Here is a 144,179-nt window from a genome sequence, read left to right on the forward strand (position 1 = left end):
GCAAAACTTATTTTTAAATGCAATAGAAAAGTGTTTTTTTGGAATGAAAAGGCTGCCTTGTGGTGAAAACCAAAGCTGGGTGTGGGCTCCATCACTGAGTAATAGGAGATAAGATTGTGTCACTTTTATCACGTTGCATTGCTGTGCTCATGCCCATAATGTGACACAGTGTGATCTGGTCTACATGTCGGAAACCAATCAAAATGTTCTAACTTCTCTTTTGAAACACGGAACTACGTTTCAACGTTGTTGAAAATCACAACACAAACTCGTTAGCCAAGCCAAAATACTGCAACGAAATGGATTCGGTGAGTAATCCCCACTGCTACCTAGTTAACTATAACACTACTTTACATTGTTAACAGGCTCACTAAACAAGCTGTGTTAGTTCACTAGCAATGTGTCTTTGATTTTCAACAACACATTCACAACGTATTCACATTTTTCGAAAGAAAAGTCGGATCATTACAGTCGGATCCCGACATGAGGACCAAAGCATTAGAATGTGTCACATATGTATGTGGAATTGCTAATGACTTTAACGTGTGGCTTGGGTTAAGCTGTAACATATACTGTATCTAAAGTCATCCCACTTCACCCCAAGGTAAAATCATATTGTTGAGTATGCCTTTAAACTCCTGATTGATAGAAGAAAGCCCCACCTTCACCGTCTCATTCAATTACCCTCCACGTATGTCCTGCCAAAGTCAGAGGATCTGCTACTTTACTCCTGTTATTACTCTGACATGATGGCATTTAAGCGCCGAAATTACCTATTTTTTTCTGCAGATTTACACCCTGCAGTTTAGTCTCTTTCACTTTTCCATTAGTCCTTAGTAAAAGGTCACAGTGAAATGTTGAATCATTGTGGCTCCATTAGCTTGCCGTACATTATTTAAGGCCTGTTGAGCCTCAAAGCATTGTGTTTTGTATTAGCTCTCATGATGAATGAACTGAGGCATAACGATAAGCTACAGTGATCCATGTCAGTAGACGAACAGAGAGAGAGAAAGTCATGACCCTCTTTAGTTAACATGAATCATGGAATGTTCTCAAAGGGAAATACATCAGGATATCACCCTCTGTATTTTTGACTGGGCTTTCTTGAATCTTGTTTCTGATTATGGACTTTCTGCCTGCCCACCCCTGCATCAAATATATATTTGCTGTCTTTCTCTTTCTCATTCTCTGTCTGAAGACGCAACAGGGGATCCTCCATCCAAAGTAACCATGAATAGATATTAAAATAAATAAAGAAGGGAAGCTAAAGTGATGCTATAGCCTTCATAAATACATCAGTGGCTGTCAGAACAGGGGGAGGGAGTGTTGGGACAGCTTAGCAGGAGAGGTATGCTGGTTATCTGTAGGGGGTCCCCTTTATCACAGTGTTATCCTAATTGGTGTCTGTATAGCAGCCAATGACAGGCCTGGCCTCTATCTCTCCTCACCTGAGACGTCCTACTCATGCAGGATCTCTCTGAAGTGACAAGCCATGGTGCCATCATGCTCGACCATCTCTCTTGCTATTTGCTGTTCATTTATTCTGTCCAGTATCATCTATTCTTTGATCTCATTGTGAATGTTACATTTATGCCCATGTTTTTTTGGAGAGAAGGGGGGATGGGAATTCACAACAGGAGAATATTTTGTTGTTGTGTTCGTTTTTTTGTCATACTGTCTGTTCCTTTGACAGGTCGTGCTGTGTCATGTGAATCACAGTGCACGGTGAGTTGCCACTTCACCCGACAAGGTAAACAAGCCCCGAAATCATGTGCATGACGGCTGTGAAGGGGTGCCTGCTGTGTAGGCCTGCACTGTGTGGACACTCCTCTGTTGTGGGCTCTGATGTGGCCCAGCAGGGGGTGATCTTCCAACAAGCCCCTTTTGGATGACAGCTGATTAGGTGTTCGCCACTCAGAAGCAGTACCACTGTGGCCCAACAGGCGGCTATCTTTCAGCAGGCCCCATTGGATGACAACTGATTTGTGAGAAGCAGTCCCACAGAGAATCCCCCTGAATCCCCCTACAACCATCCATCCAACCCCCTCATTGAAATAGTGTCTGTTTTCATGCTGAGAAGCCCGGGGGGATATTTGGTATTGGTAGCCCTTTTTCTCACTGGCTTCTGCTGAGAACCTTGCTATTTTCAGAGGACAAGCTAATCCAGTGTAATACTTCAATACGTAATTGCAACACAGACGTCCCCATTTCAGAGTATATAATTCACAGTCCCACATTAAAACAAATGCTTTATGAACTTCATACTGTACACTAATAAAATAAGGCCTACATAGATGTTTCATTTAAGTAAATATACCATATAATATATATATATATATATATATATATATATATATATATATATATATATATAGAGGTGGGACACGATTACATTTTTTAATCTAATTTATTAGCTTTGTAATTAATTAATTAATTAAGAATTTAAATATTAATTTTAATCGCATATCAATATTTGACACGAGAAGCAACAGTTTTCAATTCAAATGGATTTGGTATAAATTGTTGCCTGCAAGGGAGAAAAGTCTCTCACAAGGGACAGAAGTGGCAGGGCTGGCCAAATACCCCCCCCAAAAAAGTTAATGCGTTATTTTTTCTGTAATTAATTAATCAAAATAAATGCATTTAAGTCCCAGCCCTAATATATATATCATTACATCGGATCCCGACATGAGTAATGATCAGACTTTTCCTTTGAAAAATGTGAATACATTTCCGTGTTGTTGAAAATCAATGACACATCGCTAGTGAACTAACACAGCTTGTTTAGTGAGCCTGCTAACAATGTAAAGTAGTGTTATAGTTAACTAGGTAGCAGTGGGGATTACTCACCGAATCCATTTCATTGCAGTATTTTGGCTTGACTTTGGTTTGAGTTTGTGTTGTAATTCTCAACAACGTTGAAATGTAGTTCCGTGTTTCAAAAGAAAAGTCTGAACATTTTGATTGGTTGCCGACATGCAGACCAGACTGTGTCACATATAAAGATGAAAGGGTTTTGCTACATTTGGTGAAGCAAGTGGGAAACTCTGGATCTTCAAGCTCTGAGTTTCCAACCTGTAGTTCTCTGATGTCAACAAGAAAGCAACCTTGAGCATGGCAGGATGTTCAGAAGCTTACACTGAGTGAAGTGACAACAATGTTTTTCTAAACTATAGAATACACCCTGCACTTTGTTTTCATGCATGAGATGGGTTTTGGTGAGTTGTTAACTTTGTTATACTAAAATGGTTATATACAGTAACTTGACGTTGACTTAAAGTTGGCCATCATTTTCATATTGTTCATGTTGTTTGGAGTTTTCAACCTCGCATTTTTACTTGAATGCTCCAAACTCGGAAGTTCACAGGTGAGTGTCCGAGTTGGTCATGAATGCGCTTGTTAAGTCTGACGTCAAAAGTGACGTTTAGCCATTTCCGAGTCCAAACCAGAAATTCCCCGCACCAGAGTACCTGTGAACTACAGCGGTAGAATGACAGTTTAATCGTTTTTTGAATGAATGAATGAATGAATGAATGAATGAATGGTCTTTATTGTCATTGCTATAGTACAGGTACCAAACAACGAAATTTAGGAGGGGTGGCTCCCCTGGTGCTAGGAAAGGAAAAAAAAGAAAAAAAAGAAGAAGGGAAAGGAGCTGGTTTACATAAATAAAGGCTATGTACACTATCCACTATACTATACTGTACAGATAGACGACTAGGGTTGTCATATTGCACATAGTGTTATTGCACATTCATTTAAAGTGTCGCAGTTTGCAGGCTTGAAATTTACATATTTGTGCCTCAGCACTACACCTGGTTTTTTCAATCCAGCAGCTGCCATCAATCCGTCCAGACTGTCCAGGGCCCAGAACCTAGGTCTTTGCTGTGTTCAGGGCCTGGATGGCCCTGGGGTAGAAGCTGTGCTTCAGTCTGTTTGTCCTTGCGGCCATGGTCCTGTACCGCCTTTTCGAGGGCAGCCGGGCAAAGTGTTCGTACCCAGGGTGGGTTGGGTCTCTGGAGATCTTGGAGGCCTTCCTGAGACAGTGTGTGTTGTACAGCTCTTCCAGAGAGGGGAGGGGGGCGCCGGTGATCTTCTGGGCTGTTCTCACAACTCTCTGTAGCGCATTTCTCTCCGCGGTTGTGCAGCTGGAGAACCAGTTGCAGATGCCGTAGGTGAGGATGCTCTCCACTCCGCCGCGGTAGAAGGCCACCAGTATCTCCTGCTGGTTGTGTTCCTTCCTGAGGACTCTCAGGAAGTAGAGCCGCTGTTGTGCCTTCTTGATGGTGGCTGCTGTGTTGTTCTTCCAGGACAGGTCATCCTGTATGTGCACCCCCAGGAATCGGAGGGCTGAGACTCTCTCCACGCTCTCTCCGTCGATGAGCAGGGGCTGGACCTCAGACTTTTTCCTCCTGAAGTCCACGATGATTTCCTGGGTCTTTGACTTGTTCAGCAGCAGGTTGTTAACCTTGCACAGCTTGCTCAGCTGCTCTACCTCATCCCTGTACGCCGCCTCGTCCCCCCCCGAGATGCAGCCCACCACGGTGGTGTCGTCTGCAAACTTTACGATGGAGTTGCTGGGGTGGACGGGGGTGAAGTCGTAGGTGTAGAGGTTGTAGAGGATGGGGCTTAGCACGCAGCCCTGGGGGGACCCAGTGCTGAGTCTGAGGGCTGTGGAGGTGTGGGAGCCCACCCGCACCCTCTGGGGGCGGTCGGACAGGAAGTCCTTGATCCATGCACATATAGAGTGTGATAGTCCCAGGTCTAGTAGTTTGGTCACTAGCCTGTCTGGAAGGATGGTGTTGAAGGCAGAGCTGAAGTCCACAAAGAGCAGTCTCTTTTAGACTCGGATCTATTCATACAACAAGGGACACAGCACTTTCCCGTTTTCTCCATATTGTCAGGGTATTTGAGTATCGGAAAAGCTATATAAATATATAGCTTTTCTATATAAACATAATTTATTATTATTATTATTTCGGCATTTCGAAGACAGAGCCTCAGCCAACGTTGGACCCGGAAACACGTCACGACTTAACAAGCGGATTCTATTCTGCCGTTTGTGACGTACAGACTTTCATAGTGTATTGTAAGACCATAGATTGCAGTTGATGTTTGTAAAGGAGACCATAAGAACACTTGAGTGATTAAACAGGGATGACACATTTACTGCCACAGAAAAGGCTCATCTCCTTCAGAAAAAAAAACCCTTAAAGATTAAAGTGGCTGGATGGAGATGATGAGGGAGAGTTGAAAGCAGGTCTGGGCAGAAACCTTTATTTTTTTATTTTTTTTAAATCTGCTCATTGATCTCCCGCTCACAGACAAGATAATGCATTTCATCCCTTTGCATCATCCAAGCATAACTTACTCCCCCCCCCCCTATTTGGTGAGTAATTTGCTTTTAAATTATTCCCACTTTGAGTTGAAATTGATATGAGAGCTTGCAGCAATTAGCATTTTTTTGTATTATTATTGTACACAATGTATAATTGATGACTGGGCATATGAGAAGGCATTAGTGCCATGACTCAAAGACTGTTGAACAGGAAATTGTGTGTTTGTCTCAGACTGTAGCATGCTAGATTTAATGTCTGTCACTACCGTCACCAAGGTTCTGGTGGTGACCCACATTGGTGTGAGTACCCCTCCTACACACACACACACACACACACACACACACACACACACACACACACACACACACACACACACACACACACACACACACACACACACACACACACACACACACACACACACACACACACACACACACACACACACACACACACACACACACACACACACACACACACACACACACACACACACACACACACACACACACACACACACACACACACACACACACACACACACACACACACACACACACACACACACACACACACACACACACACACACACACACACACACACACACACACACACACACACACACACACACACACACACACACACACACACACACACACACACACACACACACACACACACACACACACACACACACACACACACACACACACACACACACACACACACACACACACACACACACACACACACACACACACACACACACACACACACACACACACACACACACACACACACACACACACACACACACACACACACACACACACACACACACACACACACACACACACACACACACACACACACACACACACACACACACACACACACACACACACACACACACACACACACACACACACACACACACACACACACACACACACACACACACACACACACACACACACACACACACACACACACACACACACACACACACACACACACACACACACACACACACACACACACACACACACACACACACACACACACACACAGTAATCTAAAGAGAACAGAATGCTGTTCCAACAGGGAATTGCAAACTAGAGCAAGACACTTGATTTGTATTTCTTTTTAATTTGACGACAGAAAAAACATCTTGTTAAATTAAAAGAAAAGCACAGAGCAGCACTTTGAACAAATGGAGAGCATTTGGATGAGAGTGAAACAAGAGAGTGTGCTTCTTTTTTTGGAGGCCAGTTCACAGTCTCTAAATGCATCATGCCACCGCAAGCTGAGGGCCTATTTGCAGGAACACTGGGCTTAATTGCATTTTAATGTGGGTTTCCTATTACAGCTCAAAGTCTCCCTCATTTCATCTTACAGCGTAGTTAAACCAGTAACCCTCATTAAGATCAATGGATACTGCACAGGGAGGCAGCTAAGTGCTCTGTTTTAGCCTCTTAAAAAACACAGCCTTGGGATCTTTGCAGACACAGTGGGAAGAAGGAGGAATCACCCCTGCAATCAGGTAGGAGTTATTAATCACAGCAAGTGATGATAGGTAGGCCAATCAGCAATGAACAACAGTCACCCCCCCCCCCCCCACACACACACACACACACACACACACACACACACACACACACAGAAACACACACACACACACACACACACACACACACACATACACACACAATCTTGGCTAGACCTATCATTCAGTGCCAATTACAATTGATGTCTGTAACTGTAATTTTTGTGAACATGAACAAGGCACTAGAGTACTCTCACCTGGTGGCTATAGAACAGCAGGTGACTTGATCTAAAGAGAAGCCTGTGACACTACACCATGATTATTGACAAGGTTGACTTACTTGAAGGTTTGTTTTTTGTCGTCCGCCCCTTTCTCTCCTCTTTCTAAAGACTTGCCGAGTTATCAAGGACACCAGCGACGGCCTGAAAGGGTGGTTAAAGATTTCATCTGGTGGTGTAATGTCTGCTGGGCGGAGAACGGGGGGAAGGCCGGCTCCATTAAGAAGCTATTGTCCACAGCCCAATGCCATTTCATTTGTCAGATTCACTGGGTAAGTGCCTGTGATATATCATCTCCCATTGCCTCCCTGATAACGAGAATGAAAACGAAGCACTCTAAATGCCCTCTTCCCAGAAGCCTTGGAGAAGTGCAGAATATTGAGCATATACAAACACATACACAACAAACATACACAACAAACAAGATCGCATAGCCCCTTATGGAGAAAATACCGTAAACCCCTTCACAGAGGAAATATCTTTAGGCTTAAAGGTGGAATCTGCCCCCCGCCACTTTTTTGGTAAACAGCTGAGGAATGGAGCTGGAGAAATGTAACCACTCTCAATTTCAAGGACAGGGCTATGAATGGAAGGACTTATCATCCATGTGCTAAAAAATTATGGGGCTATTACTCTGACAGCTATCTTAGCATAGTCATGCTGTCTAAACACAACAGAGGCGCCTGTACAGAATGTATACTGACAGCTGTTTAAATGTGATTGCTGTGACCTCAGGTCTGTTTAGAGCATGCTCACTATGCGTTTAACTTTGGTCTCTATTGCAATGTACTGCACAAGTCACCTCACTTTCCACTAGGGGTCAGTGCAATTACATGTCATCTTAAATGTGAAGATTCAACAGTTTAGGGCAAGATTATAAACCACTTTATTTTGATACACACAATACTGCGATGTTTGAAAACGTTAATTGTCTGCATTAATACAAACCTGTCATTGCAATTATTCTATGGCCTTTTGAGGACAAAAAGCAACTTAAAATCGAGATTATCACAATCGAGATTCAAGATCGAGATTAAGTGAGCCAATCAAGGTTGCGTTTGGGCCCACTTGTGGCATCTAAACAATGGTGCTCAAGGTGTGTTTTTGTTCTGTTTCTCGTGCCTGAATACAACCAGCTGTTTTAGGTTACCAAAAAGTCGTTGAGATGACGTCCTAGAAAAGACGTCATGAAAATCACCAAATCGACACGTGATCTGGCCTAGTCCTGGATGTCTCTGAAAGGCGCCATCATGTCTTTATAACGTCTTTGTGCTTGCTGGGCATTAGGATGACGGAGGCTAGCTACCTTTGAAGATCAGTTTCTGTGCAAGTGTTGGAACTCTAGTGACTTGTGTGAGGACATCTGACAAGTCCTTCAACACCGGTTCATTGTCATCCTGCCCCGTTAACGTGATACTGTGCTTCATAGAGCCTGAGGATACACAGGACGCGGCATACAGTAAATACATTTTACTTCAAAGATTGACACCTGATCGCACATAACTTATAGCTGATGTTCCCAAGACAAAGCAGAGTATGCACCCAGTGATTATGGGTCCGTCCATGCTGCTCTCTTTCAAGCTGAAGAAATAATTAATTTAATTTTCAGCTTGTAAATCAGTGCAAATTATGTTTCCGATGTTACACAATAAGTGCTGGTCGGAAAAATCTTTATTCACAACCATTTAGCTATTTCAGTGGCAGTTTTTCTCTGTAATATTCTGTGATATTCTGGGCCAGATACTAACTAGTCATGTTATTACTTGATCTGGCCATTATCTGGGTGGTCCGGGTCCGTTGGTGCTTGCTGGGCGAGGTTGCTTCACAAACTCCAATTATGATCAAGTCAATGGCCTGAGTGTCTAAAGGGCTTGTGGACAGCCTGTGGGCATTCATTTGTCTCTATGATGGCAGGTTCTCCAGGGCACAGAGCTAGTTTACCCTCTTGGGGACTGAGTCTGCTTTGCTCCAATGAGACAACAGCTAAGAGAGCTAAGAGCGAGTCTCCACAGGTTTTTAGTGGCAATGACAACTTGGACTGCAGCTATTGATTTTTTTCTGTCTTTTTAAAAAAATTTCCTTTAACCTGAGGACTGTCTCGAGGTGGCGACTGCCAATCGTCTGAAATGACTCTCCCTGGGCTCGGCGGTGGACTTCTCACCTCACGCCTTCTACTTCAGCGTTATTGCCCAGTACTCTTGAGTGAAATGAAAGGCTGGTGGCAAAGACCAGCCATGCAAGCAAATTACTATTGCAGCTTTCAAAGAAGGTAAAAGGAGACGCTCGCATAGTCCTTACTAGCAGCTTTTCTCTTTAACTGCACTGTATCAATGACATTCTAAAGCCTTCGATACACACACTCAACGTCCATAAGAAGGAGGTCTATTTGAGTATTGTTAGAATAATAGGTTCAAAATAAAGCTTATTATAATAAGGCTTCACTACCGAACCTACAAGACCTACTGTACATAGGCCTACACTCGGTGGCAGTGGGTGTGAGCGGTAGTAGGTTGAGTAAAGTGACTGTGAGCTTAAGGTTTAGGTTGTCTGTATACATGGGGTGTGCTTGGGGATGATAGTCAATTGTCTACAGTAGGCTTGTTTATGAGCCTGATCGCCTGGGGGAAGTAGCTGTTGGCTAGCCTCTGAGTTTTGGCCCTGAGGCTCCGGAAGAGGCTTCATCTTTTGGACGGCATCGGTTCAAACAGACTGTGGTTGGGGTGGCTGGGATCTTTGATGATCCTCCGGGCTTTCCTGACACACCGTTTGTTGTATATATCTGTGTTGGAGGGAAGCTCACATCCACTGGTTGCCCCCCAGACCCTTGCCCCCCAGACCCTGCTTACATTGTCCCACCCACATTTTCTAAGTCTCCTACGCCCATGCATAAAGCCTACATAGAGGCTTCACAAGTCATACGGCCTAGATAAAGGCTGGTTTAACCATCTGGCACTACAGTATGCAAAATGTGGCAAAAATCCCTTTTATAGCATAATATTTGGTTCTGATGGATTTCTGAAGCATCAATAGGTCTTACATAGGGTTTCTGGAGGCTTCATTCAATGCTTTTAAAATGAAATATCAATCAATTTACTGATTTATCTGAAAACAAACCAAGTGCAAAATGGATTTCTTCTCTTAGGGCAAGTGTTCTTTATCCTCTTCTCTTATTTATTTTGCAGATAATTTGAGCAACTGTAAGGGGAACTTTAAGAACTTAAATAGAACAGCTGACAGAGAACAGTGCAATGTCGAGATTCAGAGATCAAAGAGACATCAAGAAATAATTTCCACAACGAAAAAAGCTCGAGTAGCAGTTAAGTCAGAGACACAATAGCTGGTCTATTATTAGTCTTCTCAAGTGCTTTGAAACACAAGACGCTTAATTCTGCTTATTATTCGCATGAAATGTATCCCACTGAGACACATTGCTGTTCTGTAAATTCAGACTGTTTCTGTTTTTTTTCTACCTCAGCAAATAACCTCTTTTTGCTAATTAGGACCCTCGGTGACACATGGCAAACACTCTAAGGAGGTTTGCCCCTATGTCCCCGTGCCTTTATTGTGTTTAATGCACCTTGATTCCCATCAAAAGGCACTTCAGGCCTCCGTGTTCTCATGCCGAGGAGAGAGAGCTTTCATTAGTCCTATTAGAAAGTGGCAGTAAAATGGTTGCAATGAATTAACAAGCCCTGTGGGAGAAAGGGGGAGGCTAAGCTTGCTAATATGCAATTATATTAGCCGGCTTTGCGTCTCCATCACATGCTTGTCTGAAGGTGTGCTCCCAGGAATGGGGGGTGGCGAGTGGGTTGGACTGGGGGAGGGGGGGGGGGGTGTTTTTAAGCAGTTATACTGTATGTTGTTTTCTCTCTATATGTAGGCTAACCTCATACATAGTGCAAGCAATGCCGTTACAAAATAGACTCAGAAGCAATAGAACAAAGATCAAGTGATGACTCAGACGAAGGTGCCCCTCAAAACACACACTCAGAATTCCAGTGGCTCAAACTCTAATCCACTTTGTTGTGACTGTTGTACTCCCCCTCTGCTTAGATCAGGGGGGGTTTCAAACACAATTATAAGTCGTCAATTGTATGTCGTTCTACAGACAGCAGTTGTTTACCATTGTGTTCATTTGTCATACTGTATTGTCCACAACAATAGAGTTCATCTGTTTTTGCAGTGCCAAAACAGATCTGACAAATTCCAGGCATTGACATTGACAGAGATTTGAGCATACGCTTCCTACTGAAAAATGTCTGCAGTAACTACAACATGTCTCCGGTGCTTGTTTGTTATCTGTCTCTCTCTGTCCAAATGATAGGCTTTTCAGGCATGACTCCAACTGTTCTGAGCAGTAGTCCAATATCCTTGTGCATGGCAATGATGGACAGATACAATGCTCGGAGGCAACAGCCCAAAGCCTATGAGCCAGGCTTGTCCGTCTGTTTGTTTGCTAAACAGTTGGATAATGCGACATGGCTGCCACATCTTCAGAGAGTTGGTAGTATGCTCAATTAGCCGTGATATCACAAAAAAGATTGCTTGCAGAATAGGTTTTATTTGCAGATATTTATATATATATATATCGTAAGGTAACTGCTATCAACTTCAGTCGAGAGCCGAACCCCAGCAAGATCAAGATAGATAGCGTTAGGGTTAGGGTTTTGACTGGTAATGTACGTAGATAGGTACTCCCAAGGGGAAAATTAGGCGTTACAGCAGCTCATACCACAAACAACAACAACAAAATAAAGTGACAATTTAAAAGATAAAATAAAAATGAAAATAAAATCTAAATAGACATCTGATATGTCATACAGTAAGAACAGACCAGTATGTTTTACCATGCCCCAGCCTGACTCTGATCACCCCAATCAAGCCAGCCGGTTCGAGCCAGCAGGCAGAAAAGATCTCTTATAGCTACAGTGCATTCGGAAAGTATTCAGACCCCTTCACGTGTTCCACATGTTGTTGTGTTATAGCCTCAATTTAAAATGGATTAAACAAAAAAAATGGACATCAATCCACACAACATAACCCAGAATGCCTACAGGAAATACAGGAATACCTCATGAACAGAAGTATTCAGACCCTTTGCAATTACACTCTTAAAATGAGCTAAAATACCAAAATGTCATCAACAAATCACTCAATAAGTTGAATTGAGTCCATCTTAATGCAAGGAATGCAAGTTACGGTAATATCATTTTGGAATCAATATCTTTGTTTTTAGGCTCTGGGTCCCTCTAGGCGGTCTCACCGTGGTAACTCCAGAGAGGCTTGTTTCTATCTCTTGACCTCTATATACAATGAAAGCTTACTTTTGTATTCTCGTAGGAGGTCTGCTGGCGCTAGGCTTCATCTCTGCACTGACTGACCCAACTCTCCTATCTGTACTGCGGTCCGGTCCGACCGGGCCTCAATGTTCCTCATAAGCTGCATGCTTGGGTCACCCTCTCTCGGTTTCTCTGCCCCTTCCCCCATCTGGGGTGGTGGGTCTGCACCTTCATCTTCTACACTCAGCTCTTCTTCTCCCCTCTGGCCTATCCTGTGGGTTTGCCCTAAACAGGTTCTCCAATATCTTGATATCTCAGCAAATCATCCACCCCTTACCTAGGTGCTGCCCTAGTCGGTAAGCTGTTTCTCAACAGGGGCTTCACCTGGGAGGAATTTCCTATCATTTTTATCATGGGGCCCCACATCTCCTGAGGACTTAGCAGCACCATTAGAGGGTGTGTAGTGGTACCGGTAGTGGTGCGTCTCTAACACTCTCTTCCACCATTCCAACCACTCTTTTGATCCAGCCACCCCGATTGCAGTTGTAGGGCTATGGACTAGTATAAGTACCTCTGTATCTACGTATTCAATTGTATACGACCCCCCATTATGCAACACCTCACTTACTTCTCCAACCACTGCCATTTTCATCCCAATCCTCCGACCCCAAGGTTACGGGAAGTATTATACCATATGCCGTTTTTCGCCTCAGACACGGTGCTCACAGAATGATTACTCTTTTTCTCTAACAGCTCATCGAGATTCAACTCAACCCCTCCTGCGCCCCTCTTTATAGTCGGCTCGTGAGCCTGAACCTCTGATCTGTGACACCTTGATCTCTGATCTGAAGTTCCCCTTGATTCCTGTCAAGGCCTATTCTCTCCAGATTCCTGGTTCGAACACCTTGGGTTAATTTGTGGGGTTATGGATACTGCCTGGTCAGAGCACACTCGTCCTTATTCCCCACACACACACACACACACACACACACATACACACACACACAACAGACTGACGTATACTTTCAACCTGGTTCACACTTCTCCCAATCAGTTCCTCTGATCCGTACCTTTTATGGATATATATCGATATATTAACCAGGTAGGTAATATGTATGAAAATAAGAAACGAAATAAATGAAATAAAATAAAGCAAACAAAAAATAACTAGGAGAAATCCTATATGGCCTCGGTCAAACATTCTCTGTTCCCCTTTCAGCCTCAGCTGCAACCTCAGAGGCCAACTCCAGTCCCTCTTAGCCTCAGCCGAGGAGCTATCTTGGCTAATAGCTAAAGGCTAATGGGGAAGTCCCTTCCCTAACGTATGCAGGGCAATCCTCAGATGACCCTAGCTGCAGAGCAGTGGACTTACTTAACCTCTCTTGAGGCCTAGGGAAGCCATATTGGCTTTTTACATCTAGGGGAGATATTTTGTCAAATGGCTAAAGGTTAATGGAAAGTCCCTTCTCTGTAAGTGCTGTCCCTAGGTTCCGGTTACATTTCAACATAAAACATTGTAAATCATCATAAATCAAAAACAAGATAGAGCGGACAAGTCTCACATCTCAGGTCCTGTCATTCATAACACTTTCTTTCTGATTATTTAAATATTTGGTTGGTTATATGGGTACCTTCGTACTAGTTACATAACATTGCCTTATAAACCTTACAACACAATCAACCCGATCTAGTGGGCATTTTGAGTACATTGATTACTATTAGATTACATGTTTCTAGTGTTTCACTTTTTATTATATTTTATGTAAGCAGCAAACAGGGGTTATATTTGATAACATTCAATCTTGCATACCATCACAGTTACAGTCATCTCCACACAGACCAAACTTGCACAGGTCTGTTACAGGGGGAGTCGTTTTGGCGACTCTGTGGTGCCTCCTTCTGGTGGCTTGGAACTCTGCACTCTGTTTGGACTTAATTACTTGATTTGTGTCAGCTGAGATTGTTTGTATTCTGCTATTTATGTGTCCCACTTCCATGGGGGGTATTCCACGTACGTGGATTAGTATATCGGCGATTAAAATAAAAGCCGCGTTCAGGCTTCGGTTAATTGTAAAAAAAATAAACATTAAATTAAATCAAGTATCGAACCAGCAACCTTTGGACCTCTAGCTGGCTGCCTTAACCCCTGCGCCAAACACACCACTGTGGTGATGGCAATGCAAGTTGATAGACATACCTATTTTTATTTTTACACTTTTTTATTTATCTATCTATCTTTACGCTTCACACTTTCAAAATATCAAGTTATCTATCAATCAAACTATCTCTCTATCTATCTATCGATCTATCGATCACACTTTCAAAATATCAAATTATCTATCTATCACACAGTCAAACTATCTATCTATCTATCTCGTAAAAAGTGGGAACTAATATTTCCTAAAAGACACTTGACGGAACTGTCGTTCGGGATGTAGCTTCCGTCTGTGAGACATTTTTGACGCACGTATTACCTAAACTAGCCTGTAAACCTGCTCGCTACCAGGTTTGTTCAGAAGGATTGGTTGCATAGCAGGTTGCATAGCAACCAAGCAGCAAATTATTTGAGCCACATTGATGGAACGGAACGCAAGCTGAAATGAGCGCCCGGATCTGATTTAAACCTGGATCAGATTTAATCATGGTATGTGGAATAGCCCCCTGTTCTCCTTGTTGGTTGATCATTTTACTATGTCTGTGTGAGAGAATCCTGATACTGCCTGTTGTGACCTTCCTGGTACTTTAAGATACTTTATTTGTTTGTTCATTGAGATGCACATGAACTAGAAAAATGAGGAACTGCGACTCCCATGGCGGAAGGATAAAACTTGAGAAACGCTTTGAAATGTATACCATTGTGTAAAATGAATTTAAATATTACCTTATGTATTATTCCCTGGAGTGCACACAAAACCTCCCACAAAAAATATGATTTAGGATAATAAATACAAACAGAGAAATCTATTCTTTGAGTAAGCCCTCAAATATGGTTAATATAATATTGTAGGAGTGACGGCAATAACAGGACGATGTAGTCGGTTTGCCGGTAGAAAAACAATCATGTGCTTTATTCTCACTCTCTGCATGCGTACTGACAACAACAAACATTCATTCATTTCTGTCCCACTTATATCCCGTCATATCACCCGCTAAGCAGACTGGGTGATTGAGTAAACACAAACATATCAACAGTGCTTTGTACAAGGCTGGAACGCCGTGAATTACGAATACTCTGCTCGCTAACGAGCGGTCACTACACAATGCTGAATTATTATTCATTATGATTATTTATTATGAATAATCTATAATATAGTCTACAGTTTAATTGGGAATCATACTCTTTGACTGCCAGCCATGTTCAGAGCGGAGAGCTCCACACTGCCAGACTTTTGGGGCATTTTCGCTGAACTTTGAAGACCCACCAAATATTGACTTTTCGGACTACATAAACATTGAACATATCTACCAAAACTTTAGACTCTCTTCTTTCATCAGAAAAATAAAGTTTGTTTCTAGCCTCTTTGAGTGTTTAGAAATCGGCCGTAGAACATAGGGTGGTTTCAGCAAAAACACCTGATTTTGACCAATAAACAGAGAAAACGAGCTTTTTCTGCAGATTTTTTTTTTTTTTTTTTCCTGCACTTTTTCTGTATCATCCGACTCTGAACTGTTTGAAGAGTCGCGCGATGGCCGCGATGCTCCGCAATGCTCCGCGCCGCAATGCTCCGCAATGCTCCGCGCCGAGTTTGGCACATACCCTGATCCGTTTCGCCATTACTACAACCCACAGCAAGCCACTTCCTTCTCCAGGCTTTTATCGAACTACTGCCCCCATCTGGGACCGAAATACATTACACCCAAGTCTGAAATTCACTCGCTAGGTGTAGAACATGTCAATAACGCGATCCCCGCGAAAAAGAAAAAAAAAATCTATAACGTTCAGTCAACGTTACTATTCTATAAGACGCCAATTGGCGTCTTTGGCAGTCAATGAGTTAATTAACAATCATAACAAATTCGATGCCTCAGTGGGGATGATGCACAGTTTCATATATTGTTATCACATGTTCGTTGAGCAGAATTTCACTGGGTGAAATACATTTTTTTGCCTTTCTGTCGGGATTTGCTTCAATGTCATCATGAAGTCAGTATGGATGAATATTAATTAGGGGTGTTTCATTGACTATTTATAGCTAACTATGGGCGTTAAAAACGTGGGACAAGGGGCTTGCTCACGTGCGCCAGATTTCGAGTTGATTGTGATTTATGAAGGGAAACCGGCTTGGGACGTGAGTGCGCACTGTGTTATAAATCTGAATATTTGTGTGCGTAAGCTCTTTCTGTGTTTCCACCTTTCCATGTGAATACTCTGCACAGTTTTATAAACGAGGCCTTTGAGCCTTCTCAGGAGATTAAGCCGACTGGCCCCTCTTGTACCATCTGTGTTACCAGTCCAGTCCAGTTCATTGTTCAGGTGTACCCCCAGGTACTTGTAGCTCTGGACCACTATCACATCCTCTCCCTTGATGGAAACAGGTGACAGGGGGACGGACCTTAGTGCTCAGAAAGTCCACCGCCATCTTCTTTGTCTTGCTGATGTCGAGTAACAGGTGGTTCCGCTCATACCACTCAAGAAAACTATCCATCAGTTCTCTGTACTCGGTCTCCTGGCCTCCACTGACACATGCCACAATAGCAGAGTCGTCCGAGAACTTCTGCAGATGGCAAGTATCTGTGTTGTGTGTGAAGTCCGAGGTATAGAGGGTGAAGAGGAAGGGAACCAGAACTGCCCCTGGGGGGCGCCAGTGCTACTCACCAACGAGTCTCACACACATCCCTGCAGCCATGCAAACTGTGGCCTGTTGGTCAGGTATCCAGGAAACAAAGGGGGACTCCATCTGCAACCTCAGCAGCTTATCCACAAGTATTAAGGGCTGTATGGTGTTAAATGCACTGGAGAAGTCAAAGAACATTACCCTCACAATGCTGCCAGCCTTATTTAAATGTGAGTGAGCGATCAACATTTTATTGCATTAGAAACACAATTAGCATGAGCGGGTTATGATTATATACATGGAATATGTGTCACTGGGCTGGTTTCACAGACAAGGCTCAAGCCTAATCCTAGACTAAAAACTGTGTGTGTCTGTGTGTGTGTGTGTGTGTGTGTGTGTGTGTGTGTGTGTGTGTGTGTGTGTGTGTGTGTGTGTGAGAGTGAGAGTGAGAGTGAGAGTGTGAGTGTGTGTGTGTAGGTGTGTGTGTGTGTGTGTGTGTGTGTGTGTGTGTGAGAGTGAGAGTGAGAGTGAGAGTGTGAGTGTGAGTGTGTGTGTGTGTGTGTGTGTGTGTGTGTGTGTGTGTGTGTGTGTGTTAAAAGGGATTGCGCCTCCCCCTCACCCCAGCTGTATAGATCCACCCAGGCCTATACCAGAGAGAGGTTCCTTTCCTGGTTGCTTCCAGTAGAGAGAGCAAGCATGCACATGAGCTGGCAGATGGAGCCAGCCTTTATGAATTCAATGAGTTTTTGTTTTGTTTTCCAATTACTCTCACAGAATCAGAAGCTACTGTAAAAAAATAACTACTATATCCTGTACTTGTTTGTTTTGTTATTACGTATTGTTATTACGTTCTTCGTTCAATAATGTTTTGATTATTAGTCTAGGAGCAACATTACAATGGTCAGATTTATCGGTGCACTCTCACTGCTGTCAACATTTTGAATGCAGAGAATTAATGATATTGGAGTGGCAAAGGAATCCACAAGATGGCGACTGTGAGCTTTGTACAATTTCAGAACCTCATGCAACCTCATAACAATGAATATGTTTCCCATTAGTTTCTCTCTTTTTCTATTTCTCCAGTCTTCAAACAATCAAACAGGTTTGGTTCTGTAATGACTGCATCTTCTAATAAGCACAGCTAGTGATGTGAGGCTCATGTAATGATTTATGCCGGCATTCATGCGAAACAAAGATTAGTAACAACCACAGGGGATCCAACAATTACACTCCTTGAAATATGATCGTCATCATCTATTATTCATAGTCAGTCTGATAACTCTCAGAAAGAGAACTTAAAAGGACCCTATTACAAAAGACCAAAACTTGACAGCTCACAGAGTAACCTTGATATAACCTCGTAAAGCAACTAACCACCTCCCCTCCCTCCCACCCAAATACACACACAGACACACACACACATTTATGTTTCATTCCTCCTTTGTCCATTGCACTGTGAACATCTATGCATGTGCACAAGAGCAAGGGAGATTGTCGCCTCTGTGCCATGTAAGGGTGTGTGTGTGCCATGTAAGGGTGTGGGGGGGGGGGATGGAACAAAGAAAATCACTTAGCCACTCTTTGTGCAGCAGTTCACCAGATCCCCTCCTCAATGGGATTATGGGGCTAACTTAATCTGGAATAAAAGAGATAAACAGGTCAGAAGGTGTGGACACTGGCAAGTGTGGAGAAGTGGCTTTGGCCAAGCAATCAAGAGATGAGAAAAAGATAAAGGGATTATATATCTGATGATAATCTTCCACTTTGCATTGCCTGTTTTTTTTGTGTGTGTTTAAATGTTTCATTTCTCCCATGCCTGTTGTTATTGTTGTTGAGATTAGGGTGGCAAATTGAACTTGTGCAAATGAAGTCGTTATGCAAGAAAAAAACCATAAAATAATATCAGTGCCATCTTCAACTAGAACTTTGGCTGACGGCCTGCTAGTCTCGGTATACATGGTGCATTTAAGAAAATGCTAATATGAAATAAATTAGAAATACGTGATCTGAAAGTTGGATTACTCCTGGGGGGTATTCCATCAACGTCGCCAAAGGACAATCCAGGCTTATTTGGATAAATCCTGTGAGATTTATACATTTAATTGGTACATCCACATTTTTTTACTTTTAAATGAATAATGTATAGTTATTGATTTGAAAGCATCAAATGTCTTACTCCGTCAGAACCCAAAATATAAGTTTGTTTTAACTCCATTGTTTGTAAACAAACACTGTATAGCTTTGCATGATTTAAACTATCATTTTGATCTCCTGGATGGTCTTTATATCCATAGCTCTGTCTATGAATTTGATAGTGATTACATTTCTCCAGTCCTATCCATCAGCTGTTCATCAAGAAAATGAGTGGGCCATGTGTTGTTGTTGTTTGAATAACAGATTAGACCTTTGTACCTTTAAGAAGAAAAAAAAGAAGATTTTTTTTTAGCTATGGGTCAATGAACTAGCATCATATTTCGCGGTGCAATGAGGCATATTTCAGTTCCTGTTTCTGTTTCACTCCTAATGACTTAAGCACTAAGGAAGGCAATGCGATGTGACCCCAGAATCGCTACACTGTATGGCCAGACCACATAGTCACCAGGGAGACTCAGTCCTTTACGCTTGACGAACATTTGTATATATTTCCACGTGGCAGACTAAACAGAATGCTTATTGCTATTTTCTCATTAATTTGAATACTAGTATAAGCCCTTCAAGAACAGGTCCTTTCTTTAAGCAGGCCACAAAACTCCACAGCAGGGAAAGGAGGTGGCTGCACCAGTCTGGACCTCTTCATCCTATCTTCCCCCCTGTACAGTATCTCTACTGTTAATAAAAATAAAAAATAAAAGATTACTTATTTGTTGTAAGTCGCTTTTGATAAAGGCGTCTGCTAAATTCCAAAAATGTAAATGCAATATTACAAGGTAAACTTTTATTATCTTAATGTATTATCTTTTACTGACTTCAGAAGTGTTTTCATGCCACATTTTAATCGAGGAGCCTGTTAAGTTATTGATGTACTTCTGACACTCCCTCCAAGCTTAAACACAATTTTATGCTTGGAATCGGGGACACAACAAGGCAGAGGGGGTGGGTTTAATTTTATTCTTATGTTTAGCATTCATTATGCATGAGTTTGTGTTTTGCATGGCTGTAACTTTATGGTGAGTGGGTAAATTGAAGTGGAGTGCCTCTCTCTCTCTCTCTCTCTCTCTCTCTCTCTCTCTCTCTCTCTCTCTCTCTCTCTCTCTCTCTCTCTCTCTCTCTCTCTCTCTCTCTCTCTCTCTCTCTCTCTCTCTCTCTGAGGGTAGTGTATCTGTTGCCAACCCTGAGAGGGACAAACAGAGATGATGCATTATCCTCTCTGAAACAGCTTCTTTCTCCTGGCAAAGGCATTTGATTACTTTCTATCCATGGGTTTAGCTTTTGGCATGGAAACAATATGGGTGCACAAGATGGCAAGAACAATGTCATTGTGGCTATTAACAATTCACCATTATTGGAAAGCAAAGCGAAGCAAAGTTTGGAATGACAATGACTCTCTAATGAAAGCAATCAGTCCATGCTTTCAAGAATTCCCTCCATCAAACACCAACAAGAGGCAGGTCAAGGGCTCTAACTTGAAGTAGGAATATAAAGACATTCATATGCAGGATTAATTAGGTTTATTTATAGAGATAATCCACAATCAGTGGGAGGTTGGGTTTATTTATTAATCGTGCTTCGATTAAGAGTGCGGCCTGAGGCAACTGTGTGTCGGAGTCTGATCAACGACAGGCAGGGCGACCTCCCTCCCTAAGCTCCTGGAGACATTCACAGAAATATCATCTCTCATGATGTTTGTGTTTTCTCTCTCTGTGTGTCTCTCTCTCTCTCTCTCTCTCTCTCTCTCTCTCTCTCTCTCTCTCTCTCTCTCTCTCTCTCTCTCTCTCTCTCTCTGTGTCTCATGTGGCCCATAAGCAACTAGATTAGCCCCTTGAGTTAAACGTACTGTCTGAAGAGGGGCCAAAGAGTGCTGCTGTGAATCCATAGATTCAAAGAGGCTTAACAAAATAATATAAATATACAATATTGCTTACGAAATTGTACAATATTTCGGGGGTTGGGGGGGGCTCAAAATCGGCCCAAAATGATTTTTCAGTTATCAGTCTTAGGATTTCTCCTCTAATAACAGGCTTAAAAATCTTGTCTAATGGATAGCATGGATGATCCCAACCCTCTTTAAACAATACCAGAATCCATCCCGGTCAAATTACTCCCCCTGAACAAGAGACGCCAGCTGCTGTTGTGTCACTGGGATGAAATAAATCTCAAATCCTAACGGCTCTGTTCACTGTATGTAGTGCACAATGTATGTGTCTCTCTTTGAGTGAAACAACATTTCAAGATGCAGGCAATATATTTCACATGTGCTGAGCTTTTTCCACATCTGTTCAGAATTGTTTTGAATTGGGCACCACAGCCAGGTAAAACATGGCAAGTCATCATTGCAAATAAGAATGAGTTTTTACTGACTGGATAGTCAAATAAATATATTTCAATATACAAAAGCAAGTAAAACCTGAGAAATGACAATACATATTCAAATAGTACTAGACTGAAGGTGATATTCTCATTCTTTTGATGTAACAGGCGCACTGTTGCAAACATTTCAAGCTCACACAAGTCTCAAATCTGGATCCTCTGTATTGTTCTATCTGTATACATTGAGATGAGGGGACGAACAACAAAGATGGTTTATCACTGTTAAAAGTGAGGCAGGATGTGTGCGTTTGTATTTGGAATGGCTAGGCCACGAAACTAAGTTGAAGAGAGCGAGGACAAAAAAAACTGGTGTGAGCCTTTCAATCTTGATTCGATCTTCTTTAATAGTGTGATAATCCTACTGCTTGTTATATCATGTTCGCACGAGTGGCCATCATTTGCATTTTGTGAGCCATTTTAAAGCAGATGATTTTTATTTATTTTTAAGAAATCACATTTAGTACCTTAACCTGTTAAGGAACTCTGAAACTCATTATGTGCGATTGAATATTTACATAGATGACAAACTCAGGACATTGAAGAAGTGATTCACAATCTGACTAAATAATGTTATATTAGAGACAATGACTAACTGCCAAGACACTGCATACTCAGCAATGATAAAGATAGTGGAAAAAGGTACTTTCCTATTGTGTGGGGGGTAAAAAAAATCTATCAGAAATCAATATGGTGCAAAACAGTTTCAATATTGGTGTACAGACAAGAGCATTCAGAAAAAAAAGACATACATTGTAGAGGTAACATCTGTCCAGTAGTGCAGGAATGTTGTTGCTGTGCTAGGTCAGTCCCACTTCCTCCTATTGAAACAGTAGCAACATCCCTTTAACCTTTTATCTTCCTGTTGAGAAAATGGAAATCCCTTGGATGGTGCAAAACTGGTCAGCTGAGAACTTTTGTTCCCACAGAGACCAAGACGATTACACCAGTGATAGAGATTGTGACCTAGAATATGTGTTTGTCTGTGGTTAATGTGTGTTTTTCTCTGTAGTTTCTGTGGTTTAATGTATGTGTGTTAGTGCGTGTGTGTGTGTGTGTGTGCGTGTGTCTGTGTGTCTGTGTCTATGTGTGTCTGTGTGTGTGTGTGTGTGTGTGTGTGTGTGTGTGTGTGTGTGTGTGTGTGTGTGTGTGTGTGTGTGTGTGTGTAATTGGAAAGCTAAATGTATGCAATTCAGAGGACACTACTTTCCAAAAACGGACAGACACATGACACATGCAGATTAGCAAGGAGACACTCTACCCCCTCTATAATGACTGGGGTTTATTTTCTAATCAAAACAAAAAAAAGAGTGCTTGGTGGGGCCCCATTGGCCATAGGTTATGTACAAGTAATCATCTTTGAGAGTGCAAATCTTCTCCCTGATTAAACATAGAGAGCAGCAAACCCTGCTTTGCTGTGGTTGTTTCCAGAAGATTCAAACACAGGACATGAGCTCCCGATTAGTTTGGGCCTGGGAGGAAGCAGAGGCCGACTCTACGGAAATTACTGGGAGGGCTGGAGCACCTTGATTAGGACTGAACAGACGAGATTACAAGAGACCAAATCAAGACCTACTGATTTTCCAAATGTATAAAACTAAAAAGATCCCTTTGAAAAGCCTTAAAGACACACGCTGCAACTTCCATTACGACTTGACAGTGTGGCTCTGACACTTGTTTGTTATGGTTTTGGAGGACTTAAGCGTGAGGGTCTATGCAACTGCAAAATTAAAGGGGGAGAGTATCAGATTTCATGATTGGAATCAATTGTGCATTGTTTGTTTTTATGGGTGTTTGTGTGTTTGTTTTGGTTCAGTATCTTGCATTTATAATGTTTCCATGCCAGCCCAGGAAAGAAGAGATATGGGGTACGTACACCCGCTAGGCATTCATATGTTAAAATCATATTCATATTCAGTTAAAAGGGACATTCTTTCAATATCATGACAAACAACCTGCTCAGTGGCGAGTACAGGCCCGGCCCTAGGACTTAAGTGGCCCTAAGCAAGATATTTTTTGTTTGGTTTTGTTTGGTTTTATTGTGGGGGGGTGGTAGCAGAGTTTCTGATTGACGGGTGGTAGCTTGCGCTAAATCGACGGCAAAAGTGTGGCCGCCTCAAGTGGTTGTGGCGCTAAACAACCGCATAGACTGTTTATGCCAGCGGCCGGCCCTGGGTGAGTGTACCGTGTTTGAAGTACAGTAGGCCAACAAAGATACTGTACTGTAGCAGGAGTCAAAACTGGGTGTGCTGGAAAACCATCTTAGTGCATAGGATATACATTTCTGAGTCTTAATGTGGTTTGCATTTAGTAATAAGTATCAATCAATTGACTTACAGTACTATTATTGAAATATCGCCCATTATTGAAATATCCCACGTATTCTCTCCTGTGATGTACCCATAATGCTGTGTGCTTGTGCAGTTTGTTATTGAGAGAAGGTATGAAGGGCAAAGTAGAGCTCTATGATGAAACTCCATGGCAATTGTAACTCTCTCAAGTCTAAAAACCTGAAGGGAATATATTCTGGGAATTAATGGTTTCAACATGTGAGTCTAAGGAAAGCAACATGAAAGCATTGCCTAAGTCTATTTTCTCAAACAACTAGTGTGGCGTTCTCTTTCATTTTTTTCACAGCATTGCTTCAGGTTTCTGAAACTTCACATAGTGTCTTATTTGCATTGTTGTTCCTGTTGACAGTTGATTGTCAGAGAAAAATAACATTTTGTTGAAAAGAAACCTATTTTTAGGTTTCACAGTTTGTGAGTGGTTGCACTTTTCACCATCCACCGACACAAATCATTTGTCACCAAGCTTTCCTGCCAGAAACATCTCATGATGGGTAGAGGCAAAGAGCTCTTCCATGACCTTTGCAACAAGACTGTTGAGCACTGGTTACCAACAGATTTCTCAACTTCTAAACGTTCCCATAAGCACCATTGGGGTCATTATCTGCAAGGGGAAGGAACATTACTCAACCATCAACCGGTCACGCCCAGGAGGTCATCACAAAATGTCTAACTGGACAGTCAGAAAGTTAGTCAGAAGAGAAGCCCAAGAGCCAAGGACCACTCCAGCAGAGCTCCAGAAAGAACTGGAAGCAGCAGGTACAGTTGTTAAAAAGTTGTTAGGCAATGCAATCCACCTCCACGGTCTCCACCTCCGCGATCACCCCCAAAAGACTCCATTACTGAAGAAAATGCATGTTGAAGCTCATTTGAAGTTTGCTACAAAACATTTGGAGAAGCCTATAGATTACTGGGAAAATGTAGTCTGGTCAAACGAGACAAAAAACTAACTTTACGGCAACAATATGTGTCACATTCTAATGCTTTGGTCCGCATATCGGGATCTGATGTAATGATCTGACTTTTCTTTTGAAAAATATGAATACATTTCCACGTTGTTGAAAATCAATGACACATCGCTTCGCTAGTCAACTAACACAGGTTGTTTTGTAAGCCTGCTAACAATGTAAAGTAGTGTTATATAGTTAACTAGGTAGCAGTGGGTGTTACTCACCGAATCCTCAAGATTCACCAGAATGGGCCAAAATCCCACCTGATCGCTGTGAGATTCGTTTTTTCTTACAGGAAGTGTCTTGAAGCTGCCATTGGAAACATTGGGTGCTTCTCCACCCAGTATTAAATACATTTCAGTTAGCGTGTTCAATACTTCTTTCCTGTGTCATTACCCTTTACTGCACATGACCTTTTTTATGGATTGGAGTGTTACAATTTCTAAAGCTGTGTAGTTTCATTGAGTCAATACCAATGCCTGGTCTAAATGTGTCTAAATGTGTATAGCTGCAATGGAAATACTGTATGTGGAATAAAAAAATGTTTGATGTGTTGAATACGTATTTCCCCCACTGTGTGTGTGTGTGTGTGTGTGTGTGTGTGTGTGTGTGTTTGTGTGTGTGTGTGTGTGTGTGTGTGTGTGTGTGTGTGTGTGTGTGTGTGTGTGTGTGAGTCAGTGCGTGTGTGTGAGTGAGGGGTGGTGGGGAAGTGTGAAGTCAGTCCCCTCCCAATCCTGCCCGTGGGCTGAATGCCACATTCACATTAAGATTAGTCCGATGGGCTCTTGTAAACTGTACGTCAACACACCCTCTGAGGGACCCAAGCAGTGTGCTGCTTACCCTCGGCAAATGAAATACGACAAGAACCCTGCTATTTTTAAAGAGAGCACTTCACAAGGCATTGGCTCCCCCTCACTGTCTGGGGTGATCATCTAGGAGAACATACTGAGGTCAGGGTTAAATACTGCTAAAAGCAGCACGTGACTTCAGAATATGAGAATTATGGCCAAAAGGACAATAATAAGATCTTCCAGCAATGTGTGTTGAAGTGTCCTGAATCCTGAGTGACTTTAGTGAGTTACTAAAGTGACTTAATACATTTCCCAGGTACCCCCTTGTAAAGGAATGTCATACACAATATGAGGCATTCTCTTTCGTTCCAAGAATGGACTCCAAGAGTGTGCATGAAGAAGTGTCTCAACAGCTGTTCTCTCTCGGCTATGGGGCTTTTGGATTGAGATTCAATCCATTGCTGATAGCAGTTGTTCAGAGTTCAGAATTGGTCGAAAGATTGGCTGGATGGCTGTCATTGAACGGGTCACGCCATAGAACCACAGGTTCCTCAATCCCTCCAGGACCCTGCTATACAAATGAAATGCACATCTGCAATGGATTGATTAAATCCTAGCCAAAAAGTGAGGTCAAGGAAGAGACATTCTGTAACAGCAGACCAGTCCAAGTGAGGGGAGGGAGTTGTGATGTTCTTACTGGAGTGTTCTAGCTTACACTAGAAAACTGCTTGCCCGTCTATCTGAGCCATAATGATGTTGAGAAGTCACGGTTGCCAAGCAAACAAATAAACAAACAAAACAAAACAAAAACACATCTCTCTCTCTCTCTCTCTCTCTCTCTCTCTCTCTCTCTCTCTCTCTCTCTCTCTCTCTCGTTCTCTCTCTCTCTCTCTCTCTGTCTGTTTGCCCTGAGATATTATCTTGGGTCTCCTGTCAAACAGGCTTGCCCTCTCTTTAAGACTAATCTTACTAAACTGACTGCCATCTCTTCGAATCAAACAGAGTGCGTCGCTGACGGGGCTTTGACAGAAAAACACACATCCCAGCTCCAGTCCAATTCCCCAAATTACAGATGATACTCCTGGGACACGCCAGACAGAGTAGTAGCTAGGAGAGAAAACCCACTCATCTCACTTACCGGCTTAGACAAGATCTGTGAGGCTGATACACCCCCTCCATAGTGCCCGGAAAAATTTAATACCACTACTGTATGTGGGGGAATCGCATGGGATTAATTTCTATAACCTGTTTATCATAATCTTTATCCCATAGGTATGAATAATGAATCCCTTTGCTTTCTTTCCTACATTTTCTGTTTTCATCACGGAGGAGGCGAGAGAGGCAGGGATGTAATGCTTCTCACATCGTTCTTCGCTCTGTGAGAATACTACTGCCCCCCCCCCCCCCCTCTTTCCCCCCCACTCGCTCACGATCACCACATTCTGTCTGCCTCCTCCTAACAACATGTGGCTGGTGCTCTCTACACACAGAGCCTCTTCACTTCAACAGCATTGCATGGTGCCATGAAACACACACACATGTAAGCCTGCCCCCTATCTCGCCTCTTTCAAGTTGCAATTAGACGCTGCCGTTATTTTATCTGATTCCAGCACTGGTCAGAAGCCTGTGGACCAACCACAGGAGAAGAAGAACAAGAACAAGAACAAGAACAAGAACAAGAACAAGAAGAAGAAGAAGAAGAAGAAAAAGAAGAAGAAGAAGAAGAAGAAGAAAAAGGAGGAGGAGGAGGAGGAGAAAAAGAAGAAGACGACAAAGAAGAACACCTTTCAAAAAGAAGAACAAGAAAAAGAAAAAAAACAGAGGGACAATAACAGGAAGTGTGACCGGGGCCACTGGGCTGGCCTGGATGTCCTGAGTGCCTACCTCTGAGCTCAGATTGGACTCTCAGCACTACAGTCACACACTCCAACTGCTCTTTTACAGCACTTGACCAGGATCTACTACCTTGGATTGCTATTCACCTCACTGGTTACTGGGGGAAACTGAACAGGCGAAGAAGATCTGAATATCTCACTAGTAAGTCATTGTTATTTACTGTATTCCTTTGGGTATAGTTAGTAGGCTACAGAATAAAATAATATAAGCACTTGTTATAGAGTATATTGTATCTTGTTGAATCCCCCCCAACATTTCTGTACATGCTTTCTTGTTGCTTCACATTGATGTGAGAAAGATATCAACGTTTCGGTCAACAGACCTTCACTGGAGTGATAGCCACAATGACTCTAACATTTATAACAGGCTGTACTAATACCTTGTAGTCAGAATGGAGAGAGAAAGAAAGCAAAAACAAATCCTTAAACCATCTGTGCGTCTTGAGTTACACAATAGCAAACAGTTTCTTAAAGCCATTGTGATGTTATAGTGCGGTTGAGGTACACAACCTGTTCCATGACGCAACTGTACTTATACTGTACATACAATCATTCAATTTAGAATGATTTTAACTAAACTAAACTGTGTACCGATATTGTGATTGATAACCATGTCATTTAATTGTTAATTTATTTAATTGTTCAGCCAAAGTAAAACCAAAACATAGCTGTTATAAACTATACTGAAAAAATAGGTGTGCCAAATAATTGCAAAATGATGATTGCAAAATGTATGTTTATTCATACAAGTAAACACCCTCCATTTCCATCTCATACTGTTGTCCATGTATCAAATTATTTTGACCTTGGGCATTTCTTAAAAAATAATTTCAAAGCCTTAATTTTTTGAAAATTGTGTGACGTGTGTGTGTGTGTATGTATGTGTGTGTGTGCGTGTTTGTGCGTGCGTGCATGTGTGTGCGTGTGCGTGTGTGTGTGTGTGTGTGTGTGTGCGTGTGCGTGCGTGCGTGCGCGCGCGTGTGTGTGTGTGTGTGTTTGTGTGTGTATGTGCGTGCGTGCGTGGAACTGCAATGGCTCATCAGTAACAGACGGAGTTTCCTAGAGGAGTGAGTAACAGATTGTTGGAAGCTGCTCTGTGATTAAACCTTAAATCTTAATCTGCAAACACACACACACACACACGCACACACACACACACACACACACACACACACACACACGTCACACAATCTTCACAATATTAAGGCTTTTGACCTTATAATTATAAGGTCAAAATAATTTGATACATGGACAACAGTATGAGATGGAAATGGAGGGTGTTTACTTGTATGAATAAACATACAGTATACAGATTAATCTATATCATGTAAGGGGGAATCTTGCTTTACAGTATTTGCTACTTTACTGGAACTACTCGTCACAAAAGTACACTTACAAGTGAATTACATGAGTAATTAAACTGTACACAGTCAAATGGATTGACATGAAAGATCAGCATATTCTTTTTGAGGACAACACATAGTAAGTCTCTCAAATTCTGCAGAAATTAACCAACTTATTTGTCTACCCTAAACGATTATTCTTTTCTATTGTCTCCTCAACCTTTAGGCTACTGCTGCTTGAAGACATTGTATGAGAAGGAGAGAGAGAGAGAGAGAGAGAGAGAGAGAGAGAGAGAGGGAGAGAGTCAGGGGGGAGATGGGGGGAGGAATTGAATGGCAGGAAGGGTGTTAGGGCACAGTAGCATTTAGCGTAATGATGACCCTTCATTAGTAATTTCCCGAGGGCATTGTGTTTACACTTCCTCTGCGGACATAGGGCCGTATTGAACGTCATGACCTCACTAGGAGGACTAACTATGTACACATTCAGAGGACAGAGGGCCATTTTTTAAATAAAATGCCTTTTTAGAACCGGAGGTGGAGCCAGATCATTTTCAGGGGGGAGCATGGTTCTAGCATGGATCCCTCAAATGTGTCTGTCAGAGAGAGATTGTGACAAAGATGTGCACTGAAGGCAGGATGTTTACAATATCCTTAAACTTTAATAACTCAATTTCAAGGGAGAAAATAAAAGAAACATATGGATGTTCTATACAATCAAGCAAAGTATATTAACAATTTAACGCACAAATATGTATAATTTAGTATCACTATACAGGCTGTATACTGTGTCATTTCAACGTTCTCATTAGAGATACTGTAGAAAAGGCTCTGACGTTCAACATGCACTGCACTATAACCTATTATAGTTTAGTTTCACCTATTAGTCATGTTATTAACATCCTTATGTGATTCAGTTTGTGACATTCTATCTTCAAGAGTCACTGACGGAATTCCTGTCATTCCTTTGTCCTGACCAATGCACCATCCTGTTTATTGTCTTAACCTAAAACAAACTAGCCCTACTTAATTACCTCAGCAACAGGTACAGACACAGCAACAGGTACAGTATTTTGTGATTTCCATGTCGGCTACTAAACAACCTAATGAACTCATCCATATCCAAGGCAAGGGTAAGCCAGGTAACAGGTTGTCTGTAAAAGAGAGAGCTAGCAGCTAAATTGCTTGTAACAGTAGTTTGAAAAACATGATTGTGACTCATCCATCATGCAATTCTCATTAACATGAGACATTAAGATCTCAAAACGTTAACGTATTTACTGATTGACAGCACTCAACACCCAATGGCATTGGGGGGGGGGGGGGGGGGGGGGCACATGGGGGGGGCAATCAGATCACAGGGGTGCCATCCCGTGCCCCCACCTCAAGCCGCCACTGTTTAGAACTGTTCAGCAATTTTTCACATCTGTCATTGAGACATTAATTAAAGTCATCGATTCTCATTTTTGGATGTCAGAAGAATATGAGATTTAGCTAGAAACATTAACGAATCATAGGATTAGGGCTAATTTTAATATCCACTGCTAATGGCTGGTAATAATACAAATTGAATAATCCAGATCAAAGCTTTAATGCCTTGCTATCCCCTTGATCACAAAGACATGGACCATTTCAGTTCTACTTTTCTCAGCAAAGTCACTGTTTTCGTTTGAAACTAACCCATTGCATGCTAAGGGTGAGGCCGTTGAAAACTAAACACTGTAGAAAACTAAATTAAATTCAAATTCAAATTGTCAACTGTGTCAATGCTTGGTCAAAAATATTACATTGAAAGGTGATTATTTAATTTCACAGTCCACTATCAACCTGGTATTTTCTCAGAAATGCAATTACACTAAAACAGTAATGACCAAATACTGTTTGGTTCATTATAAACTACAGGGTTATGGAGTAATTCATAAGAAAAAGTAAAGTAAGTAGCGTTGAGAACTCTCGAGCCTAATGGCCCTTAGTAATTATGTATACTTAACCTTATCTTTCAGCTATACTTCAGATCCACTAGGCACACAAAGTCTTCTGTCATATTAATGTCATACTTTCCTGCCATGCCTGAAGCCTGGATCAAAGTCTCTGCTTCTTCCTACTCACTTAGATGATGACACAGTCTGCGCGGAGGCAGATGCCTGGGACAAAGCCATGGACAGGACTACTTGCATTGGGCCTTACCCTTAGTCTAGCCATGGCGGAGCATGGTGACAGACACCAAGCACTCCAAGCCAATCAAGTTCTGCACAGGCATAAGAGAGAATGGCTGTGGAACTCCCGTTTTGTGGAGGAGGAGAAGCCAGCACCATTCCCATACAAAATTGGAAAGGTATGTGGTTGCTTTACCATATTGCACATGCATTACAGTTGCAAATACACTAATACAACTAATATGTAATCAATAGGCCAAAATATTCTGATAGTTCAGAGGTTCAGCTTCAGATGATGATTATTACTTTGATTATTACTTTGACATAATATGTCATATATGTCATATTATATCTGTCAATATATGTCATATTATGACACAGATGCACAGATAACATGCATTATCTTCCACAGGTGTTTGGGGACAGTATTCTAGTCTTATTCAATTAATCATGTGTGTAACTAAAGTAATAATGATGAATGGAATTTAGTCAAATAATTGCAATTACATGTTTTGTATAGTTGAGTGTATGATAAGAAGAACAATTACTAATAGTTAACCATTACAGTACTGTAAGTGTTATTATAAAGGGACATTTTACTTGAAAAAACATGATATTTGATATTTACTCCTTATAAAAGGTTCATGAAGATGCATTTACAGGAAGTAAATATGACATTACAGCTATGACGCAGCTATGAGGCACATGAGACCTTATTAATGGTCAACTGACAACAAATATACTAACAATGGTTTTCCAGTAAAATGACATTGTGCTCTGTTATTTACAGCTTAAGTCAACCAAATCTGACATTAAGACACGATATGTCATCGAAGGCGAAGGTGCCAATACCATTTTCACCGTAGATGAGAAAGGTGACCTCTACGTCACTGAGACACTGGATAGAGAGGTGAAGAGTGAATACCATCTCAGAGCCAAACTATTTGATGTTAACAACAACATGGTGGAGAGCGTGGGGGATTTTGTGGTCCAGGTCACAGATCTCAATGACAACAGTCCAGTTTTTTCTCAATCATTCAACGCATCTATCATTGAGAGATCCAAAAGAGGTACAGATGGAGATCAAATCTTTAATGCACTGAAGTTTGGTTAAGCTTTATTTTACAGTTTAAGGATAGGCACTACACACTAGTCTTTCTGCAGTTTAAAAAACTTAAAATAATGATCTAAACCATTTACGTTTCAGCCATGCTGTTGATTACTTTGGGAACACCTTCAAGTTTTTTTAATCACATTTTTACATTGTCTGCGCAGGAACTAAAGTGATAGAGGTCAAAGCCACTGATGCAGATGACCCAACGACTGCAAACGGAGAGCTTCGTTACACATTGTTAAAAGGGGGCGATATCTTTGATATAGACAGCGCAACAGGTAGGCTGTATGTTCATATGAACTGCACGAAGAATAGATCTTTTTTAATATTAAGTATTTCTACTTCTCATGTATTTATTGATGTGGTCACATCTCAAATGTGCATGAGTTGTGAATGAAGCCTAAATAAATCTACACAATTCAGGGATGATAACCTCCAAGTATGAAAACCTGGACCGTGAAAGCCAGAGTTTCTACGTGGTTGTGGTCCAAGCACAGGACATGCGAGGGATGATAACAGGGGGCACTGCCACCACCTCTGTCACCATCACAGTGAGCGACATCAATGACAACATGGCTACCTTTAAACAAAGTAAGGGCAATCGGTCTTACTAGGACAAAGCTTACTGGGATAACATGTATAGATGTTTTGGAATTACTGTTTAAAAGTGTTTTAAATTATAGTTTATACTTTGTTAAGTACGACTACTGTTGCCTTTCAGAAGTTGCACACTCTTGTATTGTAGATGGTTCCAAAACTATAAAAATGCATTTTTGACAGATATATTTAAACCAGGTCTTGTCTCTTGCCCGCAGAATCCTATGAATTTATGGTGCCCGAGAACCAGAAGAGGGAAGATAAAGTTGGCACCCTGGAGCTTGAGGACAAAGATGAGTTGCAGAATAAAAACCCCATCTTCACCATCGCTCCTCCATTCAACAACATGTTTGATATGGAGCGGAGCCCAACAAAAGATGGCACCCTGATGCTCAAACAGGTATTTCGCTAAATGTCATCTTTTCATTGAAACTCATGCACATTCTCCTCAATAGCTTTTCTTAAAGTCGCCTCACAGCACTAAACGAGACCCCGATTACCACAGTATACAAGTGTCAGAGCAGAGACCGAAAAACCTAAACCACACTCCTTGAAGGAAATCACAAAGTCATGAAAATGTTAATATTGTACTATTATTATTATTCTGTTTAAGTGTATCAGTAGAGTCACTACAATATTGATGCAAACAGCCTATGAGAGTGAAGAATATACTGCAATGTGCATGCACGTATTGAGTCTCTTTCTGTTTCATTAACAATCTTTACAGGGGCTTGATTATGAAACCAAGAGCAGCTACACATTCTTCGTGCACGTGAGGGAGAACAACCCTCAGCAGTCCTCTGCGGATAACAAGGACAGCGCCGTGACTAAAGCCCAGATCACCATCAAAGTGCTCGATGTTGATGAGCCACCAGTCTTTGGCAAGAGCATTTACAACTTCAACGTGATGGAGGAAGTCATCGTCAATAATATTGGAGTTGTTACGGCCAGGGATCCTGATCTAGTCAACAAAACCATACGGTATACAACTTTTTGTGCCACATTTTGGCAAAGCAAGAACATGCTTGTAAATCATCTATGTCTGCCTTGTATCAGGTTGTGGAGACTTCATTAAGCCATAGAATATCCTTTGTTTAAAGTGGGACCTTTCCTTATAAGGTGTACTTCAGATGCATCACATTATTTACGTCTGCTACATAAAAAGCATTATAACAGGTCCTTACAGTGCATCACGTGCTTGTAACACTTTTGTCACACTTGCAAAAGGCATTTCTGAAGGCCTTCAAAGTGATCCTATTTAAAGTGGTGCCACTCTCAATCCAGGTACTCCATTGAGGATAAAGACTGCCCTATCGGTATAAACCCCATCACTGGACAACTGTTCACAGACAGGAAGTTGGATCGGGAGCTGGAGGCCACTCACATGTTTCAGGTTAAAGCAAAAGAGGAACCAAATGGTAATATTACCTTCACCATAGATCAAAGTTATAACACCACTGGTTTTTATTCTTCCCTTTTACATGATTTAGACCTGGAAATCAGATGTGATCTCCTCCAAATTCAATCAGTTACTTTCAGTGATCAATCAAGTACCGTATAAGGGAGAAGCGCAAAAATCCACTGACACTGTGACCCTCAAGGAGGGTCTCTTAATTAAGGAAGAGTGTTTACAAAGTATGCTTCAAGTGTTTGTCAAACTGTGAGAGCATGCTTCTTTTCTCCTTCTTAGGACTGGAATCATACGTCAATGTCAACCTGCTGGTCCTTGATATCAACGACAATGAACCAGAGCTGTCCATTGAAGAGATTTTCGTCTGTGAAAATGATATGATTTCCACGGTAGGCTGTTACTAAGAGATTTCATCAAGCATCCATATAATCAGTCTTTTAACTTATCTAGATGCTTGGAACACCACTGGAAGTTGAAAGCATTATGCCCCATTTCTTTCTCTCAACTAGACCATTGGGACAGTAAGAGCCACGGACAAAGATGATCAAATGCCTTCGTTCAGCTTCACATTGGTGAAGGACAGTGCCAACTTTTCACTCATCGATAACAAAGGTGAGAGCAAATGATGATTTGTACTGCATGCAAGAATGGCAAAGTGGCACCCAGTTATAGTTTGGTCATTGGAAGCCTTCAGATTGACAGACGGATGCACTCTACCATGGTGGAAAGGGTGGTTGGGGTATAACTGGGACATGTGTGGGTGGATGACAGGTTCAAATACAGCTCAGGATAAAGCTCCTGTCCCCAGTGGCTGAGAGCTCGTCTGGGCAATGCTCTGGCTCTAAAGCAATCTGACAGCTGAACACTCCCCACCTAGTCAGGTGGAAATAAGAACAGCAACAAACCACGGAGAACCTCTGCAATATTCATCAAGTACAAGCTCTTTAAAAAGCTGCAGCCTTTCATTACATATTTGGAGAGAAACGGTGATGCCCTCCCTCTTTGCTCTCTGGCTAGGGAAGGATTCAGCAGTGCAGCACTGCGGTGCACTGCCTCATTGGCTGCTCTGCATAGCAAAACTCAATGTGACATTTTACCATGTTATGATCAGCCAGCAACATGACACACTGGGAGTGCTGCACATTAGCCCATGCACAATAAGAGAAATGTCACAGAACAGAAGAACAGTGCAAAGTGTAGAGATGTGTGCATATGAAGGCCATATCGATCTGAAGTATTACATCCACGATACTGTATCTTATATGTGTCTGAATAGGTATAATTTCACTCAAAATGAAAGGGAAAATTCACCCAAATTACAAAATGACTCGTGTGACAAGCTCCAATCCATGCTTTGGTTTTGTTTATATAGCCACCAACCACTAAAAGTAGCTTTGTTTGTACCAAACAATAGAAGTCAATATACCATAAATCGTAATGTAATGCCTAAATCACCAATCAAAATGGTTTCAAACAAGTCATTGAGCTCGACAATCCCTTTCAAAGTCACGGAGAGATTAGTTGAGCTAGAAATGACCAATGAAATGTAAGAAACCAGCACCATAATCTTTCAAAAGGACCTTCAAATCCAAGCACAGGAAACCTCTGATGACTAAGAAAGTGATTAACATTGGTAATGTTTCATCTCCTTCTAGATAACACAGCTAGCATTGTGTTGAAACACGGGACCTTCAGTGTGGATGACCCCAGGGATTACGTGCTGGAGATTGGGATCAATGATGGAGGCAGGCCTCCCAAGAGTAGCATCACCCCCTTGCCAATCAAAGTGTGCCGATGTGACAGCAAGAGGATCCACACCCAGTGCAAAGCAGCCCAACTTAAGATGGGTGTCAGTGTCCACGCCCTCATAGCCATCCTGCTGTGTATCCTCACCATCCTGGGTGAGTACAGTCAATGGGTCAATCAATGCATTTCAACACATCAACACAGTCAATCAATGCATTTCAACTGTCTCAACTGTTAGCATGAAGATTAGCTTAATCTCAACGGTCTATGTGGCTCAGCCGGTAGAGCCGTTGTCTAATGATCGCAAGGTTGGCAGCTCAGGCAGTCCTTGAGCGAGGCACTGAACCCTTAATTGCTCCAGGGTCGTCTTCTATGGCTCTGACCCCTTGCCTGAGCATAAATAAATCTTGTTGTACTCTGTGCAATATTCAAGTTCAGGCCAGCGGCGATTGGCAGTCGGTGACGATTTTTTTTGTAGACAATGGAGACACAGTACATAGGGGGTAGTAGAAATATTAGGAGAAACAGTATGGGGGGGAAGCAGTTGCCTCTGGAGACACAGTGCAGGGGGGGTAGTAGATGTCAGTAGATGTCTGTTAACAACACTAGAACAGCCATTCGACCAGTCATTTGACCCTGTGAGTAAAACATTTTTTATATCTTTGTACTCGATCAAATTTCAGGACCCTCCTTTCATGACTTTTCCTATATACAGTATGTGCGTTCTACCACCCAGTATACTTACATTTTCAAAATCACATCAGGATAAGCTAGTATAAAGCTATTTTGCAGTTTTTCTGTGTAGGAGGCAGGCTAATTTACAAGGCGGCCAACTAGTGGTTGTTGTGTGTAAATAGCAGCTTTCCATTGTAAAGACTATGGTCATTCGACCCCAGAGGCGGCTCTTATAGTAGGTAAAAAAGGCATGACTGTTCTGAGAGAATTTGGGGAGGTTGAACACCAGACTGGCGGTAGCATTCTGGATGAGCAGCGGAGGTCTGATGGCGGAGGCAGGTAGGGGGTTACAAGAGAGTTTTCCAACGTGATGGAGACGTCTTGGAGAGGGCAGGCTTTCCCAAGGATGAAGAGTAGCTCAGTCTTGTTAAGGTTGAGCTTGAGATGCTGGGCTGACATCGATGTAGAGATGTCACCGAGACGCAGAGACACGTGTTGCCACATGAAAGTCAGAGGGGGGGGAAAGACAGGTAGAGTTGAGTGTCATCTGCGTAGCTGTGGTAGGAGAACGATGTGTGAGGAGATTACCGAGCCAAGAGACTTGGTATAGAGGGAGAACAGTAAAGGCCCTAGGACGGAGCCCTGTGGTGAGGGTACGTGGGGAAGACAACATACCTCTCCAAGTCACCTGGTAGGAGCAACCCGCCAAGTAGGAAGCAAACCAGGAGTGTGCAGTGCCAGAGATGCCCAGTTCTGAGAGGATGGAGAGAAGGATCTGGTGGTTTACTGTGTCGAAGGCAGCAGACAGGTCCAGGAGAATGAGAACAGAGGAGAGGGAGGAAGCTTGAGCAGAGTAGAGGGCCTCCGTGACAACAAGGAGAGCAGTCTCAGTGGAGTGCCCAACCTGAGATCAGTCAGTCAGTCAGTTGTTTAGATGCAGTGCGTTCAAGGGTTTTAGAAGGGAAGGAGAGGTCTGATACCGGTCTGTAGTTGTGGACAGAGGACGGGTCAAGGGTTGGTTTCTTGAGGAGAGGCTTGACTCTGGCCATCTTGAAGGCAGCCGGGACAGATCCTGTGGATAAGGAGTTGATTACGGTGGTAAAGAAAGAAAGGAAGGATGTCAGGGGAAATGGATTGGAGAAGAGGGGAGGGGATGGGATCAAAAGGCAGGTGGTTGCCCGCTTAGATGTGATCAGTGCAAGAATCTCATCAGGGGAGATGGAGGGAAAAGATGATATGGCAGAGACCGAGTGTAGTGCAGAGGGTCTGGAAGGGGTGTTGGTGGGAGGAGGGGAAAAGGTGCTTCTAATGTCATCAACCTTTTTTTCCGAAGTAGGTGACAAAGTCATCGGTAGACAGGGAGGAAGGAGGAGGGGGAGGTGGGTTGAAGAGTGTGGAGAATGTGGAAAACTGTTTCCTAGGATTTCCTAGGATAGAGGCAGAAGAATGTAGTGCAGATGTTGGGAAGGAGACAAAGAGAGGAAGCCATTTTAGACCATTGAAATTGGTCTACTCTCTCTCCTACATCCCTCCTCCATTTTAACTGGCATCCCACTATACCGTATCATTGTTTCTCATTTAGACCTACAGTACTCTACAGGGATTGAATTTCAAGAAAGATACAACAGAGCTGATTGAAGAAGACAGATATTCATCTTATGAGGCGAAGGCTAGAGGATATCAATGATAAATGTGAGGAATTCAAATCCTGGATGATGGCAGGCGACTCATTTCACATATTTTGTTGTTTTGTTTTATTTTAAGAGTTTGTGAGGGATTTTACCTCTGTGTTGTTGATAGTATGAATAATGCACAATCACACACTACGAGCTATGTAAATAATGGCAAGAATGGGAAGTATTGAGCTGAATATTCTCTTTGATACTTTCTCGGCTCTGCTTTCTTGGGAGGAAGCCATTTGTCATATTAGATGAGCAATGTGCCAATGATGTTTTGTGGAAAAACTCCTAACTGAAGCAGAGAGAGAGAAGTAGCACTGCAGCAGACATCTAACAAAAGCAGATATGTGGGAAAAACAGGAGAAGAATGAGAAGACTAATGAGAAGATGATCAGTTATGCAGCGGTCGTGTTATCAAAGACAGAATGAAGCCGAGATTAACTATTAAACAAGGAGGTCATTATCCTATGACTTCTCAAAGCAATTTACTGCAGATCCATTCAAGGAAGTATTTTCTCACAGATCTCATTTACCATATGAAAGAAAAGCTTTTTGAGCCTATATCTTCCTTGGTACTTATTAAAACCACAACGCTTGTGACACAGATATCAGTATCAATTGACTTACCACTGACATGTATTAATAGGCGTCCTTACTTGTTATAAGTGAGTCTTAGTCTATGTTATGTCTTTTCACTGATCCAAAATAGCTCATGATAATACTAAGCATGATAATGCATTATAACCGTATCATAATGCACTACACCTGTTGCCATTAAGAGGTGTTGCAAAGATATCAAACATTTCCTTTTCTCCTTTCAGTCATAGTCATCCTCATCGTTATGAGAAAGCGTTACCAGAAAGATGCTCTAGTCACACTGGGAAAGAACTCAGGGGAGATCCACGAGCAGTTGGTGACCTACGACGAAGAGGGTGGCGGTGAGATGGACACCAACGGCTACGACGTGTCGATCTTGACTTCGGCATGCCACGACGGCACCATGAGGCAGGGGCCCAGCCTCTATGCCATGGTGCAGAAACCCTCTGCCTGCAAGGGGGACATGGCCATGATGATCGAGGTGAAGAAAGACGAGGCAGACCATGACAGGGACGGTATCCCCTACGACACCCTGCACATCTATGGCTATGAGGGGCCTGAGTCCCTGGCGGGAAGTCTCAGTTCCCTGGATAGCTCCTCAACCGGCTCCAACCTGGACTATGACTTTCTAAATGACTGGGGTCCACGCTTTAGGACCCTGGCTGAGCTCTATGGGGTGGATGGATCTGGGAGTTATAGCCCATACTAAGAATACTGAGCCAAAAGACGCTGCTCAGCCCATCATCCTTGTTTGACCCAATGTCACACTGGGATTAATTTCCACCACATGTCCGTGCAAACACAGGACAGTATGAGTCTGTTCAAGCCCGTGCCAATTTAGGTCATTCTCTTTTGTGAGAATTTGACCACTTGATGGTGTTGAAATTATTATTATTATTATTATTATTATTAATAATATTATTATCATTATTATTAGTATTATTATTATTATTATTATTATTATTAGGGGGCTACGTCCGTAGAGCATAGAACCCTATTGTTATTGTTAGGTTTTCAATTATTGTTAAGATGTCGTCGCTCAATTTCCTAGGAGATGCTTCATGCTAGAGACTTGAAACCTGGCAGTATGATAGGAAGTGGCGACCACTATCCCCAAACGTAATATTACATATTGGCCTTATGGGAGCACTATAACAAGTGTTTGAAATTGCTGACTTTGAAAGGCCATGTATAGATTTTCCGCCATTTAGAATGTTGTGAAAAACACCTAAAAACACCTAGGCTATACTAAGGCTTTTACAGATATTGACCTATCAGCACCAAACGTGGTATGCAGCATCAATGGACAGAGGTGATTGCAAGATCCAGGTGTTGCCTCTCGCATAAAGGTTATAAGTCATCATTACTCGTATGAAACTTGGTTCACAGTTCTATTAGGCTCTCAGGGCCATACCCTAAAGCGACATGCATATCAACCAAAACGGGGGAACCATAATAGCCATATTTCTCTTGATGTGGTTAACCAAATTAAATCTGGTTCACATGCCCTGGGTACAGCCTGTGATGTCTTTTCAATATTTAAAAAAAATGTTTCTCTGTCAACGATTAGGGGGAAACCGCTTTGATGTAAAACAGTTCATTCATGATACACACCAGAACACGTTGATTCACACCAGAACGTTTCCAACTGAGTTTCACTATTTATATATCTGATTACTCATCATATAAAAATAAGTCTACACTTTACTACTGTTTTTTGTTGTTACTGTAGTGAATGGTGAGTAGAGTCATTGTGTTGGTCTGAATTGTCTTTCAGACAGACTGAGATATCTCACCCGGAAGACTATTGCCCAGGGAGATTGGCAGGAAATGTCGTTAACTGAGCTTAGAAAGAATTAAAGTCCTTTGCCAGTATATTTGACAGGAATCATCAACACATCAATTGTTGTGGATGAAGCTCCAGTCTCTAAGGTCCACTATAACAACAGTATTACAACCTACTCAGGAAACATACAGTAGCACAGTAGCCAATTTGATCTGAATTACTTTAACCTTTCATCTCTGAGTAACGGCTTACATATTTTATATCTGTCATTATTTATTTATTTTTTTACATCAACTCAAACTACTAAAATAATAATCTGGCTATTTAAAAGGTTCAAGTTTAGCTTCATTGCCATTGTGATTCTCTGCTGAAGACAGAAAGTCAAGAGCAAAGCTTTAGTCTTACTTTTCATTATAACTTGTATTTAGACTGTTTCCCCTTGTACTAAAACTTTGCCTACTTGGAACTGCATCTCTTAAACCATGGATACAATATGTGGAAGCCATCTTACCACTTTCCTGTTGGGATCATATACACTGAGAACTGAGCTTCCATCAACCTCTCTCAAACAGTGGACTCCACCTCTCCAATCGCCCAAACAAAACACTGGAATCTCGCTTCCTGCACATATGCGAACGAGGAAGCCCTCTTCCTGGCCTGTTATCTTTTAAGTAAAACAACACATTGTGGCCCTTTTCCTGTTTTCCTGCCTGGGAAAAAACCTTGGAAGAGGGAAAAATAGATAAAGAACAATGTCGAAGGCATGATGGCTTTACCACAAGGCAACTTTTAATTGTATGTGTCGCCCATCTACCAAAGATCTGTATGGTGTAACTTGCAGGGGTTACAAGTTGCTACTATAGTAAGCTGTGCAATGATTTAACTTCAGTACTCTAGTTCTATCCAACATAACCAATCTATGTTGCTGGTGGTTCTATGTTCTGATGGGAATCACTGCAAATCACAAACTCAATTGGGAGGGAACACTCATTGTTAATAGTGCTCTGTATAAAACGTGTGGAATCATTTTCTAAAGGCAATATGACTTGGCAATACGTTATCTATGTTAATTCAATTGTGAGTACTGGAATTAGTTTTGTCTACACTGTATAGGAAATGTGCCTAAAGATTAATTAATGTTGGCCTCACATCCTTTTGCATTATTTCAACATGACTTTTCTTGATACTGGTCTTGCTGTAAAGTGTACTTTTTTTTTTGTTCTTCATATTTCCTTTTTACACCTGAGTGATAGTGTATGTGTACTGTATGCATTATATGACAGTCTACTTGTGTACTGTAAATACACACCAATGGGTGTCAGTATTAGGTATCAAATGAGAGGGGGAAAACATTTCTGTTGTATGCAGACACTATTTAATAAGGGAGCAATATGTGCCTTGGTTTATGAAAGTCTGTTAATGGTGCACACAACCCTTTCTACAGTTAGTTTTGTGAAAATCAACTGCTTTTTCTTAAAAAAATAATAAAACAATTTTGTATGTGTAGAATAAACATATCACTCAAATAACGAGCAACATGTTTGTACTTTATTATTCCAAAATGCCTGGGGAAAATAAAACGTCATTTCATTTAGTAAATTGTCAAAATATAATTTGTAGTAATTGACCAACACAGTGGTTTATTTTAGAGGACCATAATTGATATTTCTATAAAGTAAGAAATGTGAAATATATGATAATAATGTCTAAACTAAACTGGTTTGTAAAGTCGTTACAGTGTCAGAGTGTTGTCTTCAGCTTTCTTCAAAACCAGTGAGATGGGATCCCTGAGGTCCAAAGGAGCATAGGAGGTGCCCATGTGCATACTGTATACGATCATAGAGATATCCATAATACTTTGGTCACAGACAAGAGGAAATTCCATCGTGATGTCAAACTCCCAGCACTACTCAGTTAACACCCAGTGGGGATTTCCTGATTCTTCACACACACACACACACACACACACACACACACACACACACACACACACACACACACACACACACACACACACACACACACACATACTTTTTCTTTCGGAAATTTGAAAAGTACAAGGAAAGTGTTTGGCCTCTCATATCTCTGATATGATAGCCCGTGTGTTGGACATTGGAAATTGTGAGTCACTGTTAATGAGTGGGACAGTGGGACGAATAGTAATTGATTCAAATACAGTAGGTGAAGTATAATAGTAGCAATGGAATAGTCTCAAAAGTGCAAAACCTGCCCACTCAGCATGCTAATATGAATCACATCTTAAATTATTGAGGAAGAAAACCCTACATGTTGACCTAGGTGTGTTACAGAGAATGTTATTGTGTATATGAAATACTAGGATGAGTTGGGGTTGAAGAGGAAAGTTGGGAGTTGGGAGGACCAGAGGACTCCCGTGATATGTTCTAACCATCGTCAGCCAGGTGTCTCCTGGTATCCTCAGTTGCTCTGTGAACGGATGACTTAAACCCCAGACAAATCCCAGAAGATATATCTGAGGAAATAATTAAAGCAATTTTTTTTATAAATTATTTATTTATCCCTCTTTTCATTCTAAATGTTGATTATTTCATATTGTATGATGTGTAAGGATGGAGGTAAAACAGCTATACTGTAGTGAACAGTGAAATGTGACAATCCAGTACATTGATATTTTTTTTATAGAGATTTTGTCATATCAAAACGTATTATGCAGGATGTAGTTCTAAATTGATCTCTTGAAGTGGAGTCTGTTCTGAAGAACTGGTGCAGTGCTGTAGTTTGCCTAAATGAACACTGGGAGACAGTACAATGTTACAAAAGCAGAGCCCAGGCAAGAATATAACATTGAAACCTGTGCCTTTGCAGAGAATAGATTTTCTCCTGCTTAACTTTCAGACAGAGTGGTCATAAGGTCAAAGACATTTAGTTTATAGTGTATGTGAACATACTTAGGTTTGATAGCATCAAATCAAATGTGCTCAATACAATCTACAATTACTCTTTAATAGTCTATAAACATATCGTCCATTTCAACAAGGAAACATTTTCTCTTAACAGCACCATTAAAAACGTTACTATTTTACTGTTTTGGTATTGTCACCCAACATAAATAACCTACAAATCTAGACTAAATATCAAACAAAAACCAATACAAAAGCAAAACTTTGACATGGCTATAATATATATATATATATATATATATATATATATATATATATATATATATATATATATATATATATATATGTAGAACAATGATGAGCTACCACTTCCAACGGGTAAATATTGAGAGCCAGAATGTGGTAAGCATTCCTTGGGGATATCCCTTTTCCTGTCTGGTCTACACAGCTATGACAAACTACAATATAGAGTTTAAAGGTCTCCTATGTCTGGCCACCCTGGTCTTTTATATCCACAGACTATCTGACTAATCCACCTGTTTCCTACATCTCGGACGACCTTTCTGTGTTTTCTGCCTGGCAGACATGGAGAGAAATACAACAGGCAGGGAATGGCCTGTTCCTGGGAGCTGCAGGGCATACACAGACATGCACACAGACACACACACAGACAGACAGACACACACACACACACACACACACACACACACACACACACAAAATCATGCATGTCCACACTCAGGAACGCACACCCCCACCCACACACATATGCACACACAGGGACTGAAACACAATTCCATTGTCTTCCTTTATCCATGGTGTTAATTGTTAAGCAAGTAATCATGCTTTCTCATTTCATTGAGTTTTTGATTGAAGTGCCACAGTGGAACCACGAAACGGAACCAAGACCCTCATGTTGTTATTACAACTGCACAAATTAACACAGCGGAGATATCCAATAATCCATTTGTACGTGTCTGCATTGTTTTAAATAGACAGCTGGAGATGCCTTAAATTATCTCTCCACTAATTACCCCTGCAAGACAAATTCCTCACTGTGGAGCGCATGCAACATGAACATACTGACACTGGGTTGTGGTTCCTGTCGGATTAATGAGACAGCGGGATCAATTATTTACCATCAGGCCCTGATGCTCCTTTAAATACGTTGTCACATTAGCAATGTCCCTGAGCAACCGCACATGCACCATGGTATACCACACCCCAGCCCGGAGGATTGACAGATCAAAAATGCACAGCGTGGACTTATGTCAGATCAGAATCTGGAGATAAAACACTTGAGGGGAGAAGTTGTAATGCTGCCACACACTGTTGTTTCAGCCTCAGTCAACTACAGGGGGGAAAGGCTGAGACAAGGGACCAGGAGTAATGGAGAGTTCCCATACAGACCACCAGGGGCCCATGGGGTCCATGCATATTCAAGACCACCTGGCAGACTAAAGTTTATACCGAATTCACTGTCTACACCACAAGGTCCATAATTGAAAATGTTGTGAAAACTGCCACTTAATTGTCCAGTCCATCTGAGAGTAAGGCCCAATCCCATTTCACCCCTTGCCCCTACCACTTAGCCCTACCTCTGTTTTGTGCGTTCACGTGTAGGGGTATGTTGTCCCGATTCTTGTTGGGATGGAGGGGTAGGGCAAAGTGGTAGGGCTACTTGGCCCTCCAAACTGAGTTTTTTCAGAGGCACACTCCAACCCGAGGGTTAAACTCGAGTGTTAAAATCTCCCAGAATGCCTTCTGAATCATTGGCAAAATAGCGGCGAACACACAAACATCAAAAGAAAACCACAAATGTAATTATTTTCATTGTTAATAAAGATTTCAAGACCTTTTCTTTATAACAAGCATAACAAAACAATTACTAGTATGCTGATGTCTCTAGCTAGCTAGCTAACATTGCAACAATGTTTTAAGGCTGATTTGTGCATGACAGTCCCACATTTTGACATATTTCCATGTCGCATTTCCCCCATTTGATGGCATATGACGACAGAAATTTAACTTAAGTCCAGCCGTGAAGTTGTTACACTTGTTACCGCTCTTCTAATATCAGTGCAGACTGGCAGCGTAGGAGCACTGGCTGCTAGCCTACAGAGCATCACTATTCTGTCATGAACTGGCCTGGTAATGAAGGAATGTTCTTTTTTATTTGATGATTTGTTTGATCAATTGATAGCGTGAAACTTAAGTTGTGTATGAATCGCGAGAGTCCATGCTTTTCTATGATACTACTGAAGACGTATCAGGGTCTTGAAGGGTTATCCCATTTAATAGGGGAGGATTTCAACCACTACCCCTTGTAAAGTGAGTGGCACTCCAAAACGAGGGGTAGGGGTAAAAATAAAAATGGGATTGGGCCAAATGCTTATGTGCTTATTATTATACATACAAATACAATTGCATTAAACATAATACATAATCAGTGCAGATTACCTCTCCACAGTTGAGATGTGGTGAGCTTGTTGGCATATAATGACTGCCGTGAAATCACCTGAGTGGGTGCTACACACTATACTACACACTACACTCTATATAAAAGCAATTAATTAATTAGAGCTTTCCAGTCCAAGTGCAGGTTGAATTGCCTAGTGGGAACATACTCTATGAAGCTTGGCTTGGGTCTGAAATAACTGTATACAGTGCTGTATGTGCATAGATAGGCCATCTGCCCCTATTTACTTAAGGACAAGCACTCCCATAAAAAATATTAGATGCTTGCAAAGGGATTCTTACCTAGAGTAATTGATTTGATTTAATCTCCCCAAGGTGGAGTCCAAGACAGTGACTGGAGTCTGAACAAGTGAAGGTCATGCAAACAAATGAATGTTTTTTCTTGCTATAAGGTCTATTTGTTTCATTTTGTTATCTCCCAAGTGTATATTTTAGATTTTGCCTCCATAAAACATTTACATTTAAATGTTTGGCATTTAGCAGACGCCTTTATCCAAAGCGACTTACAACAAATACATTTGTCTCAGTAAGTGAATAATCAATCCATCAGTCATCATAAGAAAAATAAATCTATGCTGGTACTATAGATTTTTGATACTGCCATTGGCAGTCACAATGCTAGAAGAATTTAAAAAATATTATTATTTTTATTTTTTTACAGTAGAGAACCTGTGCAGTGGGCTAGTGGGGGTGAAGAGGTGTTTAGGAGGGACAGTTAAGATGTAGACTGAAGATATGACCTTTGTAGGGGTAGTGGTGGTCTAGTGGATAGTGAGTTGGACTTATGATCGGAAGGTTGTGACTTCAAATCCCGCCTGAAACCACACCACTACTAGTGTGCCCTTGAGTAAGGCACTTAGCCCTCAGTTACTCCAGGGGGAATGTCCCTGTAATTCGTAATTGTAAGTAGCTTTGGATTAAAAGTGTCTGCTAAATGGCTAAATTAAAATTAAACATATTACGCAACCCTCAACACAACTGGGCTGGATACTGTAGATAGTGCTATTCATTTTTACAATAATGGTGTGTTTATTTATCAGATGCCAGTCCTGCATTGGGGGCGGGACGTTACGTAAACCAACAGGCAGATATACTGCACACTCCATCCCTCGCTCCATCACTCCATCCCTCCTTCCCCTCTCTCGCCAAACGGAATCTGTTTTCCTCTTCAGGGCTTTCTCAGAGTGCAATCAGATGGACTCATGGTTTTTAAGTCTCTCTCTTTCTCTTCACTCACAGTCTCATATTGGGAGATAATCATCATCATCATCATACACACACACACACACACACACACACACACACACACACACATCCATATCAAATGTATCATATATTACTACTTCAAAATAAATTATTCATATCTAAACTTGTTCCTGTGTTTGTCTGTATAATGATCAACAGGTAAATCCATACAGTACATCAAAGAAAACATTGTTTGTGGTGTCTGTACTGAGATTGTAGATCAGATGGAGCTGTGTGTGTGCATGCGTGCGTGCATGCGTGCGTGTGTGTGCGTGTGTGGTGTACCTTGGCCTCTCATGTGGCTCTCCACATGGCCACCACAGCAGCAGCAGGTCAGCTCTCATGAGGGCAGGGCATGTCATTGCAGTGAGGTGTCCTCCCTTAACTTCAAAAGTTCATCCTAATCAGTGTCCATATCAGTCAAGTAAACATAAGAAAATATACAGTATATAGCTTTTCTCCTCTGTCCTTACTTAGGAAACAATACAGTCCTCAGACAACACTACGACACAATTATCTGGGGTTACTGAAATACTGTGGTCCTATTGCCACACTGTACAGTCTGATTTTAGGTAAAATTGTTGTTTAAAGGAATAGTTGTTGTTTTTTGCACTGACTTACTTATTACCTCACCCATAAAAAGGTTTATTCAAAAAGCAGTGAGGATTTATTTGCAATAGATAGTTATTTACAGGAAAACTAAATAGAATAATCAACACTTCCCTTTCATCAGGAATTCCCCCAGAAACCCTGAAAACTGCAGTTATCAAGACTTTACTAAAAAAGAACGGCCTAGGCCCATTTGTACTAAACAACTATAGACCCATATCAAACCTTTCCTGTACAGGAAAGATAATTGAAATAGTTGCCCACAAACAACTTTGCAATTATTTGACCCTAAATATTCTCTTCAATGACTGTCGATCACGCTTTCGCCCCTACATAGCACTGAAACGTTCCTTAATGACATTTGTGTAAACACTGACTCCGGAAAAATCACAGATCTTAATGATGCTTTTGAGACCACAAAATGTTAATAGATAGACCAAAAACCTGGGTAGGACCTTCAGGCACTGCCCTAAACGTTTAGATCCTACCTACAGGACAGAAGCTACTATGTCTCATTGGCAACTTTGTGTCCAAATTAAAATGTGGGGTTCCCCAAGGATCAATCCTTGGTCCCCTTCTATTCAATCTCGACAGGCTTCCATTGGGACACAGCATAATAAAGAACAAAATTGCCTACCACAACAATGCGTTGTGCACGATGTTATGTTGCACTGTTCATGACCGTTCATGAATGTTTTCTTGAATCAGGAAAATCCATATATGCTGTGATGTGTAGAATTGTGGTAGGATTTACCTCATTATGGTATTTGAGAGATCTATGGATTGCACCTATATGTTCAGTTGATAGTTGTGTTATGTGGTGATTGTTCAAGATAATTCATAGGACTTTCTATTAAGGATGTCAATAGCAGCCATGTTATCATTGCCATGTTTGCAAGCCGTGCAGTCTGAATTGCACTTCATTGTCCAAATTGAGACTGCACACACAGCCCCCTCCTGCTCTCGTCTCGCCTGAATTCTAGACTGATTACATTTTTCAAGTGAAACAAGCCCACTGAGTAGAGCATTAACAGCTGCTGGAGCCTGTTCAGAAGGCTGGAACATTCAAATAGAAATGTACTGTATAGAACAGGCATGGGTGTCTGACAGATGGACAAGCTCTATTGCAGAATGTTTCATGGAATGTTGGTTAGAGAACACAACTATGTGGTTCCTTGATGATAAACCCCTGCATCCCAATTCTCCACCCTTTTCCCTGAAGTGTACACTTATCCAATTGGCTCTTACACCAATCATAAGCATACTTTAGGGGAAAGTGTGGGAATGTAATAGGAAAATAGGGCTCTTGAACCACAGTGACAGATAAAAGTGAAGATGTGATGTCTTCTTCACAAAACGCTATTACTACTTAAAAAGTTCTAAATGCTTTAGCCGACTAGCTACAGTAGCTGACAAGCTACAATATGATCACTGTTGCCATGCCATACATACAATACATACAGTACAGTACAATCTCAATTTTGACTTGTGGCCACAGGGAAACCAGGTTTAATGTCTCGCTCCTATGAAGCTTAGTGAATTAAGTCTATCTGGCTCCCCTGCAGCAAAAATCAACTGTAGTAAACCTGCCAAGCTGTGTCCTGTATCCTCATTGATGTTGCTGACAGAGGATAAAATCGAAAATACACATTTCAGTGTCCATAGATGAGGACTAATGCCTTTAGCTAATATTGTAGGCTTTAACTCAGGGGGGGAACACTGTCTTGTGCCAGAGAGGAGAACTAGGTCAGTCACATAAACACACATAAGGAAAAGATGATATTATAATCAGGTACAGTAGCATCAACAGCAAACTATGGCATACCCCATACCTGAACATACATTACTTTTTCCTAGCCCCATCTATCCTTTCTTCACTTATGAACATATCAACTCAACAGTAATATCCAATAATCCATGGTGGCCTTATAAATGCCAAGCGCAAACACAGTCAGTCAATGATTTCACTGTTTCCCTCTGGATTGGCATGTTTTGCTGAAAGTATCCTTTCAGGCTTAGTAAGAGAGTCTCTTGAGGGCCGCTAGCAGTCGTTTCATAGGCTGACATGTACAGCGGTGTGAGCTGCAGCAACAGTATAGAATAAATAGGGCCCACTTTGACTGACCAACAGGCCAGTCACATCACGACTCAGTCATAGCCTTATCACAGACTGTTGTTTCACTTATGTACAGTACACCGCCACAGCCAAGACAACCCTGCAAGGTGACAGTCACAAACTAAATGCCAGATCATGACTGTGACCTCGTATCGATCCTATCTCTCTGGCTCTGAATTTGTCAACATTAATTAAAGCGGCTCCGCTGAGAAACACTGTGACATCCCACACAAAGACAACCCCTAGTTAGCCGAACAAACTCAAAGAGAGAAGGATACAGACATTTATGGAAAGTGACATTGAGATAAGCTATGGGACCACAGCAGAAAACCGTGCCTCTCGAATACATAATGAGTAGTAAATAACAAAATAACTGCAATGTGTTTATGATGCTAAATTATGTCTGTATTCAAAGAACAGGTGTTATGCTCCTGTGTGTTTTTGCTATAAGGAGTCAAAATAAAAACAAATCTGGCTTTCGATTTCCCTTCTTCTCAAGGTTACAATCAGAGTCACTTTGTCACAGAGGGAGGTTATTGATCCAAACACATACGATTCACAGAGGCTTTGATATGCTCCGGCTTGTTATTGATTACAGCCTACATGTTTTGCCTGGGCATGAGTAAATGTGTCAATCATCACTTACAAGATAATATCTCATGCTGAGGTATTTATTATCAGCTCATCAATTCGACCAGTTCCTCTGCTTTTTGCTTAATACATCATATTACCAGTAGAGGTCGCTAAAAGTCCTACAATTTAATCATTCTGATGCATCCCACAATGTCCACTGCTTTATATTTAGGCTGCAGTGTATGCTTAATGGAAAATGATATGTTGTAAGGTGTGCTAAATGATTACAACGACTGTATGAATTAGCGTATAGCTTATGCTATAGTATAGGCCTACATAGTCTTTTTTAATAGCCCGTCGTCGACGTTTTCAGCTGAAGGAATGACATTACAGTAGCATACTTTATTCTTATTTGAAGCTGTAGCCTACATAAATTACATTCTGAGTCTCCTACAGGTATGACCACAAAAGAAACAACGGACTGGAGTAATATAGGTCCTGAGGTTATAATTTACAATCGTTCTACTCTCAAGTCGTATAGCCTATTCATCATGGTATTTCATTTATTTGATAAAGACTTATAGTGGCTTTATGCAGGCCTATCAGTTGCAAATGATGTGGATACTACCAGTGGATAGATAATAGCCTACTGATACTGGATTATTATGGAAGAATGCATGCAAAAGTGGAACATGCAATTGCAATCTCATATTGCATTAGCATTTGAATTAAGTCAGCTATATGCTTCCATAGGCAAGACTGCCGTTGCTTGCCTTTTCCAAACGAAATAGCCCTAATGTGTGTCATCTTAATGCCAGATAACTGAGCTGAACACTGAATACGCTCTATAATAGTACCACCGGGACAGAGTCAGGCAGTGTTTGAATGTAGGGCTATGGGAGGCATGGTGATCAAAACCCGATGTCGACAATGACATCAGAGATATTTAGAGAACTCTAACTGCTGTCTTCACCGGGAGTTCAGTGACTGATATTCTTATTATGGTGTGTGGGGCTATATTATAACGGGACGCGCTTTTGAAAGAGAATTTGAGCCACGATAGGTGAGGGTGATCGCTGCATACATTTAGCCTGTACAGTTGATTAATGCCGTGTCTTTTTAAAAAACGATGATGGTGTTCGTTTCATTCATGTGAGATGCTGTTTCTCTGCCGGCTTTTGAGTATCCGAAACCGAAGGATTCAAAAATACTGAGCGACTGTACCTGAATCGCATGGGGATCCTTTTCTACCTGGTGGGTACGTAACGTATCAGCTTTCTCTCGGTGTATTTAAACTGTTGAATTCGATTTATTAACTGTGAAACTGCGTAACGGTCCCAGTGTATATATGCACGTTTTTGTATATCTCATTAGAAGACAGATGATAATATTTCAAACATTATTCTACAAAGGGGATGGGTTTTTTCCCCCTGTGTTCTGTTGTGGGTAATACATGTTTTTAAGATCGTTTCCTAAAAATGTCTTAGTCAATATTCATTAACTTGTTAATTGCTGTCGTTATTATTGCCGGGTTATGTGTTGGTTCTGGTCCAAGGAGTGCCATGAATTGATGACTGACCCAAAAGAGGCCACATTGGGCTGTCAGAGCCAGGGAGCTTGCCCCAGATTGATGAGTATAGTGTGTAAGGTACCAAGTGTTCTGCACCTGCCTAGGAGGAGAGTCAACAGAATCCAAGCAAAGCATTTACATCTCTCTCCCAAACAACCCCTGAATTCGGCATAATTATTATAGCCTACATGGAACCAGTTGCCCCAGTTTAAAGGGGGCAATCTGGCATTAGTTGATCAATTTCAGACTTCTAAATTAATTATATCTATATTGATCTTGAAGAATATAACTTGCCTCATGAGTTTTTAGTTCAACTGTCTTACCCCATCAGAACCAAAAATAGCCTATAAGCTTGTTTTATTCAATTGTTTGAAAACAGTGTAATTGTAAACAACAACATATTTGGTTAAAATGTATAATACCAACACCTTTGGTTCAAACCCTAATTTTGATGTCATGGATGGTCAGTCCTTGCGTCCACAGCTCCATCTATGAATTCAAAAGTGGTTACCAATTTTTTTTCGGGGTGACCGTTTGTTGTTGTTTGAATCCCAGATTGCCCTTTTAAAGGGACTAATCAGCATTTGGGTTTCCCATGGTATTGAACAGCGTGACAGCAGGTCATAATGAGCCACCTGGTTTGATATCTATTATAGTGCTCAAAATCAATGGGCCTATGACGATGCTCAACTACAGACCACACATTACATCATATTGACAAGAGTTTATTACAATTCCATCAATAGTTTGCCTGAATTTTCCTTTGATATATGAAATAATCAAATAAACTTTTTAGAGTTTTCTGTGGGGATAACAAATCCCAATCATGAGCTCCATTTTGTCTTTAGTTTGTCCATGTTTTTACATCCAAATCATTGTAAAGTTATTTACAGTGTTGCGTGGTTACTACCATGACAGTCATGTGTAGACACCTCTGGTGTTTTCCAGAGTTCACAGACTCTGGTCGTGGAGAGCTACTTGCAGGCAGTGTGCAGTGTTTGAGGTGGGCTGGGAGGAAAAACCTGCACACACTCTACAGTAGCTCACCAGGACGGGAGTTGGCGATCTTTAGGCAGTAAATAAGTAAAGCCACTATGCATCTAGTGTTGCCGCTTGGCACAGTCCCACATTTTCCCTCTGACCTGAGATGCCAAGCCGTGGCATCAGTCAGGCACGGGCACAAATGCCACAGAGGCCAGGGTGATGTGATGCCAGTAGCCAAGAGGGGGGGGGGGGAAACACCCCAGTCACCATAAAACAAAGTTGACAGGACTCTAAAATGAGATTAATGCTGCCCCTCTCTGTTTCACTCTTCCTCCACTCCCCCCATTCCTCTCTCCAGCTCAAGCACTGCACACTGCCCTGATCTGTGGAACCTCGAACACAATTGAAGTTGGCAGGAGCTACTCCACCGCCTGTGAGTTTTCTCTCTGGGTTTACATGACGCTTCAGTTGTTTTTCACCCTACTGGTACAGGGAAATGTACAGGCTCTAGCATGTATGTACTATACGTGGGGAGTCGAATGTATGTTATGTGTCGTTAACACTTTATTTACATTCTGTTTCATTCAATAGCCTCTGCGGATGTCGAAAATCAAAACTAATAAAACTTAATAATAACAACAAAAAGAACAACTTTTCTTCCTTTCTCTAGCACTGTGACTGCAGGTAGCATACTTATGATGATTGTTGTATAGTTGATTCATTTACTTACAAATGTACCTATTGTAAGTCGCTTTGGACAACAGCGTCTGCTAAATAAATTACACGTACATGTTAAGCTGATATTTACTAGGATTTCGCTAGGTAACTATAGTAACAATTCAATGTTCTTTCTTTCAAGAATTCAATACACTGTCTTCACTTACAGTAACCATCTGGTTCAACAGTGTGGTGTTTGTTAATAAATCCAAAAGATTAAAAATTACAATGAATAAAAGCAAATATATCCATTAATGGAGCTTTTACTGTACATCAGGACTGGGTGCCTAGGACTAGGGTTTAAGCACTGATGTTATTTTGGGGAAGTTTTGATTCTTGGGACTTGGGGTGAGCAGGAATCAGCAAACTATTAAATCACCCTTGGCGCCCCCAAGTCAAGGTAGGTCCACTGTGCATGCCGCACCTCACAAACGCATACACACGCACGCACACACACACACACACACACACACACACACACACACGCACACACACACACGCGCACACACACACACACACGCACACACGCACATACACACACACACACACACGCACACACACACACGCACACACACACACGCACACACACACACACACACACACACGCACACACACGCACACACGCACACACGCACATACACACACACACACACACACACACCAATTCACTAAGTAATTCACCTACAGTATAGGGCTACTGTATTACTCTATAACAAATGCAATACAATTTCAGCATTTACTTTTAGTTAGAAATCCAGTGTAGCACCCAAAACATGTGAATGAAAGGGATTAAAGTGCAGCGTGACGAGAAAGAGGTCTCGGTATCGACCCTGTAAAGACTGATGAACACGGTGCCGCGTAGGCGGCCCCTGGGTGGCACCACACACACACACACACACACACACACACACACACACACACACACACACACACACACACTAAAAACACTAACCCTAACCCTCTCTCTCTCTCTCTTTCTCTCTCTCTCACACACACACACCGCACTACACACACACACACACACACACACACACACACGTGTCTGCCAAGGGCTATATAAACAACAGGGAAGCTGTCACTTTCACATCACTCACTTCTCTATCCTCTATCCTCCTCTGTCTATCCTCTTCTCTCTCTCCCTTTCCTCTATCTCTTCTCTTTGCCCTTCCAGATCAGGACATCGCCCGTCTGTGCAGAAAAGAGGAGCTCAAGTTCAGCACCTGCCTCATTAACTGGCTGAAATGTTACTATAAGAAGGACTGTGGAAGGGAGTACATGTTGATGAAATTGATCTGCTCAAGTAAGGGAAACATCCATTCATTTTTCTAATCTGTTATTTTTCTGAGTCGTTTATATTGTCATTCTGTCCCGCTGCTTGGTTATCCACAGTTTTTCAGTTTGATCAAAGACCAGTTAGGTTGATCGGGGTACTGAGAATAATAATAATCTGTGTGTGTGTGTGTGCGTATGTGTGTGCAAGTGTGAAAGTGTGCGCATGCATGCATGTGTGCGTGCATGTGTGTTATCTATGGTTTTGAGAGCAAAGCAGAAAAAACAAATATCTATTCTAACAGATGGACGAATACAGTTGTATTGTATTAGAATAATAACCACAGCAACATATCTCTGTCTTTAGGATGTCATCTACTGTAGAACATCTGCCTCTGTCCTTAGTTGATGAAGTAGTGTAGCTTTAAGCTGCCTGGCACTTTACCCTGGATCATCCATTTAACTGACAGAAATGCATTACCCAAGATGCGATGTCCAAGGACCTGTTAACGATGTGAATAACCTCAGGAGTCTGAAATGTCTCGTGAATGAGAACATCTTCATGAACTTTGTAATGTTGCAGCCGTAAGCATCGTTGATTGACATTACCTCCTGTAATCACAGCAGAGCTGTAAGGGGAAAACACATTCCACCATGTCAACATTAAACAAACAAACCACCAGTTCCTTCATGAAATCGATATTACCACTTGGTTGCCCCCTGTTCTCTCTCAAGTCTTGTCATCACATTGGTTTTTAAGCTAAAACTGGTTACCTCATTGCTTGGTCAGTTTGAAATAGGTTCTGTTTTCCAATCATCGCCATGTACGTTGTTAGAACATTGAAGTGATGCCTTCTCATCACATAGGCTACGGATCTGCCTCAGGGGGAAAAGACTGCCATTTATGTAACACTTCCATCGGTGAAATATGATCTTATTGGCAGAGTGGCTCTTTAAGCACCTTTTGCAGTGAACAGTTTGTCCCCTCATGATGTGTTTATATGTGCCCCTAATGCAGGCTGACCTTTCACAAAACTGTTTGCGGAGGGAGAAAATTGTGCCCGCAAATGGCGTGAGACCGCCGTACGTCACAGGGTCCCTTCTCAGAATCCATCTCATGACTTAGGGGGAGCAGGGATTAACTGTAGCTATCACAGAGGAAGGACATTATTGCACCCACAAAGAGAGACCAAGACAGACCAAGACAGAAAAGAGATGTTATAATGACCAATTCTCTCTAGAATATTGTGGTTTAGGACATACAGTAGTAGGCACTTTAACATTGGACCTGATATTTAGTAAGCAATCAGATGCAAGTGGTGCTCAGTGTTAACTTTCTTAACCAAAGCTATGGCTGCAAACTGTAGCTTCCCTGACCACCAAGGTTCTCTATAAGTCATATTCATCATCCCAGCTCTCACTCTGATCTATAATTCATAGTCCATCCCCTCACACCTGAAATGTCACCAACACCCCAGGCTATGGTATGACTTCTTGCTGGACGGACTCCCCACTCTCGGCCCAGCTGTAAAAAATTAACAAAGTGAATAAATAGATAAAGAAGATGAAGGGGCAGGATCTTTGTAGGTTTCCATGAATGTGTGTGTATGCACATGTGTCAGACTGGGTTTAAACTTTGGTGTTCTGCTTGCCATAAGTCTGTGTTAGCCTGCTAAAGCCTGGTTTATTAGTATTGGGAACATCTGGTTAACCAAAATGGGGTTTGCTGATCCTATCTCAGTAACTTACTTATTACTACTAAGAATTTGTTCTTACATGTTTGCCTGGTTAAATAAAGGTTAAATAAAAATAAAAAATAAAACTACTTACTAGAGTATTCATGTTTTACGCTTATATCTTCTCTGTTGTACCAGCTGTTTTTGCTCTTTTCATCGTCATTTATAGTGGACTTACTTAGTGGAAAGCGCATGGCTACAGTTTATCTTCTCATACTGTAGTTGTGTTGAATAGAGAATATTGTTCCTACCGTATTTGCTTTGAGAGTATTTCTGAACTGCGAACTCTATGCAATAATATGCACAAGTGCTTATCTGACTAATATAGAGTCAACTCCTGAGAAGTGCACTTTGGATAAGTGCCAACTCTGGTTAAGGCCAATGCAGTTGCATTTATGAGGCATCAACTGTGGTTGATACAGTAGTTAAACTAATACATGTTGATGTTTGAAGACAGATCTATTGAACAGGTTGTGTATAAAGTCAATCCCTTATTTGGACTTTTTCTAAATGTATTTTACCTGACCGTCTCTGGTTTCATGTACACATAATATGCAATTGTGGACTATTTGACACACCGCATTGTGCATTGTTTGCAGAGAATAATCAACAGTCAGCACCCTGGATCTGCTGCTGTTTAGCATCCCATTAGCCACAGTGCAGATACAGTATCTGCTGCAGCTCAGAAAGGAAGGCAGTAGGCTACGAGCTCCCATGTGAAATCTAATAATGGAGTTATTTTCATGGCTCCGCCTCTGTCTTCTGTCCTTCACTATAGCACTCCTCAATTGCCTGTATACAGTTAAAGCTGCAGTCAGTCAATTTAAACTAATGCAGTTAGAAATGTAAACTAATCAAATATACCTCTTGATTTGTAAGTATAACACTTGAGAATATCTTAATAAGATTAGTACAACTGTCTTACCTTAAAATAACCTAAAAGACCTATTAATCGATTGTTCGTTTGTTGTCACATCATGTTCAATAAGTGATGTTGTTGTCAGAGAAAGTCATCCGTTGAGCAAGAACCGATTTAGAAGTGTGATTTGCATGTGAAAATCTCATGGGATGCATTTGTGTAATGCATTATCTGAGGGCATATCTTACAGAACATGACTTGAAAGACAGTTTATCCTTTATCGTAGTGATCAAACTCCCAAGAACCTCACACACTGCTGTAGTGCCACACGGTATTTCCTCCCCCTTTATTTCACTTATTGTGATTGAGAAGGGAGCTGTATTGATAGGTTTGTAGTGAAGGATTAAGGCTACAGATGGGACGTTGATGCTCTATCCTTGAGAAGGGCACTTAGCCTAAACTGTTTGTATAAATATCCAGCTGTATATGTGGATGATATGTAAATCCTTCGGTCTCCCCCTGGATCAGGGCATCTGCTGAGCAGATAAATAATGGAAAGAGCAGCAAGTGTCTGACTAATTGGCTGCTGTGTTGCCACTTTGTCACAGCCCCTCTCCTGATATGACCTTCTGTCTCTCTGTTACTGACGCCAGTCACACCTTTCTAGCTATCAGTCCCACGATAGAGGTGGTGGGCTCGGTACTTCCCTGGTGTGGCCCCATGCTGTGCCTCTGTCAGAGTAGGGGACAGGCGCTCCTCCACGCTGCTCTCCCTCCAGACCACCACTGTCAACACTGTTACATCAACATTCATTACTCACCTTAGTGACTTACTGATACCACTCTGCCATCCTGGTGATCTGATAGTTTGTAGCCTGCTGATAATATCACCACAGTAGTCAATGTTAATTTATTTTTAAATGAACATAAAACAATAAGCAGGGGCTAGTATGACCTACGCATTAAATTTGTCAGCAATTTCTTGCCAAACCATTTCCTCGCCTTGTTGATTGCAGCAATATTGCACTTTTTTAAAATCTTATTTTTCGTCTTAAGATCAATAAGTAGGAGCGCTGCGCTGTCATTTTACAGTCTAGTATCTTAATTTCGACAATCGTCTCTTCTGGGCTGCTTCTAACTCTAATTTCTAACGGCCGCGCGCCCAAAGGGAGACTTTCCAATCCAGACTTGTGTCAACATCGATGACATAAGGCTGATTCTCATTCGAGGAATCACTTAAGGCTTGAATCCCAATCCAGACATGCTTGAACGAGGCTTTCCTTTTAATCGCGAATATACTAATCAACGTAGGCCTACGTGGAATAACCGCTGGTTTCACAAACCCGAAGGTAGTGGCAAACAGAAGGGAGTCCACACATGTATTTAACGTAGAAAACGTACGTTTATTTATACAAAACATTTAAAGAAACTAGGGTGCCCGACAAAGCGCATCCGCTATCACATTCCGACCCCTTGATGTGACCAATATCTAAATTATAAGGTTGCAAAAACAAAACCTGATCGCCAGCCTTAAACTGCTTAGGCTCTGCCCATCGGTCATAGAGAGATTTCATTTTACCCTGCGATTTCTCCAACTTCTCCTTTGCACATTCCACGGCCAAAAACAACCTACGTCTGAAACCATTTACATAGACTAAAATTGTTCAGGTAGAATAACATTAACTGCGGCAATTTCCCCATCTGCCCCCTGAGGGTTATAGGCTGGATACGCAATGCCAGCCATGTCAGCCATGTCTAACCGAATGGGACTCTGCGATTCTTCAGTGACTACATTTGGAAGAGGCCCATCTGCCCACACTCGCACCCCAGCAATACTGTTGCCCAAAATGTTGGCCACGCCGTCAACAGCCAACTCTGCGCGCACCCCCATTTGGACGTCTCCATTCCCCAAGCCTGAAACGACAGATGCACGGGCACAGGGAACACAGCCATGCCCATCCCCACGGATCAAAATAACATCCCCCGTGTTTTGTTTCAGTTTCAGATGAAAAAGGTAACACTGAGGCACGCACAAACGAATCGATTGAACCAGTGTTTTGCAGTATCTTCACCGGCAGCCGATGGCCACTGCCCTGCGAAGACAAAACCATCAGAAATAAAAGGACGATACTTTTCCAAACACAGTACCGACGGCAACGCGACTGGGTTGAATGAATTAGCCAGGGCAGCCGGTTTCACCGGTGCATTGGGCAATCTATTTGTTTTACGAGCCCTCTCTTTACTTGGCCCACTAAAATTACATTTGTGAATGGACACATACTCATCGGCCACAAGGTTTATATAAGGTCACAAGGTTTGTCAAATGTATCAACCCCAGATGCTGAACACCAATGGGTAAACAGGGTAATCAGATCAGGCGCTAACTCCACATGAGACTATTTGTCTCCCTTTCTCCGCGTTCGGAACCGCAGTCTGTACGCCTCGGGCACAAGCTCATACGCTCTAAGCACTGCAGATTCAATTTGGTCGTAAAACTTAGTCAGCGGGACTCAAAGCGGAGTATGCCTCCTGGGCTTTACCGGTAAGAACGCACTGTAACGTCACGGCACGGTCGTCATCAGGCTAGTTTCTAGCATCCGCCAAACGCTCAAATAATGAAAATAACGTATCTGGGTCCCTCTCACTGAATTGTGGAAGCAGACGCAAATGTCTTGTTATGTCGAATGCTGTAGCCGCCCCCAACAGGTCGACACTATCATCAATATTACAGGAACTGGGCAACCTAACCTCCCTGATCAGACTTTGTTTTTCATGCTGCAACTCTAATTTAGCAAGCTCAGTCTTTTGTTTTAGTTCTTTCAAAGCCTTTTCTTTCAAGCTTTTCTTTCAAACAGAAAAGTACGAGCGCCCAATTTGTCACAAACAAAACCTGGTACAGTAAAAGACATGCTCTGACCTGGTACAGTAAGACCTGCTCTGACCTGGTACAGTAAGACCTGCTCTGACCTGGTACAGTAAGACCTGCTCTGACCTGGTACAGTAAGACCTGCTCTGACCTGGTACAGTAAGACCTGCTCTGACCTGGTACAGTAAGACCTGCTCTGACCTGGTACATTAAGACCTGCTCTGACCTGGTACAGTAAGACCTGCTCTGACCTGGTACAGTAAGACCTGCTCTGACCTGGTACATTAAGACCTGCTCTGACCTGGTACAGTAAGACCTGCTCTGACCTGGTACATTAAGACCTGCTCTGACCTGGTACAGTAAGACCTGCTCTGACCTGGTACAGTAAGACCTGCTCTGACCTGGTACAGTAAGACCTGCTCTGACCTGGTACAGTGAGACCTGCTCTGACCTGGTACAGTGAGACCTGCTCTGACCTGGTACAGTGAGACCTGCTCTGACCTGGTACAGTGAGACCTGCTCTGACCTGGTACAGTGAGACCTGCTCTGACCTGATACAGTAAGACCTGCTCTGACCTGGTGCATTAAGACCTGCTCTGACCTGGTGCATTAAGACCTGCTCTGACCTGGTACAGTACATGCTCTGACCTGGTACTGTAAGACATGCTCTGACCTGGTACATTAAGACCTGCTCTGACCTGGTACATTAAGACCTGCTCTGACCTGGTACATTAAGACCTGCTCTGACCTGGAACATTAAGACCTGCTCTGACCTGGTACAGTAAGACCTGCTCTGACCTGGTACAGTGAGACCTGCTCTGACCTGGTACATTAAGACATGCTCTGACCTGGTACAGTAAGACCTGCTCTGACCTGGTACATTAAGACCTGCTCTGACCTGGTACATTAAGACCTGCTCTGACCTGGTACATTAAGACCTGCTCTGACCTGGTACATTAAGACCTGCTCTGACCTGGTACATTAAGACCTGCTCTGACCTGGTACAGTAAGACCTGCTCTGACCTGGTACAGTAAGACCTGCTCTGACCTGGTACAGTAAGACCTGCTCTGACCTGGTACAGTGACCTGCTCTGACCTGGTACAGTAAGACATGCTCTGACCTGGTACAGAGACCTGCTCTGACCTGGTACAGTGAGACCTGCTCTGACCTGGTACAGTAAGACCTGCTCTGACCTGGTACAGTAAGACCTGCTCTGACCTGGTACAGTAAGACCTGCTCTGACCTGGTACAGTGACCTGCTCTGACCTGGTACAGTGAGACCTGCTCTAACCTGGTACAGTAAGCTGGTACACCTGGTGCAGTAAGCTCACAATACTACAAACTTGTATTTGAGGGGGTGTTACCCCGTTACCAAAACATGGTCTACAGGGCCAGGCAGAGAACTCATCTTGATGATGTAATGCTGCTCTGAATATAAATAATAATAAATAATTTTAAAACCACAATAGTTTTATATTGATGTACTTGATACTGAATACAAAGAAAAATGACTGGAACAATTTTGACTGGAGGGGGTCTTTAAAGATGCCTGCATTTCGATCATATTTCTTATGATAAGGTAGACTAGAGGATTGATGTTTCTATACCACATGACCTAACCGGGACAATCTCTCATTGTTCCTTAGACTTTCTTGGTCATGTTATATATGGCAATATAACTGAAAAATCATTCCCTTATCATAAAAAGGGAAAAAGTGAAATCTATGTCATTATTGTATTCTGTAAACCATCCCAACTAGAACATCAGGGCTTTGGATCATCTACATTTCCCCCTGGTGTTTCCCAGTACCCAAACGGACTTACTGTGTCCACAGCACCTAATGTTTGTCCTCCTCATCAACCCCCACTCCTGATTCTATTATTTGTCAGAATTCATTTAGGTGGAATATAAAACCTTTCAAACCTTTCAAACATTGAACTAGGTATTACAAAATGTAATGCCTATGGGGTTCCCCCCAATTCCATCACTGGTCAAATGTAAATATACATACAACCATAAAAATATTGTCTCTTCTTGTCCATAATAAATATTTCAGACCGTAATACGTAGGCTACATATATACATAGTAGGAATGAGGAATAGTAATACCATTTGCAATATTGCAGGCAGGTTACCTAATTTACCACCGAGATAACGTTTTCAGTCTATCTATAGTCATTAATTTGATTTCATGCAATATGCTCAATTAGAATAGTGTATTCAGAAATTACATTATGGTAAATAATTTTCACCATATTTACAGATCAACTTGCCAACTATTCCACTTGCATCTCAAGAGGTGTGATTGAACTCTAAGCAATTCAGGTCATGAGAACAAGCGTGCACCTCTTTCTGTAAAAATGTCCAGAATTTAAATTATTATTTTCTGCTCCAGTGCACGATCTACCATTACAATACCACCCATGAAAATGCTTTGCGAAAAATACTCCCCCCCCCCCTCCCAGATATTTTTATGAATTATGAAAATGTCAGAAAAGGCCAATTTGACACAATTCAGTTGCATTATGCCTTCGCTCATCCATCCATCCAAGTATGACCATCTCGATGCATACTTATGTGTTGAGATTTAGCATAGGGGAAAGTTACCAAGACGGTTCCACCTCAGTTCCCTCATTACTGAGAGAGAGAAAAAAGAAAGGAAATAAAAAACAATTAAAGGCATTGCAGGTGGCCAGATAGCAGTGACAGATGTCAGGTGAATTCTCCCTGTGCCTTTTGGAAGAAAAGCTATTTTCTTTGCAATTAGTGGCCAAGCTTTTCTAATAGGATTTTTTAATTGCCATGGCAAACTGCTGTGGGGTGGAGTAAGTGAGGAGGAGGAAGAGTGAGGTATGAAGAGGAAGAGTGAGGTATGAAGGGAAAATGTCCTCGATGAGTGCCTTCGTTCAAATCCATCAGCAAATGTTCCCAGAGCTTCAGATTAGCATTTTGAAGTAAAAAAAAAAAAAAAAAAAAAAAACTCTCACAACTGTTGTAAAACATAATTTTGTTCGTTTTTGACTGTTGCATAACTGTGACATAATATAAAACAGGTGTCATACCACTGTTTCACAGCTGTGGAAACAGTACACTAAGGTCAGCAATACGCGATACAGCGATACTCCAGGGCCCAGGTTTCCCTTGTACTACTGTAGCACCCCCCGGGGTTCAGCTGCAGGCATTTGTGTTGGGTATCCATATGCTTTTTAGTGGTGGTGTTATAGGACCTCAGAGGACTGGAGGGTAGTGTGGCATCGTCGTAACTAGACTACTGTAAGAGCAGGCGCTGCCATCTCCTCAGCATCTTGTAGGCTCGGCAAGATAGAGCCAGTCACAGTGAGAACGGGATAAAAGCTGGCAAATCCAGCTGCAGTGGGGTCCTGCTTTTGTGACCGCTCCTGACCCACTAAAACCTCAGAGGTCCGGATGATGATGCAGGGCTAGGTGTAATCCCCTGTGATCTGGGTTAAATTACACAGGGAGTGTTCTCTTGAAAATGGTTTGGCCACTCCTAAAGTACAGAATTGTATGAGGAAAAGTGTTGCAGTGTTAATGATGGTCTGCTGCTCAGCCAGTTTGCTCATGTTGTAAAACTGAGGTTATCAATTGTGAAAAAGCTGAATGCACATTTTAGCAACCTAAATGATGCTCTGATCTTTATGATATGATATGATAGATACATTAAGTGTCTAGTAGGCTATGAGCATTTGAAGTGTACTAGATTGTAAAAGTCATGATGTATCATGTAGGCATTAATACTAGCATTGGAGGGCATGACTTTATGAAAGATATCCACAGTTGCGTTTGCCCCATGGAGTAAGAATGATTTGTTTTGCACAGCTCTCAATCATTTATCTGGTCATGATGATGACCCCAAAACCTGGTCCAAATCCTGCTCTGCCTCCTTTGTTTCTTGTAGGGATGTACCCAAATACAAATACGTTATTCGGAAAAGCACAAATAATGCGATGGGAACAGATTTAATTACATTAAATAGAATACACTTTGTCACATCTTTCACCATTTATCTTTATCTGTGTGTGGAATGCACCTTAAACTCAATCTAACTTGAATCTCTTGTCATCATCTCTTAATATCTCAGAATGGATCATCAGTAGCCAAGAGAAGATGATCATTTCCATCAGAAACCGGAATTCCCCCCACCTCCGCCCTACATGGTAGTCTAGATCGCTGCCCATTACAGACCAATTCCATTGAGGAATTTGGTATAACCAGCTAAATGTTTTAATTGGTTCCATGTTTTAACTAAAAGTCCAGATTTACTGGTGATATAACAGCCTAGCTGTTCTCTATTAGGCCTATTAGGAACCCTCTGCTCTCGGTCCCTCTCTCCTTGGTGTGTAGCATAGGGATGTACCTCAATACGAATATGTTATTATTATTATATAATATATATTATTATAAGTTATTATTCTGGGAAATAAGTCAGCCATGATGTTTCTTCAAATCGATTCATATAAGTGTGGATGGCCACAAGATAAAAATGCCCATTCTGTTTGCAACATAGGAGTTTGATTTTTACTAACTAGTCGTTTCATTTACTACACATTTTTGAAAAGTGAGTCAGCGAGCTGAGAGCTGACTCGATGCGAAACTCTAGTACGGTAATGAATGTTTACCTAGTGAACTGCAAGAAACACGAACGCAGCATCATTGTAATTTATTCCCTCCGACTGAGGATACTTTTCTATATAGGTTACCTGTAAATAGTTTCCAATGCAACACAGAATCTTTGTGAAAATGTATAAAACATTTGTTTCAGTTTCTGATTGGTCAATGTCCCCCAGTTAAAGGGGGGGTGGGGCGGGGTTGGAGTTCAGACACTTCATAAAACTTAGTTTAGTTAAAAAATAAAAATAAAAATAAAAAAGAGAGAGTTGAACCATACAGTATGAGGATGTGGAAATATATTTCATATTTAATTATATGCCAATATAATCTTGTATTATGACTAATTTAACGATTTAACGTGACTTCCAGTATGACACACACGCCCATTTCAAGTCTTCTATCCGAATACAGATACAGATACAGATACAGATGTTTAGGTTGAACAGATACAGATACAGATACAGATAATGACATCTCTGTAAATCCCTAATTTTGAGTATGACATCATGCACACCTGGTCCCTATGGGGAGCTCAATGAAGAAGGTGGATGCCGCCACAGGCAGTAGTAAACCCCAAACTTCATCAGTGCAGCTCAAGTATTCACTCCCTGGCCTTTGGGATGCAGTTCTCTAATTGTCCTTTTCATGGATCCTGTGAAAGGATCTACTCTCCTTGTGAAGTGTCCCAACGGCCCAAGCTCTGGCAGAGCCTGGATATGGATGGGATGCCTGTGCTCTCAGCCTCCTCAAAGTCTTCACTGATTAGGGCGTAGAACAAATTGAGTTTGACAGACATTTGCACTTTTTCACAATTTCAAATCTTCCATGGACAGGTTTCTACTAGAATTCAGCTGTTAAGCTTTGAGCGAAGCAGCTTCCTTTGCCTCAATCCACAGAGACTAATGGGACAACATCAAATCTGGGTGTTTTCAAATGCTGGAGTGCCAGACAAGCTGAGTTTCCTCTTTTGGGACTATTCCATTGGTTCCATCGTGCCAGGCAAACTCAATCAAGTACTGCTAAGTATTTGTGAATCCAGGCCTGGAAACATGTACGGTATGCTTAAGACGGGATATGAATTAAAAATAAAGTCAATAAATATAATTCTCTATAATTCTCTCTCTATAATTTCTTCTTTTTTTTTTAAGGCAGGCACGCAGAAAGCAAAGTTGGTCAATGATTTTAATCTTACAGTATCTTAAATATGTAGAATGATATACTACAATGTCAGTTCACCGACGAGAAGTATGGTTTCAAAATATCATTATTTTGTGCATACAAGCCTCAAAGATACAGTATGCTAATAGCAAGCTTATGCTTTTAGTTTGAGTTTGAGTAAATGCCCCTTTAAAGCTCTCCATTTGATATTATGATCAAGCCTACATCTTACTTAAGAGTTTGAATCATTTTCCCTTCACTGCATCTCTGGTTACTATGACTGTGGCAAGTATGGACAGACCCAGGCTGGATTGGCCATAGATTAGAGGAGGAAATTAGTCATGTTGTCCCTAAACCCGCGGTGAGCCTCTCTGGAGTCCTGAGTGATGGAGTCTGTGTTGTAGCTGACCCTTTTAGAGACCAGGACTGTCACACCTCCACCTCGCTGGGGACAAACTAATCACAGTTAATTTTCAGTTTTCACCATGGTGGCCTGGAGAGAAAGGGTCAGATGCGTTATTTTCCACACCGTTAGACTCTGGATTGGTGAGCCTTGGCATACACAGGATCGAAAGGCTTTTGTGGTGCCAGAACTCAGCTTCCAAGGTGCCCAGTATTAAACCTGTGGTTGATCTGTCTATTATAGTGTGTTTAAGTGGGGATTTTCCCAGTTTCAGTAAAACTAGGAAACGGTGAAATGGCGGAAACGGTGAAATGGATTTTAAAGTAATCTCAAACTGCTGCCAGGCAGATGAGGGAAATAATTTCTATTTTAGGTCATAAAAGTCTGTGAAATATGCAAAAATCCTAACTCCTCTGACTACAAATCCCCACAGTGATGGTGAATTTTGGGATTGGGCAGAGTGGATGTAGTCTTGAAAAACCATGACATCATAACAAACCTAGTAAACAAAGGAGGGTTGGATGTAGAACAACATGGGCTATATAGTCCTAATCTGTGCCATCCCTTCTGCAGTTTATTAATACTGTAGGTGAGCCTGAATGTACAAAGATTTAAGCCTGTACAATCCAGTTTGACCTAGATATTCATTCCCCTTTTACACAGCACTGTGACCCACATCCAATCAGATCCAACTTCTCTCAAGATATTGTCTTTTTGTAAATGATTATTCATGTTATTTATCCATATATTTAATGCATGTGAATATAGATCTGGTAATGCTTTATGTGAGAGAAATACTATACTGTATATAAAAATACGATATTGTAACAACCCTAGCCTTAGCAGTGCACTATGATCACTGTTAAGGGAGTGAACTCAAAGAACACTGGATAGGGCACTGGTTTGATCCCAGCTTGAGTCACCCCCCATTCGCAGTATGCAGTCGCTACTTTGCAGTACAACCAAGGTGAATGAAGGGAGGAGGAGACTGGATATGAAAGAGGTATTGTGAAAACCGACAGGTTTCAGCTTTACAGCCTGCATCCGGATGCTTTTTTTGTGATGGTAGGAGAGGTTTGAGAGAGACTGGGGATTTTAGCTTGTCTGTTGTTCTTTCTGTGTGAACTGACTGCCTGTTCTCTTTTTCACACTGGCCTCTGGAGTGTGGAATCAAATCTCTACTATTTTGTCTCATGGCCAGAAAAGCAGCAAGGCCCCTGCAGTATGCAGAAAATGGGTCACACACAATATATTGAAACGCACAGTTTTCTATGTTTGTCATATTGAATTAAGGGGCTGAGTGGCAGTATGACAATAAGAGAGTAATGTGTGTGTGGTTGTGTGTGTGTGTGTGTGTGTGTGTGTGTGTGTGTGTGTGTGTGTGTGTGTGGTTGTGTGTGTGTGTGTGTGTGAGTGTGCTTTCATGCAGTGTGCATATTAGCGTGTGGGTGTGTATGTGTATGTGGTATGTGTGTTTGCATGAGACATGCGTGTTCCCACTCATGTGTGTGTGTTGTCCCCTGGAGCTGTGTTGCTGTTGTGTGCTCTGGTCAGCAGCTGCCATATCCGGCCTGAATCACCACAGCAATGCAGGGTGACCTTGAGCTAGAGCTGAATCAGTGCATGCTAAATTAATTTAGGAGGGTTGCTGTGTGGAGATGGCTGACTGGCTGACAGAGAGACAGACATACAGACAGACAGACCGACAGAGACAGACAGACAGTATGTCTGTGTCTATCGGTCAGTCAGTCAGTCAGTCAGTCTGTCTGTCTGTCTGACTGCCCAGTTCACAGGACCACTCCAGTTCCATCAGGGACCAACAGTGACATCTCCGCCCTGGAGGCTCTGTCATGCCAGATTATGTCCGCCTCCCAAATACTGACCGCCTGATATAATCAATGTCATTCGAACGTCGTTGCTATGCCGACGCTTGCATCTTCTTGCACTTGAATAGCATTAAGGTTGATGCAGGCTCACTAGTCAGCTATAGCTTTTATATTGGCATGGCCATTTTATATTAAAACACCTGGGGCCTCATTCATAAAAAAGTACTTGAACGTCATCTGTGACTTTGACGTAAGCACATTTTTCTAAACCGTCGTAAGCATCATTTATAAAACGAGCTGAGATTATTTCAATTTGCGTACGTGCTTCCTTCTATAAATACCAAACATACTTGGAATTGAACGCAGGTGAATGAGGTTTGTATTAACGCCCTGTGATAGCGGCTCAATTATAGCGGCTGAATGAAGCCAAGTGCTATAATATAATATAATACAGACAGTACATAATATACTATTATATATTATGTACTGTCTGTATTATATTATATTATAGCACTTGGCTTCATTCAGCCGCTATTTGAACCGCTATCACAGGGCGTTAATACTATATTATAGGGTAGGCGTGCGTCTGGAAGCGGGAGAGGGCAGTAATACCACGTTCATTGATAAAAATGACATAAGGGATGGAAAGGGGGGATGGCAGTTTTAGACGGGGGATGATTTGGACTGTTTTTATTTCGGGGGGGGGTGCCATTCCCCTCATCCCAACTCAACTCGAAATCCAGTATCATTTAGCGCGTGGCCGGGCAAGGTCCGTTCTGGAGCGCGTATATATAGGCATGTTGAAGAGAGATAGACAGCTCCGGAGGGATATAAAGAAAGACTGAAATACAATCATAAACATTAGTTCCCTTTCAATCTTGAATTAAACTCATTTTCTCGGCTGATAACAACATCGTTAATTTTATTACGAGCCACTTGCATGAATGACAGTAGGCAGAGCGTCTCACATGGCTGTAATAACTGCATAACCAGTAGGTGATTTGCGTACGCAAGTCGAAAACACGACGTAGAGATTTGATCGTTTCCACGTTCAAATCGACTCACGTTGAAATTGTATAAATCACTACGTTGACGTGGATTTCTGCGTACGACACGGGTAAGATCAAAATTTGATCTAAGCACGTTCTATAAATGAGGCCCCTGCTAGCCTGCTAATTTCACACGTAATTCGCTCCGCTAATGTTATGGAGTTAGCTAGTTAACTGTTACATTCTTGTTCTCTAGGGTGAAGAAGAGGTAACAAATTACAGTTGGTTTGAGTAAAGTAAAGATATTTATTTGGCCATGACAGTTTAAAAGTCTTAGGGTAATGAATAAAACAGAATTAGAAACAACAAACAAATGCCTCAAAAAACAAAAGAAACAACAACAGCTGCTGCTGGTTATCCCTCAGTGTCTTTTGAATGGTGTGGCCTCTGATGATTGGTTGGTGTTCTGATGATTGGCTGGTGTTGATTGGCTGGATGATTTCCCAATTATCAAGGGGGGTGGATCCCCTGGACTAGGACTCATCTCCTATTTAGGTTTTAAAGAGACACACACAAACACACAGACAAACAGAACAGACACTACTACAGACACAAACATATAGACAGACAACCAGGCTACTGATAGCCGTCACATTAACCCACAACAGTAGTGATAAATATAATTCCATAACTGGATACTACTTTGTTTCCAATTATAGCAGGGTTGCCAACTTTGGGTACCTGGCTGGAGTGAGATTTTGATGCCATGGGTTTAATCATGTGTACGCACACACACCCTTAATCACGTGCACATTTTGGACTCAATTTACCATCAGGGTTTAAAAAGAGTGTGCTGCTTACACATGTGACGGGAGCGGGAGCCTAGGTCTAAGATGTCCACACACAAACCCCAGAATGACAAGGCGAAAACACATTTGTTTTAATTTCTGTTAATTTATTAAAATTGAAATACAAGAAATACCTCATGTACATACGTATTCAGACCCTTTGATAATCTCCTGAGACCAAGAAGCCTTTTTTTTTTTACATTCAGATTATTATTTTTTTTATTTTTATAATTGAAGTATTGGGGTTGAAAGAAACATGTTGCAGCAACATATATATATATATATATATATATTTAATATATATACATGTATATATTTTTATCATAATCGATGATGTAGTGTGTAGTAGACATCAGCTCTTGGTTTGATCACATCCTTATAAAATGGCTTCTTGGTCTCAGGAGATTATCAAAGGGTCTGAATACTTATGTACATGAGGTATTTCTTGTATTTCAATTTTAATAAATGTGCACGTGATTAAGGGTGTGTGTGTGCGTACACGTGATTAAACCCATGGCATCAAAATCTCAAATGATTGCATTCATTTTCACGTGGATTTCTGTTAAACTTATTTTCATTTCAAAGGGCATCATTCTTTGTTGGACTGCATAATCTTGAAGAATCTGTCTTGACCTCATTGAATTGGTTAGAACTGGGACTGGATTTTTTTTTTAAACGGTACCCCTACAGAGGACATTGAATAAACGTTGTGTTTACCTCCCTTGTTGGCATAAAATATGGAACATGGGACACAAGCCATTTTGAAAAGCCACTCTGTTAGCCACACCCCCACAAGTGTGGCATCACTAGAAAGCCCAGGATGTCCTCTTTACAGGACAGTAGGACTCAATTAGATGCATAAATGATGCTTGACTTAGAGGTCTCAGACTCATGTCCCCCACAGAGGACAAAAATGAATTGCCGGGTCTTAGGAGGATAATGATACTCTTAAAATGAGCTAATGCTCAAATGTTATCAACAAATGACTCAATAAGTTGAATTGAGTCCATCTTAATGCAAGAACAATAGTTAATGTAATTTTGGAATGAATATCTTTGTTTTTATAGGGTCTCGGATTTGTATAGGAATCAACCATAGACGTGTGCAGCTCCTTGTGGGAGAGAAGAACAGTTCAGGCTCATGCACACACACACACACACACACACACACACACACACACACACACACACACACACACGCCAATGTGCTGTGTCAGCTCAGGTGTCAGCCAACATCTCCAGCCTCAGTATTAACGCTCCATGGAGTCCATCCTGCTTTTCAGGTGTCAAAGCCTGCGGCGAACTGCTCATACATTTCCCACCAGTCCCGTGCGAGTAGAAGGCTCACACAGCCCACCCACCTCATGGCTGGCTATAGGGTGGGCAGGAGGTTATGTGTCAGGGCCTGGGAACCCGGACATCCTCCCTCGCTCCACCATTGATTTGACATGACTGCTTAATGACTACTTCAGCGGCGAGTGCAGAATCAGACCTGACATTTGCTCGATATACCACAGGAAGCCGCTGAACGGGGCCGGCAGGCTAAAGGCCAGAGAGAGACGGTATACTGTAGCTTTACCTTTATCAACAACACAACCACATCCTAAGACAAAATAGGAAAACAATACTCTTACCATCCATGTGTGAAGTAAGGTGTGTTTGAACCTACCTGTGCTGGTGTTGTAAGGCTGTAAATCAAATAGTTCTGGAGGACAATTTTTACGTTTTCCATTTCCCTCATGAGCCAATTAGGGACTCCTTGTATCTCCTCTCTCTCATGATAATTTTCCTGTGTCTCACCTCCTTCCCATTTTCACCTTTCTCAAGGACTCTAACCTGCGTGACGGATTTGCTCTATTTTTTGTTATACCATATCTGACACGGTCTAGTGATTTAGTCTGCATGTTGGGAATTGTGAAACCTCGCAAACGAGCCAAACAAGTCTTGTTGTAAAAAAAAAATGTTTTCTGTTTTTTTGCATATTACAAAAATGTAAGTGTTGCAGAACCCACTCAATACAATAAGCAACAGTTTTACATTCACTTAATACCTAGAATTTGTTAGCCAAATTGGGTGGGGGGTATAGTATTCGTATTAGTGTGGGGGCGTATCCCCTTAGTTTCAGCCACCCCCATAAATAGCTGTGTGTTTGTGTGTGTATCTGGGGCGGCTGTGGCGCAGGAGGTAAAGCCGCCATCTAATGATCGCAAGGTTGGCAGATCGGCGGTTCGAGCCCCGGCTGGCCACATGTCGATGTGTCCTTGGGCAAGACACTGAACCCCAAATTGCTCCCAATGAGCGGGCCAGCGCCTTGCATGGTAGCTTGCTGCCATTGGTGTGTGAATGTGTGTGTGAATGGGTGAATGAGAGGCCGTTGTAAAGCGCATTGGATAAAGGCGCTATATAAGTGCAGTCCATTTACCATTTGTATGTTTGTTTACAAGACGGACGCTGCCATCAATAACTGTATCCATAAAGAAAGTTTCGTTGATCAACATACTATTCATGGGACTGTGGTCTGTCGACATACCTTCTGCTTTGTTTTTGGGTAAGTGTGAGTTACATACAATAGCCAACCGTGTTCGTTTGTTAAGTGTAGTTGCCAGTTTGTTGTTAGTGTACTGAGTTACATGCGTTATTTACTAAGCTGTGTGAGTGTTTACATACTAGGCTAGCCCCACAGGTGTTAGCTTGTTAGCTAGCTAGCTAGTTTTATTAAAGAGCTGACTTGGCGTGGTTTTGTTTGTTGTGTATGAACGTTCACAAGTTATTGTGTGTGTGTGTGTGTGTGTGTGTGTGTTTACTTCACTAGCCAAACAAGTGTTAGCTTGTTAGCTAGCTAGCTAGCTTTGTTAGAGAGATAATAGATTATAGAAAAGGTAAATGCTTTTGTGGAATAACAAATTATGATTAATTCATAAATCACTCATATTTAGCAGCTTGATGTATGTATGCTGTATGCTGGGGAATGTTGCTGATTTGTAGATCTGCTGTACAATAATACTGTGGATTGAAATTATTTCACTAGCCTACTTCTTTCCGTGCAGTATGTGTATTCAGGATGACTTCAACAAGTACAGTACACTATGTTCATGACAGTATGTGTGTGGAAAGCATGCAAGCCCACACTATTGAAGTGTCCACACCTCTGACCTGAAATGTGTTTTACAGAATGATGAGGTGAGAGGTTCTGTGAGATGAGACCTTGATGTGAGTCACCAGCACTTGGGATATTTGTAATTGTATTAGCAATTCTATTGAACATAGTAGTATTTCGTAAAAAAAAGGTGTGTTGGTAATAATGGGCAATCATTTTGAATGTACTGTCTTCTATTTTTATTACAGCTTTGATACCCAGATGGGATGGGAAGGGACTCCACCAAAGTCCCACTAGATGCATTATGGACTAATGATGAATGCATATACACGGACACAACATATTTTTTTACTATTATATTATTGTATTTCCCAATTGTATCTTGCCTTATTTTTTCCATTGCCATTTAGTTTTCTCTTGCTGCTGCAATGTTGACTGAAACTGAAGCCATACACATTTTACGCTCTTGTACTTGGGATGTATATTAATGGTATAATGTAATAAACTTTTGGCACACATGGCAATAAAAAAAGAATGAATCTTGAATTATTATTATTATTTACCAATGTAAACATGTCAGACCTGCACGTTTGTTTCCTGACGCCTAAATTACACATCCGACCTTACCTCAGCCGCTCGTGAGCGTGGCAGAACGTTTGCTGGACTTTTGACAGCGTCGTCCTCACTGGACGCGTGCTTTTCTTACGGCTCTTGCGTGTGTCTACAGCAGAGCTGCTACAGTCAGCTCTATCTTTGTATATTGATGGCCATCAATAATATAATGTTTCATTTCACTTCATTATAAATTGTTCTGGGTTCAGTCTGCTGTCATTCATCCTTAATGAGTGATTAGAAAAGTGAAACGAAGCAGAACGCAGTCGCGAGCGTGCACGTTTGCACGCACACACACACACACACACACACACACACACACACACACACACACACACACACACACACACACACACACACACACGATACATGGAAACGAGTACCTCGTCTTTGAAAGTCGAGTTTCACAGTCATATTTTGGGTTAATTAAAATCTCTCCCTCAAACTGATTTGATGTACAGCCGCAGTTTTGTTAGTTGTGCACTCTACCTCTCTTTCTCCTTCTCATGCTGTCCCTATTTCCCCCTGTTCACCTTCTCTGTCTCTTAACCACTTTCATTAACTTAATTAAGATATCACCGGGGGGGAAATGACTACCGTTCTTTAATACAGAGCTGCCACTACCAGCCCATTGAGTTTGTCTGAAGGACTGGTTGCATAGCAACGCAACAGCGAATTATTTCAGCCACATTCAGGGGACGGACGGAACTCGATCTGAAATTATTGCGAATTATGAAAACAAGCCCGAATTACCTGTAATCGAGTTTCATGGAATACCCCCCGGCAAGATAAAATAAATAAAAGTCAAAAAGTCAATTTAGCGCTATGTGTGAAGGAAGAGAGAGGGGGGTTGTGGTTGTGTGTGTATGTGTGTGTGTGTGTGTGGGGGGGGGGGGGGGGGGGGGGGATCAACAGGAACAACAGTCAACAGTGATCTATGAAGTTTCTGTTTGAAAATACTAAGTGATGTGAGTGCTGTGAGTTTGAGTGTGTCTTGTTGTTTGCAATCATTTGCTGTAGCAAAACGGAAGGAGTTGCAGCCAAAAACAGTGCGGGCTTTTGGGACGATGAGCCTGATGAGATCCCTAGACGTTGAGTGGTAACCATTGTGAGAGACGTGCAGGAGAGATGAGAGGTAGAGAGGTGTTTTTCCCAGGATTGTCTTATAAATGAATTGAAGCCAGTGAAGAAGCCGCCTGGTATGAAGGGAGGGCCAGTCCACCAGTTTATAGAGATCGCAGTGGTGAGTAGTGAAGGGTGTACCAGTGGTGAGTAGTGAAGGGTGCACCAGTGGTGAGTAGTGAAGGGTGCACCAGTGGTGAGTAGTGAAGGGTGTACCAGTGGTGAGTAGTGAAGGGTGTACCAGTGGTGAGTAGTGAAGGGTGTACCAGTGGTGAGTAGTGAAGGGTGTACCAGTGGTGAGTAGTGAAGGGTGCACCAGTGGTGAGTAGTGAAGGGTGTACCAGTGGTGAGTAGTGAAGGGTGCACCAGTGGTGAGTAGTGAAGGGTGTACCAGTGGTGAGTAGTGAAGGGTGCACCAGTGGTGAGTAGTGAAGGGTGCACCAGTGGTGAGTAGTGAAGGGTGCACCAGTGGTGAGTAGTGAAGGGTGCACCAGTGGTGAGTAGTGAAGGGTGCACCAGTGGTGAGTAGTGAAGGTTGCACCAGTGGCAAAGCGAATGTCTGAGTGGTGGAGTGTGTCAAGTTTCGTAAGGGCACTCTTTGATGCCATTTTATAGATTGTGTCGCCGTAGTCCAGCATAGGAAGTATGGTCATCTTCACAAGGGTGTGTTTGGCAAGTAGCCTATACAACCTGATGCAGGAGGAGTCAGACCTACCTCATCCACAAAGCTGCAACCTTGCTTCGCTGGTTGTACACTGAATGCCCTCTCTTGTTCAGTTAATAATTCCACTGGCATGTCCATATCCAGCTTTCAAGCTCACAATTGTTCTGCGACGGGCCTCTGACTGGTCAGGGTATGACTCTTAGAAAGCTGCATGCCTTGTGTCGCCGAAGATTGTAATTTTTTTTGCAACAGCTACCGTTTCATTGCAAAAGAGGCATAGGCTACAGGTTTAGCATTACTGAAAGTGTACTTGTCAGTCCATTCTTCATCAAACTGGACTTGGACTTGGACTGACTTGAACTTGGACTGACTCACCACCGCCTGAAAACACCACCACTAGTGTGCCCTTGAGTAAGGCATTAGGCCTAAATTACTCCAGGGAGAACTGCCCTGTCATCTCTAATTGTAAATCGTTTTGATGGATATATACGTATATATATATATATATATATATATATATATATATATATATATATATAGATACAGATATAGATATAGAGTGTATAGCGTGTATGCTTAAAATTCTGGCCTTTGAACAAATGTAATTGGTGACCCCTGACCTAGGGTGTTGTCAGTTCATCCAGACATTTCAAACTAATTTATTAGTTATTTAGCAATGTACAACATCTCCCAGTAAGCATCTTTAGCAATGCTGGCAGAAACAGTAGACAGCAGTTAGCCCACTATTTCCTCTTACAACATAAATTACTGTAATTGAAGTGTTAGGTGTCTACATTGGAAACATACACATATTAATGGGTTGTTTAATGCAACAGTTTTAATTGGTCCATTACAATGCAAGTGAACATTGTATCCTTATTCCTCTATTTCTGAATGTATGTTATGAATAATAGACCTGGATCTTTTACTGACCGTGATCTGACCATGAAAAAACAGGAAGTCAGAGTTTAATTAGGGCTTAAAGTGTTTACTGACCACATGAGGTCACATTATCAAGAAAAACTCCTGACCCTTATGTTATGAGATACATTACATCACAGAGCCTTTGGGGGTTTGGGCAGTAAAGGCACTGTCTGTACAGTACAGTAAGTAGAGTTCATGTTGGATTTTAGAGAGGAAAGACACCACAGTGCTTTGTAGCTATGATCGATTTCTGCTCAATGAAGCAATAAGCTTCTCTACCTTGCATCAAAACTGCGGGGGATTTATAAAAGTATCAGGTGCTTTGCCTCATCCAGCGTCATCATACAGGGCCATTTCCTCCTTGTGTCTGTGTTTATGAGGCCTAACCTTGCCCTCTTACGGCTTTGAAGGAAGACATTTGTGATGAGAGGAGAAAGGCTGTCGCCTAACTGAGACAGGGCAATCATTTCACTCATCTCCTCCATAGTCCTCTCACTCTTATTTATTTACGCCCCTCTTTATTTGTCTCTTCACCATTATCTCACATGCAGCCTTCTTTCAGGAATCGCGAATTGTGGACTTCCGACACCTCTTTTTTAAATATATATTAGAGGAGATGATGGATGTGTCTGTGCTTGTCCCATCTGTTATCCTTACCCCTGTGTACTGTACATACACCACCGAGAGCTCTCTCTGGCAAATAAGCAACGAGTTCTGTCACCTATTAATGCAAGTGAAAACTCTGTGTGTTTGTGTGTGTGTGTGTGTGCGTGCGTGCGTGCGTGCGTGCGTGCGTGCGTGTGTGTGTGTGTGTGTGCAATGAGACACAGAGCTGCCCTCCTCTAGGTTTATGAGAGGCCATTCTCAATCCCCCAAAACATGACTGATGTGAGAAATATGGTGGAAACTGGTCCATGCTAACACCAAACCAATGATTTTCAACGCCATTAGGGAGGGTGAAAGAGTTCCTACTTTGGGGTGATTGTTGAAGTTGTGAATATATCTATCTAGTGGTGTTGTGAACATTTCACTCACTGAACTGAGTGTCACTGAATACACCCCAGTTGTTCTGCTTTAATTGGAATTGCTAGATATTGTCACAAGGGAATTGTATACTATAAACTATACACATGCATAGTACATAATACATACGGCACTCATTATCTTTTCCTCACACTCTATTTTCCCTACTGGCTTAGTGACCACCATCCTCTTTTATCAGTAAGTGTCACATCATGCAAATGATGCACTATGGGATGGATGTAGCTTATACATATTCGTATGTATTCATATACAAGGCATTGTGATCATAAATAATGTTGACAGTCTGTCATGGTAGACCAGCAGGATTTTGATGACGGGTATTCATGGTGGTATGTACTATATTGGGTATATGATGGGTATACAAAATGGTGGACTATAGCTCGTCGAAGGCATACCCTCTCCATCAGTGTCATAATCATTACATTAGTCCCAGCAAGGTCTTACAGTAATCACATGTATGCAATCAATGGATGCACTGCATGTGACCTTTTCATGTACGGTATGTATTGTCATGTCCCTATGAATCTGTCCAGTGTCTACACAACGTTTGCAGGAAAAGTGCTATATAAATAAAAGTTATTATTATTATTATTATTATTATTACACCAGAATACATTCCCTGAGAGAGCAAAATAGATCTAATCGTCATGGGATTGTACACACCAATGTGAAAAAAAGGACTACAGGATTAAATATGAATTGAAAAACAGATCAAACAGTTCCTCCTACCGCCCTAATCACTTTCCCCACCTACAGTACCTTGGTTGGTGTTGAGGAAGTGTTAATGAGGCATCTCTAATATGTGTCATTGGCTGATGATACTGAAGTCATTATGAAGTGAAGATAACCATTGGGATTTTTACAGTATTAGCATTAATAAGTATAATGCATATTTCATGCATTAAAATGCATTTTTATAGCTATTACGGCATTATAAATGTGCTTATAATGCATTAACGGTGTAATGCAAGAGGGTATTCATAGGAAATTCACAAGACATTTTACCAGGTTGTTTAGTTTTCCATCAGTATTCAACACACACAATAGGCTGCATGTAAACTCAAAAGTGCCCAGGCCAAGAAAGGTGTAAAAAAACAACAACAGTAAAAATGTTATCATTTGATAAAAATGTGCTTCATATTACCAGGAAGATACGTTTGTTTCAGTTGTCTGGGAGAGAGAGAAGGGGGGTCAGATAGAAGGAGAAAGAAATAGAGATAGCGAGGGGTGATGGCAATGAATTGTGTCTGTGTGATGTTTGGGAGCCCTTTGGGGGTAGCAGGGTTGGGCCCAGCTGCAGAGAGAGTGGGAGAGGACAACAAAGAGGGAGGGTATCTCTCTTGGCACATTACTCTGGTGAGACAGAGGGGACGAGGCTGTACCCTGGAGATGACAGAGCAAAGAAGCTGCTAGGAGTGTTAATATAAAAAGACAACACTGGGATATGAAACCAGACATTATCGTATGGCAGTTTACCAGCATCTCTCTCTCTTTCATTCTCTGTCACTCCCTCACTCTCCTTCTCTCTCTCTCTCTCTCTCTCTCTCTGTCTCTCTCTCTCTCTCTCTTTCTGTCTCTCTATCTATATATATATATATCTCTCCTTCTCTCTCTGTGTGTGTGTGTGTGTGTGTGTGTGTGTGTGTGTGTGTGTGTGTGTGTTTGTGTGTGTGTGTCCACTTTATGTAGGATGTTATGCTTCTAATCTTCTCAATATCAATGAGGGACTCAATAACTACCATAAATGCAAAACAATCAAACTGTTCATGGTCACTTTTCTGTGTGAGGACTAAATGTGGGCTATTGTAATCTGTGACAGAGAAGTGGAATGAGCCCTGAGGGAAAAGAGTGGGGGGATGGTGGAAGATAGAATGGAGAGAGAGCAGGTTATTGAAGCAATGTTTGAACGGATACAGAAAACCACCTGCATATATAAAATCATGGAGAATGACAAAATTAAGTGGCACAGTTCTTCCCATACGGGTAAGGTGATGCACAAATAAAGCTTCGTCAGAATGTATTTGTTAAGACAGTTTAGGCATGGTAGTAGCAGCTTTACAGAAGATACAGAAACAGTCGGCAATCACATAGAAACAGATACTGTACAGTGAGGAACTGAAGGGGAACATGTAAAAATAACTTTTAGATTACATTTCTGTCATTTAGCAGACACTTCTATAGAGAGGTCTGAGGAAAAGGAGCCCAGGTGTACAGGTGTAGGGAGATGGGTCTGTGGAAGATAGTATTGACCTGACTATTGACCTGATAGTATTGACCTGAAGCTCATTCCACAACTGGGGCAAGAAGAGAGAGAAGGGCTGTGACAGATGTGTGACCAATAGGTCCTCATAGAAATGGCGGTGCCAAGTGACCAGCAGAGGTGGCAGTACATGTTTGTGCTGAGGTTCGGGGACTGACCATTTCTTGCAGATTGGGAGAGGCTGTTCCCTTTACTGACCTGTAGGCTTGCACCAAAGTTGTGTGTTGTGCGTTTTTCTGATGCAAGCTGCTACTGCTAACATGAAATGTTGTCCCATAAAAGTAAGGTTCACACACTCATTACAGTACCATAGGCAGACTGGTCTTATCACACACACACACATGCATGCACGCACACCCACACACACACACACACACACACACACACACACACACACACACACACGCACACACACACACACACACACACACACACACACACACACACACACTTGCAAGAACAAAGATACAGTGGGAGGCTGAAGGAGAGAGGGCACAGTGATTATGTAATGCTGGCTCACTGGCCTGGCGTACCCTCTGTGCCAGGCGGACTCAAACTGTTCTTAGTGGGACCTTGTCCTTGTTTAACAGCAAGGACACCAAGGGCCTACGAGCAGGTGGGGAGAAGGTCAGGTGGTAGGCCTTCCCTCTGCATGGAGGATCAGGTCTGACACGATGACACTGCTCCTCCATTATAGACCCAGGACCTGACAGCACATCATTCACGGAACTGCACAAGAGATTCAAACACGTACACACACACATAGACACACACACACACACACATATGTGTTTGTTATATCCCTGTGCTCCGGTCTACCTCTCCACAACAACATGTCCTGCAGGGAACAGCAACATGCCCTGTCCTGTAAGCAGATAGCACTGTGGCCCCCATGTGAGGCTTCCGCTGCCCAGTCAGCCAGCTGGATGGATAGAGGCTTCTCTGGTGCCTTGGCTAGCTAGCTACAGCACCGGGCCCTGCCTGGAGTCAAGTACATGTGGCGCTGCATCACTGCAGAAGCTTGGAGAGATGGCCTTATCTTACAGCAGCATCTTCTCCAAATACATCACTGACTGAAGATAATAAGTTTTTTAATTTTTATTTAAGACAGTGTGTAATTGCAGTGCAATGGTGTTTGAGTTTGATGTCTCTCTCTACTCTGGGATCGTTTATTTTCCCTGCCATCTACAGTACTTTGAGGCTGAATTCAGCATCAAGCCTGATCAATATAATCACCAACTGACCAAGTATATGTGGTGTCAATTACATGAATGAGATAAAATCCTTGCAGATACTGGAATCATACATCCTCATACACTGCCTATGTGAAGGACATTAGTTTCTGCAGCAGTCATTTCCAGTAATAATAATAATAATAATAATAATAATAATAACTGCAAATGTTGCAGCTCAAAGTGCTCCAATCATTATATAATCATAATTTAATTATTTAGTCATTTAAAGGCAATATTAAAAAGATGGGTTTTTAGTCTTGACTTGAACATATTTGCTGAGGTTGCATCCCTAATGTAAACTGGCAGTGCATTTCACAATCTGGGTGCATAAAATGAGAATGCAGCCTCACCAAATCTCTTCTTTTGTACATCTGTGATACACAGAGAAAACCAGTGTCAAAAGACCTGAGAGCTCTATTGGGCTGATAATGATGCTTCTAAAAGGCTTGTTCCTGACAGAAGAACAGGGTCTACGGTAATCACCATCTCTATTTTGTGCATTTATGTATAACCGTGCCAAGACATTCCCAGTCACAGGATTTGCAAGAGTGTCTCTCTTCCGTCCGAGTAGACTGTATGACTTACACTATATGGACAAAAGTATGTGGACACAATTATCGTCTGGGGCTGTTTTCATGGTTTGGGCTAGGCCCCTTAGTTCCAGTGAAGGGAAATCTTAATGCTCCAGCATACAATGCGATTCTAGAGAATTGTATGCTTCCAACTTTGTGGCAACAGTTTGGGGAAGGCCCTTTCCAGTTTCAGCTTCATGACAATGCCCCCATACACAAAGTGAGCTCCATAATGACATGGTTTGCAGAGTTTGGTCTGGGAGAACTTGACTGGCCTGCACACAGAGCTCTGACCTCAACCCCATCGAACACCTTTGGGATGAATTGGAACGCCGGCTGCGAGCCAGTCCTTCTCGCCCAACATCAGTGCCTGACCTCATTAATGCTCTTGTGGCTGAATGGGAGCAAATCCCCGCAACCATATTCTAAGATCTAGTAGAAAGTCTTCCCAGAAGAATGGAAGCTGTTATAGCAGCAAAGGTGGGACCAACTCCATATTAATGCCCATGGTTTTGGAATGAGAAGTTCAACAAGCATATATGGGTGTGATATTCAAGTGTCCCAATACTTTTGTCCATATAGTGTATGTTAAGAATTTGTGTAATTGGCTAAAGTTATTTTTGGCATTGAATACAAACGCTGAAGAGTTTGATATGAGCCCAACTATTGATGTTGATACTCAGTCAAGCCTGACCAGCTCTCTCTCTTCTACCCCACTTTCTCTCTCTACACGCTCTCCCTCCCTCTTTTATTTCACTTCTCCTTGCTCCATCCCGCATCCTCCCTTTCTCTCTATCAGGGGAAGAAATGTCCATATGATAATATGGTTATTGTTTGAGAGAGTGTGTGATTTCAACACACCGCTGATCTGGTGATTGATTTTGATGTCTCACTATGTGATCGTTTACTTTCGCTGCCATCTACTTTCAGACCAAATCAATCTTTATACAGCATCACCTGAAGGGACACAGCAGAGGTCATCTGAGGCCTCTTTTGTGCTCTGACCCATGATTGGTGTTTTTGCCAATTGAGTTTGAACAGGTGAGAATTGAGAGAGACGAATTGGTAATTAGGGTGTGGCATTTTGACGGCCACGGCGTTATGATTGCTTGCAAAAAAAAGAGTCATCTTTACCACTCGGTAGCTATCGCTCAGATTTACTTTAGCTAGCAATCATAACAGTGACATTGTTTACTTTTTACATTCTGCAGTTTATGATGTATGGACTTTCATAGCGTATTAGGAATCAGAAGTGATGAGGTGGTCATAATGGAATGATGATGAGGATGATGATGATTACATTCAGTCAGGACACTGGTTAGCATTAGGGTCCCTAGACCAGAGGGAGGACAGCCAACACCACTTCCAGTAGCCTCTTTTGGTCCCTTATCCAAGGATCTACCTAGGCATTCATTTGACCATTTAGCAGACACTTTTATCCAAAGCAATTTACAATTAGAGATTACGGGGACAGTCTCCCTGGAGTAATTTGGGTGAAGTGCCTTACTCGAGGGCACACTAACTCATGATCGTCTGATCACCAGTCCAACTCACTATCCAGTAGCCCACCATTACCTCTCTTAGCATACCCTTCTTAGTTTCCCAGACAAGCCCGCAGTGGGATGGAAGGGGGTGTGGTGTGGTTGCAATTGAAGAGTAGGCAACTGATACCTCTTTAAATCACCACACAATGCTCACCCAGGATTAAAAGATTACAAACAATTATCATCAACCCAAATGTTTTATTACCTCCATTAAGGCAGAAGGTCCTCAGCAATGTGAGATGAATAGAGACAAATATGATTAGCATTTTGTCAGCAGCCCTCCTCATAAATAAATTGATTAGATTTCGGTCTCCTGTTTATCGTCCTCCGGAAAGATTTCTGATGCCAGATGTAGCAGTGTGAACATGGCAACGTGTATTACCTCAGTATGTACAGTATGTCTTTGTTGAATATATCCATGTCTGTGTTATGTTATTTTAGAGCGTTTGTGTTACATTGTGGCCCATATTTATTAAACGTTTGCTCCAGATGCAAAGCCTGCACCTGTTTTGTTTTTCCAATAGGCCATTCGGATAAAAGCTGATTCAGGAAGAACATTCTGTTATTGTTTATGGACAATGTACTGCATAACAAAGTGCAAAACTAGTTTTCTCCTATTACATGGGACAATAACCTCCCCCACGGATACTAGTTGTTGTTATGTCCTGTTGTGTACATGTCTCTGTAAAATGCAATAAAAATATTAACCATAAAAAAAAGAAGGGTAAGCACTAGCTTCCGTGTTCAAATTCAGTGTATTCAACAACAGTTATGTCGTAACTCTGACCGCTTAATTTGCAGAATGTTTTTCCTTTCCAGATTTTGTTTTACTCTGTCATACTCTTTATTTGACTATGTTTAATTCCATTTGTAAAAAGGAATTAGACAAGTTATTAAAAAAAAAAAAAACAGGTGTACATGGTGCAAACGCTTAGTAAATCATAATGAAGAGTTTCATTGCAAAATGCTAAATCCTACTTTCTCTTGTATTAAATGATTGCTGTTATGACGTAAAAACCCTGTAGCGTACATTTGAAAGGAGATTTTCTATTTTATTTGCTTACATAATACACACATTCTTGAACTTGATTTAATCTTGAATTAATCTTGTATCATAAATGTAACATGGGTAACGTATACACCATTTTGGAATGAAACTCTTGAAATATTCCTGCGTTGTTGTTATTTTTGAGGGGTTGTATTCCATTGTGTGTCTCCCTTATTTTTGTTTTGTGTTTCTCTGGTTTTGGTGTTAAGGGTGAAGGATTTGAGGAGAGGCGCTAATGGCTGACATTGGGTTTCTGCCTCCTGACCTGAGCTGACATGAAAGAGTTTCCTCCCCACGTATTTAAAAATTCAAAACGGGTCGGGGATTAAATATTTAGCACTGCAGACTTGAGAATCTAGTCCGCTGAGGGATGAGAATCTTGGGAGTGTTCCTGACCTGCGGTCCTCAGAGAGGTAGGTGTGTGTGAGGCAGTGTTTGAGACATGAAATGTGACAATGGATCATATGGATGTGCAAACCTATGTCTGTTTACATAAAGACCCGCAGCTGTTAGTGTCTGAAATCTTCCACTCCGTAGGATCATGCTGGACGTATCTCCCATATGAGACATGGCAACACAAGATGGGAATGTAAACTAGGGATGCTCCGATCTGGATTTTTGGGGCCGATACCGATCACCGATTTTTTTCCTCAAGATCAACCGATACCGATACCGATACCGATTTTTAAAAAAATACATAACTTTAGGCCTACTGACTGGATAGCCTACATATTTTTTGCTTTTTAGACAAAAGTTTTGATCCATTAGGCACCAAGCAAACGCAGACCCATTTTTATGGCATAGTAAAAGTCTGGCCTATCACCCAGTTAGGGCCTGAAGCCCAAGTCAGTCGATATGGCTGTATAAAAGACATCATAAACGTGGCCTTCATGGTTTACATACTGTTACGTCCTCCTATGTTTTCTGTTCAGTTATCTGTCTTCCCCAGGGGAAGAAAAAAAAAGAAAGAAAAAAAAAAAGATCGGTTTTTGCGATCGGCCATTTTTACCGATCACCGATCGAGTCATTTGGAGTGAAATCGGCCGATTTAAATCGGTGGCCGATAAATCGGAGCATCCCTAATGTAAACCTGAAAAAATATACTTTTCGTGCTTTACAGCTAATAGAAATTGACATAAGTGCTTTCTCTCTCCCCCTCACTCTACCATTCCTGTCTCTCCATCACTTTCTCTTTCTCTCCTTTCCCTCTCCCGTTCTCTCTCTCTCTCCACATTCTCCCTCTATCTCTTATTCCACACCCCCCTCTCCCTCCAATATCCTGGTTGTGCCTCCCCCTGTATGGCCTGGTGTGAAGTGAGCTCGAACCAGAGCAGCCTTGCCCATGAGCATCTGGACTGTTACGATGGGGGCAGTGAGGCCAGCCTGCTGGTGTCACCACTGGTGGTGGCGGGCATCGTCATTGGCCTGGTCCTCTTCCTGTCCTGTGTCACCATCATCGTGGGCAGCCTGCGCAAAGACAGCCGCCTGCGCAACCCTCACCTGCGTGCCAGCTACGGTGAGTTAAGAAGCCATATACATATTGGCACATACAATACTATGTATTATGCTCCACCACTGACATTTACACCAACCAGTCTCTGCTCTCTTAAAATAATGCCAATGGACAGACTTTAACAGAGGAAGGAGTGTATTCTGCCTGAATCGCAAACGTTGCTAAATATCAGTATTACTAGCTGACACCTGAAGCCAAGGCCACTAATAAGTGTGACAGGGGGATGGTATTTGAACAGTTTTGTTAGGTTGTATTAGTCAGAACCATATTCAGCATTTATTTACTTTTCTTTTCTCTTTTCCTTTCAATATGACACTGTAATCAATGTGGACACCCTGTGGCATTTTCTTTTCATCTGATGAAGATCTGTACATAAGTATACTTTGTTTGGAGCAAGGAATGACCGGGGGAGGGGAGGGTGGGAGCAATGTTTGTTTTTAACTATGACTGTGCTGTGTTAAAAAATATATATATATATTTTGAAAATAAAGCATTTGATATATAAAAAAAAAGAAAAAAGAACCCTATTCAATCAGCATGGTACAGGCTGAGGACACTTGCAGGCACGTAGCCTATGAGGGGTCGAACCGCAATGACTGAAAGAGAACCTGTAACCGTAACAGTAAAGATATGTATGTCCTCGCTTACACACACACACACACACACACACACACACACAGTCCTGGCAGTGTCTTTGGAAAAGCACCTGGCCTGGTGTCAGACTCAGCACACATTCCCATTGTCAGCACACTCACACACACACAAAAAGAGATGGTACAAAAAAAAAAAAAAAAAACGTCTTTGTGTATGGAGGCAGGTATTCTCTATCTGCCTGGCCAAAGGCTGATATACCCTGATTACATCATGCTGGCTTCAGTCACACTGCTCTATCTCTTGTGTACCACATGCCCTTTCGTTTGATGATTTGGAATGATACTGGGTAAAAACACTGCTGGTAAGAGGATAGACAACTAAGAAAGAAGCATTCAGTTTAGCATTTAGGGCACAACACATAGATATATGCTAGAGTTTCAACAGTAGAGACAGATATCATAATACAATCTGTTCTATGTCAAATCTGTATCAAAAAATCAGTGGTAATAAAACATTTAATAATATGACCACTGTAATGCAAAGAGCTACTAGAAGTGATCAAGTTGTGCAGTGGTGTAATTTGCCTAGGGTGCGTGGGTTATGCGAAGCCATGAACAGGATTTTACACCGCAGGAGGCCCCCCCTCCCAACGTTTTTTAAATAAATGAAAATGTTTTAAAATAAATAGCCAAATATATAGTCTATCACTATCCACATTTTCCACAGTAGATCAATCACCAACTCTAATTAACGTTCGGCTTCGGCTACCGTACCTTAAGCAACCTTGACGTAGCTCTCAATTGACCTTGTTCACACCGAAAATGGGGAAACAAAATAAATCTGGCTCTCAAAAGCGAAGAGAGTTGGAAGAGGGCTGTTCGTGCTACAGCTGCAACATGTGTGTCTCTAAGCAAGTTTTTAAAAACAGTTAAGCCTACAGAGCTTTTCCTAATAATCACAGTTTTATATAGGATCTATTTCACTATTCCTATAAGCATAGTTTCAGTCGTCTTAAAAATCTGACATTGCTTTTTATCGAGATAGAAGTAACTGAGAGGGTACGCCCCTGAAGTTGTGTAAAGCTGTGTGGCATAACTGTCCCTCCTCCACAGCTCCTGATGGTTTCTCCTACGGTGGCTCTATTGGAGAGCTGAGGTCCACGTGCATCGAAGAGTTCCCTCCAGCATTTGACTTTGACTCCTATGTGGAAACTCTATCCCAAGTCAATGTGATGTATCCTGACTCCCCACCACAGTAAGTAACTTGTGTTAGCAATAGCACCCGGGCTAAATGTCATAACAATCTACTCCATCCATTTAGTCAACATTATTGTTAGTAATAGGCTTTTTATAGTGGCAACAACTTTATATTTCTAATGAATGATGATTGAATTATGTTCACCACAAGAATGTTGTAAATGGTAAATGGTCAATGGACTGACTTACATAGCGCCTTATTCCAAAGCACTTTACCTCTCATTCACCCATCCACACACACATTCACACACCAATGGCGGCAAGCTACCATGCAAGGCGTCGGCCCGCTCATTGGGAGCAATTTTGGGGTTCAGTGTCTTGCCCAAGGACACCTCGACATGTGGCCAACCGGGGTATGACCGCCAATCTGCCGACCTTGCGATCATTAGACGCCGGCTCTATCTCCTGTGCCACAGCCGCCCCGTGTTGTATTTAGAGTTCTGTGTGTGTGTGTGTGTGTGTGTGTGTGTGTGTGTGCCATTGTGATAGGATCAGTCTATGCCTACAGTCATCAATCTGGATCACTGTGATAAAGAGGATGGGGAGTGTGAAACGAGGAGTGCCTGAGAGCCCTCTGATCAGACAGGATCACATCATCATCCTTGATCGGGGAGCCACAATGTTGCTCCCATAGGCTTTCTCTACCTAGCACACGTTTAGGGTTAGAGGATTGAAAAGGATTTGGAAATACTGACAAATGAGACTCCTTATGGGGGTGGGTGGGCATCAGACTCTTTGCTCTCCACCCAGTGCCTGCACCCCCTAACAAGCCCACAGTGCAGGTAAATGCCACTGCTTTGCAATGAAAGACGCATAATGCGTTTGATCTAAATGGCAGCTCCTCTAATTGGCATCTTCAATAATTCAACCGGCTTCCTCCTCCTGAAGTTCACTTTTCCTGTCCTCTCTAAAGAAACGTGAAATGATAAAAACCTGAGGTTCAAGGTTCAAGAAATCACAGGGTGTGTTGATACCACAATTATCAGAGTTTATTCAATTAAGAATAAAGGTCAAATGGAATTAAAATGTCATTTACTACAGTGTACCACACCGTATATAGTGAAAATTAACAATGGCTCTTGGTGACTGTAAGGGGGGATGACTTCAGCTCTTGGGGAAGTACGAATCTTCAAAGAATTGGGGCTAGGATCATATGATGACCCTTGGACACCCCAGGTTGGCCGTTTCAGGAGGTGCATTCCCATTGGTTCCATTGTACCAGGCAAACTAAATCAATTGCAGCATGGTTATGTTTACCTATGTTAGAATGAAAGAGTCCAAGTAGTGAAAATACCACCGCTCATCCGTGATTAGACTTTGCTGAGGTGCTGGATCTGAAGAGTATCAATAGCGTGCAAAATAACAACATCCACACACTCAAACACTGTGCAAAAAAAACGTCGTTTATTGCGAGCTTTTGGTCATAGACCTTCTTCAGGCATGAATGGAATAGTCCCAAAGATGTAATTTCTGCTAATCTGACACTCTAGGCAGACTGAAACAATTCGGCATAGGTCTGATATGTATTTGACCCCAGGCCTGCCTTATGCACTCTCTGCACATAAATATTGGATTACATGGGTGGGAAAGTTCTCTGAACCAACAGTTAGACCAGATATGGACACCTTGCTACTATGGGACCTCTCAGGGGATCGCAACGTCACAGAAAGTTCAAATAGAAAAGTGCTGTGTAGAGTGGCGATGAGTGTTTTGTTTTGTTTCTTTCTTAGGATCCCCATTAGCTGTGCTCACGTAGCAACTACTCCTGTGTATCCTCTGTCTGGGTTAAGGTTAGGGTTGAATGTGATAAATGTATCCATGTGTATGTGTGTGTGTGTGTGTGTGTGTGTGTGTGTGTGTGTGTGTGTGTTTGTGTGTGTGTGTGTGTGTGTGTGTGTGTGTGTGTGTGTGTGTGTGCGTGCGTGTGTGCGTGCGTGTGTGTGTGTGTGTGTGTGTGTCTGTGTGTGTGTGTGTGTGTGTGTGTGTGTGTGTGCGTGTGTGTGTGTGTGTGTGTGTGTTTGTTGCCTGCTTTCCCTTCATGGTTTGTTTCACAGAATCGCAGTTACATTTCTATGAAAGTACCTTTAGGTGAGCACACCCCTTATCCCCTCCCTGTGAAGGGCTTCTGAACAGGGTGAAATTGCCAACAATGCTAAACAACTCTGTCAGAAATTAGGAAGAATATGGAATATTCTGCCATGGACAGGGGTATTACATGTGACACATTCTAATGCCTTGGTCCTCATATCGGGATCCGATGTGATCAGACTTTTCTTTCGAAAAATGTGAATAATTGTAATTGTCTCACTGTGTCATTGCACTGTTTTCCAGACTTTCGATGGGAGCAATTATTTGTTGTTTTGGGTTAGTGATGTGGGTGGTGGAGATGGGCTTGGTTGGTTGTTGGAGCTGAGATGAGGTAAAATGTTCAAAAGGTTGTAGATAGAAATGCACCGTATAGAGCTGACATGAGTCCCTCATCCCCTAACAGACATGATAGCTGTTCTTCAGAATATATTTCTATTTGAATGTTCTGTAAAACCCCCCCCCCCCTGAATAGGCCCCTGAACAGGCTACTCTATCACTGCCTCTGCCTCTCCAAGCCTCTATCCATCTGTGCTATGCTCTGGAGGGGGGGGAAATCACTCCTCATATCAGCCACGCCAGGTCCCCTGTCTTAGCCTATGGTGCATTTATCACCCCGCAAACTAGAGCTGAATACCAAATCGACTCTTATAGCCCCTAGTCTCTACCCTGTGTGTGTGTGTGTGTGTGTGTGTGTGTGTGTGTGTGTGTGTGTGTGTGTGTGTGTGTGTGTGTGTGTGTATGTGTGTGTGCGTGTGTGTGTGTGTGTGTGTGTGTGTGTGTGTGTTGCATGTGCATTGTGTACATTGTCAGTGTGAGGAGAAGGCAGCAGGCAGGCTCAGGACGGATGGAGGGGACAAGCATGTGATGTGATGCAGGGTATTGCTGCCATGGTCACAGATGGCACAGGGAAACTCAGAGCTTAGAGCATGTAGATCAGCTGCTCACCTGTGGAGCTTGTGAAGGCACTAGCTTCCGCTGAGGGAGAAGGAGAACTGGGCGTCCTCCACACAAACACACACACACACACACACACACACACACTCACAATTGTACAATTCACAAACAGTAACCTACACATGCAGGCATGCACACACTCACACAAACAGGAAGGCCTGTTTGGCAAGAACAACATTAAAATATTTCATGTCAGGCATTTTCCATTTCACCATGTCATTTCTTTGTAAAAGAAAAACAATGGACAGTAACATGGCACTTAAGAGTTTGAATCTTGAGAAAGCCCTGCCAGCTCCGCAGTGCAGTGGACAGACCGGGTGCACTGGGCCATATGCTCCAACCGTTACAGAGGCCACAACGAGTCAGAGGTCCTCCCTCTCGTGACCCAAACCCTTTTCTGCATGGCAACCAGGGTTCGAGTTATAAGCTGAACTCTGTGGGGGTCTCCAAAATAACAGTGCGAAATGTTCTCATGCACGCGCGAATCATGCCCACACAGCGATGGGACTGACAAGTTTTAATTAGCTATAGGCAGTAGCGGATTAAGGTGGTCAGTGGCCCTAGGCTACTCCTTTGTGTGAGGACCCCCCGCCCCCATACACAAGCTTCCCCCCTCCCCAAAATATACAACTCACGAGCACCCTGCACACACACACCACTCATAATGCTTTACCATAAAACACTTAAACACTTTAATAACACAATAACACAACAGTGTTAATAATGCAAAGAATAAAAAAAAGTTCAGTGCATTCAGTTCTGTCTCTATTGCTCTCCTCTCCCGTTGTCTCTCTGTTACTGTCCTGTTGTCTGTCTCTCTGTTGCTGTCCTGTTGTCTGTCTCTCTGTTGCTGTCCTGTTGTCCGTCTCTCTGTTGCTCCCCTCAGCTCTAAATGAAAGAAATGAATTAGCTAATTAGTTGGCATGTAAACATATAGTTAGGGTTGGGTACAGTTTGGGTTTTATTCGATACCGGTGACAAATCGATACTTTAAAAACGGTACCGGTACAGAAACATCATCCTCATCCTCAAATCCCAACATATCCTGACGCTACAGCTGCAGGCTACTCATTTCACCACATCAACAGCCCCACATGAAACAACAGCTATAAAAGCGATAGTCACACATGTATCTCGGCCAATAATTTTGTTATTTTTGCTATACAGAAGGAGCGAAAAATACATTAGGTTAGTACACTAGGTTAGTAAAAAGTAAAAGCCACCTTACCTTTACGGAGACAAGATAGACCAAAGTGGTCTGTTTTCAGTAGGCTGACTGGTCTGTTTTCAGTAGGCTGAGTGGTCTGTTTTCAGTAGGCTGAGTGGTCTGTTTTCAGTAGGCTGAGTGGTCTGTTTTCAGTAGGCTGAGTGGTCTGTTTTCAGTAGGCTGAGTGGTCTGTTTTCAGTAGGCTGAGTGGTCTGTTTTCAGTAGGTAGCAGAGTCCTCAGTAGTAGCAGCAGTAGTAGTAACAGTAGTAGCAGCAGGGCTAACGTTAGGTGTCATAGCAGGTTTCTTTGATAAAAACCCGACATTTTCTAGGCTTGATGACCCGGTCGGCAGCAGTGGCCTTTTTTTGGGCGGCATGGTAGCTACTGTATGTATATACTCCTGTATAGCTAATGAATGAATGTTTGCTTCTCAATAATAGGCTAGGTGCACGATCTCACTACTTCCTGAAAGGCAACTGGTGTCTCACTCTATTGGTTTAATTGATTAATCAGCTGTGCACTGTGTGTTCCAACGGTTTACCGCACAGCTGATTAATCAACCTTTTGCTGTTGCACAATATTCTACTGCGCCCCATGGTGTCTTGGTGGTGAAGTGCAGGCAGTCAAAGGCATACTGTCATTCACAGGAGATTAATGGTGCGCGTAGTTCTTTTGAAAAACGTGTTTATTTTACAATATTTATAATATAAATTAAATAATATTCATTACATTGACATTTTGATCAAATAATAGTTGTGGTAATGTATTATTAGCGACCCCCACAGATTTTTGATTTTACTGCCTTCATGGGAGCTCAGAGAGCCTCAGACCATCTCTATGGGAGCTCAGCTCCCATTGGCTCCCACATAACTCGAACCCTGATGGCAACATAGTCATGCACAGTTCAGTTTCGATCAGTCAGTTCAGTATCATTGGCAAAGCACTGTATACTTTATTCACCTACCATGTCTGTGCAAATGTAAACATAGTTTTAAAGGTGCAGCCCAAAAGCTTAGTTGCCAATACATTTACCTCCATTTTGAGGTTTTTAAGACATTTGAGTTTTTATTGGACCATTAAATAATTAGTTTTACTTCACTAAACATTCTTTCTAAATGACTATGCCTTCCTACGTGTTTGCTTCTGGTTGTGGAGAAACGTGCTTCTCCTCTGTACAATGAGGTCTAATTTATGTTATGCACTGCAGGTGTTTCTGGAAAGGTCCCACGGGATGAAGTTCTCTATATTATTCGTCCTGTAACAAAAACACACTCCCAGATGAGGAAAAGGAAACTGAATGTGTAAGCAAACCTATAGAGCACATTCATTTAGAAAAAGACTAGAGAAATAAACAGTGCTGAGAAAAGGATTGATTAGACCAGCCAAACAGGACTTGCCTGGGGTGCTATTACAGTATCTGACTTAATTAAACTAATCACTTGTTTTTAGCCTGATATACCTTGCGTTAGCATCCTGCAGAGTTCATAGCACTCACAAGGGGGTAAGGTGTGTGTGTGTGTGTGTGTGTGTGTGTGTGTGTGTGTGTGTGTGTGTGTGTGTGTGTGTGTGTGTGTGTGTGCGTGTGTGTGTGTGTGTGTGTGTGTGTGTGTGCGTGTGTGTGTGTGTGTGTGTGTGTGTGTGTGTGTGCGTGTCTAAAATACAGGCAAACAAATCCTACTATGAATCATGAACATGATCCAAAACACACGTTATGTTTTTCAATGACACTATTTGATAAGCATTGGAGCGATAAATATATGAACCATCTGCCATGCTTCTTCCTATCCCATATCCATATCTGATCAGCCTGTCAGATCTGTTGTTCTCAGGATCCCCTGACATGACTGACTTCTCCCATGGTATTTTTTCCACCCGTTCCCGTTCGGAGTGCCTTTCCCCGCTCCGATGCCTGTTGTCGGCATCCGCGCTGTGGACATCCTTCCATCATCCATTCACAGTTGACAGAGAGCAAGATGGAATTAGGGCAAAAACATGCCTCCCGGGCGTTCACAAACATCCTCCTAAACCAGCCACACTCACAGGTGACAACTTGTTCTACAATCAATGATTAATCTGTGTGCTGACAGACATGATAGGAAAGAAGAGAGTGGAGAAGAACACCTGCAGAAGAAGAGTCTCCGGGGGCCTACTGTAGCATACATACACAATATCTCTGATAGGAGTTTGAGTTTGTTTATCTGAAAACAGCATCAATGGGGTCAATTCCACTCCAACTCCATCAATCCAGGGAGCGAGATGAAGTTCAATGAACGAATTGATAAAGAAAACCGTCATTGAAGATGAACAGGACTTTTCAGTTTATATGGTATATTTAAAATGAATATGGAATTGTCCCCGACCGTGATATTGCCTCGTGAGTATGTTTATGTAGGAGTGGGATGACTATATTACTACTCAAGTGCTCAAGTAGACGCACCCTAAAATAAAATGATCTGAACCAAGAACTGAGTTCTCCATCAGCTCTTATAGTGTTTTACTCCTTCATTCAAACCATTACTGCCTCCATGTCATACCTGTATGTTAATTAGTTTGATAGTTCTTGTCACACTTAACTTGATCACTCACCATCACTGGGAGTGGTGAAAACAAGTGATTCGAATTATTTTCCTGTCCTAATCTTACACCATGATAGTGCCTGGTACAGAGGTCAAACACAATGCCAGCAGCAGGATTTGGAGTAGGTGGGATTCTGTATTGCTTTCTTTGAGTCAGATACACCAAAGCATGGCGCTTCTCCATTGACCAGACCGGGACGGTACAGGACGGCACGCATTTGTATCTTATCCGTACCGCATGGGCGAGCAGTCATAATAAGCTATAAATGCGGCGCATGCCCAAGCCCTTTAATATAAAAAAAAGCATTTCAATGTTTGTCTCTCAGTGTGTTTGATCATTTTGGTTAACACCTCGCTCCACTGGAGCGCACACTGGGTTCAATGTCATAGCGGGACCAAGTAATTTGATTGGACAAGAGGCATTCCATCCATCAGATTTCCAGAGCAAATTTACAAACTCAGCCAGTGACAGCTATTATGATGCAATAGGCCTATTATGATGTCATCAATAATTAAAAAGAACATCATAGCTGTTGCATTCTAAAAAACAGGTCATTTCAGAGCATCGCCTCTTGAGAACTATCGCCTCTTGCTTTTACAGTATAGAAAGTTGACTTTATGAGAAGACTCACATAACGTGATCAGATGAATCAAACCCAAAGTGACCCAAATGCCCCCCAAGGGCATGAAGGTCTGAAGGAAGACAATGAGAACAAGGGAAAGAAGAAAACAAATGCATTTTTTGCATTTTTTAAGCTGGCTGCCCTCCTCACTTGCTGTGGAGGATGTTTTGGAAAGAGAAAGGAAAGACGACACTCCGACTCAACTGATATGCCTAACGCAAATGATAACCACAGCAGACCTACCTCTGGACGAAACCACAGCAGACCTACCTCTGGACGAAACCACAGCAGACCTACCTCTGGACGAAAGACAAAAGGTCACTCACCAGACCCAAGAGACCCTGACAACAAGCAAATGACAACTGGTAAAGAAAAAGAAAGCAAGGGCAGTGGTCAAGTCATACCTGAAAGGTCTAAAGGCAGCCGACCTTCTTCAGCTCAACAGACTCAACAGAAAAAAGGCTGTGAGCTGACCACAACACAAGACCCTACCCTGCATCCACCTACGACTCAAAGCTCTTGTAGCTCACGTTCGCGGACCTCCCTGAGAAGCATTAAAGGCCGTCAGGATGCTACAGTGGACTGGCAGCTGCCAGGTGTCCCTACCTCATCTCTGTCAGAGGAGGAGAAAGGGAGGAGACCAGTGAGCGGAAGATCAGCGAGCAGCTCTGACCGTGAACAGGAGACTAAAGAGGAAAATGACAAAAATGATTCTGGCAAGGATGATGACTGCAGACATGACAGCCCTACCAGCATATACGGACTGAACGCAACCACTGGTAACCACAGCAGACCTACCTCTGGACAGAGGACAAAAGGTCACTCACCAGACCCAAGAGACCCTGACAACAAGCAAATGACAACTGGTAAAGAAAAAGAAAGCAAGGGCAGTGGTCAAGTCATACCTGAAAGGTCTCAAGGCAGCCGACCTTCTTCAGCTCAACAGACTCTGGAAAAAGGCTGTGAGCTGACCACAACACAAGACCCTACCCTGCATCCACCTAGGACTCAAAGCTCTTGTAGCTCACATTCGCGGACCTCCCTGAGAAGCATTAAAGACCATCAGGATGCTACAGTGGACTGGCAGCTGCCAGGTGTCCCTACCTCATCTCTGTCAGAGGAGGAGAAAGGGAGGAGACCAGTGAGCGGAAGATCAGCGAACATCTCTGACCATGAGCAGGAGACTAAAGAGGATAAGAGCACACCAGACAACAATGGTTCTGTCAAGGATGATGACTGCAGACATGACAGCCCTACCAGCATATACGGACTGAACGCAACCACTGGTGACCACATATACGGACTGAACGCAACCACTGGTGACCATATATACGGACTGAACGCAACCACTGGTGACCACATATCCGGACTGAACGCAACCACTGGTGACCACATATACGGGCTGAACGCAACCACTGGTGACCACATATCCGGACTGAACGCAACCACTGGTGACCACATATCCGGACTGAACGCAACCACTGGTGACCACATATCCGGACTGAACGCAACCACTGGTGACCACATATCCGGACTGAACGCAACCACTGGTGACCACAGCTGTTCCAGAGGAGTGACACCAGAGTGTCAGCAGTTCGTTACCGAGATCCTGGACACCACTAAGGAGGAAATGTGGAAGGAAGACGAAGACGAAGATAACCTTCTTTATGATTGAGAATGTGTTGATCTCTCATACCTCAAATGTCATCATAACCATTAAATATATTCATGCATTCATCTTCAAAGTATTTTTGTGTTCATTTGAATGTCGGGGGGGGAAATGCGACATTACTGTAACTAGGTCAAAACGCACGACTATCATGCACAAATCAGCCTAATGTTAGATAGATAACTTTACATTAAATATGTCTACCATTTTTTAAATATTGCCTTTAAATGACTAAATAAGTAAATTATGATTATATAATGATTGAAGCACTTTGAGCTGCAATATCACTTCCATAACAATGGTCCCATACCAGGAAGGTGCTTGTTGTCGAAATGGACCTTACTTAAGTCCGTAGTCTTGTTTAGACCATGTGTTTGTGTGTTTATGAGATGCCGGATTTCCTCCAGACAGATGTTTATGTTTATTAGCAAAGGTCTCTTCAAAGATAAAATCAGGTTGCAGGTTACAAGTTTCTGGTGGGTTTGCTTAAGCTACACATTTCAGCCCATCTGCTTTTGAATTAAGCTTACTACATTTTATTTCATATCCTGAGATCAATCAATTTTTCAAAACAACAGCTTTTGGTGATACTGTACACTCTTATATTTAAAAAAGAAAATACATATGTGGCTCGTCTCTGTGGGAGACGTCTTTTGGTTCCCTGTAGAATGTTCTCTGTGGTTCTTCAAAGGGTTCTCCTCCAGGGTCACACTGAATAACCCTCTTTTTCAAGGAGTGAACAGTATGATCACGCAATAATATGCACTTTCATCAAACCTTGACTTGCCCTTTTTGCATTTAACTATGACAGTTTTAAAGTTACCTACAATTAGAGAAAACCACAATAGATGTCTTACTGTAATTTAATGGAGACAAGCCAAGGGCCTTGACTTCCTGAAACAGAGTTATGAATTGAATTATTTGTGCATTCTCCACACAGTTATTATCTCTGAGTTAAAATGCAGTCAATTCAATTGAGGAAGGCAGATGTTCAATCTAGCAGGCAGTGCAAATTACACACCACAGTAAGGTTTCACAGTGTGTGTGTGTGTGTGTGTGTGTGTGTGTGTGTGTGTGTGTGTGTGCGTGTGCGTGTGCGTGTGCGTGTGCGTGTGCGTGTGTGTGTGTGTGTGTTTGGTGTAAAAGCCGTGAAAAGCTGGCATAGAAACTTGGCCTCAGTGGCACAGTGCACAGCGGCACCGGTGCGCTACCTGGCACCTTGAGTGATTCAACAAATGTCTGGATCAGCTTGTTTATTGTTTATGTAGAGAGAAGAGGAATCTGTTAAGTGTGTATGCTGAGCTGGTAGTTTTATTGCACCCTGAAGGTGTTCATATTCAACATTGCTGAGCATTTTGATGAATGTGAGACACATGCAAGCAAACCCAAGCACGCATGCGCATGCACACACACACACACACACACACACACACACACAGACTCCATGCACACCAGACATCATAGCATCTGGTGTATTTGAGATTACTGTTCCGTCAAATACCATGTATCTGCTTGATCAAAGATTAACGTCTAATTTCAATGTTATATTACTCATAAAATAAGGCTTTAATTAAAAACAAGGAGAAGGACACATTCATCTCAAACAAACCATGATGTACATTTTGTTGCATTTTATAGCATGTGCTCTGATATAGGCAAGTCGCCTACCTCACCGAGTGCACATAATGAACCATGTTTGCAGTATTGCATTGGCTAATGGTGATTCCTGTTTTAGTCTGTAACCCCAGATCATGTGAAATGTTTCTGTCCTGCTGTGCTCTGGAGATATTAAGTCTGTCTGACTGAACCGCGGCCCGGAGTCGAAAATAGCTCGGCACACAGCAGCACTCTGCGGCCCAGTGATGGTGAAGGCGAGGGACTTAGCCAGCTACATGGCTCATTTCAAATCAAGCAGTCAGCAGTGAGGCTCCCGAGCAACATCCTTTACTGTCCCACTGAGCACTGAGCACTCACTCACTCACTCACCGTAAGTGTCTATTCCTTGAGTGGCTTGCTGACTCGTACAAGTCTGTATGAGTCTACAAAAGCAAAAAAGCTCACTTACTCTCTCTATGAGCTTTCATCAATCTGGAGCATCTATCAGGAGGAGTGGCTCACTATAGAGTGTCTATGAAGGGCAGTTCACTGATTAATTGTATGAGACACTCTGCTGTATGTCCACCAGGGACAGAACATGATGAGTAGCTCACTGACTCCCGGAAGAGCAGCTCATTGAATGAGTCTTTTACCAGTCTAAACAAGGAATTTCATCCAGAACAACGCACAGTGTGCCTATGTACCGAACTTTAAAACATCTCTTAGCTATGAAGATTCATAATATATAAGCAAGAAAACGAGTAAATAATTCAAAGTCATCTGTGGTAGAAAATGGCTGTTGCACAAAGCCGTTCTCGAGAGGGCAGTCAGGTCTATGGACCTATCGCTAAGCCACGCCCCAAAATAGAAATTGTCCAATCATATCACAGCAAAAGTCACGACAGGCAGAAAACTCGGACAAACAACTCGCTAATATCTGATGGTGAAAAGCTTCTAGACAAAATATTCTTGTCATCTTTAAAAAAAAACATGTCTATTACTTGTGTGATGAATCAGAAATCAGAAATGTGCCAACTCCCACCATTGTAAGTCATTGAATGTCATTCAGTCACGGTCGGTCAGTCAGTCAGTCACTTTCAGTGAAGCGTTGTTTGTTTGCCCGATCGCTTAGCGATAGGTCCATTGCGAACGAACCGCAGCCAAACATATTACTACTCTAAATGTTGTTCTCGTGGCACTGTGCAAGGGTAGTGAAGCACATATCCAGTCCATCATTAATAAAGATCTCATTCACTCGGGCTCCCATTGCCCTCTCATCCCTAACCCTTCATTAAATCTCTCACTGTATCGGCTGGAGGTGATGGGCTTAAGTTATCCCACCCAGGGCTGGACTGGGACAAAAATTAGGCCCTGGCATTTTTGGCCCAGACAGGCCCACCCCAATCTGTCGGACCACACCCACCAGCACAAAAATACTTGCCTTATATACTCGTCTTATATACTGTGCTGTACAGTCATTATGACAAACTGTAGTATTCCCCCAAACCACTACAAAGACGACTACATACAGTAAGCAATGGTACCAGTGCAAGTAGACCAGTGTACTCAGTGATCAGATTCCAGAGCGAGTTTACGAACGCAGCCTTGTTGTTCTACATTTTTTTTCCCATTATCAACCTATCATTGCGCTTTAGAGTAAAACAAAGCACGCAACTGTCGCGTCTACCTATATTTTCCTTACGGTTCCAACGGTTACAGGCTGACTCGGCCCGCTTCTTCTGTATCCTCTCTATTCTCTGTATCTGTACCCTGCTCCCGCTCCTCCCTGCCAGCCTCCTCTTCAACCTGTTGCTGTTGCTGCTGTGGTAAACTTGAGGGTGCAGCAAACATGTCCCTAATGTTTACACATTTGGCAGCATCTGCCTCGAGTTTCTTTTTGTTTTTCTCCCTAAGTTTTTCCCAGCCTCCCTTCCGTTTTAGTGTGCTTTTGCGCTCCATCTCTCTCAGTATCTATCTAGTAACTATCCAGGCTAACTAAATTTATTTTGCCGGCCGGCTCGGCCCAAAACTACCGCGAAACTGAGACGGAGGTCTGGTGCTGCGTGCGTGCGTGACCCCTGACCCCCCCCCCCCCCCCCCCCTTCTCTCTGTTGATTGGGCCAGCCCAGTGTCTGTATAGAAAATTGGCCAATGGGCCGCTGTCCTTGATTTATGGGCCGTTCAATGGTAGCTTTCGATTTATCGGCCGTTCGATGGTAGCTTTCGGCCTGGCCGGCTGGTAAAAAAATAAAATAAAATAAAATAAAATAAAAATATTTTATTTTATTTTGCCGGTCGGCTCGGCCCAAAACTACCGCGGCCCACCGGGCAAATGCCCGGTATGCCAGATGGCCAGTCCAGCCCTGATCCCACCACAGTGCTCTTCGCCGTTGCCTATCGACACACACCCGTTCTCTGACAGGGGTAATACTGTTGACAATTCCACAGATTCAGTTATACAGGTACTGTACATCTGGATTTCTCAATCCCCATATATCCCTGGGTCATTGGTCAATGGTAGAGAATGATATAAAAGTGGTTTCATGTACCTCATATGCATTTACATAATCCTAACTGAAATCTCTTGCTCTCATTCTCCATCTCTCTCTCTCTCTCCATCTCTCTCTCTCTATTTTTTCTCTTCTACACTCGTAGAAAAGGGGTTCCGAAAGGGTTCCTCACTGTGCTTGTGGGAGAACCCTTTGAAGAACCATTTTGGGATCCATGTAGAACCTTTTTGTGTACCACTTAGAACCTTCTGTAGAAAGGATGCTAGATGGTGTCCATCACTGTAAGCTAACAGAACACCTACAGTATTGTTTCTAAGATCCAGTGTATGAATGAAATGAAGGCAGGGAGTAAGGGAGGAATCGGGAGGAATAAGGGAGGAATCGGAGGACAGTGCATTTGCTTCTGTTTCAATATCACCTTGTTAATCTATGACCAGACATGCAGTCGATCAATGATTACATTTCTCATAATCTTCTATTAGATTAGTTGGGTCAACAGGCATCCTGCATCCTTGAGTGCCAGACAAGTCCTTCACTGGCAGCAGTGCTTTTACGAACAGATACTGTATCATCCCTGATCAATCCTAACAAATTGCACCTTTTAACAATACAATGAAGCTTCATCATTTATTTTTTAAAGACTACAGTATAACAAGACCGAGATACATGTCTCTAATATGAATCTAAATGATAATTTAAAAAAAAAACTCATAACCCATTCTTCATTTATTTCAGCTACGACGAATGTGTGGGGCCAGGTGCGACACAGATATACGTCCCTACTGATGACCCCCCTCCGTACTCCCTCACAGACCCCTGCCAGAGGGGAGGAGAATACCAGCTGGACGCCTACACCAGCCTGGAGATGGAGGAGCCTGCCTCTGCTGGAGCTTCCTGGGTCTCAGCCGGCAGCGCCTCCCACTACCCTATCAGACTGCAGGAGCTCAGACAGCAACCAATCGCCTCCATCTCCCTGTCGGCCCTCCCTCTGGAGGCTGCGCCCCCTTACGAGGCGGTAGTGGGTGAGCAGAACCAGCCCATCCCCCTGATGCCCATGGACTTGCTCAAGCACCAATCAGAGAACAGCAGCAGCCCCCAGCGACCGATCACTCACAGGATTCTGTAGAGCTGCACTTCCTCCTCACTGCTCTCTGTTCGAACAGCAACACAGCCCTTTACTCGGAGTAGGGTAGGGTAACACTCTCCGTTGCTTTCACCAGTGTCCCATTGTGCATGAACGACAGTGTATATATAAACGAGATGGACTTTCTGGACCAAAGATGAACGTTTAGGGTTTAACCCTTTACCAGAGCCTCCAATCCCTTACCTCTTAGACAAGGTGTGTCCCGACTACAAGACACCCAGCATCTATGATGGACTCTCCCTTTACAACTGGGACACTGCCATGAAACACAGGGCTAACTGTAAACCTGGGGTGGGGAGAGATGGGGGGGTCTATCCAAAGGGAATTCACCTCATACTTAGCTGTGAATTAAACATGACTTTAGGAAGTGTTTTCCTGCCCTCTCACTGCAGGTTTTCTGGTAAGCACTGGAGCACTAACAAGCACTTCAGTGATTTCAAATACTGTAGATTGTACTGTTAACACATCCTCATAATAATGCAAAAGCTCTTGAAAAAACACACAAAGGAAAGACTTCCTATTATTTAACATTCCATGACAATATTCCCATGTTATTGCAATCATTCCTTCTACATTCAAACAATATTGAAGAAAATATGTAGCAGATTTGTTGACTCCTTGTTTATGGCAATGCATTGTTGTAGATGTACTTTTGTGTGTGTTCTTTTCTTTTCTTTTTGCACTATTATATGAAATTAAGTATTTTAGATATATGATTTTGTATGATTTCAGGATATAAGCAGTTTAATTTGAGCTGGAACTCCCCCTACGGGGCTGTGGTCCGTTTTGATCCTGACTGCATTGTTTCAGTCTCTGAATGTGCGCTGGCAGGCATTCCTCTTCTGTTCTTTGTCATTACTCCTCTTTTGTGAAGAGAATCACTGTGAGTTTGGTTTAGTTGTCCAAAGGTTCAATTAAAATGAACTTAACTCATTCACATATTCACATTATGAAACAACCTGTGGCTGAGATACAGTGGCGACTTGAAGAACTGGGACATGCCTATTGTTTGGTGTAAAGGGCTCAGGCAACATTTTGTAGAGAGGCACATCTAACTGTAATACATCATTACCAAATCCAATATAATTAGTAATAAATATATATGTATTGCAATTTACTGTAATGAGGGATTTACTTTCTTTAAGCACTGACAACTTGAATATGCCAACAAGCAATTTTAGGTCTACTGTATAGTCAGCCTATGTACATAATATTTATCTAAATGCTGGAATTGCTTTACACTGTAGCGATGATACCTTAAAGGGATGTTCCACTTCTTTAAACAATGTTCTTAGTTTGACCCTGACCGTGGGTGTAGTTGATTAGCCCAGACAGTTTTTAGTTTAGATATTGAGTAGTGATACTTCGGACCCCATTCATTCCGGGATAATGTCCAAAACACCTTTCTGACATTCCAATTCAACTTATATTACTACAGAATCCCACTCTGAAGACTTTGTATGCAGTGTTTTTCTGAAAACTCACTCTGTTAAGGTGTAATACACAAAAAATCTTCAGATTGGGATTATGTCATGATGAGTTGGTTTGGAGTGTCTGCAAGGTGTTTTGGATATAGTTCCAGAATGACTGGGCCCTACATCTCCCTACAATGACTACTCCAGTAAGGAAGCAAAATATGTAAGCAAAAACTGTCTTGGCTAATCAACTACAACCAATGTCAGGACTAAAACACAGGACAAAACCTGTTCAAAGTGGAACATCCCTTTGATGCAACACTGATTAACAAAATCAAGAGCTTTCCTTTTCCAAATATGAGTGTTCTATGGGTTTTTGTTGCTTTGCTCTGTTGTTCAGAAATGTCTATTTTCATCAGTGCAACCCCAGAAGAAAAAAAAACCTTTGACAGAAATATTTGGGTTGTGTATATAAACTTGTGTTTGCAGTCCTCCTGTCACCTTTGCATTAGGCATCAACACTTCTTTCTCTCTCTATGTCCCTGTCTTAATGTCTCACTGCCTCACTCCTTCCCTGTCTCTGTCATTTCTCTCACCAACTCCCTATGTGAAGATGATTCATCTTTTATAAATTAATTCCTTGCATGATTCAATTGCTTGACATTGTGAAGGAAATGGTTATTAATACAGGTGAATTTTAAATGGCCCACTGTTATTTATTTAGAATACCGTAGTTTTATCAATGTGTAGCTACAACTGTGGAAAGACGCAGATAAGCATCTGGTGAGTTTCACCAGAATGTACACGTACAGTACACAAACACACACACACTCTTGACAGCATTCTGAGTGTCACTCCTCATCAAATGACTTTGAGAGAGTTCAAAACCAAATTCCAGTCTTTGCACTTGTGCATAGTCCATTTGTGATCAGTATTGTCATGTAAAGCCCATTAAATAAAGTCATATTTGGGCTGAGAATCCATTGTATAATAACTTGACAATGAGCAGTCTATGCTTACTATAGCTAGTGTAGCCACAAGATACAATGATGAGGGCTTGGGTCTCATGAACTGGAATCGAAATTCAGTGAATAGTACATAATCTTAGATTGTGTGTATTGTGATACAGACACTGTAGAAATGCATCTCTCTCTGCCTTTGTCAATAGAACCGCACTGTAGCTGTGTTGGAACACCTAGTCAGATACCTACCTAAAAATGCAGTTCCCTCTGGTCTTATGGTACATGATGTTGGTAGCATAGTAGCTACATATCCAACAGAAATGTGAAATTCTCTGTTATACATGTACACTTCCAATGTATTTGTTTCCCTGTCCAACTGTTGTACACAACTGTCCTGTGTGACAAATTGATTATTGTTTACTATAATCACAATTGTCAACGTATGTCCATGTTTTGTATTAGAGTTTTCATTCATTTATTATATTGGGGAAAGTAAATAAATTGGACCTCTCGGATTTGACTCTGTGTGACTGTTTTAGCTTCAGTAGCTATATCTACGATTTGCTACTCTGAGTATAGAGCAGAAGTCACCTTCTGTATTAGCAATCCATATTGGGTTATGCCAAATGTACACCTAGCAGTAGTAGAAATAAGAATAGCAATAGCTAGTAGTAGGCGGAAGGGGAGGGCAGAGGAGTTTGATGAGGGCGAAGAATGTTTGTGGCAAATCCAAGTGCAGAGTGGTGCATAATTATCCAGATTGACCAAATGTTTTCCCCAAACATTTCTTCCCATTGAATGCCGGCAGCAATGTATAATGCATGGAAATATGTTGTGATATCCTCAGTGTTGACAGCCATTTCCCCCTCTGAGTGTTTGGGGGGTTCAGCTAATGTAAATGAGCAAGAACAGATGGTCTGTGCCGTGGCTCTCCTCCTAATTACCCTCTTTGCCCAGTGCAAGGCTCCTATTAGAGCGTGCCAGAGGAAAGCTAATTTCATCTAGTGCCACTGCACTCTGGGTAATACGTCCACAGCGAATTGTTAGAATATTGCACCCAGATCGCATTGGCTGGGGAGTGTGGAATCACTTGAACTATGTCGTCCTTCCTGTTGTGTTGGAAAGGGAGACAGCCTTCTTCAGTACGTATGGTCTCTCTGTGGCCAATGGGAAGTGATGAGAGTGGTAACCTCTCAGGTGGAATACATGGTTTAATTAAAAGCGTAGTATCGGTGTGTCTTACACCAATGCTTTTAAATCCATGTGCCTTGCCCACAAGTCCACACTTCAGGGAAAGGAGAAAATAAAATGTGGACGCAGCATTACTGCCAACATTATCATAAATAAAAAGAGTACAATTCACAAATGTGTACCATGACCCAATACAAAAAACACAAAGCACAAATAGAATTCACTATCCACAAACAAACACCTTTATTTCTAGTTATAATTGACTATCCACAAACACCTATTGATTTGTATTTGTAAAAAAAAAGATTTTAATACATGCAAAATGATAATGTATAAATAAACATCAAGTTATATACACAGTCATGTGAAATAAAATAAAATAAAATTAAATTTAAAGTTATTTTTTAAGAAATATGGACATATCAATATTTTATATTCTTTCAAACAATATCTATAGATAAAAGTGAAGTAGGCTAACTGAACCAAAAACAATGAAAATGTTACTTTAATTTATTCAACAAGAAATGAACAAATATGCCCATTCTTACTGAGGAAAAAGCTCAAACTCCTACAGCACACCCTATGCCCTAATAGCTGATGTTGCCCCCTTAGGCTGAAATAATCTCAATTAGAGGTTTCCTATAACTGTCTCTGACATCGACTGGGAGAAGGTTTTTCCCACTCCTCCATGCAGAATTCTTTCAGCTGTGTGATGTTTGAGGGGTGTCTTGCATGCACAGCCTGTTTCAAATCACTAGGATAGAATCAATAGGATTAAGATCCGGGCTTTGAGTTTAGCCATCCCAGAACTCTCCATTTCTTTCTTTTCCTTGCCATTCCTTGGTGGGTTATTTTTTTCATGTTGCATAGCCCACATCCGCTTCAGCTTACATTTTTTGGACAACTGGTCTCACATTTTCCTCAAGCACCCTCTGATACAATAAAGAATTCATAGTGGATTCTATGATGGTGAGCTGGTCAGGCCCTGCTGCAGCAAAGCAGCCCCAAACCATGACATTTCTACCCCCATGATTTATGTTAGTATGATGTTCTTGTGCTCAAATGCGGTCTTTGGTTTGCGCCAAACATGTCTTCTGTTACTGTGTCCAAAGAATTCAACTTTGGATTAATCTGTCCTAAGCACATTTTTACAGAAGTCCTGGTGTTTGTCTAAGTGTTCTCTGGGAAACGTTAGTCTTGCCCTGATGGGTTTTTTTGACAGTCAGGTTTTCCACACACGTCCCATGAAAATATTGTGCAGTCTCTGTCTGATGGTAGATGCTTGTACTTTGACATCAACTGTGGCAAGACCTGTAGGTCCTGTGATGATGTTTTAGGATTGTTGGAGACTTCTTCTTTTTTTCTGAGTGGGGCTATTGCGATAGAGACAGTAGAGATTTGACAGGAAGGATGGGTGAGAGAGAGAGGGGATGACATGCAGGATATGTCCGTGGCCGGAATCGAACCGGAACCCTGCGTTACGCCACCAAGCTCCCCCTGTTGGAGACTCCTTTAAGCATCTTGCTGTCTGCTCTTGGGCAGAGCTTGCAGGGACGACCTGACGTGGGGCCACAAAGAGGGTCTTTCCAGGTGCATACTCAGCCCTGGGTTTAAACCTCATGATCCGCATGAGAAGTCTCTAGTACCATAGTGGAACATTGTCCAAGTCCTTGCTGTTCATTAGTGGGACCAGGGGTTTGTGATCTGTCACTAGTTTAAAACTTTCCCAGACACTCACCAAACACTCCTTCTCGAGCTGCGCGTATCTGGTTTCCGCGTCAGTCAATCTCCTGGAGCAATACGCTACTGACTTCCTGTCTTCTCCATGGAGCTGCAGTAACACTCCACTGATCCCATAGCTACTGGCATCAGCTGAGACTGCAGTGGGTCTGTTGACGTCATAGAATGTCAACACAGGCAATGTCATCAAAAGCTCTTTAAGACTCTCAAATGCTGTCTGTTGGGCTGGCCCCCAGGTCCATGCTGTCTTGGACCTTAACAGCTTGTATAGTGGCTGGCCCACTGTGGACAGGTTTGGCACGTATTTACCTAGATAGTTTACCATGCCAAGGATTCTCTGGTGTGGTGAGCTCTCGGATAGCCTCCACTTTGGCAGGGTCTGGCTGCATGCCAGAGGCGTTGATCATATGTCCCAGGAAGTGTAGCTGTCTCTGCCTCAGCACACATTTGTCCTAGTTGATTAAGTCCAGCAGACTCAACTCTCTCCAGGACCTTCTGAAGATGAGGGTTATGTTCCCCCATGTGCCTTCCGTACACAATTATGTCGTCCATGTACACTGCTGCCCCCTGTAGGCCATGCAGTGTCTCAGTGTCATTTTCCTTTGCAATATCTCTGGGGCACTCGTTATTCCAAACGGTAAGCACCAGAAACAGTATCTGGCAAATGGAGTGATGAATGTTGTCAGCCTGGTGCTGGCACTGTGTAAGGGAATCTGGAAAAATCCTGAGGCTGCATCAAGGCTAGGCGCTGTTGCTCCGCTCGGCTTGGCTAGGATCTACTCTGGTGTAGGTAGGATGAACCTCTCTCTCTAGACCTCTTCTATTTTCTGTCTCACTCCCCATGGCATACATTAGAGAACTGACTTGTACTTCACCGGATTCCTTATCGAGCTTCATCGCCATCCTGAATCTCCCAAAACGTCTTTTCCAGTCAGTCCATTCCATCAGTTTATCAAAGCTAAAGTTTCCTGGCGGGTTAAACTTTGCCATAATCCACTACATGAAGAAATCCCACTTCTAACACCATGTAATAAAGCACCGAATGTCCAGGCACTTTGGCTCGGGTAGAGTGTTCTTTTACTCAAAGAAACTCAAAGAAAAGAACATTTCAACTCAGACACACCAAACATCACATGTCGTAATACTATAATAGCTACTTGCTTTACGCACAGCCCCCAACTCCCAGATTACGACACTGTCATGCACATCACCATAGTAACTGCAATACTGACATAATCTATAGATAACTGTATCTCCAATGGATCCAAACACCTAAACATCTCTTCTGAGTTGTTGTACATCTATCTTATTGTCAACACTGTTTTCAATAGTGAGAAAGTGTAGCCTATGCACTCTCTCTTCATCTCTCTCATTCAATCATCTCAGTCTCTTATTGACACGGAAATTATTGTGTTTGCTGGGATAGGTGGCATCAATCACCTAGACGCTGAGAAAAACAACCTCCCTGAATGGATCAGAATGAGGGATGTGTGCTTGATAGGGCAAAGCTGATAAATGTGCAGAAGAGAGACTACTGCACAGCATAGGGTAGAGCATGCCTATAGAGAATATGACACCATTTAATGTATTTGAATCGCAAGACTAATTCAATCGCTCGTGAAGAACATTTTCAACAGTTTATGCAAACTTGAATGCATATTGAGGACATTGCTTTTGGATTATTATTTTTTTTACTTCCAATAGCCAGTAGCCTACAGTTTGCACTAAAAATATAATATATATAATATGACCATGTCTCTGCTATATTATATTTCACACAATCTGACTAAAACAGTGATGATTGATTTTCACTTACATAATTACCACCGTATGAAACATAGGCCTATGCCCTATGTCATTAAAATAGGACGGTGGAACTCGAATAACCTGTCAGGTGTAGGTACCGGATTTTCCCACCCTACCAGATTTCCGGAACCGGAAAAGTGGGGAAATCTGGTAGGGTGGGAAAATCCGGTACCTACACCGGTCGACAGGTGGCTGCTCTATTTGCTTTCCTGTAGTGTAGCACCATCTGTTGGATAACATGACGCAATTCTCTTCATAGACCAGTTAGTCAGTCATGCGCTCTCTGCAGTTAGTGTCTAAAAGGAAGAATACCGCTTACAAATAATACTTTTTTTTGTCAATAAATATAATCATTGGCAAAAAAGAGTTGCACAAGCTATATATCCCTGTCATGACTGCAAATGCGCACATAATGCGCCAATGCCAATTAACCGGCTTCAAGACTTCTCTTCAGTTGTGGATGGTCAAAAAATAAATGGTAGGCTGTGTGTCGTGAGCTTAGAATTATAAGGTTCTATCTCCGTTTAGGGTAGTTCAGAGATATTGAGCGTCAAAGTTTTTACATTCCATTATGTTTTGTGAGATGGAACCTTTGTATTTTATTAATTACTAACTCAAAAATGTCAAAATTTGTAAAATAACACCACACAGGCATTAATAAACACCTAATGGATCAGATTATGTAAAAAACAAAATTTTGACCAAAAATTGAGATAGAACCTTATAATTCTAACGTCACGAAATGGTAGTCTCTGTGTGTGAGTCGTACCATAGAGCATACTGTACATACATCCAGTAATAACATTTCTGGTCATCCCGCTTCCGCCTTCCCTGTCACATCAAAACTGCTGTCTTTCAATAGCGCTCTTTCTGTTTCACTTCCTTGTTCTTATGGTCAATCCGAAAAGAAACGTTCTCTTTCCAAAACCATGAAGGACGGTGGTGTCTGTGAAAACGCGCCTGTTGTCACGCGTCAAAAAGTGTTCGACGAATATCTGAAGTATTACCAACAGATCTGTCCGACGGGCAACCTGAAACTATGCAAAGAGACACCGGTCACACTGAAAGCTGAACGCTTTCTGTTGTCAGAGACAGACCCCGGCGAGAGGTTTACAATGTTTGACTTCTACCAGACTTCTTCTGAATGCGTAAAACTAGGCGTTAAAGATTGTCGCAGCTTCTTCGTTGCGCTCATCAAAGCGACAGAAGTCTTAGAAATGATCTGCGTGAATCTGTATCTGTACCCATGGAAGAAGGAAATCAAGATCATCAAGGTAAAAAAAAAAAAAAAAAAAACTACTATTGTAATGTCAATCATGATCATCAGCCAAATTGTTTGTTACCTTCATTTTTCCATATATGAATTTAAGAAAATGTGATCAGTTAATTAATGTTAAAGTTGTTCTTGTGTCGATTAATTAATACAATCCTCTCTGTCTCAGACTTTCACTGGGCCATTTGTCTACTGCATCCAGCCAGTTCTGCCAAAGAGTGCCATAAAGAGTATCCTTGAAAAAATAGGATATCATCTAAAGACAGACACAGAATATAGACAAATGAACAACACAGACCCTGACAAAGCTATGAGAATGGGCTTTGAGCTTTTCCTGGCACGTATAGAGTGTGAGTACCTTGTGGAGTCAATGAGTCAAAAGTCACATCTGGAATGTCTTGAGATTCTCCAGAGAAGAGCTGTAATTGCACCTCCCAGCCAAATGGGGGCGGAGGAGACAGTCATGGACACTGGGATTGACACCTCACAAATGGAAAATGAGGAGGGGAGGCTCTCTGTTGGTTGTTCTCTGGTAGATCCTAGACCCATGGAGACCAATGAGGGAGACTTGACAGGCGAGAACCAGGGAACTCCTGAGACACCTGACAGACAGCCGGATGACACACAGATACCCCTCAACTTGGAAGTCCAACCCCTCGAAAAGACAGAAACACACTCCTCAGGAACCAGACCACCCAGTGCCTTTTTGAACGACGACCGATCTATCCTGGAGATTCAGAAGAACTACCCAGACCTGGCCATAAGGCAGAAGCCAATATTCAGTAGTCCTAAAACACTGGGCCCTAAGCCTGGAGCACGTGGGCGTCATTTTAAAGAGAGGACACCTGAGGGGTGTGGTGCCGCCAACAAAGCTGACATTGATCTATGTGGCACCCAGTCCATCACCATGCACACCACAGCACTTGAACCTAACCTCCCAGGGGCAGTCATTGTCGTTAAGCACCAGCCTACAGAGGTTAAGGGCCATAAGGTGACTAGCGGGCTGCATAGAGCATCTCCTTCAGAAGGTCCAAGGTACAGAGAGGAACTAAAGGATCCTGAGAGCCAGGCTGACGAGGAGGACTGTGATTTGAGAGAGCTAGCAGAGAGGATGGGTCAGCTGCAAGACCACCGGGTGGATGAGAACCTGAAATACCCTGTGGAGGAGACGGTGCCGCCACATGACAACTGCCATGACCATGTTGTGGCATCTCACCCAGACACAGCCAGGGACAAAAGCCAGCCAATTATGTGCCACCCCTCTTTGGTGCATGTCTGTAGTATTCAAGGGTGCAGCAGCTGTGCAAGAGCAGAAGGGAGGGACACTATCAAAGAGCCACCCCACTCTCTCTATGTCCCAGCCAGTCCCCTGGACACATGTGCTCCAGTACTGGACCCCACTGCTGTCCACCCCCCTGCCGGCCCCCAGAGCCAGATCGTAGAGGGCCCCAGTGTGCAGCAGCACAACCAGGATATGGAGGGCCCCAGTGTGCAACAGCAGAACCAGGTCATGGAGAACCCCAGCTCGCAGCAGCACAGGAGCCCTACACAGCAGCCAGAGGATGAGCTGCTACAGACTTACGTCATGGTGGAGCATGACAAGAAATGACTTCCTATTATGCTGGTGCACCTGGATCATCAGGGGTTAGAATTTGCGAACATTCAATCCAGATTCGAATGATCCTGCTTTGTCTCAATTCTGTTCCACTATTAGATTGTGTTCCTTCCTTCGTTTTAAAAAACTGCTGAAAATCTATATTTCAACTAAATTTCAGGAGATCATAAACATGGTCTTAGTTGAAGCTGATGTGGTACCATAGAGATGTGGCTTTGATTTATCTTCCAATTTCATCTGAAGGGACCATGGAACTGAATACACAGGACAATTTTGATTTGGATCAAATGTTCTGAAAAACTGTCACCTGGTACCTTTGTACGAAACAAATTGCTGTTAATTTCAGGAAGGTGACTAGAAGAATGTCTTAATTGAATCTAATTCCTTCTCAGTATTTTTCAGATCTTTGATTTGTAATTTTTATCAGGTGATATTGACTTTTTATAAAAACGGTAATCATGCTTAAATTTCGTTGGGGGGTGTTGTTTAGGGACAATGCCTTACTGAAGTTACTGAAATTATATGCCAATCCTGCACTTACTTTCCTTGTATCTTAGACATTGTCTGAATACACTGTAATGTTTATTTTTAATTAAATCAGATTATGTCATGTCATGGTGAAATAACTTTACTTATTGTAAAGTTAATGGTCCACTATGTAGATTGTATCTTTAAACTTGTGCTAATGGCCATGATAAATCGGTAACCATCAAGGAATGAGATCACATGATGAAGAACGGTACATGAAGAGTGCTTTATTGGTCCAAACAAAGTGTTTTCTAAAATCTGCTGTAGGGTAGGACACTGGCCTTTATAATAATACATTTATTTTATAAGGCGCCTTTCATGGCACTCAAGGTCGCCGAAATGTGTCTTATATGTGTCTTTATGTGTCTATTTTATGTTTGGTTTGTTTACAAGGACATGCGATTATAAAATGTAGCATATGCACGTTTTCACTGTGGCCAGTGGAGGAATCAACACGCAAAACTACAGGCTGGACCTTTAATTATGATTAATTCCCTTGAATAAAATAAATGCTTGATTCAACAAACTCTCCTAGTTTTGAGAAGTTTATAGAATTAACTGACTCCCTCTTTTTTCCAGCTGCCTCCCTCCCCCACATGTTTTCTTCATTAAATTATAATCTCTATTGAAACTGCATTTCATTGTCCTGTACTTTGTACAGAGTACTTTGTACTCTGCAATGACAATAAAGTTGAATCTAATCTTATATGATCATGTCATATGCCCCCTTATTCAGGTGACTTGAAGCTACCAGAATAATATAGCCAAAAATGCATCACTATTACTATTGTGTCAATGAAAGCTATTTAAAATAGACACAATACATGAAAAGTCATGAACATGAAATATTACCTCCAAGGCATCTCATTCCCTGACAGCTACTGTTTAACCATTACAACCATTAGGAAGCTTTTAGAAAGCTGCACCTTTAATGCTTGGAGGTTCATTGTCATTGAACTCCCATTGCCTGTGAGCATAGTAGAAAGACATGGGACATACCCACATTTAGCTTTAATATTGTCTGAATATTCAGTCACAGATGATTTAATTAAATTTTTGGGGATTATATCTGTCATTATCAGAGGATATGGGAAGCACCAATCTCCTCTTTCAAAAGACTGATGCTCTTTCAACATTTATCTAAGATTACATCAATTTCTTCACAATCATTTACTATGTTATCAAGACTCACTGATTTTAGATCACAATAGAAAAGCAAGAGTACATTATGCCGCAGGGGACACCATCACGTGCGGCATGGTAGACTTAAAAGGATTTTAATAGGATAGTTTAGGATACCGTATACAATTCGATTGCATTGTACAATTACCGGTACATTGTATATTGTTACTGTTTTGTTTTTAGACATTTACTAAAACAATAGCATTTCATTGAATAGTTTGTTTCTATTCCAAAATTAGGAAAATGGATAAATAAACCTGCATATTATTGGTTCACACAATGACTCTTGGTCCTGTTCTTATAGTACAATTCCAGACTGCTATTCTGTCAACAAAATAAGTAAATGATAACACTTAATACATTGCTCCTTTGGTCAGCAAACTTGAAAGAAATATCATTCAAGTTTGTACTTCATTAATAATGTAACCTACTTCTGTTACACTATGTAAATGTTGGTTCACACATTTCTTGCTGCTAAAATCTTCTCTCTGTTCTCCTCATACTGGTGAAGCATTTTTTCTAGGTCGTCGTCTGCTGAAATGACCTGGATGCGTAAAAAGAAAATAAGACCAAGTATTCATAATTAGATACTTCATATATGCTCTGAAACTGCCATCACGAAAACTGTTCTACCATTAACTAGTGATGAAGAACAAGGATTCTTTGGCATGACCAATTAGTGGTTATAATAAGAGACATCAGGATATCATAATACGATAAGCGGCATTATTTGGTAGTGATTGATCACTCACAAGTACTGGGGCAGGAACTTTAAAAGACGTCTGGTTGATCAGCCAGTCTTCGTACAGCTGATGGATCGCCTCTAAATATTCCTATACAGGGGGTAGAAGGATGGTAGACAAAGGCAGATGATGGACACAAAACTTTGGGGTGAAGCCAACTAACCACAACATTAGTGGTGATTATGTATTTTTCTTCAACTCTTACCAATGGAATAATCTTCTCCTCCTCTCTGCATCTCTGCTTCAACCTCTCATAGCAGGTCTTAGGAGATGTCTGGAGGTAAACTACAACAGGGAAGAGATTAAGCCCTATATGAAGGTCCACAATCATAAACTAAGACAGTAGAAGTGTACAGTATCAATAAGGCATAATGATGACAACTATCTTTGATGAGGTTCAATACGTTTCAGAAAGATACATCTAAGAATCTGTCAACTTGCTTTTTTTGTTGCTTTCTATCTCTGACTGCACTCTCAGAAAAAAAGAGTGTTCTGTGGGAGAACCTTTTGAAGAAACTTTTCCAACAGAGGGTTCTACACGGAACCAAAAGGAACCTTTTTTTCTAAGAGTGTAGCAGAGTATTTTTAACTATGCAAATAGTACTTGGTCAGGTCCTACAGGGACATTTGTGGACAGCTTACCAATGAGATCCACAGGAATGGCAATGTTATGTGTGATCCACTCAAACCACTCACTAAGAACAGCATAGTCCACCTCTGGCATCTTCCCACTGCAGAGAACACAACATTCTCATGTCCTTCAAAGAAACTGTAATGGACCCAAAGACCTGTCTCACAAACAGCAGTGCTGGAAACAATGCACACGCGTGTACCTTCTGTGAAGATTCTCCACAAAGATGTACTTGGCACTGTAGATAGACCTTTCCATCATTCTTAGAGGGGCTGACTGAGGAGCACAGAACAGACCATGATTATTGTGTAATGTATTTGTACAACTACATACACTGTGAGAAAGAGAGACCACCATGGATTAAACATGTGAGCTGTGTGAAATAGTGATAAGACCCATCCCACCCTGGGATCCCACCCTGGGAACGAACACTTTGCTCGGCTGCCCTCGGACAGGCGGTTCAGGACCATGTTCGCAAGGACAAACAGACTGAAGCTCAGCTTCTACCCCAGGGCCATTCAGGCCCTGAATACAGCAAAGACCTAGGTTCTAGGCCCTGGACAATCTAGACATTTGATGGCAGCTACTAGATTGAAATCAAGTGCAATACTGAAACACAACTGTGAACATTTCAAACCTGCAAACTGCGACACTTTAAATGAATGTGCAATAACACTACCGGTATGTGCAATATGACAACCCTCGGGTACATAAGGTTCAGAGATAGGAAATGTTAGAATAGGTATAGCATAGCATAGAGTACAGCACAGTGTTTATTTGTATAGTATAGTATAGTGGACAGTGTACATAGCCTTTATTTATGTAAACCAGCTCTTTTCCCTTCTTGTTTTAGTTTTCTTTCCTAGCACCAGGGGAGCCCCCCCTCCCAAATTTCGTTATTTGGTACCTGTACTATATCAATGACAATAAATAAAGACCATTCAAGACACCATTTACATTTTAGGAATTTAGCATTTTTGACGACTTTATCCAAAGCGACTTACAACAAATACATTTGTCTAAGTATGTGAATAATCTATCCTTCTTTCTTTCTCTTTTTTTTGTAGAGAAACTGTACTGGGGGAAGTGGGGAGGAGGAGGTATTTAGGAGGGACAGTGAAGATGCAGCCTGAAGAGATGCACCAGTGCATCTTTATCTGTAGTAAGTCTCCATTAACCTAATCCATAGCCTACAATAAACTTATGGTGATAAAACTAGTGTCGACTACAATCTTTGTTTGTCTCGCTTATTCTTTTCAAGAAATTAGCCCATCTAGAAATAATGGCTTTTTAATACAAACTGGCAAGAGTGCCTCTGTGTTTTTTATAATAAATATATATAATAATTTATATGTTATAAATACATTTTTAGAAAAGTTTTTTTGTTTATGACATAAGGTGATCTTTGAGTGTTTGGGAGACTCACTACTAGATTCACAAATATTTGGTGTACTTACTATTGTTGACAGGTGACGGTCCAGCATGGTTAGTTGGACATACGTCTGTAATGTGATGCCCCATCGAGTAGGGTCCTGGTACATCAAACCCTGTAGGATGGGAGGAGATCAATAATCTGCATACAATAGTCATTTAGGAAAATAAATAAGTATCTTTGTGAGGTCCACGCACCAGTGGATTGTGTCCACGAACATTCCTCCATTTGGAAATTGGCTCAGTCAGCACCTGACAACTCAAAAAGATTAAATTAACACAAATGGACACAATAGCAATTCAATTTAACCCCAACAATCGTAACATTGTGTTACCTCAATGTCGCTGGTTTTGCTGAAGTATTCTAGGCATGTTGTCTTCCCACTGGCGATATTACCTTCTATGCAGATCTATAAGAGAAAGAGAATCAATGGCTCAAGTGACATATATTCATGAATAGATCATATAGTAATAATTTTATTTTTAATAAATATTAAAAAATCTTTCTACTTCTAGCACGACGACTGCCAATGGCCCCATGGCCTGAGCTGGAGTACTCTTCCTGCTACAACTAGTGAATTGATTATTTACTTGCTTAGTCAAATGTATCGATTGTAAGTCGGTTTGGAATAAGGCGTCTGCTAAATGCCAAAAACATAAATCATATCTACTGTCGCTGGTTTTCTGTACAAAAGAAGAGATTTGGTGAGGCTGCATTCTCATTTTATGCACCCAAATTGTGGAATGCACTGCCAGTTTACATTAGGGATGCAACCACAGCAAATATGTTCAAGTCAAGACTAAAAACCCATCTTTTTAATATTGCCTTTTAATGACTAACTAATTAAATGAAGATTATAAAAACCCATCCTTTTAATATTGCAATTAAGTTACAAAATAATTAAATTAAGATTATAGAATGATTAAAGCACTTTGAGCTGCAACGTTTGCAGGAAAAGCGCTAAACAAATAAAGTTATTATTATTATTATTATTATTGTTATATAAATACAAACCACTGGCTTCTTCTCTTCCCCATTCCGCACCAGCTTGCCTTGGAAGGAAGACAACATTATGAGACAACCTGACTTCTTGGTCTCCGCTTCAGTCAGTGTGCTATGAAGTCAAAAGGACAGTGTTGTTATGTGCGCTGTGGAAAGGGATGTCAGGGTTTATGGCATGGGTGTAAAATAACTTAACACTAAAAGTCAAGTGACAAGACTGGACATGGAGCCAATTTGCGTGATGACATCATTGTAATGGTCACGTGGTTGGTCGACTGTGATTGGCTGGTAGAGAAGACAATCCGATGGAGATGTTTAAACTGCTTAATCTCAGGCACCATGATACATTAGTTGCAACTGTTGCCGAATATTATTTCACTTGTAACATGACGTTTCTTCTGTGCTGTTAGTGGCCTACTGAATGAATGGTAACCTATATTATATATATTTTCACCTACTTGAAGTGGGCTGTGTGTTGCTGCTCTGGGCTCGCGCCTGGCCAACGCGTTCACCAGCCAATCTTCTGCAGTGAGCTGCTGTCAGTACTCGCGCTGAGCAGACAGCCGGATGAGAGGATATTCGTGTTGCAGCTCTCTGAAATGTGTTAATGCAAATACAGGTCAGGGACATTTCGCATTATTCCCTTGGAGTACACGAGTTGCGTACACACCACCACACTCGGCTATCTAGCTGCTAGCCCGAATTCTGTCACGTGACTTTCTAGTTCCGTGTTGTCGGAAATCGGTTCCCTCCTCTCTTTTTTTTTTTTTTTTTTTTTTTTTTTTTTACATCTGTCTTCCAAACCTTATATTATAATATTATTATATATTATATAATTATATATATATATGTATAATATTATATTATTATTATAGGGGTAATCCTGATTTTCTTCACACTGCAAAAGGTGAATCTGCCCAGGGAACTAGAGTGCTGGTATTAGATGTTGGTTTCACCATTCAGAAATTACAACACTTTTTATACTAAGTTTGTATATTAAGTCCCAAAAAAGTAGGCTGCCAAAAGCAATAGGACAGATTGATATAAAGTTAAAATTAAGCACTTGTGTTTGTTTGGTCGACAATCCTTTGTGTGCAATAACCGCCTGAAGTCTACAACCCATTGACCCCACCACATGCTGGGTATCTTCTCTTGTGATGCTCAGCCAGGCCTGTAATGTAGCCCTCTCCAGTTGTTTGTTTTGAGGTATTTTTTGCCTAAAATGATCAGCAGGAAATTAAATGCATATTCAATTGGATTTTTATCTGAAATGTCCACTATTTGCCCCCCAATTTTTGGTCCCTAGTTGCTATGGCAGTATGTTTTGGGTCATTGTCTTACTCTCAGAGCAGACACGGTTTTCTGTATATTTCAGAATACATCTTGTTGCTGCCATCAAAGTTGCATAATCAATTAAGAGAAGTTAGCCAATTCGTGTGGCAGCTATACTACACCATGTTTCACAGATAAGGTGGTATGCAGTCAATCTTTTTGTATTTCCCCTTTTCTCCAAACTTTCCTCTTGCAATCACTCTGCTACATGATAATACATGTCTTGTCTGTCCACAAGAGTTTTTTTCCAGACCTATGCAGGCTTTTTAGTTGGGTCTATATGAAATACAGGAATTCTAGGTACTGATGACAGTGTCCGAGATCATTGAAATCCATACCAATCTTGCATTTCTAAACCTTCTGCAGCTTGAAATCTTCAAATGATATACTCCTACTGAAGCCTTATTATTATATTCAAAATTTATTATTATATTCTAATTTCAAGTTGTAGTTTCAATAAATTCCTAATTGGTTTAGGGGTATGCCAGTATGAGAAGAAGAGAGAACATTGGTAGTGAGTACAAAGTTTATGTGTGAAAGGTGAGAAAACACTGCATATAGTATTCTGAGAAACTATGTCATTTCCTTCTACTGAAGGGAAATTGCTTGACGAGGAAGGAGAGCTAGTTCTTTTGAAGTACTGTAACATCATGACAGAAGATGACTCCAAAACAAGCAAACCCACTCATGCCATGGAGGTTGATACTGCTTTTCTCAGATCATTGAGGGGTGTCCTGAAACTAGCAGAGACGGTGAGACATATTTTCTTATCATTTGACAAACAAATTGGGTAAATCCCCTTCATCAGAGATTCAACCAGTGTAACAGCTGGTGTAACCTTTAAACAAATAGCAGGAGATATTTGTTCATTGCACAAAAACATTATCCAGGCAATTATATTGACTAAATTATCAATGTACATGATTTACTAAAACTGTTGGCAACAACACAATGGTGATATGAAAGCAGAAGTAGCAAAACAGATCAGATGTCGTTAGTTCCTGTAACAGAAAAAAACTGTAGATTGAATACTGCTCTCTGTAGTCGATAGAGTGAATGTTGACAATGGACCATGCAAGACATAAGGAAACCCACATTATGCTTTCCATATGAACATAGCAATACCTGGCTCATATTACGCTGTGTGTAGTCCAATAAAAGAAACGTTACACTCATTCAGAGATGGGGAATGAGAGGAGTTGCAGAGTATCTATCTTCCGTGGTAGACTGAAGACCCATCTCTTCAGGCTATATCCTGACTGTCCCTCCTAAAGACCTCTTCACCCCCCAACTACCCCTCTGTACAGTTCCTCTACTATTAATAAAAAAACTACTAAAAACGAATCCTTCCTTCCTCTAGCATTGTGACTGCCAATGGCACCTGGTCTTGCATAGATTTTTTTCCTATAATGTCTTTCTTACTTTCTTAATTCACTTACTATCTAATCTATCTAAATATAAATGTAAAGGAGCATGCCTGTATCAACTGATTACTTTGCTGAACACATATCTAACAGACAACCGAGTTGAATTTATTAGCTAGAAAAGCCTACTGTTACATTGACAGATTGAATGAAGATTAATATACTACTCTCTGGATGCTATTTACAGTAATGAAAACACAAGACTTAAGAACTGGACCAGCATTGTAAAGAACTTTTTTTGCATGTGTATGCTATTCCTAAATGTGGATGAATGTTGACAACAATAGCTGTGAAGACAATCATTAAAAGTGTAATACATTATCACATGATAATACTTCTTTCTGTTTCAGGTGACCATGTTTGTAGCGCTTATATGTTTTGCCGTAGCATCCAGGCCCAGATACATAGCGGCTACATGCATGGAGTTTGTGATCACACTTGCTCTGGTTCTACTTTACATGCTGAAGCTGAACAAGAAGCTAACTCTGATCTTCTGGCCTCTCATTGTAAGAAACCTGATATAACACAACACAGCAATTTTCTCTTACATTTTCTTACAACATTGATTTACTGCTGTGAAAATGTCAGGACTTTCAACTTACTACATTTACAGCAACATTGCAGTAATGCTTTCTAAGCAACATTCTTGTGTTCTCACCAGGATGTGTTCAACTCACTGGTTGCAGCAGCCTTCATTCTCGTCCTGAGTATGATAGCTGTGACCACTTACACAGTGAAAGGAACCCTGGGTGGAGGGGTGAGAGACATTACATTTCTTCTAGGTTTTCCAAGACCCAGGTTAAGCATATGCCTGGACTAAATCACTTGTTCAATTAAGGTGCTATCCATCCAGGCCAGGAGTGGGCTTCCTCTGGGTCTGGTAAACCGCCCCTTGAAGTTTTAAATTGGGGGGCCGTAGAGAACTGGTTTCCTAATTATTGCATAGGGGAAGGCTACACCCAAAGGCTAATATATGGGTGTGGTCCTCACCTGCCCATCCTCTTGTAAAGCAGTTAACTGCCCTGTGATGTAAACAACGATATCATATTCATCATAAATATCTTAACTAACATTCTCTACAGTTATACATCTGTACTGTAATCCTACATTTGCAATATAAGCATAATAACAACATAAGCATTCATAATTGAATACAGACATTGTGTGGCCCCTGTACATTTAAGCTGTACCAAGGTATTCATATGCAATTGTATTTCCCCTTTCTCCAGATAGTGGGCTTCATTGCTGTAGGCCTGTGGTGTGCGGATGCTTACCTTCTGCTCAAGAGGATCACATTCAATCAACCAAGAAGCAGCACTGACACTGTGAAGTGAAGTGAAGTGAATACATCTCTCTCTCTCTCTCTTTAATAGTTTGAATAATCAATTTCTTGGCTTAAATTAATGTCCCCATGTTTATATTATTTCTAAAGCAGTCTTCTTAGTCATGACATTTCTATTGCATCTTTATTGTTGTAATCTCCCTCTTCATTCATGATTTTCGAATCACAGTATTGCAATAGGCCTGTCTTCCCCAGTATGAGCTTATCAGACCTGTATGAAAAGATGAAACTTCTCTTATTTTTGGGAAGAAAAAAAAAAACGAATTCATCCTTTCAATAAGCACTGCAGGAATTTGCACAACTTTGTAACATTGTTTGAATAAAATAATGAGCTACTTGCACAGTTATTTTTGACAATAGCCACGGGCTTGCCATCCATTGCCATAACAGTCCTAACATCTGTAGAATGCAGATGTTGCGCTTTTGTGAACTGGGTTTCCGCACTGTCATTATTTCCGTTTCCACTTCAAGAAGAACCACGCTTTTTTGGGGGGGGGTTTGCATTTTCCACTCTCTCATCGCATTCAGCCCGCTGGACTTATAGACATTATTATTGAAGTCACATTTTTATCTTTGCAATGGGGGACATCGAGGCACCCGATACGACCCGACCGCGCCAAAGTGTCCTACTCTCTCTGCTCCCCAGTAAAGAGTTCGCCACTTCGCGGAAAGGACTGCTGCTTATTGCAGAAGTGGTAAAGTAAAGCTTCGTTTTGTCGGATTCTATTGAGGTTATTAATAACATCTGTCATTAATTCCATGCATTAATGTCTACTGTATCCACATCGCTGTCAAGCTTAAGCGGCGCGTAAAAGTTAGCGCCATGCCACAGATTTTCATCGGAAGTTTAGTGTAGTTTTTGACATTTCGTGAGGTTAGAATTATAAGGTTCTATCTCCATTTTTGGTCAAAATGTAGTTTCTTACATAATCTGATCCATTAGGTGTTTATTGATGCCTGTGTGGTGTTATTTTTTAGAATGTTGACATTTTTGAGTCAGTAATTCATAAAATACAAAGGTTCCATCTCACAGAACATAATGGAATGTAAAAACTTTGACGCTCAATATCTCTGAACTACCCTAAATGGAGATAGAACCTTATCATTCTAAGCTCACGACTTCACTTATGTATTTGCAGTTATGAAAACAATAACAGCAATTCAACCCATTTTGCTAAAACGACAGTTGACACAACACTTGAGTTCAGCCCATTTGTATTTAGGTCAGTCCATGTGTCCATCACACGGTTCTCATTTAGACTAGGGAATCTTTTTTTTTTTCGTGGAAGGCGTTAAAGCAACATTTCCTGAATGAAGTGTCATATTCGGAGTTTATTATTATTTATGTGATACAGTTTAGTACGATGTATGAATACGAACAAAGGCTCTCACAAGTAGGCTTAAAGTTTGATTACAGTACAGCTAATACATTATAGAACAGATTGTGTGGTTATTTGTAATAAAAGGGATGGTTCGCTCAAATTAGAAACTGACCTTATCTGAGGGATGCCTGTCATTAACTATGTAACCCATGGTTGCAAATGCATGATCTGTGTAGATATGGAAGTCATTTTTCTGATTTCTTTCTCCCAAAAGTTTTTTCGATTCTCAAATCAGGTAATAATGATATAATGTGTGTGTCTTCCTTATGATCAGTGAGCACTAGAGCACCCTAACCCTAACCCAGATTGAACATGAACATGGTATTGCCATGAGCCCTCCTTGTTGTGCCATGTCATGTCATGTGACATTGAGTTCTTGATACAGTGTGAGAATTGACTATCATCAACGACACTCTACTTTACACTGGAGCATGTAGCCTGAAGCTATGCCCTCTGTTTCTAATCAGAGGGCTCTGGCCGACTGACCTCGAAAGTAAAATAATCACTCACATCAAAACAATACAAACTCTCTCTACACCCACTTAGAATATGATCCTCTCCCCTGACTGTTGCTGGAAACCACATGTGTACTGTAGGACTGTAGCCATTGGATGTCAAATAATCACGATAAAGCAGAAAATATGCTGGTGTTAGGTATGTGGCTTGAGAGACAGCTGCAAAACATAATATACCATATGCTAGAGTTCTCTTTGATCCTATTTGCTGGAATGACATGTCATGTTGAAATGAAGTAGCTACGGTGGTGTTAGTATCTTGTGGTATTCAATTTACAGCAAATGTGTCTCATCACAGAATGTTCCATAGCGTATGAAGTTGTTACATTCTATGGTTGGTTGAGAAGAATACATTTTTGTAGAAACTGTTTCTAAAAAAGCACTAGTCAGTGTGGACTACAGTGTGGAAATCCACTTCATGTGTCAAACTGGGTGTCATAGGACCTGCAGTTATGTCAAGGACATTTAGAAAAAAGTCTGAAGTGAAACAGTGTATGGATTCTGCATGATGCTGTATTCAAAACAAGTGTGTCCTTGGGTTGGCCTACTGTCACCACCATATATGTGCCTGTGTCTGTCTGGGATTGAACCCAGGCCCCCACTGTTCTACTAACACACACACCTCCTTCCTTCCTGTCTCTCTTTGTGTCTCTCTCACACTTTCGGTCTGTTAAATTTAAAAAAATAAAGATTACTTAAGAGTGAAAACAGTATATATTGTATTTTTTTCCGATTACAAAATACATTCTTATACTAAGATACAATAGGCGTCCACTTACAGAACATGATGAATTCTAAACGTCTGCATAACTCATGACAGGAAACTAAAGCTGAATACTATCCAGTGTGCTCTGCTCAGAGTGGCGACTTTGTAAACAGTGTTGAGTTGGGGGAGTTCCCCACCCTGAGGCATCTGTTATCTGTGGTTCTGATGACTCTCTGTAACAAAGACAAGATGGCAGCAGTCTATGTAGAATAACAGTGCCACACACACACACACACACACACACACACACACACACACACACATACACACACACACACACACACACACACACACACACACACACTCATACAATGTTGGTAATGATGTTTGGTGAGGAAACAAGAATGGTAGGAAGGCTGTGTACCATCATCAACATGAAGGAGAGGCAAGATATCATTTGTGTAGAGACTGCAAAGACATTATGAAGAGATTATGAAGGGCTTTCAACGTTTTCATAATAAATAATGCTGTGCTGTATCTTGTTGTATTTAAGTGTTACTAGACCTCATGACTGGATGTGTCCTGGTGGGCGAGTGGATAGTGATAGTTGGACTTGTGATCAGAAGGAGTTTAAATCCCACCTGGGAACACCACCACTAGTGTGCCCTTGAGTAAGGCACTTAGCCCTAAATTACTCCAGGGAGACTGTCCCTGTAATCTCTGGTTGTAAATTGCTTTGGATTAAAGCGTCTGCTAAATGGTTAAAATGAACTGAAGACTTGGAAGTTGTCTCCGATGGGGGTGATCCCCCCATATATTATAGCATTTGTTGTGTCATTTCCTTTTCTGTTTATTACTGATATGTGATATGCCCCCCCCCCCGTTTTATTTTTTCCTTTTCTTTTGTTTATGTTTTAGTTTTTTGTTTGTTAGTTTGTTTAAAAAAGATTCAATGAAAAATATTAACCCTAAAAAAAAAAAACCGTGGGGATTGGTGACACAGGAAGTACATTGCTTGAAAGGAAGTGTTTTGGTTAACACTTGGTAAGCACACAAATATAGGCCTAATACGTTTGACCCCATTATACTGTAAGTGCAGGCATGTGCAATGCCTGCATCAAGGTTTGCTTTTGGAATCACTATTGGCAGCAATACTAAGCCCTCTCTCTCCCTCTCTCTCCCTCTCTCTCCTCTCTTAGGCTCTGTCCTTCATCTCCTTTGTGTGTTTTGTGGCGTCCACAGCAGCGGCCTTTGTCACAGCTCCCCTCATTGAGTTCCTGGCAGCCCTCTTCCTCCTCTTTGCCTATTCCACCAAATTCAATGAGCGGTTCAAAGGCTTTCACTGGCCTCTTATGGTGAGTGCCTCTCCATTTGTTTATTTATTCATATTTATTTATTTATTTGTGTATTTAGTCATTTATCCAGGTGAGCCCCATTGAGTTAGGAATCTCTTTTCAGGTCCATTTGAAATTATAACTGCCATCTCTACTGTCCCATATTTATTGTTACTTACTTTATTATTTTTTTACTTTCACCCCTGAAGGACTTTCTGCGCTGTGTCAGTGCATCCATCATTTTTTTTATCATCTCCATAATCTCTGTGTCCAAGTATTCAGATGGGGCCTCCAAGGCTGCAGGGGTAAGCGACGCTACAAAGCATCAACACTTCATTGAAAGTACATTTCAAAATCCCAACGCATTTTATATATATTGTTCATAAAAAAGAAACAATAATAAGTAAAAAAAGAGAGGTTGAAGATGAAACTATGATCTGTGACCATCCACACATCTCTTATCTTACCTCGATCACACAGAGTTATCTATCCCGACCACATATTGATATACTATACTCCTTGAACTTTTTCAAGTTGCGCTTGGGTACTCCTCTCACATTACCTCTTCGCCTCTGCATATCCTAGTAAGGCTAGCTTTTGTCAAAAACTTGACCCCCTTCTCTTTTCTCCAGCTGTTTCACGCTGTATTGACATCAAAGGTTTCCTTCCCTTCCAGGTGTTCGGGTTCATTGCCACCATTATTTTTGCTCTGGATTTCTATGTCATCTTTAATGACCTGGCTAATTTCCTGAAGCAAGGAGGGGAGTCAACTGATGAGCCACCAAGAACTCCAGGTAACGCCCAGCCTGTCACAGTCTCTCCAACTATTGTCTTATGTTCAAGAGAGGACTGATGCAAGGCCAAAAGAACAAATGTATGAAAAACAGAAACGGCTCAAAAGACTGATAAGACTAAAAGCACTCTACCTTAAAACATGGCTAAAAAAGGTATGTCTTAGCCATGCTTTTAGTCTAGTATCCATCAGATACCTTCAAGTAAGTATTTCCCTGTTATCGCCAGAGGGGGTGAGAGGGTGACGCGGCCAGACTGTGACTAAGCGGCGAACACTGTCTCTGTCTCCGTCTCTCTCTCGCCCTCAGGTCCTCGTGATCCCCCACGTTCACAAACAAGACACCAGGCAGGAGTAAAAAAAATAATAAAAAATAAATAAACTTATTAAATATTCTAATTGGTAAAAACAGTTCAGGTAAGGGGACACTGATAAGAACACAGGAGTAGTATAGGGTTATTTGTGCAACTTATTGTTTGCTATTTTGCTCACTGTTTTAAAATGGATACAGTTCACAGTGACTCTCCCTATAGAAGCAAGATAGGGATTTAGCCTCTACAGTAAATATTTACATCTCTCTGGTCAAACCACAACAAGGCAGGACCCTCACTTGCGATATCTTAGAGACAGGCCCAGGGGATGCAGACCTGCAGAGCCAATTCCTCACTACAGCCTAAGTGGTGTTTCTGTTTTTTGTGTTTCAGATGACTCAGACTCTGACTCTGACTGAAGAAGGACTCAGAGGGACTCGAGACGTAAGCCACTCCCAGATGTCAAAGCTGACAACCTCAAGGATTAATATTTCATGATGACCCACTGTTGTGAAAACAGGTTGTGTTCCAAAATCCACACCAAGTCTAATTCTAAGGATGAACCAATGTGTTGGCCATGCATTATGAATGGTAATCTTAGTGTGGATAGTGGAGTGCGGGACGTTTTCAATCCCGTTGATAGTCTAAAGAGCACATCAATCAAATCATGATCTATAATCGTGATCAAGTAAGATAACAGATAGTATTCTTTCCAACTTCTCTTAAATGGCCCATTTGGGAAAATAACAGATGTTTTCTGCCCTGACAAGCTCACCTTCTACATCTGTATCTATTTCTAAAGCTGTGAATATCCTGTGGTGTTGATGTTAGCTCAATATTTGTTTACATTTGCCCAGGCCCAATAAGGAGCATGAGGACAAAAGGCAGAGAACACTACGGTTAGGTTAATGCATTTTCAATCCTATTGGTAACCTGTCAAAACAGATTAACAGTAGCCTGTGGATGTTTGCATTCTGAGCAATGCATTTTTCAATTATCTTACTTGGCAAATATGTAGGCCTATACTCTATGCCATATGTTGTATGCAGATTCGGGAGTCAATGTAAAAAAAAGATATACTTGGGAGAATCAGGAAAAACAGGTTGGAATCCAATATGTATGTATGTTTCCTTAATGTTCTTATGCACTTCTTCAATGTATGCATCATTTCCTAGATGGGCAGCTTGTTGGCTGGTTACACCATCTGTCCAATCATTACCATGCTTTCAGTAATAGCTTGATTTTTACTATCTTTAGTGACTTTATTCTGATATGTTTCAAAGGTCGTTCACTTCGCCCATAGATCTTTGGATCATATATGCAACCAATGTATTCAGGGCTCATAGTAACACTGCCACCTTGTCTCCCATCCCACGCTAAGACTGATTGTACATGGTGACTGTCAAGAAAATGCTATTTACTGGTTGAATGTTTTTTTTCTGTTCATTTCCTCTCGTTTTCTAATTCTCCAATTCACCAAATGCCACATCTATAAGCATTAGGAGACCCTTGTCATTGTGTGTGAAATGTGCACTGCTTATAATGTGATATGACTGCATTGATTGATTGATTGAAAATGGTACACACACACACAAGTTCACCTATCGCCAAGTTTCTACATTGAAGATGTAGAATCATACTGTGTAAGGGGTTTATATATATTGCATGTCATAAAAAAGAAAAGAGCAAGAAAAGTTTTTTCAGGAATCATTTGTACGTTGTAATCAGTTTAATAAAGAAATGAAGACATGTTCTACAGTTTCCAAATCCATTTATTTTTGAGACAAGGGTGTCACCATAAACGATAGTGTTGTTAATCTACAGAGAAATATTTTAATACAAAAATACAGATTTCAGTTCAGACTCATAGAATACAAGAAAGACCTGTATCTTTTACTGAACATTTAAGAATATCAAGATGAACTTGAAATTGAAAAGACAGCTAGTCATTTCTACTGTCTCTGTGTCAGGCATCTTAGCTGTATACAGGTTTTGAAACATCAACACGCCCCAAACCTTATCATGAAGCACAGTTGGTGAAATAGTTATAGGCATGTTCAAAGTCATATAAATATATCCAATTCATAACATGAGGTTATATTTACAGAGTGCTTATAATGCCTGAAGACGAAATATTAACTTGTATTGTTCTATTACATTGTCATGATCGACTAGTTAAAGCAAGGATTACATAATGCACCCACACTGTCCATTACTGCATGGTGTAGCATAAGGCTTATGCTATAAGGTATTGCTAGATGGGATGGGATCCACTAGTGTGATGTCAGCGGATTATTATATGTCACGCTTTGAAACAACTCAGTCCTTCACTGAAGTGAGAGACATAAATACAAACATTTTGATTGATTGTCTATTCACACAAACCCATCAACTCATGTTTCAATCATAATTACTATAACAGTTATTACGGTCTGTTCATTAAAATCAACTCCCTCACATACAAAATCATTAATAAGGCCTTCAAATTGGTCCACTGTCGTCACAAAGAATACCAGTTTAACAAAAGTTGGTACTGTATGGAACATCTGTTGAATTGCACCATAACCAGGAGAGGGTGCTATTCAGTCCATAAAGGGCAACACCCATGAGCTATTCCACTAAGAGCATCCTTACCATAATCCACATATACATATAACCAGCAAGGTCAAAAGCATTACCGACAACACCTGGAATGACAATCTGTGTAGATAAACGTGCCGAAATATTTTTAAACTATACAAACACCAAAACACAAGTCCACATTTCTCAAGAAAAAAAGTCCATCATTTTACTCACAAACAAACTTTCACATTAGAAAAGACTTGCATCTAAAAGAGTGTGACAATGTACGATGCAAAGATAACTGTGTCTCTCGCTCTGTTTATCTGTACCAAAACTAAAAGAACAGCTGCACACAAGTATTTGATGATATAAGCTGTCTGATAATACAATATGGCAAGACCACACGCATTCAATTGCAATTAATATGAGCAAAGGTTATGACAGTGGTCCTTTTTTATTACCGCAGTTAATCTTAACAAGATAACTTTTTAAAGTTTAACCTTATTGGTTCTCCATTCCATGAATGGCTAACATGTCATGGGTATGGACAATGAATAAGAAGGCTAAACCTTTCAAAAAATATGTTGCCCAATAGAGCTTTATGGTTGTGTTTTTATTTCATAACAATCGTTTGATATCAAACAGAGGATACAATGATGATTCAATCAATACCTGAGATGCTCCTTGGACGCTGATCGTAATCAGCACCTGTATATCAGGACTTTGTCCAATGTACCACCATTTTATTACCGTACCACTGCCATTTCTGTGACCCACAAGAGGGAATACAGGAACACATAGAAATGTCACATTGCTGCTGCGTTTATCATCCACAAATAACACTCACCACACCACAAAAACAAAATTCCTTCAATAACAACAATCCTAATACCTTCAATTTTCCCTATTTACAAAATATATAGTTTGGTGATGTGCATCTGTGAGACATACCGAAGCTAGTTTATTTAACTCTTTTATTATCTCAAGAGACTGGAAATGAATGAAATTGATGAACTGAACTGTGTTTCACAGTTTTTTTCAGGAGTATCTGATTTCATACAGTGATGGTAACAGAATGAGTAACTTCTCACTAAGAACTAATCTTTTGGTCAAGTTCTCAGCAATATAAATCATTATCAATCAAATGAAACAATAATGCGGAAATTTCCCCTTTCATTGAAGGGCAGTCAAAATATTTCAGTCTTATTATGTATCTGATTCGTTGAACTGTTTTGAAAACACAAACTCCATATTTCAAAGGATATTAGTGCTACCTCGACTTATTGCAATCACACCCACCAAACCCTGGGCCTGTACAAGTATGTGCTGGTGGTCATAGATACTTGGACAGTGTCTATGTCACACACTCAAGAAAGCATAAAGAAAACACCAGAGCAAAATGTCAAACCCATGCTGAATTTAAAAGCAGGAAAAAACATAATTCATGTAAAAAGTAAATATGTTCATCAGAATCAGAGTTAAAAGTCAGTCCTTTTGAGAACTGTAGACACAGACAGAAGTCACACAGTTTGAAGCGCTGCCTGGGACTGTAATGTCACTGGGAACGTGTCCTAGGCCAGCACGAGCTGCCGCTTTCCCAGGGTTGAAGCAGGTCTTGGATGGTATCTCTCCACCAGAGACATATGGTAAAGGGTACTGCAGTATTTCTTCCATGGAATGTGGGTACAGTGATTGGCTATGCCATTAGTGGGGTAGGCCTATGGGAAGAGAGGATGTAATGACAAGGGGAGAAGCCTGCGCTGGAGTTGCCGCCACTCTCAGACCAATCCTAGACTATCACTGTAGATCAGGCCGTGCCTCCATCTCGCCCCGGGACGCGGTGCGGGCACGCATGTACTCGCTGGTCTGGACAGCACCCGAGTGCCCGTCACCCATGCGCCACCGCTTCACTGCCAGGAAGGTGTTCACGCTGTAGACGCATGTCACCAGGAAGCCAAAGATCTGCACAGGAAGTTGGAGGAAATCACAGGAATTTGATTCAACTTAATTGCTGTTGCTATGAACACAATTCACATGTAGGCCAGATTAGATTTTATTGTACACGGAAAAACTAATTGAGGCACAGCTGTGAAGTACAGTACTTGAAACAGTCTGACAGTATGTATTTCATCCCTATCCGCTGTATTAATCTTAATTTCTTAAGATTGTTGTCTTTATTTGCACTTGACACCACGGACCTCATTGTCTCTTAGCTTGTTTTATAGCATTTTCGCTTTTTAATTGTCTAGTGTGTAATATTTGTGATATGTTATATGTGTATATGTTTGTGAATATGTGAATATGTTTTCTGTTTTTGCACCTTCAGAAGAACCACTACAATTTCATTGTATAGGCAACTGTACAAGGACAATAAAGTCTATTCTATTCTATTCTATTCTATTCTATGTAGATACTGCTCATCTGCTGTATGGCTCCTTCCTAAAAATACGTGGTAACTGTTTATTTTAACAAATAAAAAGAGACTACTGTATAATTACAGTGTGACAGTTTTAGCTGATTGAAAAGCAACACGCATGGGATTGATTACTCTCTGAATCTCTGCGTCATCTTCACACACCCCTAAGAAAATAGACAGACTGGAATTCATTAAACCGTCCGCACGCACGCTGCACACACACACAATCATATACACCACCAACACACAATCATATACACTAACACACACACACACACACACACACACAAACACACCCATCCACCCCCACACACACCCCAAGAGAGCCCAGAGTATTTAACAGCCCCCCTCCAGGCCTGAAAAAGTCCAGGATGTTTAATAGAGACATCCTGCTGAGAACATCTGTACCATAAACGACTCAGCACAAATCCTGCAGCCCATCGACCGCCCATGCACACAGCACTGATCCAGCCTCCTGTACTGTACAACCAACACTAACACTGGGAGGACAGCATGCAGGTTTGTGTGTGTGTGTGTGTGTGTGTGTGTGTGTGTGTGTGTGTATCAAGGAAGGGATCACTGAAAGGAGTATAGAAAATGTCAGAGTTGGAGTGAAAAAGAGAGGGTTAAAAAAGAGTTCATAGTAGATTGAGAAAGACAGAGAGACCAATGAGGTGTGACTCCTCTCCTGCCCTTCTCCGGGATGATTAGAGTTCTCTTGAACTCTAGAATGAACCAGAATGTCACGGCTCAGATCGAACATAATGGGATTCAAAACTCAGTTCAGGGTAAATAGTGGCTTTAAGGGCTAAATTTCACTGGAAGCGTCAACATCAGAGGCACGTCTGAGTTCGGTGAAATGTCGGGGTAACAGCAGCAGCAGCAGCAGGGTGGCTGGTGGCCAATGGAGCTAAGCACACACTGTGGTTCTGCTCGCACATCGTCAACCTCTCAGCACGCTGTCTCTTCCAGCCCAACTGTTGCTTCAAACCTCTCAAAACGAGAGTAGGGTTGTTGATGTGGCACCGTTTTCTTTGAGTAATCTTTCCTCTTTGGGGGAGGGCAAACACTATTTTGACATGGCATATGCAATTTGGGTGTTTGTCCACAGGGAGGCAGCAGTGATCACGAAATACAGACACAAAGAAACCAAGAGTAAACCAATAGTACCCAATCTGGTTCACCTTACCGTTCTATTTATTGTTAGAAACATCTCTCACGAATGATACAACATTTGACTGTTTTGTGTCTGTCTTCAATTTATACTTGTTTACTGTATGAGACAGAAATCCACTGGGTCATTCAACACTAGCCATTGTTCTTGATTAGGCTGACAGGAGAGTGACGGGAGAGGAAAGTGCGGGAGAGGGGATGAGGGGAAGGTTAGGGAGAATGAGGCATGGGCTACACAAAGCCGGATTCGTCTGAATCCGCGATGCTTTGATAACGTTTGCACCTCGCGGCTACGCGACTCTGGCGATTTCGAGAACTGCCTCCGCAAACTTTTGAAAACTAGGTTGCAAGGTCTGCAAATATTAGTCATAATTCTAAAAGAAATGACTGTATATTAATAAAAAACATTCTGAATGTTACTCTATATATAATGATAGCAATTTTACAATAAAACACACAGAGACACGTCAAAGAAAGAGACACTAGACGGGTCCATCAAGCAGTGGAGTGGAGAACGTTCCTGGTTTCGTATCAACATGCGCATGTCCTGTGTGATGTAGTGACGTGCTTCCAGGTCACACTGGCACACGTTGAATCATTTCCTTGGTCTACCAGCTGTGATACGCGAACCCGTGTGGCTGGAAAATCTTTGCGTGACGGTGTGAAAACGCCCAGAGATCAGATCTGCTCAGAAATCGCGTATGGACATTGTGTAGCCATGCATGAGTGATGATGGAGACTCACCACTGCTGCGATCTCGGCTCCAGAGTTGTGGTTGAGAGCAGCCAGGACCACGGAGGCCAGGAAGAAGAAGAAGGTGCTAGCAGCTGTGTTGACCAGGTCCTGCAGAGACAGACAGACAGATAGACATGGATGGACAGTGAGATAGGTTGCGGATGAGGATGAGGAAACATGTTTTTGCACACTTTCAACAGATTTTGTTTGATTGTGCCCTAGAGTAGGGCACTTAGCCCTAAGTTACTCCAGGGAGACTGCCCCTGTAATCTCGAATTGTAAATTGCTGTGGATAAAAGTGTTACATTGTTAAAAAAATAAAAAAAATAATAATTGTGCCACAGAGTTTGGCCTAGCTCCAAGCTCAACAGTAAAGAGCATGTTGTTTGGCAGGACAACAGTAGTCATAAGAGTTGGGAAAAGTACATGTGGGACCAACATCGAAATATGGATAGAGTTGTTTACAACATCTAAATCAGATGGTACGGTTGCTCCTTTATTTTGGTTGAACCTCTATGGTTTCATTCTAACCTACAACCAATATCATAATGTTTACATTATACCACAGAATCAATTCACTATATTCTTTCAGGAGTTATTCAAATGAGGAAGGACCACAATCTAATAACGGGGGAACAGGGAAAAAGACAACAAAAGATCATCTTTATCTGGAGAATGTTGAGCAGCAGACAGGGAGCGCGACTGCCATGTGATTTCCAGTTCATACTACAATGGATTGTAGTGTCACACATGGTATCTATCTTGAACTTTGGAAACCTACTTATGCTCAACATCCGGTGATCCCACAGCCCGATGGTCCCACATTTCTAATATTTCATAGGTGGGCTAGGGATAGGGTTCGGGTTAGGGTCAGTGTTAGGGCTAGGGTAAGGATTAGGGTTAGGGTCAGTGTTAGGGTTAGGGTTAGTTAGATTACTTAGAAATGTGGGAACATTGGGCTGTGGGACCATCGGGCTGTGGGACCATCGGGCTGTGGGAACATAGACACACTCCCACATTAACACCCCTTCCAACCATGTTCCCCAGATGAGGTGGCATGCTATAAATCTTGTCCGGATCCTTTTTTCTCCAGACTTTCCACTTGCAATAACTGTGATACATGATCATATTCATCTGTCCACAATATGTTTTTTTCTGATATCTGCAGATATCTAACTACAGTAACCTGGCCATCATTTTGGGGGATAACCAGTGGTTTAATCTAGTAGTGAAGCCTCGGTAGATCGGCTGGTGACCACGCAGATGGAGTATCCCTGAGAGGGACAGTTGTTTTGGGGGTTTTCTTAATTATGGTGAGCATTCTTCGGTCATCCAATGTAGAAGTCTGCGTTGGCCTACCAGCTCGCTTGCGATTGCTGAGGTCACCAGTGCTTTTTTCTTTCTTTTTAATGATGTTCCAAACTCTTGATCTTGGCATGCCTAAGGTTTTGGCTATGTTTCGGATAGTTGTTTTTCTCCAGATTTTTGGGCTAGATAATGGCTTGCTTGACTTTCATTGACACCGCTTTGGTCGTCATGTTGACAGACACCAATAGACTTGAATCCTAGAATCAGGACAAAAGAGGGACAATGTATAAAAAGTGTCGTAGTTTTGGAGTGGTGAAACCAATATGTACACAAATACCATCACAGCTGAGAATGTCTACTTTAACGGTTTCATTTAAAATCACTGTATATTTGGATATTGAAAATGTTATAGGCAAAGATTCATCATACTACGTAACACACACACACACACACACATACACACATACACACACACACACACACACACACACACACACACACACACACACACACACACACACACACAGACAGTGACCATGTGGTGTTCTGGCTGGCTGACCAGTCCTTCAGTGAATGGTTAATAAATGCCTCAGCATGACTTGGGCATGGCACCCATGTGATTGGATGCATGATGTGAGTTACTGCCCACATCGTCTCACATGACAACAACTCCCACACAGTGCTGCTGAAAGAAGTCTCTCTTTTCTTTACGCAAACACGCCTACACAACAATCAGATGCCTCCTGATTTATAAAATAGTTTGTATATATACGTGTGCATGTGCGTGTGTGTGTGTGTGTGTGTGTGTGTGTGTGTGTGTGTGTTTGGCAGGACCTGTGAACAGAGAACAAACAGCTCCGGAGAGTGTTTAACTTGAAAAGTGGCTTAATGTGTTTAATGGAAGCATCATAAGCTCTAGCTACGATCGCCCAACGGCCGCTAACACTCAATCAACCCATTACCGTGGGCTGCAGCCTACTGGCACATACTTGTTCAACTGGTTTTAGCTTCTGGTTTTACAGCTTCAATACAACCACACTTTTAAAGCAAGAGGATCCCAGATCCAGATCCTGATCCCAGATCCCAGCTCGCCTCGCAGCAGCTCACCCCATCCCCGGAGAACCATTCCCACATTCCACATCCTGGGCTGCTTTCTATAAAGCGCCTGCCGAAGAATGGAGTGCCTGCCTTTAAATAACCCTGGCAAACCGCTGTCTTCCTTTTTCTCCCTCTTTGCAGGACGACAGGACTCCCTTCTTCAAACCCCTTTAACCTAGAGAGCCAACACCAAGACAGGCAGACAGGGACAGACAGGCAGACAATTGGCCGGCAGAGAGGGGCAATTCCACAGTAACATGTGGAATGTTGTCGGGACTGGATTTTTCACTTTCAAACGTATGCCAAACAAAAAACCCTTGCCTCAGAGATAGCCTCTGCAAAATGAAAACATTCTTTATTGTCTGCGACCGACGTGAGAAGGATCCTAAGAATCTGTTTTAGGGACACCACGCCATATAAATGCCCTATATTGCTGATACCCATCATGTCCCATCAGATCAGTAAACATGGAGGAAAGGAAACAAGGAAAGTAAACATGTTCTAACTGCTGAGATACAGTCACTGACTTCTTTGAGAGAAGGGTGAGATATTAGGAAGTTCAGTTCACTTTGGCAGTGCAGTCAGAGACTCTCTCTGAGCCACTGTGTGTGTGTGTGTGTGTGTGTGTGTGTGTGTGTGTGTGTGTGTGTGTGTGTGTGTGTGTGTGTGTGTGTGTGTGTGTGTGGAGACTATGTCGGAGTGTGCGTGTTAGGAGTGGTCCTTCACCAAGGGGGCTTGACGGTTCCCATCCAGTGGCTAAACCAAATGCTGTCAGGTCAGGTGGGTGTTTACGGTGGGGCTGCACCATATTGGAAAAAAAAACGACATTGGAAAAAAAAGAATCTACAATATTATTGCAATATGAATATTGCAGATGACTTGAATAGCTCTATAATAATTAATCATTCTAGAATGATTGGGGTGATTGTGTAGCGGAGTGTATCGGCAGAGAAAATAAATATAATAATAAAAAAGCTGAGAAATTACTTTTTACTTTTTACCGTCCATTCTTAAACTTTAATGCTATCCAATTGCTTTCAACACACCAAACACAAAAGCAGGTGAGAACTGTGACTTCTGAAGTGATTGTTGAGGGGGAAATTAGGTCGTTTAATACACTGGTTGAATCACCATGACACTATTATATTCATATAATACTTTTCTATTAATCAAGTCACTGATCTAACATGTCATGATTTAATAATGCATGTTGCTTATCCTAAAATAAAGGGGCTCATCTGTGAATGAAGAAGAAGGGTGGTGTCTAGAAGGGACCAGGAGATTACAAAAGGCTATATCTGTGTACTCCAGGTTAAAACAGACTACAGGAGGCTATATCTCTGTACTCTTCTGTTAAAACAGAACATTAAACTAGGAAAGCTTCATTATCACATTAGGGATTTAACATGAGTGACAAAATAGGTAATTTAACATTTTCTTCTCCAATTATTATTTTTTATAAATAGCATATTTTAAACAAAATTATATATAAACAAAATATAAAAAAGAGCACCTATACACCAGCCCCCTGAGTGGTTTACAAACTAGGACTACAACTCGCGGGGTTTGGTTGTTTGATAAACTGATCACGATGATCAGTGATTGGTGGTTCACTGTGCAGTGCCTGCATGTCAATCACTAGCAACAAACGCAGTGGATCCACAAAACCCTTAAATCGAAGTAAATGATGTTATATCAGACAGACTTCTCTTGTAGATTAGTCAAGGAAAATGAACACCGTGCAAGTTTTCCTTTTGTATCCAGCAGCAAAAAAGTTGTAGCATGACGTGTTTGAGTTCATTTGCCTTACTGGGCATCACAAGTCCTGTGATGTGACTATCGCACATCGCGATGATGATGCTGAAACGATATATTGTCTTGTTTACACTGATTAGGCTACAGGAAACATGAAGATCAAAATCACAGAGTGAGCTTCATAATTCTACCAAAAACACAATACAGAATAGTTTTATTTCAACACTTGTTTTTTTGGAAAGAAAAATAAGGAGGAGGAGGAACATACAGTAAGTATTTCATGTCGTCTTCTGCTTGGGTGGTAGAACATCGGGACTAAAAAGTGGCAGTAAGGAGATTTTCCTCCTTGAAGGGTAAGCTGAGGTAAAATAAATAGAGCGAGGAGTGGGGGCTCTGGGCTCAGAGTAGATTAGTAACTATAGCCAGCAGCACTTAATGCCAGTTGGATTAAATGTACAGTTGGGGGGAGGTAAGGAACCCTGCTAGGCAGACTCTGACGAAGTTTCCTCAAGAGCACACTTAGGAAAACACAGCTAAAGCTTTGAATGCACACACACATACACTCGTGCATACACTCACTCACACACACATGCACACACAAGGAATGCACTAATGCACTAATCTAAAGTCATTGAGGTAAATAGGGTCATTTTACAATGACAGAAGTCTGCCCTGTGCACTGCCAGAAAGTGAACTGCCATTGCAGGGTCTGCTGTGAGGTAAGAGGGGATAACCTGATCATTTAGTACAGATCAGGGATGAATTTCCTGAACGCTTTTGTACAGGAGCATGAAGATCACCGTAAGACCTTCGTCTCTGCAAAGAGAGATAGGCCTACTAAGATTTGATGCTCAAGGCTATTGTTAGGATGAGTGGAAAGTGATAGTTCTCTCCAATTCCTTCTTTTCCTTCACATTTTGTATGGTCTGGTTTTCACCATTAGCAACCAACAAATTAGCACACCCGGACGGAGCCTTCATTATTGCAGGGGATTTCAACCATTCTAACCTGAGGACTGTACTCCCAAAATTCCACCAACATGTCTCCTGCCCAACCTGAGGTGACAAAACTCTAGATCATGTTTATACAAACATCACTGAGGGCTATAAAGCCAATCCCCTACCCCACCTGGGGCAATCTGACCACATCTCATCTCAGTTCCTACTCCCTACGTAAACACCACTCATTAAAAGGTTGAAACCGACAGTGAGGACAGACAAAATCGGTCGGGTGACTGACAGTGTGGTCTGCGAATGGTCTCGTATAAAAAATGCCCAGCGCATCATCGGCACCAACGTCACTACCATCGAGTCCCTCCAGGTTGATCGTGTCGGCAGAGGGCGGTAAGTATCATTAAGGGTACGTCGCACCCCAGCCACAGTCTGTTTGATCCCCTACCATCCAGAAGACTGAAGAAGTACAGGATCTCCAGGTCCCGTACCAGCAGGCTCCAGAACAGCTTCTTCCACTCTGATAAACAATCCCCAAACAATCTATATAACCTCAGCTGTCACCAACAGCGTATTCCCCCTAAACCAAATCTGACCAAGCTGACCATTCAAGGAAATCTCACTCTCAACCTCCACCAATTTTGCTTGGGAAAAAGAGTGCTGCACTATGCAAAAGAATACCTAACAACTCAGAATACTTTACAGCATAAAACTGCAGTGTCATGTAAAAACTCCTGGCGGCCCACTCTCACTGGAGGAACTTTGAAACTGAGATATAAACACAAAAAGAAGAAAAGGCCTACACCACGGAGCACAAGCCTGCTACTAGTCCTGAGCCAATGAGAGACATGGAAAGACCGTGGGGGTCTGGCAGGCGACAGCCCACTCACCATTTAGCCAAACTCAGCCCTTTGAGGCCTAGAAACCCCATGTCTACTAAAAGCTATGGCAACAGCTTTCTACAAGGCACAACAAAATACATGCATACAAAACCTCTTGTGGCATGCTGACTCAGAGACATACTGTATGTAAAACAACACACACCTCATCTACCCACCCCCCACGGGACACCTGCATAACAACACAGACTGGCTTGTGTCCTCACAAGCATGCATACGAGATAAAAAAAACATCACAGTTATAATTACTATTTGAGTGAGACATTATAGGACTACGTCTAATATGGATAGTCATAGATGGTGAGATGAGAGAATTTAGAGTTTGTCTCAAAGAGTCCAGCCTAGTCCAAATCAGTGGCTTCTGGATTAAAACAGGCCTCTTTTTAAAGTAATATATAAAACCCAAATTTCATTTTGCCTCTTTTTGCCAGACGTAGAAGCCAAAAGTACATCCCCCTCTTGCCTGTTTGAGGTAGAACACATAGTACTAAGTATACCATAATGCAATATGATAGCTATGGTTGGATTTGGACCACTTAAACTCACCATCTATTACTTTTGCTGGTATGCAGTGCACTCTGGAAATAAAGCAAAGACAAGCTTTTCCATTGCCATCTGTAAAAGATACTGTATGTGTGTGGGCAAATAGTCAAAAGAACTACCATGTTGTATTGGAGAGGACCAACCGATTCAGTTATAGCAGGCTTTTAAGGCCTCCAGCAATGACTGCGCCGTCTTCTACTTGATTTCACTTGCATTTCTTCGGACAATTCTCAAATAAAATAAAATGTGCCCGTGCTACTCACCGTCAGGCTCCAGTTGACGTGGGGTACTTTGGTGTGCAAGTTGAGGCTGAAGATGAGGAGGAGCACGCCGGTGACGACAAAGGCACTGCAGCTGACAAACTCAAAGAAGTAGACCCCTCCGCAGGGCAAACAGAGCATGATGGTTTCTATGCAGATGAAAGCAATAAGGGAGAGGGCCTGCAGAGAGGGAGGAGTCAGTCAATGGCAGGCAATAGATAAAACATAAACATACACAAACATACAGCAGAGTAGAGAGAGCATATGCCTTTATGATACAACCTACCTCTACGTTTGTGTAGAGGTCGGTTGTATACCTTTGTGAATTGTATAGCCCTCTGGAGTGAAAGGAGCCCGACTCATTGGCTCACATCCTGAATGGTTCAATTCCTTGCCACATTCATCAGGGAACCACAAAATGGGGAGGAATGGTGAGGTTCAAATGCTATTGAGGTGTTCCTCTGCCATCAGTCCCCCCACAAACCTCAGACAGATTGCAGGTTGGCCCGGTCCGAGTGAGGGAACCGTTGCCACCGACAAATTCCAGGCCTCATCCCATCAGGGCCGGTTCAGACTAGATCTGGTAGGATAACAGATCTAAATAAAGAATCTGCTCCATCTGGACCCGAACCCCCCCCTTTTGAGCAACTGGAAAAGCGCTATATACTGTAAATTCCAATCCATTATCATGCCGCAATCACATCAAACACACAGTCCCTGAGAGAGACAGGAGCCAGGCGGTATTGTCCCCTTCTGCTGCCCCATCCCACCACCTTTCAAAAAGTATCTCACATACTAATACCACAGCTGCAAAGACACAAATCCAACCCTAACAAACTGGGGCAAGATATTATGATATGACACTCAGACGTGCATACACACACACACACACACACACACACACACACACACACGCACACACACGACACATTGTATTGAACTACATTCTGGTCTTATGTGTGCTTTGTATTATATCTATGCATGTATAATGGGTGACCTAATCAGATTTTTCTCTGCTGCTTTCTAAGCTCTATTGAAATGCAGATTCAGCTGGGCCTCAGTGGAAGCCTCCTCCCCTGTTATGCATTTGTGTTTAAATGAGTCGGGTGGGTGACAGTGACTGAACAGACAATGCTTTCCATGGCAACAGTGTGACCTTAATATGCAGATTCTCCTTCCTTTTTCATCCATGATGTATCCTTTTGACATAGGACAATCACCCACCTCTGTGTGTTATTAGATGTATTAACAGCTTCTTAGGCAGTATGAGTCCTATGATGTAAGACTGTCTGAGAAAGTTATTAATAATAAACGTAGAGACCATTCTATCTAGAATCATTGAAAAACTAAAATTGTGAAATATGTGCTTGCATTAGTATGTCTCAAATCCATCTAGTCTATGTTCTGGATCACACACTGCTGAAGCCAATCCTTCCTCTCCTCCCAGGTAACTTAAAATGACGGGCTGTCTCTGACAGTCTCTATGAAACCTTGAGAGTGAATTATCTTTCTAAGAGTACAGCAGCTTCTTGAGCTATTTCTACAGTATCTAGAATATGTTTGTCAATGTCAGAAATAGCACAACTGAGGCAGCTGGCTGAGGGAGGTGACGCCACTGGGTCACTGTGGGACTGCGTCTAATGATCGCAAGGTCGACGGTTCAAACCCCAGCTGGCCACATGTCGAGGAGTCCTTGGGCAAGACAGTGAACCCCAAATTGCTCCCAATGATAGGGCTTTCACACCGCCATGAGTGGGCTGGCACCTTGCATGGTAGCTTGCCGCCCTTGGTGAGTGAAAGGATGAATGAAAGGCCATTGTAAAGCTCTTTGGAATAAGGCGCTATATAAGTCAGTCCATTTTGCCACTGACTTGACACAAGTAGAGTGAGTAAACTGAATAGGTTGTGTTCCTCATGATTGGCTGGCTGCCCTTCTCTCCTCCCAAGCCCAGGGCTGTTTTCTGATCTAAACCCTGTCCATCCAGTTTAATGAGCAGGGAACAGCATCAAAGCTCACCCCCACTGTGTGTCTCACACCTTCTGTTGCATGGACAGAGGACTTAAAGCAAAGATCGAGCACCCCCACCACTGATTGGCTCTCTGGCTAGCCCTTCACATTTCACTGCTACTACAGCCTGGTGAAGGCCAAAGTCAACGACACACTTGACATAGCAACATGGACGTGTCCAGACTGGGGGTGGGAGGGGGGAAGATGGTAGGGGAGGGATGGGGGAGGGATGAAGCCATTGATGCTCTTGATAAAAGCAGCCCTTCCCAAGCCCAGTGTGGAGCAGGTGTTAGACACACAGAGGAGGGTGTGTGTGTGTGTGTGTGTGTGTGTGTGTGTGTGTGTGTGTGTGTGTGTGTGTGTGTGTGTGTGTGTGGGAGATGGGGTTGTTATTGTACCATCCATGCTGGGTAATCGTGTAAGTAATACGTCAGCCACCTGGCCACCCTATTCTAAACCCTCCCATTCTTCATCTGTGGGATAAGATATGTACATTGTGAGCTGCTTGGAGTCAGATCCCCCATCACATCCACCATCTGTTCCCAGAAAATGAATCGCCTCACAGTAAGCACTGTACTCCAAGTGTGCTTCTTCTTCCAAATCCAGTGTGTGTGTTTTGAAATGGTCCCAAATCCAGTGTGTGTGTTTTGTTCCTAGTCTAAATGGTTCATATTAATCCATGTGTAAAAAAAACAAACAGGAATTGCTTGCCTACAGAGCTCTCTATCCTACATGCGTGCGTGTGTGTGTGTCTAACAGACCAGACTGAGAAACACTTGAACAGAACACACCGTCTCTCCGGAGTAGGAAATGCTCACTGACACGGGGCAGCATCTGGTAACTTCATTTAACTTCAGCCACAGCGCTACGAAAAAAAACACCTTTCAATAATATTTTACTTTCCCTTGTTAAAGCACCAAAAAAGAGATCTACATTACGAGGTCCATTGACACAATAGAATGGCTATGTAACAACAAGCTGAAACAACGTTTTTTTGTCTTGGTACCCATACCAGAAAGGGATTGTCAAAATGTGAGAATGAGCTACTTTGAGTGAGGTGACATTGTCCTTATAGCAATGCACAGCAGAGATCCAGTGTCCTTTTCTCATGTCCTTAAGACTAAACACCCCCATGTAAGGTCATCCTACGCAAAGAGGGGCTGCGAAGCCCATAGCCCAGGCCCTTCTGGGACTGACTGCTGCCTTTCCTAGTGACACAAGGTCAGCCTGAGGCCGTCAGAATGGTTATGCAACTACAACCTCTATGGAACTAAAGGCCATATAATATGGGTGTGGTGGTAGTAGAAAGTTTTCCCTGAGAAAGTCATCGGCAGGAACAAGTGCAGTGAGGGTGGGGCAGTGAGGGTGGGAGTTTT

General features: G+C 41.9%; 7 protein-coding genes across 9 annotated transcripts in view; 5 read left to right on the top strand and 2 right to left on the bottom strand.

The window, feature by feature from the left end:
• The first annotated feature begins 27,772 nt into the window (after positions 1-27,772).
• Positions 27,773-42,320, top strand: cdh5 (cadherin 5). The gene is made up of 12 exons (XM_080528868.1): positions 27,773-27,868; positions 31,183-31,404; positions 32,016-32,295; positions 32,501-32,617; positions 32,763-32,930; positions 33,155-33,336; positions 33,664-33,917; positions 34,221-34,354; positions 34,627-34,736; positions 34,857-34,959; positions 36,003-36,248; positions 39,269-42,320. The coding sequence occupies exons 2-12, from the start codon at positions 31,183-31,185 to the stop codon at positions 39,751-39,753; spliced, it is 2,301 nt and encodes a 766-aa protein (XP_080384994.1). The 5' UTR covers positions 27,773-27,868; the 3' UTR covers positions 39,754-42,320.
• A 9,643-nt stretch (positions 42,321-51,963) lies between these two features.
• On the top strand, positions 51,964-102,422 carry bean1 (brain expressed, associated with NEDD4, 1; the record flags this gene model as incomplete). Its single annotated transcript, XM_080528878.1, has 6 exons — positions 51,964-51,988; positions 53,643-53,717; positions 55,173-55,301; positions 86,025-86,225; positions 87,929-88,070; positions 102,032-102,422. The coding sequence occupies 6 exons, from the start codon at positions 51,964-51,966 to the stop codon at positions 102,420-102,422; spliced, it is 963 nt and encodes a 320-aa protein (XP_080385004.1).
• Positions 102,423-110,483: 8,061 nt separating this feature from the next.
• LOC308155666 (uncharacterized protein) lies at positions 110,484-112,436 on the top strand (the record flags this gene model as incomplete). The annotated part of the gene is made up of 2 exons (XM_080529040.1): positions 110,484-110,828; positions 110,997-112,436. The coding sequence occupies 2 exons, from the start codon at positions 110,484-110,486 to the stop codon at positions 112,434-112,436; spliced, it is 1,785 nt and encodes a 594-aa protein (XP_080385166.1).
• A 1,732-nt stretch (positions 112,437-114,168) lies between these two features.
• Positions 114,169-118,661, bottom strand: tk2 (thymidine kinase 2). 3 transcript variants are annotated; one of them, XM_080528876.1, is made up of 10 exons: positions 118,419-118,661; positions 117,973-118,010; positions 117,293-117,367; positions 117,156-117,209; positions 116,984-117,073; positions 115,729-115,802; positions 115,538-115,626; positions 115,101-115,180; positions 114,905-114,985; positions 114,169-114,696 (listed from the first exon to the last, which is right to left on the bottom strand). In XM_080528876.1, the coding sequence occupies exons 1-10, from the start codon at positions 118,588-118,590 to the stop codon at positions 114,610-114,612; spliced, it is 840 nt and encodes a 279-aa protein (XP_080385002.1). In that variant the 5' UTR covers positions 118,591-118,661; the 3' UTR covers positions 114,169-114,609. The 3 variants fall into 3 exon arrangements, with proteins under 3 accessions (XP_080385002.1, XP_080385001.1, XP_080385003.1); XM_080528875.1 differs by having other exon boundaries at positions 117,973-118,072; positions 118,415-118,661; XM_080528877.1 differs by having other exon boundaries at positions 117,973-118,072; positions 118,419-118,550.
• Positions 118,662-119,984: 1,323 nt separating this feature from the next.
• cklf (chemokine like factor) lies at positions 119,985-122,050 on the top strand (the record flags this gene model as incomplete). The annotated part of the gene is made up of 4 exons (XM_080528883.1): positions 119,985-120,044; positions 121,067-121,222; positions 121,378-121,473; positions 121,946-122,050. The coding sequence occupies 4 exons, from the start codon at positions 119,985-119,987 to the stop codon at positions 122,048-122,050; spliced, it is 417 nt and encodes a 138-aa protein (XP_080385009.1).
• A 586-nt stretch (positions 122,051-122,636) lies between these two features.
• Positions 122,637-127,859, top strand: cmtm3 (CKLF-like MARVEL transmembrane domain containing 3; the record flags this gene model as incomplete). Its single annotated transcript, XM_080528881.1, has 5 exons — positions 122,637-122,753; positions 125,861-126,016; positions 126,205-126,300; positions 126,672-126,789; positions 127,490-127,859. 5 exons carry the CDS (start codon positions 122,637-122,639, stop codon positions 127,513-127,515), a joined length of 513 nt encoding a protein of 170 aa, XP_080385007.1. The 3' UTR covers positions 127,516-127,859.
• A 2,391-nt stretch (positions 127,860-130,250) lies between these two features.
• Positions 130,251-144,179, bottom strand: part of cmtm4 (CKLF-like MARVEL transmembrane domain containing 4) — a 16,413-nt gene continuing 2,484 nt past the window's right edge. The window contains exons 2-4 of the mRNA XM_080528880.1: positions 140,799-140,975; positions 133,992-134,090; positions 130,251-131,620 (exon numbers count right to left, since the gene is read on the bottom strand). Of these exons, the coding sequence (XP_080385006.1) occupies positions 131,456-131,620; positions 133,992-134,090; positions 140,799-140,975 (441 nt within the window). The 3' untranslated portion in view covers positions 130,251-131,455. The remainder of the gene's footprint in view (positions 131,621-133,991; positions 134,091-140,798; positions 140,976-144,179) is intronic.

The sequence above is a fragment of the Nansenia antarctica genome (assembly GCF_963989245.1).
Source record: "Nansenia antarctica genome assembly, chromosome: 4".
Classification (NCBI taxonomy): Eukaryota; Metazoa; Chordata; class Actinopteri; order Argentiniformes; family Microstomatidae; genus Nansenia; species Nansenia antarctica.

What these genes read in the sequence shown, in the direction of transcription:
- cdh5 (XM_080528868.1), top strand. Translation starts at nt 31,183, where the DNA reads ATGATGACACAGTCTGCGCGGAGGCAGATGCCTGGGACAAAGCCATGG. An exon ending in AAAATGATATGATTTCCACG is followed by an intron (nt 34,737 to 34,856) that starts GTAGGCTGTTAC and finishes TCTCTCAACTAG; the next exon opens with ACCATTGGGACAGTAAGAGC. An exon ending in GTGTATCCTCACCATCCTGG is followed by an intron (nt 36,249 to 39,268) that starts GTGAGTACAGTC and finishes TTCTCCTTTCAG; the next exon opens with TCATAGTCATCCTCATCGTT.
- tk2 (XM_080528875.1), bottom strand. Translation starts at nt 118,590, where the DNA reads ATGTCCCTGACCTGTATTTGCATTAACACATTTCAGAGAGCTGCAACA. An exon ending in GGGAAGAGAAGAAGCCAGTG is followed by an intron (nt 117,368 to 117,972) that starts GTTTGTATTTAT and finishes TTTCTCTTATAG; the next exon opens with ATCTGCATAGAAGGTAATAT. An exon ending in GTGGAGAATCTTCACAGAAG is followed by an intron (nt 115,627 to 115,728) that starts GTACACGCGTGT and finishes TGTTCTCTGCAG; the next exon opens with TGGGAAGATGCCAGAGGTGG.